At 51.4% G+C, this 129,223-nt stretch overlaps 12 protein-coding genes across 24 annotated transcripts; 6 read left to right on the top strand and 6 right to left on the bottom strand.

The window, feature by feature from the left end:
• Window positions 1–13,349: 13,349 nt before the first annotated feature.
• Window positions 13,350–22,573, top strand: PLTP (phospholipid transfer protein). Its single transcript, XM_036075409.2, has 16 exons — window positions 13,350–13,502; window positions 14,116–14,226; window positions 14,308–14,407; window positions 15,052–15,180; window positions 15,437–15,592; window positions 16,559–16,622; window positions 16,693–16,756; window positions 17,433–17,524; window positions 18,716–18,892; window positions 18,982–19,041; window positions 20,250–20,414; window positions 20,509–20,576; window positions 21,349–21,391; window positions 21,497–21,560; window positions 21,646–21,722; window positions 22,163–22,573. The coding sequence occupies exons 2-16, from the start codon at window positions 14,127–14,129 to the stop codon at window positions 22,292–22,294; spliced, it is 1,491 nt and encodes a 496-aa protein (XP_035931302.1). The 5' UTR covers window positions 13,350–13,502; window positions 14,116–14,126; the 3' UTR covers window positions 22,295–22,573.
• On the bottom strand, window positions 22,417–28,445 carry CTSA (cathepsin A). The gene is made up of 15 exons (XM_036075405.2): window positions 28,307–28,445; window positions 27,928–28,115; window positions 27,673–27,784; window positions 27,345–27,395; window positions 27,168–27,254; window positions 26,781–26,936; window positions 26,378–26,469; window positions 25,983–26,067; window positions 25,303–25,394; window positions 25,141–25,219; window positions 24,925–25,064; window positions 24,170–24,245; window positions 23,412–23,501; window positions 23,134–23,238; window positions 22,417–22,863 (listed from the first exon to the last, which is right to left on the bottom strand). Exons 1-15 carry the CDS (start codon window positions 28,358–28,360, stop codon window positions 22,780–22,782), a joined length of 1,491 nt encoding a protein of 496 aa, XP_035931298.1. The 5' UTR covers window positions 28,361–28,445; the 3' UTR covers window positions 22,417–22,779.
• A 282-nt stretch (window positions 28,446–28,727) lies between these two features.
• NEURL2 (neuralized E3 ubiquitin protein ligase 2) lies at window positions 28,728–30,475 on the top strand. The gene is made up of 2 exons (XM_036075411.2): window positions 28,728–29,471; window positions 30,233–30,475. Exons 1-2 carry the CDS (start codon window positions 28,730–28,732, stop codon window positions 30,346–30,348), a joined length of 858 nt encoding a protein of 285 aa, XP_035931304.1. The 5' UTR covers window positions 28,728–28,729; the 3' UTR covers window positions 30,349–30,475.
• Window positions 30,476–30,618: 143 nt separating this feature from the next.
• On the top strand, window positions 30,619–33,191 carry SPATA25 (spermatogenesis associated 25). The gene is made up of 2 exons (XM_036075412.2): window positions 30,619–31,686; window positions 32,068–33,191. The coding sequence occupies exons 1-2, from the start codon at window positions 31,566–31,568 to the stop codon at window positions 32,697–32,699; spliced, it is 753 nt and encodes a 250-aa protein (XP_035931305.1). The 5' UTR covers window positions 30,619–31,565; the 3' UTR covers window positions 32,700–33,191.
• A 143-nt stretch (window positions 33,192–33,334) lies between these two features.
• ZSWIM1 (zinc finger SWIM-type containing 1) lies at window positions 33,335–36,352 on the bottom strand. 3 transcript variants are annotated; one of them, XM_036075406.2, is made up of 2 exons: window positions 36,009–36,352; window positions 33,335–35,328 (listed from the first exon to the last, which is right to left on the bottom strand). In XM_036075406.2, exon 2 carries the CDS (start codon window positions 35,192–35,194, stop codon window positions 33,824–33,826), a length of 1,371 nt encoding a protein of 456 aa, XP_035931299.1. In that variant the 5' UTR covers window positions 35,195–35,328; window positions 36,009–36,352; the 3' UTR covers window positions 33,335–33,823. The 3 variants fall into 3 exon arrangements, with proteins under 3 accessions (XP_035931299.1, XP_035931301.1, XP_035931300.1); XM_036075408.2 differs by having other exon boundaries at window positions 36,074–36,352; XM_036075407.2 differs by having other exon boundaries at window positions 36,278–36,352.
• A 1,105-nt stretch (window positions 36,353–37,457) lies between these two features.
• On the bottom strand, window positions 37,458–47,856 carry ZSWIM3 (zinc finger SWIM-type containing 3). The gene is made up of 2 exons (XM_036075413.2): window positions 47,446–47,856; window positions 37,458–39,887 (listed from the first exon to the last, which is right to left on the bottom strand). The coding sequence occupies exons 1-2, from the start codon at window positions 47,598–47,600 to the stop codon at window positions 37,937–37,939; spliced, it is 2,106 nt and encodes a 701-aa protein (XP_035931306.1). The 5' UTR covers window positions 47,601–47,856; the 3' UTR covers window positions 37,458–37,936.
• Window positions 47,857–48,003: 147 nt separating this feature from the next.
• Window positions 48,004–59,950, top strand: ACOT8 (acyl-CoA thioesterase 8). Of its 2 annotated transcripts, XM_036075419.2 has the most exons (7): window positions 49,517–49,656; window positions 49,813–49,957; window positions 52,723–52,787; window positions 55,089–55,314; window positions 57,205–57,362; window positions 57,921–58,115; window positions 59,715–59,950. In XM_036075419.2, the coding sequence occupies exons 2-7, from the start codon at window positions 49,896–49,898 to the stop codon at window positions 59,831–59,833; spliced, it is 825 nt and encodes a 274-aa protein (XP_035931312.1). In that variant the 5' UTR covers window positions 49,517–49,656; window positions 49,813–49,895; the 3' UTR covers window positions 59,834–59,950. The 2 variants fall into 2 exon arrangements, with proteins under 2 accessions (XP_035931310.1, XP_035931312.1); XM_036075417.2 differs by lacking the exons at window positions 49,813–49,957; window positions 52,723–52,787 and adding an exon at window positions 48,004–48,224 and having other exon boundaries at window positions 49,520–49,656.
• Window positions 59,947–65,552, bottom strand: SNX21 (sorting nexin family member 21). Its single transcript, XM_036075414.2, has 4 exons — window positions 65,447–65,552; window positions 64,848–65,115; window positions 64,256–64,413; window positions 59,947–61,005 (listed from the first exon to the last, which is right to left on the bottom strand). The coding sequence occupies exons 2-4, from the start codon at window positions 65,107–65,109 to the stop codon at window positions 60,331–60,333; spliced, it is 1,095 nt and encodes a 364-aa protein (XP_035931307.1). The 5' UTR covers window positions 65,110–65,115; window positions 65,447–65,552; the 3' UTR covers window positions 59,947–60,330.
• A 4,155-nt stretch (window positions 65,553–69,707) lies between these two features.
• On the top strand, window positions 69,708–72,490 carry TNNC2 (troponin C2, fast skeletal type). Of its 2 annotated transcripts, none has more exons than XM_036103848.2 (6): window positions 69,708–69,853; window positions 71,317–71,368; window positions 71,509–71,652; window positions 71,744–71,858; window positions 72,020–72,156; window positions 72,305–72,490. In XM_036103848.2, exons 1-6 carry the CDS (start codon window positions 69,851–69,853, stop codon window positions 72,334–72,336), a joined length of 483 nt encoding a protein of 160 aa, XP_035959741.1. In that variant the 5' UTR covers window positions 69,708–69,850; the 3' UTR covers window positions 72,337–72,490. The 2 variants fall into 2 exon arrangements, with proteins under 2 accessions (XP_035959741.1, XP_077912000.1); XM_078055874.1 differs by lacking the exon at window positions 69,708–69,853 and adding an exon at window positions 70,207–70,336.
• A 4,841-nt stretch (window positions 72,491–77,331) lies between these two features.
• Window positions 77,332–81,322, bottom strand: UBE2C (ubiquitin conjugating enzyme E2 C). 3 transcript variants are annotated; one of them, XM_036103859.2, is made up of 6 exons: window positions 81,166–81,322; window positions 80,579–80,606; window positions 79,708–79,805; window positions 78,468–78,610; window positions 78,087–78,146; window positions 77,332–77,581 (listed from the first exon to the last, which is right to left on the bottom strand). In XM_036103859.2, the coding sequence occupies exons 1-6, from the start codon at window positions 81,264–81,266 to the stop codon at window positions 77,523–77,525; spliced, it is 489 nt and encodes a 162-aa protein (XP_035959752.1). In that variant the 5' UTR covers window positions 81,267–81,322; the 3' UTR covers window positions 77,332–77,522. The 3 variants fall into 3 exon arrangements, with proteins under 3 accessions (XP_035959752.1, XP_035959750.1, XP_035959751.1); XM_036103857.2 differs by lacking the exon at window positions 78,468–78,610 and adding an exon at window positions 78,263–78,467 and having other exon boundaries at window positions 79,719–79,805; window positions 81,166–81,320; XM_036103858.2 differs by lacking the exons at window positions 78,468–78,610; window positions 79,708–79,805 and adding an exon at window positions 78,263–78,467 and having other exon boundaries at window positions 81,166–81,320.
• Window positions 81,323–82,177: 855 nt separating this feature from the next.
• On the bottom strand, window positions 82,178–105,001 carry DNTTIP1 (deoxynucleotidyltransferase terminal interacting protein 1). The gene is made up of 13 exons (XM_036103851.2): window positions 104,822–105,001; window positions 104,173–104,243; window positions 103,415–103,511; window positions 99,028–99,126; window positions 92,481–92,549; window positions 92,184–92,240; window positions 91,870–91,928; window positions 90,715–90,760; window positions 88,601–88,659; window positions 88,439–88,499; window positions 84,202–84,273; window positions 82,642–82,697; window positions 82,178–82,531 (listed from the first exon to the last, which is right to left on the bottom strand). The coding sequence occupies exons 1-13, from the start codon at window positions 104,924–104,926 to the stop codon at window positions 82,393–82,395; spliced, it is 990 nt and encodes a 329-aa protein (XP_035959744.1). The 5' UTR covers window positions 104,927–105,001; the 3' UTR covers window positions 82,178–82,392.
• Window positions 105,002–105,006: 5 nt separating this feature from the next.
• WFDC3 (WAP four-disulfide core domain 3) lies at window positions 105,007–119,814 on the top strand. 7 transcript variants are annotated; one of them, XM_078057248.1, is made up of 7 exons: window positions 105,007–105,100; window positions 106,787–107,021; window positions 107,491–107,622; window positions 108,360–108,506; window positions 115,840–115,971; window positions 117,217–117,402; window positions 117,995–119,814. In XM_078057248.1, the coding sequence occupies exons 2-7, from the start codon at window positions 106,943–106,945 to the stop codon at window positions 118,009–118,011; spliced, it is 693 nt and encodes a 230-aa protein (XP_077913374.1). In that variant the 5' UTR covers window positions 105,007–105,100; window positions 106,787–106,942; the 3' UTR covers window positions 118,012–119,814. The 7 variants fall into 7 exon arrangements, with proteins under 7 accessions (XP_077913374.1, XP_077913373.1, XP_035959748.1 ...); XM_078057247.1 differs by having other exon boundaries at window positions 105,024–105,156; XM_036103855.2 differs by having other exon boundaries at window positions 105,040–105,167; window positions 108,360–108,437.
• The last annotated feature ends 9,409 nt before the right edge of the window (window positions 119,815–129,223 follow it).

Below are 129,223 nucleotides of genomic sequence, written 5' to 3'. Positions count from 1 at the left end.
AGTGTTCTTGAGTAGAAGAAACTCAAAACAGCCGTGGGAGACATAATGAAGGGCTTTGGCAAATTTAGGAAATTATTAACTAAACGCATCAGAGAGGCTCAACACTGACATACCTATGGCTACTAGTTGCGGTGCTAAGCCGCACTGAGAGCTCAGACCGGCCACCAAAGTTAGGCCAGCAGGAGATGCAGTTGCTAGGTACCCCACGCCCGGCTCCCTGCGGGATTCTTGGGTAGGGGCGGGCCGACTCGCTAGCTCCACCTCTCTCGGGCCGCCTTAGTAAACTGACCTCTCAACCGTAGTATTTTCAGAGGAATACGAGGTTGCCACCTGCTGTTGGCCTGGCGCTTCCCAAGCGGAGCCAGAGGCTGCAGGTACCCCAGCTGGGCAGCAGCCTCTGCCGTCCGCGGTGCCTGGCCAACGTGCAGCCAGGTGGGGTTGGAGTGTCCACAAAACCGGAGGCAATGGTATGAACTAGGGTATTCATCAGTCCGGCTAGGTTTAGAGCCCTGCTCCTCCATCCTAGATGTGTGGCCTTGAGGGAGTTGTTGGACCTCTTGAAGCTTTAGTTTCTTCTAATGAAAGATAAGTCCGCCTGCCTCATAAAGGTTTGGTGAGAATTAACTGGGATGATGCCTGTAAAGTACTCAGCACATGTGGTACCTGGCATTTAATAAACGTTAGCTCTTATCGCCTCACAGGGTTATGAGGATTGCTCCAAGTAGATTTGAGCCCTCCAAAAATAAACCTGCCCCATATAGGCACCATAGGTGAAGCCAATCCTGCCCTCACAGAGCATCCAGTTCGCTCGGGAAGCTTAATAGGAAATCAGATGCCTGGTCCCCACCTCAGACCTACATAGGGGACCACATGTTCTGCTCTCCCTGGGACAGTCTTGATTTACGGCTGCTGTCCTGGCATAATTATTAATACTGTCTTCTTTCTCAGAAGTGCCCTGGTTTGGACGATAAATTATACGGTCACTCTAGACTTACAGATTGCCCAGTTTTGCAAGCTCCACAGCTAGTTCTTATTAAAACTGGAGTGTAAAAACCATATAGTCATTGCTGTCTGTTCTTGCTTTTATGCTTTCAAAGTATCATTTCATTTGCTGCTCAGAGTCTCACATCCCAAATGCCTATTCCTATTTTACCATATAATCCTCTCCAAGAACTCTGAGAGTAGAAATGATTATCTCAAGTCTACCCATGGGCAAACCGAGGCTGCGGGGAAGGGTCAGGGGTCAAGTAATTGTACGAAGTAATATGAAGTATTAGAACTGGGGTCTTGAGGCCAGGGTTCCCAGCATCAAAACCCAAAGCCAATTCCATGAAACCACACTGCTTCCCTCTCTTGTGTAGACGGGAATCTGGACTTTAGGGAAGTGACTTGCCTGAACTCACACCGCGGTCCCGGACAGCTCCACTTCAGACTCACAGTGTCAAATGAACACTGCTCTTCGCCTTCATCTGCCTCCCCAGACTGGTTCCTTCCAATTCCCATCTCCCTTCGCCTTGCTTTCCACATACAGTCAAAACCAGCCTCTTCTTTCCATCCCCTTTCCTACTACCATAGAGCAAGACCCATTATTTTTGAAACCTTCTTGTTAAGAATAGCACACATACAGGGGCCCCTGGCTAGCTCAGTTGTTAAGTGTCTGCCTTAGGCTCAGGTCATGATCCCAGGGTCCTGGGATGGAGCCCCGCATCGGGCTCCCTGCTTGGTGGGAAGGCTGCTTCTCCCTCTCCCACTCCCCCTGTTTGTGTTCCCCCTCTTACTGTGTCTCTCTCTGCCAGATAAATAAAATCTTAAAAAGAAAAAAAAATAGCACACATACAGAAAAGTGCACAAAACGGAAATGTAAACCTTCATGATCTGTCACAGAGCGAATACCCAGGTAAACATCACTCAGGTCGAGGTATCATCAAGCACAGCGTAATCACCACTAATTTTGTGATAATCACTTCTTTGCTTGTATAGTTTTACCACCTAAGTGTGTATCCCTAAACACTATAGTTTCATTTTGCCTGTTCCTTGAACTGTATACAAATGGAATTATACAGTCCTATGTTGTGTTGGCCTTCTTTTGCTCCACATTGCACTTGCAAAACCCATTTATGTTGTTGCATGTAGCTAGAGTTCATTTTCATTGCTGTATTCTGTCTTCCAATGCATATTTATCTATTCACCTGTTGGGAGATATTTGAAGCCCCCCACCCCATACGTCCTTTCTGAATTATTATAGATAATAGTAATTAATAACAAAATAATTATATTTAAATAAATAATGAGTTAATCCATTGATTATGTAAATATTTGAATGAATGAATGAGTGAATAATAAGACCAGTCTCCAAACTGCTCTTCCTGTCCTCCAGCCTTGCTTCTCTCCTAGTCCATAATCTCCCCTGTAGTCACAGAGATCTCTTTAAATCTGGTCATATGGCAAATCTGATCAAGTCACCCTGGGCTTAAAACCCTTGACTATCTCCCCACTGACTGCAGGATGAAGTCCCAAACCCTTAACTTGGTTTACAAGGTCATAATTATAATGAGAGCTACCATGGCAGAGCATTTAGTATGGTTGTGCCGAGCACTTGATATACATTCATGTTGGGGCGCCTGGGTGGCTCAGTCGGTTAAGCGGCTGCCTTTGGCTCAGGTCCATGATCCCAGAGTTCTGGGATCGAGCCCCGCATTGGGGTCCTTGCTCAGCGGGCAGCCTGCTTCTCCCTCTGCCTCTGCCTGCCGCTCCCCCTGCTTGTGCTCTCTCTCTCACTATCTCTCTCTCTGTGTCAAATAAAAATAAATGAAATCTTAAAAAAAAAAAAAAGATATACATTCATGTTATTCATGATCCAGACCTTCAAACCACCTCTCCTTCATCAGACCGCAGCCATCTTGAACTACGGGTAATTTCTCCAGAGGTGCCAGGTTCTCTCTGACCTTGGGCCTTTGCATATGCTGTTTGCTCTCACTCTTCCTCCCCAGTTGGACTCATTCAGCCCTCAAGCCTTACTTGAAAATTTCATTTATTTTTTACTGGGGGGGGGGTTGAGGGGAGGGGCAGAAAGAGAAGGAGAGAGAATCTCAAGCAGACTCCCTGCTGAGCACAGAGCCCAATGTGAGGCTCGGTCTCACAACCCTGAGACCATGACCCGAGCCGAAACCAAGAGTCAGATGCTTAACCGACTGAGCCACCCCGGTGCCCTCTTCAAGTCTTACTTTAGATGTCACCTCCACCAGGCAGCCTTCCCAGAACTCACCTTCACCCAGGCTAGGGCAGGCCCCCTCTTCTGTATTCCTATAGCAGCCTGTGCTCAGTGGACTGCTCAAGGGCGGGGCTGGGGCTTGTTCACATCTGTAGCGCCCATACCCAGTGCTGTGCCTGGCCCTCTGTAAATATTTGTTGACCATGGACAGCCCACACTGGGTTGAAGCCTGGGTGACTTTTTCCAGGTATCCCTGTTTCTATTCCAGGCTCTGGTTTCTGTGGTGGGCACACCAAGGCAGCGCCCTTTGAGATGCCAAGAAAACCATGAGCTGCCTGCCGTGGCAGAGTCCCTGCCAGCAGCCTGGGGTCCTCTCTCCCAAGATAGGGATGAGCAGGTCAAGCAAAGATCCTGGGGCTTTCAAGCACTCCATCAACTTTTCTGAAGAAGCCTCATGAGTTGGAAGAGATGGTTGAGATAAGCAGGGCTCCTCCAGCTTTAGCCAATCCTGGTTGGGAGCCTGCTGGCTGAGCCTCTGAGGACCTCAGCCTCAACTCAGGACAAAGCCCAGTCTCCATATTAAAGCAGAAACATAAACATACAGGGGCACCTGGGTGGCTCAGTCGTTAAGCATCTGCCTTCGGCTCAGGTCATGATCCCAGGGTCCTGGGATCGATCCCCGCATCAGGTTCCCTGCTCGGCGGGAAGCCTGCGTCTCCCTCTCCCACTCCCCCTGCTTGTGTTCCTGCTCTTGCTATCTCTCTCTCTGTCAAATAAATAAATAAATAAAATCTAAAGAAAAAGAAACATAAACATACAGGCTCAGGCTGCCACATACCTTCACCCACTTGATCTTTGCCCTTACAGCAGGAAGCTGCTGAGAGGGAACCACACATCTCAACCCCTGAGGTCCTGGCAGTCAGGGAAGGGAGGCTCCAGCGTGATCCTGATCCAGGCTGCCCCCACCCAGGTCTGGCCAAAGCTGCCCACAGACTCTGTTCTGCAGTTTAAATAAGACTAAGGCAGTTTCTGAGGCCAGTGGGCCTGGCCCCAGGGAAGCTGCGGAAGAAAGTCTTCCACCCCAAACTGTGGCTTCCACTGGGAGTGGCTCTCTGACCATTTGGGGCCAGATGAGAGAAGCCATTTAGGCCAAGAATAGACGAGGGGAGTGGGGCGTTTCCTCTGGTCTTCCTGGTCCTGTAAGTGTCTGATGTGGTGTCATACTCCCCTCCATTTCTTCCTTGGGCTGGGCACGGTATGTGGTGGGGCCTGCCCCAGAACCTTGAGAACCAGAGAGAAATAAGACAGACTCTTTGTCCTCAGGCTGCTCACAGAGGAGGCAGACACATCAATAAACCCTTTGCTCCAGGGAGCTAAGGATTCTGCTGGGCTGACGGGGGGGTGGGGGGGACTGCAAAAGAGAAGGCTTCAGAAGAGATGGCAATGAGCTGACTCTTGCTGGAAGGGTAGGACTTTCCAGGTGGGCAAGGATACAGCCTGTGCCAAGGCCTGGAGGGGTGGAAAGGGGTGGCATGGTGGGGGAACTCATCAGGCAACAGGGAAGGTGCAGGTCGAGCCAGGGTCCTGGACCCCAAATTCAGTCCCTGTTCTGGGTGAGCACCCAGCATCTCCAGGTGGTGTCTGGGTCATCTCAGGATGGGTCAGGGGGCACCTTCACCCTCCCCACCCATTCCTTCTGATGCCCGTTCTTACTACTTTGGGCAGAGTGGCCACGAACCAGGATGTTTACACTCCTTTGAGCTGAGTCTGCAGAATGAAACCCCAGACTTCCCCAAAAAAGAAGCCAGGGTGACAGCTGGCAGCTTTGCGAATATCTGAGATCAGAGGGAACCTTGACCTAAAGAGGGGGAAGAGGGAGGACACCAACTGAGCCTGGGTCCCAGCTGAGGGGTTCCTAGGACACTCGGCTTCTAACCCAGAGATCTCACCCTGGCGGGAAAAACCTGGGGTATAATTTATATATGCCGCGAGATTCACCTCTTTCAAATGTACAATTCGATGACTTTGAGTAAATGTACACAGCTGTGCAGCCATCACAACTCAGTGTTAGAACACTTCCATCACCCCAGAAAAGAGTTCTTGTCGCTGTTTGCCGTCACCCCCTCTTCCCACGCCCCAGACCCAGGTCACCACGACTCTGTTTTCTATCTATAAAGAGTTGCCTTTTCTGGACCTTTCACATAAATGGAATCATACAGAATGCAGTCTTTGCCTCGGTCCCTTCACTTTGCATCATGTTTTTGAGATTCAGCCATGTCCCGGCACTGATCAGTAGTTCATTCTTTTCTCCTGTTGAATAATCCTCCACCGCACACATAGACCACGTTCTGTTTATCTGTTTACCAGCTGCTGGGCATTTGGATTGTTTCCACTTTTTGGCTGTTGGGAATGGTGTTGCCACGAACATCCGTGTGCAAGTGTTTGTGTGAACATTGGTTTTCCCAGTTGTGGCGTGGACACCCAGAAGTGGAATCACTGTGTATGTAGTAAGTGTGTGTTTAGCTTTATAAGAAACTGACAAAGCACTGCGCTCTGTTACATCCCCAGCAGCAGCCTGTGAAGGTTCTCATTTCTCCGCCTCCTTGCCAATGCTTGTAACTATCAGCCTTTTTCATTATATCCTGTTGAGGAACTTTTTAAAAAACACCCACTGATGCCTGGCCTTCAGCCCAAACCAATTAAATCAGAGTTTTGCGGGGTGCCTGACCGGCTCAGTCTATAGAATGTGTGACTCTGGATCTCAGGGTCATGACTTGAGCCCCACGTTGGGCATGGAGCCTACTTAAAAAAAAAAAAAAAATCAGAGGGGCACCTGGGTGGCTCAGTCAGTTAAGCGTCCGACTCTTTTTTTTTTTTTTTAAGATTTTATTTATTTATTTGATAGAGACACAGCGAGAGAGGGAACACAATCAGGGGGAGTGGGAGAGAGAGAAGCAGGCTTCCCGCCGAGCGGGGAGCCCGATGCGGGGCTCGATCCCAGGACCCCGGGACCATGACCTGAGCCGAAGGCAGACGCTTAACGACTGAGCCACCCAGGCGCCCCTCTTTTTTTTTTTTTTTAAAGATTTTATTTATTTATTTGACAGAGACAGAGATAGCGAGAGCAGGAACATAAGCAGCGGGAGTGGGAGAAGGAGAAGCAGGCTTCCCCTCGAGGAGGGAGCCTGATATGGGACTCAATCCCAGGACCCTGGGATCATGACCTGAGCCGAAGGCAGACGCCTAACGACTGAGCCACCCAGGCGCCCAAGCGTCCGACTCTTGATCTCAGCTCAGGTCTTGATCTCAGGGTCATGGGTTCAAGCCCCGTGTTGGGCAACACACTGGGTGTGGAGCCTACTTAAAAAAAAAAAAAAAAATCAGAGTCTCGGATTTGGGGCCATAGGTATTCAAATCATAACAAAACAAAGCAAAACCTTCCCTACTTTAAAAGCTACTAATGTCCAGGAGGGCTGAAAAACAGTGATCTAACTTTAGGCCTGAAGTTCTGGCCTATGGGGCACTGAGAGGGACCTCAGGCTGGCCAGCAGGCTCTCCCACACCAGGAAAACATAGGCGCTTGGGGGTGGGAGGCAAGGTGCCTCCCAAGAAGGCACATGAAGTCCCAGGGCAGCCCAGCTGGTTGGAAGGTGAGGTAAAAGGGCCTGGGAGTGGCTTGGGTTAGGGAGTCCTGATTTCTGCACAGCCAGCTGAGATCCTGAGGGAGCACCCCCCGTGACTTTAGGGATTGTTCAGGCCTCTGAAAAGATTAGCAAAATATGGCATTCCTGGCTGCAGACCAGCTCCAGATAACCCCAGAAAGATGTAGGGAGAGGGGTGGTGCCAGCAGGAAGCATAAGGAGCTTAGAGGCTCAAGGCGGGGGCGGGGGGGGGTGTTAGGCCGGCGCTGCTCAGTCCATGATAAAATCTCCTCCTTTTGAAGGGTCTGTAGATGGTAATAATGACCCACTCTCTATGTACTGGACCCTGTGCTGGGCCCTGCAGACACAGCCATGAGTATCAGGCTCCTGCCACCATGGGGTTTAGAGTCTGCTGGAAGAAACGGCCAAAAAAGAATGAAACAGAACAACAGGAGGTGATGGGGTCCTCCCAGGGCAGGTGACACTTGAGGAGACACTCAAGTGAATGAAGGAAGCTAACCACTCAAAGTCTGTCTGCAAAGGTGCATCCAGTGGAAGGAAGGGTCAATGGCAAGCTTGAGACGGAGTGAGCTGGTATCCAGGCAGTGTGGAAGATAGAGAGGAAGGTAGGCAGGAGCTAGGGGGCCCGGAGTCCTTCCGGGCTCGTGGCCAGAGTCCAGGTCTTATTTTGTGTGTGATGGGGAGTGAATGGGGTTTTGAATAGGGTAATAAAATACTACCATTTCTACTTTTTCAACATCCCTGTGGTTGGTGCAGGAAGGCTAGATCTTTAGCGGCAATAGTGATGCAGGCAGACGAGACTAGTTGTCCAGGCAAAATAAGAAAATGGCCCAGACTAGTGTTGGTGCAAATGGAGAGGTGTGCATAGAGCGGGGGGAGCACCTTTTGGAGTTCGGAACACCAGGATCTGCTGACATGAGCTTTCAGGAAGTAAGAGACTCAAAGGATTACTCCCCTGCTTCTGGGTGAGCTTGGAGCATCTGGGTGAACATGGGCCCGTGATCTGAGATGAGAAGCCTGGGAGAGCCCCAGAATTTGGTACCAGAGTGGGGACAGTGCTGAAATACGGCACTAGCTGGATGGCAACGGGGAGGGAGGCCGGAGGGCTGTGATGTCCTCATGACTCCCGGCTGTATGTATGTTGAGCTCTAGAGACTGTGGCAGCAGAGCATCTTGGGAAGAGTCAGGACGCTGGAATGTGTTGGCTGTTTCTTGCAACCTTTGCAAAGGCCTGCAAAGAGACAAGCATAGGCTGAAGATGGTGACCAGTCCTCATCATCAGAAGGAGAAGTCACTACTGCTTGCCGACCCCTCCCTTCAGTTACTTGGACATTTCTATTTCTGGCTTAAGAACTCCAAACATCTAGGCAGCACTGTTCAGATCTCCCACCCCTTCCTCAACGCAGTGGGTGGCTGGGAAGCCCATGCTGAGTGCTAATGAAAGAGGGACAGGAGGGTTAGAGAACCATTAAGAAAGAGGCCCCATGAGTCAGAGTCAGCTAGAGGCTGCAAGAGGCATGGAAGCTGGGAGGGAGGGTGAACATGAACAAGAGGAGAGAAGTCAGAGGATGAGTAAGCTGCTCGAGGCCAAGTTGCTGGAGAGGTACCAGGGACAGGGGTGCACAGGACCTGGGAGCCGGGGAGCAACACCCCATGAGAAACGTTGGAGTGCTTGACTTTGAAACCTGGACGATCCTTTGGGGACCAGGTGGCCGGCTCCATCCACAGAAAAAAGAACTGGTCTTCAAGGAGAAAATGGGAAAGAAAAGGAAAAACCAAAAGGCCAAGTGTCCAAGCTTTAGAAGCCACAGAAAGGCAGTCAGCAGCTCTGTCCTGGCTGAACTCAGAAAGCCCCAGTCCTGTGTTCCTCTTATCTCCATTTGGTAAATGTCTGGCCCCCACCACGCGCCGTCATTCTGCTTGTTTGGGGAGATGTAATCAGAGTCTCCTGGTCGAACATCTGCCCCCTACACATACCTCTTCCCTCATTCCAACCCCGCCCCCTGTCGCACATTCCCAGGCACACCCATAGACCAACACAGGCCTGTCCATACGCTGCAGGGAGAGGGAGGGGATTCACTTCCTGGGGGGTAGCTTGGATGCGCTTGGGGGGGCGGGGGCGGGGGCGGGAGAATGGTCAGGAGGGGAGATGGGCTGACGCAGCTTCTCCAAGCCATGCAAGGATCCAAAGAAAACACAGCTGGTGATGGGGGGGTGGGGGGAAGTCAGGCTACACATGTTGACATCTTGGGCAGAAATCCAACTTGGTGTCCTGTGGTGAGTGGAGCCGTGTTTACTTACTTGGACCAGTTACTTCCTGCCGCTGTACCTCAGTCTGCCAGTCTGCAAAACAGGGGCAATGACAGCTATCTCAAGGAATTGCTGTGAGGATTAAACGGGGTCATTTAAAAAGAGACGCAAGCGAGTGGAGTGGTTAAGAGCAAGGGCTCTGGAGCCAGGCTGACTTGAGCTAGTTCCTTAACCTCTCCGGGTCTCTATTTCCTCATCTGTAAAATGGGATGATGATACCTGTCTTACAGGACATTATGAGTTTTAAGTGAGTTAATATCTGGAAAGCACTTTTTGTATGTTAAACAACTAGTTAATACCAATGACCAGAGACATTTATTGAGCCCTTTAGTGTACCAAGTACTAGGTTCAGCACTTTATATACTTTTTTTTTAAGATTTTTTTTTTTTTTTAATTTGAGAGAGAGAGAGAGCAGAGCCAGGGAGGGGCAGAGGGACAAGCAAACCTCTCGGCCCAGTGGGGAGCCTGACGAGGGGCTTGATCCCAGGACCCTGAGATCATGACCTGAGCCGAAGTCAGATGCTTAACCGACTGAGCCACCCAGGTGCCCCATTTACTTTATTTTAAAAAGATTTATTTATTTATTTTACAGACAGAGTGAGTTGGGGGAGGGGCAGAGGGAGAAAGAGAGAATCCTTCCCACTGAGCGAGGAGCCAGATGTAGGGCTCGATCCCAAGACCCCGAGATCATGACCTGAGCTGAAATCAAGAGTCAGCCGCTTAACCGACTGAGCCACCCAGGTGCCCCAGCACTTTATATACTTTATTTAAAATCTCACCACCACCCGGACAGGTTATCAGGTACTAGATCATCCCCAACTTACAGATGTGGAAACTGAGGCTCTTAAAGAGACTTAATTTTTAATTTACTCTAGAACAGGGGTTTGCAAACTACAGCCCATGGGCCGAATCCAGCGAGGGGTCTGTTCATGTAAGTCTAGTTTATAGCTGCAATGGCAGAGTTTGAACAGCTGTGACAGAGACCACAGAGCCAGCAAAGCCTAAAATATGTACTATCTTATCTGACCTTTTACAGGAACAGCTTTCTGACCTCTGCTCTAGAAAATGACAGAAGCAGGATTTGAACCAGGTCTGTCTGATTCCAAAGCGCTTAATTAATGCTTTGCTCTCCTCGTGGTTTAACAATATCGCTGTGCTGGGTGCACAGTAGAGGCTAGAAAAGCATTTCTTTCCTGTCCCTTTGAGTGCTGGGAAGTCCCTCCTTCCCTCTTCAAAGACAGGAGTGAAAGTGGAAAGGGATTTGGGCCTTCTGATCTCTTCATCCCTCAAGTCAAGTGTTGAGGAATTGGGGAGGTTGCCAAAGACCTTCCTGGGCTGCCCATCTGCCAATATCACTGAAGTGTGCGCGTTGGGGGCACAAGCTTTGGGAGAAAGGGGAAACCCGTGTGATGGAGGGGGTCAGGCTGACAGGGCAAGTCCCTGGATTCAAAGCCAGTGAGTACATGTTGTCCCCCAGCCCAGGGCTGTGTTTAGAGTCAGTCGGGCTGAGACAAACGAGGCGCAGGAGTTGCTAAAGAATCCAGGGTGCATAGGTATCACCTGCCCCCCAAACACATCTGAGGGCTCCAAACCAGTTTAGTGACTCGGCAAATAGGCAGGACCTCCTCAGTGCAGGCACTGTTCTAGGTACTGGGAATAAGTGGGGAACCAGATCCCAGCTCTCACGGAGACAGACCATGTCTCCATTAACTAATAGTTTGGCAAACCAATATTAAATAGTCACAAGGTCTATAAAGCAAATAAACCAGGCTGATGGGATTGAGAGTAACTGCTAGGTAGGCAGGGAAGTCTTCTCTGAGGAAGTGCCATTGAAGCCGAGAGCAGCATGACGAGGAGCTAGCTGTGGGAAGATCAGGTGGAAAAGCATTCCAAGCCGAGGGAACAGCAAGGGCAAAAGCCAGTGTAGCCAGAGCAAAGGAAGGTGACAGAGGGTGGGTGACAAGACAGGGGTGCACGTGTCACGTGCCTGGAAGTCAGGGCACGGAGGCAGGAGTTTATTCTGAGTGTCATCGAAAGCCACTAGATGCTGGCAAAGGATGCTGATGACTGTAGCTGACGTTTTTTGAGCCCTTACTACGTGCCAGATGCTCATCAAGTCCTTTAAATGCATTAACGCTTTTAATCCTCACGAGCAATCCAGATGTGGAAACAGGCCCAGAGAGGTTAGACCACTGGCCCAAGATCACGTAGCTACATTTAAAGCTCACTGGGGCTGCTGTGGGGACAGTGACATGCAGGAGACAAGAATCTCCCACAGGAGATCCCAGTGATACAAAGACTGAGCTTGCATTTCAGTAAGAAAGTGAGAAGAGGGGGTGCCTGGGGGGCTCAGTCATTAAGCATCTGCCTTCTGCTCAGGTCATGATCCCAGGGTCCTGGGATCGAGCCCCGCATCAGGCTCCCTGCTCCACTCCCTCTCCCACTCCCCCTGCTTGTGTTCCCTCTCTCGCTGTCTCTCTCTCTCAGTCAAATAAATAAATAAAATATTAAAAAAAAAAAAAAAGAAAGAAAGTGAGAGGAGTGGCGCCTGGGGGGCTCAGTCGGTTAAGCATCTGCCTTCGGCTCAGGTCATGATCCCAGCGTCCTGGGATGGAGCCCCATGAGCCCCACATTGGGCTCCCTGCTCAGCTGGGAGCCTACTTCTCCCTCTCCCTCTGCCTGCCGCTCCCTCTGCTTGTGCTCTCTCTCTGTCAGATAAATAAATAAAATCTAAAAAAAAAAAAAAAAAAAAAAAAGGAAAGTGAGAAGAAAGAAAACTAACATCTGCCAGGTTTTCTGCTTGAGCCAGGCTCCAGGAAGAATGAAGGCTACTAGAGTTCAAAGCACGAAGGCACTTCCTCCTCTGGATATCCTTAGCTCTTTCTTCCTTCCTCTCCTACACCCTTTCTGTCTCATGTGCTTGTGGTGTGTGCCCCTAATCTTAATAGCCAGCATTTATTTGGCACTGATGGTATGCCAAGTACTGTGTTCAGCACATGCACTAGGCACTTTTAATTTATTCTTGCAACAACAACCTTATTGTTTCTGTTTTAGGAAGAGGAAACTAAGTAAGGGGTCCAAGAATTGGACAAATTCCTAGGATGTGAATCCTGGTCTGTCAGACTCAAGAATCTAAGCACTAATTACTGGGCTATAAACACCGTCTCCCACCCTTGCACAGTTCATGGGTTTTCCAGTCGTAGCTGCATGGTGGTCTTTCCCTCTGGTTTCCTGCTAGGGTGGGTCTATGTTAGTGCCATCCTCATAGGTTAAGAAGATTAAATAAGTTAGTCTAGATCTAGGATGACTAACCATCCTGGTTTGCCTGGGACAGAGGGGGTTCCCTGGAAGGAAGACGTTCAGTTTCAAAGCTAGGAAGGTCCTGGGCAAATCAGGACCTGTTGGTATTCCTACCCGAATGAGTGCTTGGTGCTACATACATGTTCAGTGGACACTCACCTTTATCGCTTTTCCTTTCCTCTTTCCTCCATCGGACAACAAAAAAGGTAGCAAGTACCTACTCTGTGCAAGTGCCAGGAGCGGGGAACACCCTGCAGGCAGTAGATGGAGATACTGTGCCGAGAACCTAGCTCCAAAGGTACACACACACACACACACAAAATCCACAGTCCCTGGGAAACACCCATCCTCCCTCTGGGGTGATTCCAGGAGCCTGTGCCCTGTCCACCCGGGCAGGCAGCACTTGCTTGGACCCCAGTGGGAGAAGTCTCTGGGCCTGTTATGTCCCTAGATAGTGACATAGAGACATTTGGGGGCGTTCCCCTGGTGAAGCCTGGCAAGGAGAAGTCTTGCTGATTGTGGGTGGAAAGGAAGGAAGATAATGTGTCTTGGGCATTGATTTTGCGGGTGGTCCCAAGTATCCCACACATTTCGCTGGATGAGGAAACTGAGGCGCGGTGCCCCAAGTGAAGTGACTTGCTCAGGGTCATAGAGGAAGACATGGGCATTTGGAATTTGAACCGAGGTCCCAGAGAAGCAAGGACTGTTGGGATTGGGCGGGCCAACTCCTGCACTTCCCTCCCTCCTTCCCGGCTTGGGTCCCCCACTTGTCTTGACAGCAGCCGGGCCTGTCACGGGGCTCCGTACAGCCCTCTCCACCCTCCCGGCTGCCAGCGTTCCGCCCCGTCCCCTCCCAACCCCCGAGGGAGGAGGGGAGAGCGGGAGCGAGGAGGGGGGGGTCGGAGAGGCCCGGCATTATAAAGGCGGCTGGACCAGCACAGCCCGCCAGACCCCGCCGTCCGGATCCCCTGCGCAGCCCGCCGCCCCACGTGACCGCACCGACCCCCAGCTCCGCCGCAGTGAGTTGGGGGGGCGTCCCCATCCACCCTCAGGCCCTCGCTGAGCCGCGTGGTCTACTGAACCCGGGGTGGGGAAGAGATCCCATTAAGGAGGGCGCTGATTTGGGGGGGGGGGATACCAGGCCGAATCCCGATGGCAGGGATTTAGGACCCGGCAGAGCCGGGAGACCCGGGAGCACGAGGTCGGGCCGGCAGCTCCCTGGGAGCGGGGCCTGGGAGACCGCAAGCCACCCCCCAGGAATGCGCGTGCAGCCGTTTCCATGGTAACAGGCAAGCCGCGCCCGCCCTCTGCTAAAGGAAAGGGGAGGTGGTGGGGGCGGGGGGCGTTGGTCCCCGAGGGGTCAAACTCTTCACGCGGCGGGTGCACGGGGGGACCGAGAATGTCCCCTCCCCTTCCCCCGTGCCCCAAATCCTCTGGGAGCTAGAGCGCGAGTCGCGTCGCCTCTCTGAGCCTCAGTTTCCGCATCTGCCAAATGGAGGCAATATAATTGCTTCCAAGTTCTCCGAAGAGCTCTTTCGAGGGTAACGATCCGGCCAGTCCCTCTTCTGGTTGGACAACCGGGGAGTGGGTTTTAGCGGCCCTGATTACTCCAGCGACCCCACCCCACCCCAGGCCCGCTCGCCATGGCCCTCTTTGGGGCCCTCCTCCTAGCGCTTCTGGCAGGCGCTCATGCGGAGCTCCCCGGCTGCAAGACCCGCGTCACCTCCCAGGCGCTGGAGCTGGGTAAGGCGCGGGGCCGGGTGAGGGCCGATGAGGGAGGGGTCGCTCCAGCTGCAGGACCTAAGGGTCTCGCTGCTACCTCAGTGAAGCAGGAGGGCTTGCGCTTTCTGGAACAAGAGCTGGAGACCATCACCATTCCGGACCTGCGGGGCCGGGAGGGCCACTTCTACTACAACATCTCGGAGTAAGTAGTGGATCCGGGGGGCTGGGTCTCGGGCTCCCGGGGCGGGGCCTAGGGCCGGGGAAACTGAGTAGGGGTAGGGGCGTGGCCACATCGAGGAGGCGGGACTCAAGAAACAGGATGGGGCGGAGAAGATAAAGGCCAAGCCAGCCAACATAGGCGGGACCAAGAACGGCAAGCAGAAGCCTTGGGGGCTAAGGCGTGGCCAAAGAGCACCGGAGACGGGGAGTCACGAAACTTGCCAATGGGTGAGAGTGGGGTCTAGCGGCCGGGGTGGAGCTAATGGGAGAGGTCCCGGAAACAGGAGACAAGAACCTTCCTTGGGACGATGGGGATAGGAGAAATGGGATCTGTAGCTCAGCTGATGGAGACAAAATCAAAGGATTCGGCTAAAAGACCAGGTCCAGGTCAAGCAACCACAGGGTGTGGGAGGGAAGGGAGTGCAAGCAGTAAGGCATTTAAAGAAGGGGTGAAGCTCATCTCTGAGCTGTCCAAGTCCAGGCTGGGCACTTGAGGGAAAGTGGAAGAATTCATTCCACCCAGCTCAGCTTCCCCAGGTCTGGACTGGAAGAGGAGGGAATGAGTTTCCTGTGGCTGGGTGGACTCCCTCTTCGTGGCCCTGAAGCTGACCCGGAGGCTTCCTGCAGGGTGAAGGTCACAGAGCTGCAGCTGACATCCTCTGAGCTCCATTTCCAGCCGGAGCAGGAGCTGGTGCTACAAATCAGCAACGCGTCCTTGGGGCTGCGCTTCCGGAGGCAGCTTCTCTACTGGTTCTTGTGAGGACCTGGCATCCTCGGGGGAGTGCAGGGTGGATCAGGAGGGCTGGGATGCCGTGGGGCTGTGGGCAGTCCTTTAGCCTTCCTGGGTCTCAGTTTCTTCGTCTGTACAGTAGGGACAAGCATACCCACTTCATAAGGGTTGATAGGGTTTGGTAGAAGTGAAGTCTTATTAAGAGGTATGACTTATGGGGTGGGTGGCAAAGACGTGGTCAAGCTCCAAGCTGGACATTGACTGCCCCCCACCCCCTCGCAGCTACGATGGGGGCTATATCAATGCCTCTGCTGAGGGCGTGTCCATCCGCACTGCTCTGCAGCTCTCCCGGGATGCCACTGGCCGTATCAAGGTGTCCAACGTCTCCTGCCAGGCCTCGGTCTCCAGAATGCACGCGGCCTTCGGGGGAACCTTCAAGTAAGCCCCCTTTGAGCCTCCCTGCCATTTGCCGGGTGCAATGCAAAGTGCACAGGCTTGGGAGCCGGGCCAACTGGGTCCAATGCTCAGCAACTCTCATTTCCCTGCTCTGTGACCTTGGGCAAGTCATTGAAGCTCTGTGCCTCAATTTCCTCCTTGGTAAGATGAGGATGATAATAGCAACTATTTTATAAGGTGTTGCAAAGACTATTTGTTAATATATGTAAAAATATTTAGAACAGTACCTGGCATATTAGTGGCTAGCTTCCTGGATAAGAGTAATTGTGAGGATCAGTATGCACAGCTGGGCATGAACTGAGTTCTCAATCATTGGTAGGTAGCTCTTACTACTACTAATAAAAACAATAGCATAATTTCAGGTTTTGGCCTGAGAAGGGGACTTTGTGATAGCTCTCAAAGAGAGTGGGAGAGAAAAGATGCTGGATTTATCATCTGGTGTTGGTATACGGTCAAGTTTTTATTTACTGAACAAATAGAGTATATGCCAGTCCCTGAGGATTCATAAAGGAACTCAGAGCCTCGTTGAAGGGACAAAACATTTGTCATCGGGGCTTTGAGAGAGGAACTGAGTACTCCAGGGGTTCAGAAGAGGGCAATCTGGGAAGGCTGCCTGGAAGGGGAAGCATCTGAGCCCATACAGAGGGAAATACAGGACAGGGACTCTGAGGGTGGAAGGGAGGGCATGAGTAAGCATCTGGAGGTGGGGATGCGTACAGCAGGTTTGAAGAACTGGGGGCAAATTCATTAGGCTGGTGGGGGGCAGAGGTTAGGAGAGGTCTTGAGAATCAGGCTAGCGAGGGGATTTGGAAAACCTCCATTAAAGGGCCGGTAATACAGGTCAAAGTTGAGCCACCTCCTCCCCGTCTCTCTGGCCAGTGATTTCTCCTGGATCTGGATTGGGGTAGGGCAGAGTCTGGGCTCACGTGGTCTCTCCCCTCCTTGCAGGAAGGTATATGAGTTCCTCTCCACATTCATCACCTCGGGGATGCGCTTCCTCCTCAACCAGCAGGTACAGCAGCAGTGTGTGTGGGGGGGTGCCCTCTCTTTGGAAGGCCCTGACTCTAGACCCCACCTCGCAGATCTGCCCCGTGCTTTACCACGCAGGGATGGTGCTCCTCAATTCCCTCCTGGACACAGTGCCTGGTGAGTTGGCGCTGGCTGGGAGGGGAGCTCCGGGCCATGCCTGGGACTGGAACGGGGCTGAGGAGGAGGCTGGGTATACCTCAGGGTGGGCCCCTACCATGCCCTGGCTTCAGATATGGCCTCTGCTACTGACTGGCCATGTGACCCTAGGTAAGTACTCCTCTCTGGGCCTTGGTATCTTCGCTTGGCTGGTGATGCCTCCTTGTAGGGGTTGTGAGGATTAACTCAGTGATCACTGTCAAGGTCCTCGATAGGGGCTTGCTGATCACTGGGACCCTGTTTGTATTCATCCTCTGCACTTCATAGGTGCTCAACTAACATGAATTTCCTTTTCCTAAACTGTGACCTCTGTCTGCTGGGGGGTAGATATCAGGCCCCACACACAGAGCATGGGGAGGGAGGGAGGGGCCAGGGAGAACAACGAGGGAAGGGACTCCCTTGGCATCTTGTTCAGTGATCTGAGGAAACCCTTGTATTGGCCGATGATGGTGGTGGTGGCAGTCGGCATTAATGCTGCTGAGCACTAAGTACTTCCCGCGTAAAACTAATTTGATCCCCACAACAACCCTATGAGGGAAGATTTATAATCACCGCTTTGTGGGTGAGAAACAGGCCCAGATGGGTGAGCACCTGGCCCAGCATCACACAGCTGGAGTGACCGAGCTCCTTCCCGCAGTTCGCAGCTCTGTGGATGAGCTGGTTGGCATCGACTACTCCCTCCTGAAGGATCCTGTAGCGTCCGACAGCAATCTGGACATGGTCTTCCGGGTGAGCTGCCTGGCTGGTGGGGCGTCTCTGACCTGACCAGACCTCCTCCTTGTCCTGTGTTGCTCGTTTTGTCCCCCAAAGGCACAGCTCCGATGAGGCCACTCCACTGCTGAGCGTGCCTGCCTGCAGAATTACGTTCAACTCCTGGGTCTGGCTTCTGAGCCTGGTTAACCTTGTCTGGCCCCACCTTTCTAACCTCACCCTGTTTCTCGGCACTCATTCTTTTTTTTTTTTTTTTTTTTAAGATTTTATTGATTTGCGAGAGAGAGAATGAGAGACAGAGAGCATGAGAGGGAGGAGGGTCAGAGGGAGAAGCAGACTCCCTGCCGAACAGGGAGCCCGATGCGGGACTCGATCCTGGGACTCCAGGATCATGACCTGAGCCGAAGGCAGTCGCTCAACCAACTGAGCCACCCAGGCACCCTCTCGGCACTCATTCTTGCCCAAATACGCCCTCGCTTCCTACCTCAGGGCCTTTGCTCACGCACTGCCCTTCCCCGTCTCCCCTGGAGCAGGTGGATGTACAGCTCTACACACGTACCCTGTGTCAGCGTAAACTGCAGCTTTTATCATTCCTGCTCTGTATCTTTCAAGGCCACCATGCCTCCTCCTCCCCAGCCCTTTCCTGGGCGTCCCTTCTCTGGTCTGATGGAAGTGCTCCCTTGCAGAACTCCAGCTGCCCTCCTTTGAATGCCTTTTTCTTTTTTTAATTAATTAATTAATTTTTAAAAAGATTTTATTTATTCGAGACACAGAGATAGAGAGAGAGCATGAGCGGGGGGGGGGGAGAGACAGAGGGAGAGGGAGAAGCAGGCTCCCTGCTGAGCCAGGAGCCCGACGTGGGGCTCGATCCCAGGACCCGGGAATTATGACCTGAGCCGAAGGCAGACGCTTAACCATCTGAGCCAGCCAGGCGCCCCTGAATGCCTTTTTAAGAGTTGTGCTAACGAGGACACCTGGCTGGGTGTCGGTGGAGCATGTGACTCTGAATCTTGGGGTCATGAGTTCAAGCCCCATGTTGGGTGGAGAGGTTACTTAAATAAATACAACTTAAAAGAAGAAGTTGTGCTAATGAGTCCCCCCCCAGATAGCAGCTGGGTCCGACCCCCACCATCCCTCATGGTGCCTGGCACTGGGCGTGGGAACATCTGGGTGCTGGGCCACAAGCTGACCCTGATCCCCCAACTGCAGGGGGCCTTCTTTCCCCTGGCTGAGGGGAACTGGAGCCTGCCCAACCGGGCAGTAGAGCCCCAACTGCAGGAGGAGGAGCGGATGGTGTACGTGGCCTTCTCGGAGTTCTTCTTTGACTCTGCCATGGAGAGCTACTTCCGGGCGGGGGCCCTGCAGCTGTCACTGGTGGGGGACAAGGTATGCCGGGGCCTGTCTGTGGGATGGGCAAGAGGGGCCCTGTCCGGAACTCCTGATGACCCTGCCTCATCCCCCCTTCCCCTCTCCAGGTGCCCCACGATCTGGACATGCTGCTGAGGGCCACCTACTTTGGGAGCATCGTCCTGCTGGTGAGTGTTGGCGGGAGGTAGGGATGTGGCCAGGGTGGGTGGCCCTACCGCCTGCACACCAGCGAGGGGACGCGTGAGGTGTGCAGGCAGAGGCCTCCGCGGCCACCATGGAGTAAACCTTAGAAGGCGTGACCTCCTGCCTGTGGCTAAGTCCTCTTGTTTGTCAAGGTCGATTCCAAGTCTGTGAAGGGCCCTTGCTACTCCTGCTCTTCTTCATGAAGCTAGGAGGACGGCAGGCTGAGAACCCAAGCTCTCTAAGTGTAGGGACTTTAACAATGACCGATGTATTCTTTTTTTTAAGTTAATTTTTTAAATAATCTCTACGCCCACCGTGGGGCTCGAACTCATGACCCTCAAGATTAAGAGTCACATGCTCTACCTACTGAGCCAGCCAGGCGACCCAGATGTATTCTTTTTGCTTATTATTTTCCCTTGTTTCATGGGGAGAGGGGTGAAAGGTCAAAATTAAAAAGTATCTCAGTAATCGTTAGAGAACTTGCCCTTAATCTCCGCTACACTATACAACCTGCCAGGGCTGTCGTGAGGATGAGAGCTGAGTCAATTCATGTAAAGAAATTAGAGCAGCCCCCGGCGCAGGTAAGTGCTCAGGAAACACTAGCTGCTGTCCCCACTGCTGTCATCCCCATCGTCACCATCAACCTGATGGCCAAGCGTTGGTGGGGGCATGGACTCTCTGGCCAAACTGCCCGGCTCTGAATCCCAGGTTCTGCACCTGGATGACCACAGAACCTCGGACAAGTTACTTAACTTCTCTGTGCCTCGGTTTCCCCATCTCAAAGATGAGTACGGTAATTCCTGCCTCACATGGTTATGATGAGGTTTAAATGAGCTAACACAGGCGAAGTATTGGTCAGCGCCTACAGGAGAAAGAGCACAGCAGTTCAGAGAAGGGCGATAGGGCAGAGGGTGGGGATATTTGATGCAAACACCGTCCCCGAGGAGTCTGGTTGGGGATGGATCCACCATCGAGAACTCAGGACAGCAGGAAAAGGAGACATTCCATCCCTTGTGTCAGCAAAGGCACAGAGGCTGGACACAGTTCTGAAGGGTCTGGGAAGCCACACCAGTCCTCGTATTTGTGTGTCTGGGCTCCCAGCAGGCAGAACCTGAGCCACCCCATCTCCCCTCCCGGGGCTCATCAGGGAACAGGTCTGGGACTTCCCCCGCCCTCCCTACTCTGTCCCCAGAGCCCAGCAGTGATCGACTCCCCGCTGAAGCTGGAGCTGCGCGTCCTGGCCCCACCTCGCTGCACCATCAAGCCCTCGGGTACCACGGTCTCTGTCACTGCCAGTGTCACCATCGCCCTGGTCCCGTCAGACCAGCCCGAGGTCCAGCTATCCAGCATGACCATGGTGCGGGCACCAGAGTGGGGGCTACGGAGGGTCAGGGACAGTGTGCTGTGGACTCTGTGGGTCAGTAACCCTGCCCCAACCCCCCTGCCTGCAGGACGCCCGTCTCAGCGCCAAGATGGCACTCCGGGGGAAGGCGCTGCGCACCCAGCTGGACCTGCGCCGGTAAGCAGCTGGCCAAGATCTCGGGCGAGCGCTTAACCTCGCTGAGCCTCCGTGCCTTCGGGATAATCGCACCTGCCCAACAACTGGGGAGCGAAATCCACTCAGACCTATAGCCACTGGGGGAGCTAGGAAAAAACAGCATCTACCACGCTAGCCACAGGTAGCTAGTGGCTCTTACGTGGCAAGGGCAAACATGCAACATTTTGTAAAAGTTCTACTGGACGGCACTGTCCCAGGGGTTAAATGAGATACTGCAGGGTCGTGGTTAAGAGCCTAGATTCTAGAGGCAGTTTCTGCCCGTTACCACCTGTGAGCCCGCAGGCAAATTACTTCCTCTCTCTAGGCTTCATCTGCCTCATCTAAAAAGTGCAAGTCAATTTCATAGTGCCTCCTTCTTAGGGTTGTCAGGAGGATGAAGTCAAGTTGGCATTTTAAAATATCTTAATATTTAACTTTTGTAACACGCTTAGTATCTGGGAGGGAGCGAGCTCTGTAAGGTTGCTTAAATAAACACAAACCATACGTGCAAAGCTACCAGCACGAGGCTGGTGTACAGGAAGTGGTCGACAAATTAAAAGTAGCAAACTTGGAGAAAAGGAACTGCAAGAGGGAGAAAGGACTCTCCCAGGGATGCACACCTGGCGAATGGCAGAACCCCCGGACAGGTGTGAAGGTGGGGGCATCTGCGGCTGAGACTCGGGGGCTTCTGGTGGCCCGAGGAGGGGGAGCGTCTGGGCCTCGTGCCCACTGGACACTTGTTTCTCTCCTGTAGGTTCCGAATCTACTCAAACCAGTCCGCCCTGGAGTCGCTGGCCGTGAGTTGGGGGGTGGCGGGGGTGCCGAGGCCGGGTCGGGGCCGGGCAGTGAAGGCCAGGCTGCTTCCTGCTGGCTGCCCTAATGTCCTGCCTCCTCCCTCCCAGCTGATCCCGCTGCAGGCCCCTCTGAAGACCATGCTGCAGATTGGGGTGATGCCCATGCTCAATGGTAGGGCTGGGGGTCGGGAGGCAGGAGAGGGAAAGGCGAGGGGAGCTGGGTGGACCCAAGCTGAGCCACCTGCTCCCACCCACAGAGCGGATGTGGCGGGGGGTGCAGATCCCACTGCCCGAGGGTATCAACTTTGTGCGCGAGGTGGTGACGAACCATGCGGTGAGTAGGGGGCGGTGATGGAGGAGGGCACAGCCTCCCCGCCTCTGCTTCATCACCGACCTAACTCTGCTACCCGACCCCAGCCCTTCCCTTATCGACGGCCCATCCCATTTTAATCTTCCATCATCAGAGTTCTCCAGCCCTCTGCACAGCTGGGCTGTCACCTTGTAAACCTCTTCCCAGATTCCACCCCCAATATCTACTCATCTTGAACGTCTGAGCTAAGAGGTCACCTCCTCTAGGAAGCCCTCCTTGACCTCCACAGACTGTGCTCCTGCAGCCTCTCTTTTACACCCTTCACAGGCAGCTAGAAGAACTTCTTTGCTGTTCCTCCTGTCCCACTAAATTGAGAACCCCTCGAGGCTAAAGACTTTGTCTCTATCTTGAAATTTTGGCCTGTGATGGAATAAACAGACTCCCCTCTCTGCCCCACTGCACAGGGCTTCCTCACCATTGGGGCCGACCTCCACTTTGCCAAAGGGCTGCGAGAGGTGATCGAGAAGAACCGGCCTGCCGACACCAGGGACCCCTGGGCATCCAGTGCCCCACCACCCTCCACGACAGCTGCCTGAGCCCTCAAGCCCACCCTGGCAGGGGCATTCAGGACTCTGACGCCTCTCGTCCCCTCCCCCAGCACCCCCCCCCAGCCTATAGTGTCCTGTCTAACCCCCCGGTGCCACAGAGAAGACAGGGCTTTAAGCTGTACCCAATTTAATTCCATAATCAGTCAATCCACCAATTACAGTCCGTCCACCCTCCCCATGGGCTGTCCTGAGCTCTGCTGTGTTCTAGTGCACGAAGGGAGGGGGCCAGGCCCCACCCCAGTCAGGAATAAAGTGCTAACTCCCCCAGGCTGTCTATGTGAGGCACTGGGGCCTGGTCTGGGAGGCACAGGGCTGTGGAGGCGGCAAGGGGGAAGCAGTTCTGGAGGCAGGGACCTGCCCCACAGGGGCATTCTGCATAAAGGAGGACCTCCCTTCTAGCAGGAAGAGCGGGAAAGAGGAGCTGGATCAGGCAGAAGGGGAGCTGTCTCCATCAGTAAGGGGACTGATCTCCATCAGTACGGCTGCTTATTCAGGAAGCGGGAGAACATGGTGAGGGCAGCCTGGGGCTTGTCGGTGGGGACCATGTGCCCAGCGCCCTAGGAGCAAAGCTCTGTGAGATCACCTTCTTGTGTAACCCCTGCCCGTGGGTGCGTCCTCCATCCTACTGGATCCCTCCAACCGGTGACCTTCCTCTTCTCCCAGCCCTGCCCCAAGCACTGCATTTTTCCCACACCTGCCAGAAAACTTGCTCTTACGGGGCCAGTTGGGATCCCGGTAACGCAGTGTAAAGGGAGCTGGAAGGAGGACAGGTGGGTCTTGCCCCATCCCCTCCAGCCAAGCCAGCCCTTGCCAGGCCCAAGCCCTACCTTGATGGTGAGAAAGGCGATGTGGGAGAACTCCTTCACGAAGCCAGCAATCTGCTCCCCACTGTCCCCGTAGTCCACTAACCAGGGCCGGCGCTGGACCTCCATCTGCCCCACCAGGAAAGACTTAGCAGCCTGCTGCCGCCCCATCATCTCTGCTCACGGCTGCCGGAAGACCTCAGGGGCCCGGAACTCCCCCAGGTTTGCCCTGTCTGCCCAGAGCCTAGCTGCCAGGCACAGCCGTCCCATCCCTCCCCAGAGCCAGGATCCTTGCGCCGTACCTTCTGGTTGAGGGAATCCACAAACCACTCATCCCCCATGAAATTGCAGGCCATATCCACATCTCCGTTGTAGAGCAGGATCCGGTATTTCTGGAGCAGGGCAGAGGAGGGAATGGGGGGGTCTGGAATGAGCCCAGGTCCCAGCCCTTCCTGGTTCAAGCCCTACCCCTGCAGGGAATTCAAGGGGCCCAGTGAAATAGTACAAAGCAGGAAACACTATTTTCTGAGTGTTTTCTACATGTCCAGTGCTCTACTAAATGCTTCACCTATGAAAGCAGATACTATTATTAACCCCATCTGACAGGCGGGGAAACAAGTCTCAAGATATGAGAAACCTGCCCAGGGTCACACAGCTAGTAAAGGAACTTGCACATAAGCGATCTGACCCTAGAGCTCATGCTCTAACCACTGTGTTGTACAGAATCTGGTCCTGACCGGCTGTCAGGGTCTCCTAGATGATCTTGCACAAGGCCCTCTCCCACCCCGGACCTCCATTTGCTTGTCTATAACACGTTCTCCTAGCTCTTCTCAACCTAAAGTCTCCTTGGCTGACGCAGACCCCCTAGGCTCCTACAAGAGAACAGCATGGGATGGGGACAAAGCCACGTTCAAATCGTGACCCTGCCAGTCACTGGGCTTCATTTCTTGGAGTTTCAGCTTCCTGTGTCCGGAGTGGCACTTAAAGGGGGCCCCGCCTTATCATGCTGCTCCAGGGCCCCAAGGCTGCTGGTGGGCCCAGCGGTGCTGCCCCCACTCACCTGCGCGGTGAGCAGCTTCAGGTACTGGGACTGCATGCTTTGGTAGAGACGGCGGTACTGTATGTTCACCAGGAAGCTGCGGGAGCACGTGGGCAGGCCCCGGGAAGACGAGGTAAACAGAGACAAAAAGTCACAGAGCAGACCTCCTCTCCTATCCCTTCCTAGCTCTAAGCTCCAGCCCAGGAGGCAGAGTTGGGATTCAGTCCCCCCCCTCACGTCACTTCTCTAGGACTTACTTGGATGAGGGGCTGGAATTCAGAGGTCCTCAACTCGCCCCCATTTAGAAACGTATATAGGAACGTTTAGTCCCTGGTCCACAGCCGGCATTTAGGGCAGAGGGGCCCACAGGTGTGAGAACCACAGCAGGGAACAACCGGAGGGCAGGGGCACTGACCAATGAGAGGACCTGAGTGGCCCCCGCGGTGCCAGGCGTCACCCTGTTACTCACACGGGTCATAGGAGATCCGTGCAACTGGGGCCTGCAGTGGAGTGGGGGTGGGGGAGAGGGTCTGGTATACTAAACACCAGGGACGCAAACCGCCATTTTACCAACCGATGCGGCCGTTTAAGAACGAATTGGCGAAACAGCAATCGATTGAATGGTCAAACATCCTGCACAACTCACCGTGGCACCCTGAGTGCCACCCCTGAGTGCCATCCCTGAGAGACCCTGGCCAAGGGATCCCTGGGAACCTGATACCCAGGAGCCCTGAGAGCCTGCCACCCCCAGGCCACAGGCGGCCCCAGAGCCTCACTTGCACATGTCCCAGCGGGGCAGCTGCTCGGGGATGTGGAGGGCCTTCCGCACGTAAGGGTTGTTGAGGTACGTGGAGGTGGCCGTGGTGTTGGTGCAGGGCGGGTCCATGCGCAACCTATCCCCGGAACGCAGCAGTGCCTGGGGGCACCGCCCGAAGGTCAGGGTCTTCGCCTCCCTGCCCCACCCCCACCAGAAGAAGCGGGCTCTTGCAGACCTGATGCCATATCCGCTTGAGCGGCAGGCGAGTGAAGATGTTGCCCAAGTCATGGAGCACGACAGTGTCCTTCTCGTACCTGCAGGTGAAGTGGGGGATAGGTGCCTCGGCCTCCAGGCGGGGCTGGGCCCAGGGCCCCCCAGGACACACCGCAGGGCCTACCTGAAATGGCCAGGCACACCCCCGGCACAGGGGGCGTAGAGGTTGTAAATGTTGAGGCCGGAGCTGCCCACAATGCGGGACACTTCCTGAAGCTGCAATGACACACCGAGCCACCCGTGTCACAGAACCCCGGCCTCCCCAGTGTCCCGCCAATGCGTCCCAAGACCGCTCTCCTACTTCACCTGTTGTCGTCACCCTTTCCCCCCACTTTATTTTACAGGTAGGGAAACTGAGGCTCAGTGGAAGGAATCTGCCAGCCCAGGGTCCAAACCCTGGTGCCACTACTTCCGAACACTGTGACTTCAGACGAGTGACTTTAACATTCTTGGCCTCAGTTTCCTCTTCTGGAAAATATGGACAATACGATCTCCCCTAAAGGAGACTCTTGAAGATTAAATAATCTGCGTTGACCTACGTCAGCCCGGTGCCTGGCACATAGTAGGTGCTCGATAAGTGAGAGATCCTTTCCCTCCCAGCAGTTACAGGATTTGCCCAGGAAGTCACAGGAAGTGGTGATAGGATCACATCCCTAGACGTGTCCCAGAAAACACCAAATTGCTGAAGGAGGCAGGACAGGAAAGCCATAGGGGACGGGGTCAGGGAGTGCCGAAGGAGGGGATGTGGTCCTGTTCTCGGGGCTGGGGGTGTCAGGGTGACAGAGGTTGGGGGCAGAACCTCACATTGGTCACGCATTCTGGGTCGGTGTTGTCGTAGAAATTACACTTGTTTTGAGAGCAGCAGTGAGTCTGGAGGGAAGACCAGAGCCTGTAGGAGATGCATGAAAGTGTTCAGGCCCCAGGCGGACCTCCCCCACTCTCCCTCCAACCTCCTACCACCACCTGCCTCCAGGGGATGAGGAAACGGATCACAGGGGATGGTATGTAGATTCCAAACCTAGCTGCTCTGGGGCCATCCTGCCAGCCCTCCTCAGTCTCTTCCAGCAACCTCAGCCCCCACCTCCTGCTCATAAACCAGGGTAGGGCCCCACGGGGTATCAATCATGTGCCTGGAAAGCAGACCTGAGATCTCATGACCTGCCCCACCCTGGAGACTGCCCAACTGCCCCCTCCCATACCTGTTCCCCAGAAGGCCGTGGTAGTAAGCAAAATAGACCAGGGAGTTGTCATTCTGCTCATAGGAGGAGAGTCCGTTGCCCACGGCCAGCCCCTGTGAAACACCCAGGGCATTCAGGTCATCTGGAGGCAGAGGAAGAGCCTCCCCTGACTACACCCAGACCTCCAGCAATCTGGAAGCTGAAATCCAAGGTGGTTTGTGGGGAGGCCACTCAAAGAACAAAGCTGGCTGGCTGACAGGTGAGCTTCCTGTCGTGGGAAGCACGAGAGCAGAGGCGGGCCAGGCAGCGGCAAGCACGTTACAAAGGAGACCAGGTTGGACGGGGAAGATGGCCTGTCTGACCTCGCTCACCGAAAGGCCACGACCATAAGCTGCCTCACTTCCCTCCTGCAGTGGCCCTGTACCTGAAGGTTCATGCTGGGGTCCTGCATGACCAACACCGCCAGGGTGGGGACATAGATGCCGGCATAGCTCTCTCCTGTCAGGAAAAGCTCATTGTCCTTGTACTCAGGGAAGAGGCGGAAGAAATCCTTCAGGGCCTCAAAATTGCTCTGGGCGACCTAGGGAAAGCAGGATGGAGGGAATCAAAAGGTTCTCCTATTTGAGCCGGAAAGAACCTCAGAGATAATGACACCCACCCACTCTGAGCAAGAGGAAGTGGCTTTGCCAAGACCACACACAGCATGTGACAGAGCCAAAAACAGGCTCCAAGGCCATGTTCTTCTCCCCCGGGGGCGTGCCACCCTTAGAGAACCAGGGAGGCTGGGGCACGGGGCGGGCACTGGACTCACCTCGGTGTCGTTGGTGGCATAAGTCTTGTCATCAGAGTAGGAGAAGCCCACTCCAGCTGGGGACTCAAGGTACAACACATTGGCAATCTACATGGCAGGAGGAAAGCAACTGAAGAAGGCTCCCCACTCCATCCAAGTGCCCAGACACCCCCACAGGACCCACAGCTCCAGCTATACCAGGTTCCAAGAATAGGGGTTGTACTCCAGGGTGGCACCATCTGGCTGCACCTGAGGAGAAGAGAGATGGCTAAGTGCCAAGGGCCAACTGGGTGGAAGGAAAAGGGCCACCGTGCTGGGCACTCCCCCTTCGGGCAAAACCCCTGAGAGGTACAGAGAGTCAAGCCAATGATACAGACTACGGAACCCAGGCTCAGGAAAAGGGCACACTTGGGAACACCTCCAAGTCCTGTTCTCCCTCCTCCCCAGCCTTTTCCTTTAGGGACGGTCCCCTTCCTCTCCCCTTCCTGGTTGGGGGTGAGGGGGGAGACAGTGGCTTCCCACTCACCAGGAAGGGGCCGTGCTCCGTGAGGAAGCCATCTAGGGAGCTGCAGCCGGGCCCTCCGTTGAGCCAAAGCACCAGAGGGCTGCTCTTGGGATCCTTCTGGGACTCCACAAACCTGGGAGGGGAGGCAGAGCAGGGTGGGTGCAGGCGGAGGGGCCCCTTCCAGCGCTCCCTGCTCCCAGGCTCCCCCGGGGGTCTTCAGACCCTCGCCCAGCTCGCGCGCAGTCCCCTCCCCGCCCCGGAGGGAGGGCCGCAGACCAGTAGTGGAGGTGCTTGGAGTCGGAGCCACGGAGGTAGCCGGAGTACTGGCGGAAAGCTGGCTGCTTGGCCAACCCGGGCAGGCACTGGATCTCATCCAGGTCCGGCGCTGCCTGGCCTGGGGGCGCCCAGGGCAGCAGCAGCAGCAGCAGCAGCAGCCAAGGCGGCGACAGCGCGGCCCCGACCATCTGCGGCAGCAAGCGGGGCAGCCTATTTCCGCGCTCCCTCGCTCCTCGGCGCTTCCGCGTGGCCGCCCCGCCGAGAAGCTGGCGGCGCGGCGGCCAGAGGAGTCCCCGGCCGGGCCCGAGCGCCCCCCACCCCCGCCCCACCGCCCCGCCCCGGGCTGCGGGTCCCCTCCAGCCTCCCCCGGCGCCCTCACCTCTGCTCCCCCGCGTCCTCGCTCTCCAGGAGGGGCCCGGCCGCGGGAGGTCATGTGGAGTCGGAGTCACGTGGGTGCCGGCGTCACGTGACCGCCCTCCTCCGGCGCCTCGCTGGTCACCCTGGACCCGTGGCTCGCAGGCGGCGGCCTGCGCGGGGTCAGAGTCCGCGGTCCTCCCAGGTCTTCTCGCGCGCGCCAGCCATCAGATGACCCAGACGTGGGCGGCCAGGATGCCCCGGCCTCCCGGGAGCCCGGGTCCAGCGGAATGGCTGAGCAAGCGGCGCTAGGACCCCAGGGCAGAGCCTCGAGGAAGGCAGTCGGGGGGATGGGAGGGTTACCTTACTTGGTGCCCCCGCGGTCACCCTCTGAGCACGCCTCCCAAAATAGCGCCCGGCGCCCGCTAGCCTGTCCCGTGGCCGGGAGATGGATGCCGTCTCCGACCGCGTGGACTTGGGTGCGGCCTGTAGATCCGCGCGCCCCGAGCCCCCTCCCACCCGCTTCCACCAGGTGCACGGTGCCAACATCCGCGTGGACCCCTCCGGGACGCGGGCCACACGCGTGGAGAGTTTCGCTCACGGCGTATGCTTCAGTCGCGAGCCGCTGGCCCCGGGCCAGGTATTCCTGGTCGAGATCGAGGAGAAAGAGCTGGGCTGGTGCGGGCACCTGCGCCTCGGCCTGACCGCGCTGGACCCCGCCACTCTGGCTGCCGTGCCCGAGTTTTCGCTGCCCGACCTGGTCAGCCTCGGCCACACCTGGGTCTTCGCCATCACGCGCCATCACAACCGCGTGCCCCGGGAGGACCGCCCGGAGGCAGAGGCATTGGCCCCCAGCCGCCCCCCAGCTCTCCTGGTGGAACCGTATCTGTGCATTGAGCAGTTTCGCATTCCCCGCGACCGCCTAGTGGGTCGCAGCCGGCCCGGGCTCTACAGCCACCTCTTGGATCAGCTGTATGAGCTGAACGTGCTGCCTCCGACCGCGCGCCGCAGCCGCCTGGGCGTTCTTTTCTGCCCGCGCCCGGACGGCACGGCCGACATGCACATCGTCATCAACGGCGAGGACATGGGCCCCAGCGCCCGGGGGCTGCCAGCAGCCCGGCCCCTCTACGCAGTGGTGGACGTGTTTGCCTCCACCAAGAGCGTGCGCCTGGTCCAGCTCGAGTATGGCTGTAGGTATCCCACCCCCTGAGCAGCGACCCCTCCTGGCCCAGTGCGGGGACAGGAACTTGCTAGGATTCCCAAACCAGCTAGCAAGGCTTTGGTCTGTCCAGCATTAGTTTAGAAGTTGGGGAATCTGACTTCAAATTCTGCCTCTGCTTGGGATCTTGGACAAGTCAGTCCCTGGCTCTGGGCCTCCGATTCGCCATCTCAGCTGTGATCCATTAGGTTGCTTTGCCAGTATCTTCTGTATTAACCTAGGGCAGGGATTCTAAACTGTTACACCCGGGCTGCTTTGAAAATTGTGTGCTCTTTTATCAGACAAATGCTCCTAGATTTGGGCATACCAGTTTAAAGGCATCATAGGCTTCAGATTGAGAGTGTCTTATTCGTGAGATCTGGTCCTTTATTGCCCCCTTAAACCCTTTATTTATACCTCTGATCATTTTATGAATTCAGTGAACTAGAACCCACTCTTGTGTCAGACCTGTGCTGGAGGATGGGCGTGCACAGGTGAATCAGGCAGTTGCCTGTACCCCGGCAGCTGCTAAGGGAGGGTTAAAATAGAAATAGGGCTGCTGCATTGTGGAGGTTTCGAAAGAGGTGCTTATGTCAACCACATGAACAGCCCTGTGACACAGGCTGGACCTGGAGAGCAGAAGGGACTTGCCCAAGTTAATGACAAAGGGAGAACCAGGACCTAGATCTTCTGGGTCTCAGCCTCAGAACCCCTCTCCAGTTCAGTTTGCCTTTGACAGCCTTCTCTCCACAGTGCCATCCCTGCAGACTCTGTGCCGCCTAGTCATCCAGAAGAGCGTGGTACACCGGTTGGCCATTGATGGGCTCCACCTGCCGAAAGGACTTAAGGATTTCTGCAAGTACGAGTAAAGGCCTGCAGCCGCCCTGAAACAGGGCCACGGGAGCGTGGCCTGGCCCTGGAGCTGTGGCTGGTCTGAAGCTGGCCATACTGCTGCCAGCCAGGCCTGGAAATAAACACAGCCGATGCTGACACCGATCATTGGAGGGTCTCCTTGCCCTGGAAGTCCGTGAGGGGCACTTCTTCTAGAATCGCTGTGGGTTAGCAGGTCAGAGCAAGACAGGGCATTCTATTTTTATTTATTTATTTTTAAGATTTTATTTATTTGAGAGACAGAGTGAGCGAAAGAGAGAGAGCACAGGAGCAGGGGCAGAAGGAGGGAGAAGCAGCCTCTCCTACAGAGCAGGGAGCCCGATGCGGGGCTTTATCCCAGGACCTGGGGATCATGACCTGAGCCAAAGGCACTTAACCGACTGAGCCACCCGGGTGCCCCTAGACAGAGCATTATGGACATCACCTAGACCATTGGTTCCTAGCCTGGCTACTCATTAGCATTATGTGGGATAAACTAAAGAGCTGATGCCCCAAACCCCATCTCCAGAGATTCCCATTCCATTTGTTGGAGGATTAGGCCTAGACGTTGTTCTTTTGTAGAAGCTCAGCCAGGATTGAGGAGGATTCCCCTAGAATAGAGATCTTGACTTTGGCATATATTATAACCACTTGAGGAACTTTGAAAAATACTGCTAACTGGGTCTGACCCAGGGATTCTGATTTAATTGGTCTGGGACGAGGCTGGGCATCAGGATTTCTAAGCGCTCCCCAGAGAATTTAATGTGCGTCCCAGCATGAGACCCAGTGCCCTGGACCAACGATTTCATTTTCCAGATGGGAAAACGAAGCCTAGAGGTGGCAATGTATTCCAAAGTCACACAGCAAAGGAATGAGTGCAGAGAACTCCTCTCATACTGCAGAGCACAAAGCACTCATCTCTTTATTTCTATCTCTGATCCTTTGCTTCCATTACAGATAATCTCATTTAATCCTCACAACTTCTGGTGAGGGAGTGGGTAGTCATTACTTCCACCTTACAGAGGGGAGTATCAAGGAACAAAATTGTCCAAGTGACTTGCCCAAGGTAGAGGTAAGAACCTAGAATGTCCAGTTCCTGGTCCAGCACTCTTTTAACCCCATGCCATTGTCATATACAGGTTCTAGAATGAACAGGTCAGTGCTGTGAGATGGGCTCCAGGTGTAAAGAGGAGGGACTATGAGGTGACATTCTAGAATGGTGGAAAGAGTAGGACAGGAGGCAGACGACTGTTCCCTCACAAATGGGGGCTTTGGGGCAGCCATGTCCTATTTCACGTCTCCACAAACTCATCAAGGTCTTCTGCCTTCCAGCCAAGGTGAGAGAGGGACTCCTGGAACTGGAGGGGGTACCATAACTTTCCCTGAGAACTTGTTTCCTGGCTCTGGGGAAGTGGAGGTTCTGCTGGACATTTTTGGGCTGGCCCTGGAGTCAATTCTCTGAAGAAAGCCATTCCAAAAGTCCTTGCCAGTAGCTACCTGCTAACTCACTCATTGATTCAACACTTCTCTAGTACTTACTCGGTGTTGGGGACTAGGGGTGTGCATACGAGTAAAACACCTAGTTCCCAACCACTAGACAGCCCTGTTGGGCTGGGCTTAATTGCTCCTTTTCCAGTGCTCTTGCTCCTATGCCCTGCCCCTCAGGGCCTCCTGAAAGACACCAAGAATAACATTCCATCTCATTCCTGTCTCTACAGGTGGGGCTGTTTCTCCAGGCTCATCCCTTGGCCTCTATAGTCCTATAGAGCCAGTGGTGGTGGCCTCTAGTGGACTAGGCCCACTGAGCCAGAAAGCTGAGCAGGTGGCCCCTGTTGCCCAGGCCTGGGGCCTGGCCCTGGCAGTGCCGGAAGCCAAGGGCTGCCCTGGGGGGACTAGCTGGGAGACACTGCAGCGGAAGGAGTATGGCCGATACAACCATAAATTCCCCCACGCAAGACAGCCGGAGAGTTTGGGCTGGGAGGATGGCTGCTCCAGAAGCAGAGCTCCCCACCTGGGTGGCCCCGGCACGCCCGGGCCCCTGCTGTTGTGTGGGCTGTCACCAGGGCTTCTACCGACGTCCTCTGAGGCAGGGGGGAAGGAGGCCGGCTCCCAGCCTGACATCTGCATCCTCACCCTGGCCATGATGATCGCTGGCATCCCCACTGTGCCTGTCCCAGGCCTGCGGGAAGAGGACCTGATCCGGGCGGCTCAAGCTTTCATGATGGCGCATCCGGAGCCAGAGGGGGCCATGGAGGGGGCGCGGTGGGAGCAGGCACGTGCCCACACAGCCTCTGGGCAAGCGCCCCTAATGAGATCCAGGAGAGGCCAGCCTCCTGGCTCCTGCTTGTAGCTGGATGAAATAGCACCAGACACATAGGGTGGCTTCTCTGTATGGTTTTTGGGCAGATAGAATTGGGAGTGCCTGTGACATGGATGGGGATAAGGGGGTTCTTTGAGCCACTCTGGTCAATACAAGTCTTTCATCAGGGCCTAGACCCCAGGAAGTTTCTCCAGACACCACTAAGTTAGGAGACGGTGTAATGAAAATTACCTGAGGTAGGGGCCCGGCTTGGAGCGGAGGCCTCTTTTGTATTGTTTTGGGATTCGATCAAGATGTCTGGTACAAAGTCCTAGGCAATGTGAATTTTTCCCCTTGCCTTACATTTCCCAGCCAGCTGAGGGCAAGTGATGAGACCAAGAACAAGGAAGGAAAATGAACAGTTATTTGAGCACCCACTGGTCACGGGCCCATTACATGCATCCTTTAATCTTAGCAATGCTGTGAGGATCTCCTTTTTTATAGATGAACACATTGAGCCTTTTGAGGGGTGACTTGCCTGATGTCCCAGAGCTAGTAAAAGCTACAGTCAGGCCTCAAAAATCAGGCAGAGAAAGAACTGGGATTTGCATGTAGTGTCAGATTCCAAAGTCTATTCTTTCCACGATATTTGCTCTGCTGCCTTCTAGAAGACAAGACAAGTGCTGGAATAGGCAACATTGACTTTAATGACCTTCAGGTGGGGGCCAGGGGACAAAGGCTGGGATCCACCTCCTCTCCTCTGTGGGTCAGGTGAGTCATCTAATGACTGGGGAAGCTGTTACCAAACCCCTGTCCTTGATCTCCACCCAGTCTTATCCTAGAGCAGGGCCACCTGTTTCTAAGGCCCTGGAGCTAAGAATGGTTTTTAAGCTTTTGAAGAGGCTGCCAAACAAAAGCAAACCAAGAACATACAACAGAGACTGTGGCCAGCAAAGTCTAAAATATTTACTGCCGAGCCCTTTACAGAAAAGGTTTGCTGACTCCTGTCTTAGGAACTAGACACATTTTAGGTAACAGGCTACGGTAGAATAGAAGGCCCTTGTCCTTTCCTGGAAGGCAGGCCCACGGAAGTGTAAAAGTGTGAGTGTGTGTTTGTGTAGGGGTGGATGTGAGTGTGTACACGTACATGCGCATCTCTGGGCACGGAGGGTTAATCAGAGTTGGACCTGCTCATAAGGGCCGATCCAGCTGTCGGCCAGCTCCCGCAGGGTGTTGTACCTCCGTTCGAACTCCTCCTGGCTGCAGTGCTGCAAAAGCTGACCCACCTCCTCGGTGAGGAGAGCCACAGCCAAGTGCTTATCCAGCGTCTCACTCCACTTGCTGCCCAGGATGTTGTCTAGACCGGCGGCACAGCCTGCCGTCCACCGGGCCGGCAGCATGTCGGGCTGGAGCACCTGGTGGCGGGCACTGAGCATGGCCAGGACGTGGCGGCAGGGCAGGCGGAAGGCCTGGTGAAAGTAGCAGCTGCAGCTGGTAGGGGGCTGGGGCTGCACCCGATGGGTGTCCTCCAGGATCTGGATGTTCACCTTCTCCGAGCCGGAGCCGATGAGGTGCACAGATTTCTGGACCACAGCGAGCTCACCCAGACAGAGCTGGGCGGCCGGCCCCGTGCAGATGGCATTGAGGGAGCGCTGGATGCGGGCTTCTACCAGCTGCTCCGCTTTGGGGCTTTCGGGGCTGACGTCTAAGGGGGTGCGACTGTTCTGGGGACTCAGGCCCAGGCTGAAGCTTGCCTCGTCTCCCGCGTTCTGCTGCATGTATCGGAGCAGAGAGGCCATGCCTTGTTCCACACATGGGGTGGTGCCGAAGAGCTGGCTGAGGACGCGGGTGGTGACCTCCAGGCCCTGGAAGTAGCGGCTGCTCTCAGCTCGGCTTCTCCAGCGGTGGGCCAGCCAGATGCGGTCATTGAGCAGCCAGTGTGAGTGGAGCTCGGGCAGCTGGGCCGGAGGGATGCAGCTGCTCAGGAGTGTATAGAGCTTCCTCAGGTTGCCAGCCGTGGCCGAGCACATTGTGCTCTGCAGCGAAGTGAGGAGCACCCTCTCCACAGGCTGTTCAAGGGACAGCTGATAGAACTTGCCCTGGAGGAACTTACAGATGTGAAAGGCTGAGAGCAGGACCTCGGCTGCGGGGAACTCCATCGCAAGGGTGGGCAGCGGGAGGAAGTGGGGATCCACCAGGATGGTACAGACTCTCTCCCATGCTGGGTTAAACTTCTTGAACACCTGGAACATCTGGGCCAGGCCCTCAGCATCCTCCTTGGCAGGAATGGCGAAGTACACTGCCCGGGCAAGATGACCCTCCAGCTGCACCCGAGGTCCATCTACCAGGAAGGTATATAGCACCTTGCCTACTGGGTTATAGGTCCGGTGGATAAATAAGATCTCAGGGAAATGGGCAAAGACACCTTGCATAAAGCAGCTTTGGTAGTTGACGGTATCTAACTGAGCAGTCTCGCTAACCTGATACAGCAGCATAGGTGGGTTTGGGTCCTCAATCAGGAGCTCATTCAGCATTGTCAGGGCCATGGGGGAGATGGGAGATGTCTAGATGCCAAGGTCAAAATACTTTCTCTGCCAGGAGACTCTCAGGATCTCAAGCTCCAACTAAGCTGAAGCTTGAGGCTGGAATGTAGTTCCCTGATCTTGTTCCAAAGATGGGCCTATGGAGAGGAATAGAATTTTAAGGAGACAGTAGGGGCTTGGCTCCTCGATTATTCATCCAGACAATATTGCTGACTATGTATCAGCACTGTTCCGGGGGAGATACATGATAAACATGTAAACAGATATAACAGGCAAACACCACAGAACTGGGTAACAGAGAGTAAGTTGGGGGAGGGAGAGAGATTTAGCTAAGGTGGCCAGGGAAGCTCCCTCTGGGTCGGGAGAGAGGATGACGTTGGAGCTGAGACCTAACTGATAAACTGGCCATGGAAAGATTCAGTTCCCAGAGATTTAACCGGGTGGGAAGGCTAGAGCTGCATATGGTCTCCCAGCCCCCACCTTAAATAGCATTTTAAATATTTGTCTAGCACTTTATATTTACAGATTACCACTTGGCATCCATTCTTCCATTTGGTCCGAGTATATATAAGAGAACTGTAATTGCCCCCCAAATTGTATGATTCTGGGCAAGTCAGCGACTCCCTCTGAGCCTCACGCCCTTGAACCACGCACAAGGGCTATCAAATGTGCATGGCTTCTCCTGCCTCTCCATAAATCCCTCTATTAACTGCAGTACTCTGGTTAAAAGTTTCCTCTATTTGGCCCCAAACCGGGTTACTGTTCCCATTTTACAGATGAGAAACTGAGGTTCAAAGGGGTTAAATGACTTGCCCACCATTACTCCGTAAGTGGCTGGAAGCTGAGTCTTTGGCTCGGGATCCTGACTGCTTTCCACAGTACCTGAGGTCCAAACACCAGAGAGGGGACGCAGCCTCTGACCTCTGACCTCTAACCCGGGTGGGAGGCTGTAGATGTCAGACGTTCCCATTCGGATTACGGCCGGAGCCAGAAGAGAAGTCAACCTCCCACCCCTTTGGGAGCTGTGTCATGGCTGACCGCGGTCGTCAATCGCCTCACACCTCCACCCCTTCAGAAATCACTCACCCACTGCCTCGCTCCGTCGCCATTTCTCCCTACTTGACCCTGCCTCTGACTCTGACTGACCTCTAGGCTCACCAACCGCGGGACCAGCTTCGTCGTGACTCGGGCCAATGGCCGGAAGAGTTCGCGTTCGGTTTTAGGGGCCTAGACCAATCGTAGCCCGGCGATTTGTGGGCGGGTGCTGTTCCTAGGGTTACGAGGGGCTCGGCTGGCGGTGACCAATGAAAGCCCGAGGACACTAGCATCCAGGCGAGCCTGAGCCCTGAGGCTGGAACTCCGAAGCCCCGCGCCTGGGGAGAAGGCTCTGGAAGGGCGTGTTACTGTGGAAACTCCTCAGAGGCCGAAAATGAAAAGGAAAATAAATGGCAGTGCTTTATGGATTTTTCTTTCTTTTCTGATCAAATTCCAAAGCCCCGGGTGGGTGTGGGGGGGGGTGGGGGTGGGTCGGGTAGGAAAGGATGCCTATGTGGTTGTACTGTGTCTTCCGCCTGATGCGGAAACTGAGGCCCAGGTCTCAGATTCTGACTTCTCCATCCGGGGTCAGGGGCCCAGCGCTTAGAGTTGAGGAAATCCAGATGATCTTGTGAGAGCTGAACCTTGTGTTGCCCAGCCCCAGCCCCTCCAGTGTTTTACATAAGAAAGAGATCCAGAATGGCGCTGTGACTTGAGGTCATGGCAGACTAGTGCAGGAGCCAAGACTGACTGCCACCTTTGACCTTGGTTCCCCTGAAGATGACATCTGGGAAAGCTGGGTAGCTCCCAGGTTTTAGGTGATTAAGATTACAAACTAGCAACAACAGAAGTCCATGCTGGGGCTTAGAACTGGAAGGAAAATGTTGTTTATATAAACCTAGAGGGTAAATTGGGATTAGAACAGGCCAACACTTATCTTTACAGATGAGAAGCCAGGGGTCAAAGAAATTAGAAACTTGCCCACAGTCCCCCCAGCAAATACAGGCAATGGAGTCTAGGGTTCAGGTTCCCCCCGCCCCACAGCTATTTGGCCTCCTCCTGTTAGAATTTTAGGCAGCCTGAAATCAGTGTTGAAGCCTTGGTTGGTAGGAAGAGGATGAAGTTGGTGGTGGACTGCTAAGTCTTTGAATTTAAGGCAGCAGGAGCTTAACTCACAACCCCCATTAGATTCCTTCCCTGTGCAAGCAGCACACAGTTCCCCTGCTTATTTATTAAAAACACACAACCTTTATTTACTATGAAAAAAAATAAGTACAAATAACAGAATCTTCGTAAAGAGCAGCAACAGCCAAGGTCACCCTCCGTCCCTTCCTCCCTGAAAACAGGTCCTTTTACCAGGTATATTTTGTCTCACCCTATCCTGGGGCAGGAGTTCATCTCTCTAATGGGAATAAGATCTGATCTCAGGAATCAGGGCAGAAAGAGGGGTGACCTTTCAGCATGGAGATAACTTTGGCCTTGACAATGAAGGAGGCTCCCAAGGAATGACAAAGGTAGGGCAGAAAAGGAGGTGGATTCAAAGGACCTGTCACCCAGTGGGGTTCCTCCTCCCCCCCGTTGTAACAATCTTCCTAGCCCTACCTAGGAAGACCCTGGTGAGAATGCGGGCCCCTAGCATGTCCCGCCCGCCTTGAGCTCTCAGACTTCCAAGGACAGGGGCCTGTGGTCCAATGTGCCAGTGCAAGTGCTTCAATCATGAATTGTGGCTCCGGTGGGAGGGAGTCCCTCCCCTTCCTCTGGCTTTCCCCAGAGGAAAGGGAGGCGGCCCACATCCTTGAAGTCCTCTGGCTGCTGACTGGGCTCAGGCGGCTGGCAGGGGTCTGCCCAGATGTCCACAATCTTGCGCAGGGTGGAACAGCGCTCCTCTAGCTCTGGCCCCTCGCTCTGCATGAGCAGGTTTGCTAGCTCCCTGCTTAGGTCCTGAATCATGTCACTCCGTCCTTGCCTCCCAGGCTGGCCTGTGTTTGGGACTATGACGGGGTCCCGGAGCTCCCCACTGGGCCCGAGGAGGTGCTGGTACCTCTTCTGCCACCGGCGGCACACCATGGCTTCTCCCACGGGCTTCTGGCTGGTGTGCAGCAGGGCCAAAATGTGCCGGCATGGCAGGTGGTACCACCGTTGAAAGGAACAGCTGCAGCTACAGCCATCTTTGCTCACCTGGTGAGAATCCTCCAGTAGCTGAATGTCCACTGAGGAGCCAGCCACGTCCACCAGGTGGGTGGAGTTCTGTGCCACCTCCCACTCGTTATGGCATAGCTTATAGGCCAGTTGGGAGCCACTGCTGTGCAAGGCGTCTAGCATGCCGCCCTGGGAGATGCCGCCCTGGGAGGGCCGCACCTGTGGCTGCTGCCGCAGCTGCCCCCGCTGCGGGCCTGGCTTGGTCTCTTCCACGGGGAGCCTGGTGAGGCTCCCCCCACAGACTCCAAACGCCTTCTTGGGCTTTGGTGGCATGCTGGCTGGCCGGGCTCTTTTTAACTTGGGAGGAGCTGTGGGCAAGTTCCTCAAGCCTTTGGTATTAAAGAAGTCTATATAATCCACAAAGCGGAGGATGCAGTCCAGCAGACACTGCTGTTCCCGGAAGAGGCTGGACACCTTGCTGGTGACCACGTCTAGGCTGTCCATGTACGTGTTACACGCGTGCAGGCCTTTCCTCACATGCATGTACCAGAGCAGTTCACAGGAGAACCAGTGGGCCTGCAGGAAGCCGAAGAGCTGCTCATCTAGTAAGGCTTGGGACATCTGACAGAGATTTTGCAGGCTGGCATCAGAAGTGACGAACACGGCCTCCCGGAGGGCTTCCTTCATGAGCCTTTTAAAGGATGGATTTGCTGAACTCCGATGCAACTTCTTCTCCAGGAGCCGGGTGGTGTGGTAGATGGAGAGGAGGATGCGCGCAGCAGGGAAGATCTCCTGCAGGATGGCTCGATGAGGGAAGGACGGGTCCACAAACACCACCTTGACCTTGGGCCAATCTGAGTTGAACTCCGTGAAGATACTCAGCATCTTGGCCACGGAGGTAGCTGTCTCAGCCTGAAGCACGGCAAAGTGTACCACGCGACCCTCTCGTTCCTTGTTCTCCACCAAGAAAGCATAAAGGATGTGGCCCTGGGCGTTCTCCACCCGGTGCAGCAAGAGATTCTCTGGGAAGCGGATGAACAGATCGCTCATCTTGCTGCTCTGGAAGCTGAGCCGGTCCAGGTCTTGGCTGTTGCCCACGCTGAGAGAGGCCATGGAACCCTCATCCACCTTAAGAAAGTTCTTCATCACTTTTGCTATCTTGGCCAGGTCAGAAGGAGTGATGCCCTCCTGCTCTGGCTTTGAGGGTGCTTGGACCTTATCTAAGCAAAATGATGGTTCAACGGGGCACTTCTCGGCCAGGTCAAGGTCTTTCTTGACCGCGGGCTGTGCGGGCTGGGATTTCTGCAGGCACACTGTCTTTTGAGATTTGCCAGCGGTGTCTCCTCTAGGACTTGCAGTTTTGGAGTCAACATGGATATGCTGGGTGTTGAGTTCACTGATAAACAGTCTATCCAGTTTCTCATTGTACCGCAGAAGCAAGTACGCTGGGCACATGTCCGCCTCTGAGGTTCTCTTCCTGTTTGACTGAGTCCGAATGCAGACAAATTTCACCTGCACATATCTAGGGAAGGTAGAGGTGACAGTGAGAAAGGTACTGCCCGCCCCTTTCTCTTATAAGACAAGACCCCGTAGGGATACAGTGGCTGATACGTGTCCCAGAGATCACGAGGCAGTGTAGGATGTAGGGAAGGAAGCCTGACATTCACGCTCCAATCCCAAAGTGTTCAGCTCTTTTGTCAAGACCCTGTCCAACTAACACTGCATTAATTTTCATCGTCCGCAGTTCTAAGCCCCGCTCCTTTCCCTTTCATTCACCCTCTGTGGCCCATCTGTAGCTCCCAGTGATTCAGTGTAAGGCAAGCCACGAGGGAAAACAGACAAGAGGCAGCAGCAGAGGGCCAGCTGGTTCCTCACTGTTTAAAGTGTCCCCTTTATTCCTGCCTTTTGGGAACTACTGCTTTTGCCTCCTCCTCCTCCAGACAGCAACGGTACAAGTGGCCCTCTCTCACAGGAAACATCTCTATTCATCTTTTATTTCAACAAAAATGTCCAAATCCGGGGCGCCTGGGTGGCTCAGTCGTTAAGCGTCTGCCTTCAGCTCAGGTCATGGTCTCAGGGTCCTGGGATCGAGCCCCACATCGGGCTCCCTGCTCAGCGGAAAGCCTGCTTCTCCCTCTCCCACTCCCCCTGCTTGTGTTCCCTCTCTCCCTGTGTCTCTCTCTGTCAAATAAATAAATAAAATCTTTAAAAAAAAAAAAAATGTCCAAATCCTAAGAGAGTCTGAGAACCCCTGGGTCAGATGATCTTCAGGTCCCTGTCAGCTTTGCCATTCTAGACTGAAAGTGATGATTCAAAGGAGAGGGGTAATTAAATTAAATATCTGCTCTTTTCCTATCCCCATTCAACCCATGCTTCGAGGCCAAATCAGGTCCCACCTTCTCCAGGAAGGCTTTGTGGATGTCTTCAACCCACAGCAACTGCTCCCTTCTCTGAACTCATAGCATTTATTTAACACAAAAGGCTTAAAAGCTTTTCTGGGTGGCAGTATACCTAGTGGTTAAACAGTGGAGATGCTGGAGGCGGACGGCCTGGATATGAATCAGGGCTCCACCACTCAGAAGCTCTTTGACCTTGGGCAAGTCACTCTACCCCTCTGTGTGCATTATTAAGACTGTTATGAGCATTAGGGGCGCCTGGCTGGCTCAGTTGGTAGAGCGTGCAACTCTTGATCTTGGTGTTGCAAGTTCAAGCCCCACGTTGGGTGTAGAGATTAGTTAAAAATAAAAAAAAAATTTAAAAGATTTTATTTATTCATTTGAAAGAGAGAGAGATCACAGAGGGAGAGGGAGAAGGAGAAGCAGACTCCCCCCTGAGCAGGGAGCCCGACATGGGACTCGATCCCAGGACCCGGAGATCATGACCTGAGCCAAAGGCAGACGCTCAACCAACTGAGCCACCCAGGTGCCCCAAAAAATAAAATCTTAAAGAAAAAAAAAAAAAGATGGTTATGGGGATTAAAGAAGCCTCAGACATAATATTTAGCCCAGAGCCTGGTTCAGCCTTTTATTTATGCTAAATAGAAGCCTGCTACTGTTACTTCAGCTCCTATGCCTTGTGACGTTCTCTCGTTCTCTCCGGTGTTTATAAAGTACTTTAACAATTGGATGGGGCTGTCATCAAGTGGCAAGACTGAGTTATTTCTCAGTGTATTCCAAGCATCTAACACAATGCTATTCTTTCAGCAGATGTTTATCAAAGATGTTCCAATGAATGACGCATAGACCATGGGTGGGACGGGTCACACCCCTGCCTCCTCAGGGAGTGTCCTAGCAATCAGGAGAGGGGGAAAAATCTCAGCCCCTGGCATGACGTGACACAGCCTGGGCACCTCACTAACCCTTTCCCAAACACTCTAATCTAGCTGGTCCTGTCTGCCCACCCTGTGGGGTAAGCTTAGAAAAACAGGCTAGGTCAGGCCTGCACTAACAGGGTGGAGTGGCCCAGGGCTGAAAATGCCTGCACCCACTGTGTGCACAGGGCTGGGGCGGCAACACCATCCCTAGCTCAGGGCCAGGAAGGGGCTGGCACAGCCCAGTAGTAGGCAAGGCCAGTCAGTGGTGACCGAGGTGTGGCCTCTGCCTATCTCATCAGCCTCCTTTCCCACCCCCTCACCATCTTATTTTTTGTGCCCTAGAAAGACAAACTGTCTACAACTTCCTGTATTCACTATGCTGTGTCTCACCTCTCTGCCTTTGCTCGTGTTTGTCTCTCTCTGGAATGCCCTTCCCACCTACCTTCATCTCAAAGCTTACTCCTCCTTCAGGACTACATGCAACCATCAACATCATTTTTAGGAAGCCTTCCCCAAGCCATAGATTGGGCCCTACCCTTTTGCCGGCTCAACATCTTAGCAGAGCCCTAGCTCATCACATTAGATTGACTTCACGTGCTCTTAGTGCATGTTTGTTAGGTTAGTCTAAAAAAAGAAGCGAATGCTAACCATAAAGGTCTTTCAAACCTTTCCTGGTGCCATTAATGACCGATTGTACCTCCGAGGGTGGAAACCTTGGCATTCTTTTTAATTCCTCCTTTTCCACATCTATACCCAATAGGTTACCCAATAGTTTACATTCTTTCCTACCACTACTACATGTATTAAGGTATTATATGCCAGGCTATATTAAGCCCCTAACACGCACCATTTTATATTAGGAAAGGGGTTCTATTATCCTCATTTTACAGATGGGGAAACAGGCTTAAAAATGTCCTTAAGGGTAAGAATCTGGGATTTGAACTAAGCCTGCTCGGCTACAGGCTGTGTAGTTAACCCTTATACTGCCTGTCTGCTTTCAAAATCTCTCTCCTTTCTTGGAATACTCATTCTTACCCTCAGCACATTAGTCAGGTTCAATAACTTCCTTAAAGATCTCTAAACACTGGGGCGCCTGGGTGGCTCAGTCGGTTGGGCGTCTGCCTTTGGCTCAGGTCATGATCCTGGAGTCCCAGGATTGAGCCCCACATCGGGCTCCCTGCTCAGTGGGGAGTCTGCTTCTCCCTCTGCCCCTCACCCTGCTTGTGCTCTCTCTCTCTCAAAAATAAATGAAATCTTAAAAAAAGAAAAAAGATCTCTAAACATAATGTCCTTGTTGGCATCATGCATTTCAAACATCATGGGTACTAGGTTGAAGCCTGTTTTTTCCCTGCTTTGTTTAATCTTTTTTATTGAGATATAACCTACATATAGTAAAGTATGCAAATCTTTTGTTAAGAACTTGAGTACTGCAGTTATTTTAATCTGTACTTAGTTGTCTCACGGCTTAATGCATCGACGCCCTGGAAGACAGGCACAAGGTTTCACACCTTTCTGAATCTCCCTTACTGCTTATATCTGAGACCGCTCAACCAGTATCTGGAGGAAGGGAGTCAGCCAGCCTTGCTTCCCATCCACTTTGTAGGTGTCTGTATTCCCTACTGGACAGTGCTGCCAGTGTGCCCCCAGTGCCCAGTCCCACAGCTAGCACACAGCAGGTGCTCAAACCATGCGGACCAAATGAATGTTAAATGATTGACTGCGGAGCACAGGAAGTTCTCCTTGTAGAACATGAGAAGTATACTAGGAAGACCACTGGGAGAGTTCCATGAGAACGCTTGGCTTCTGGTCCTAGCACTATTCCTTTTCCTAACTATGACTTCGAAAAGTCCTTCGTTTAATTTCAAACATTTACCAAGTCCTGTTATGTACTGAACACTCTACTAGTGGCTTACAGGGCTACACAGACTAATTAGATGTCTCCACTCACTAAGTCTATGTGAGCAGAGAGAGGCTCACACAGGCAGCCAGTGAAATACTGAGTGAATAGTTCAAGAGAGGTACAAGCGGGGCGCCTGGGTGGCTCAGTCATTAAGCGTCTGCCTTTGGCTCAGGTCATGATCCCGGGGTCCTGGGATCGAGCCCCGCATTGGGCTCCCTGCTCCGTGGGAAGCCTGCTTCTCCCTCCTCCACTCCCCCTGCTTGTGCTCCCTCTTTTGCTGTGTCTGTCAAATAAATAAATAAACAAAATCTTTAAAAAAAAGAAAAAAAGAGAGGTACAAGCAATATACTTAGAACTGAACAAGGAGTGATTCACTCTCTGGGGCCTGGCACAAATTAACTAAGGCTTCTGATTAATTTTACATAAGATTTGTGTCCTTGTGTGTAAATCACACCTTCAGCAATGAATAGGATTTTTATAGGTGGAGTAAAGTCATTTTAGACAATATAACTTAAATTAGGAACAAGACTTCCGAGTCAGAAGATCTGAGTTTAAGTTTTAGCTCTACCACGTATTAGCTGTGTGAACCTGGACAAGTCATTTCACTTCCTCTAAGTCTCCCAAATCCTTATCTGTAAATACAGGAATAACAAGAGTACTGGTCTATGAAAAGTCAGTACCTCATTCAAAACCAACCAGACCCACTAAAAGTGAATTCATTTAAAAAGTTGTGACTGGATCTGTAGGTTACTAACTCAACAGCCCTTAGCCCCTTCTTCCTTCCTAACAGAAAGCCAACTTAATTTGGGTTGCCATTCCTCCCCCACATAGCTAAGTACTTCAGAGCTAGTCTAAGCCAATTAAGGTAATCTCATTAGGAACGGGCATGGATACTGGCCCAATTCTGGAGAAAGAAACATGATAGGAAATCTGCAGGAAACCAAGGAAGACTGTTCCCTTTGGACATGACCCCTGCATTTGTGCCATGTGGGGAGCCTTCCTGCAGGCAAAGCTGAGGCCTGAGGATGGCAGAATGGAAAGAAACAAAAAGCCTGGGCCATGGAAACAGTCACCTTCAAATGTCCCCTCTGGGCTTCTAAGAAATAAGCCATTTTTGAATCAGAGTTTTCAGTTAATTGCAGCCAAAATATTATATTCAGGGGCTCCTGACTGGCTCAGTTGGAAGAGCATGCGACTCTTGATCTCAGGGTCATGCCGGCTGCTCCCCCTGCTTGTGCTGTCTCTGACAAATAAAATCTTTAAAAAAATATATTTAACAAAATGTAGGTTATAATGGCAGCATATACCAATTTTTTTTTTTTTAAGATTTTATTTATTTATTTGACAGAGAGAGACACAACGCGAGAGGGAACACAAGCAGGGGGAGTGGGAGAGGGAGAAGCAGGCTTCCCGCCGAGCAGGGAGCTTGATGCGGGGCTCGATCCCAGGACCCTGGGATCATGACCTGAGCCAAAGGCAGATGCTTAACAACTGAGTCACCCAGGCGCCCCAGCATATACCAATTCTTAAAATAATCAAAGCATGACTTATAGTGTCAACTGTTGGTTTTTTTTTTTTTCCTGGTGCATTTCCCCCAAACACTATGATGCTTTATTTACTGTCTCACTTTTACAATATGGAAAGGTCAGTTTTATGGAAACATTCCTGGGCTTTATCAGGTTCCCCAAGGGTCTAATTTAATTCTTTGCTATGCATATCCTTTGTCAAATTCCTATCACGTCATCAGCCTTGTTGATTTCCCTTCTTCCCTTGTTCATGGGTGTCGGGCTGACGTGATGGAAGGAATTCGCAATCATTACTTTCAGAGACTTCACTAAGTCCTACAACTCTTGGGAGATGTGTAATTTCAGTTTGCAATTAGTTTTCTTTCCATTATGTTATCCTGATGTTTACCACATCTGTTGATTAGCCAGAAGCTGAGTGCCAAAGATGCTAATGGGACTGGTAGGGATAAGCAGGAAATTATTTAGTAGTGACTAATTTTATTAGTGGCTGCTTTATTAGCAAGATTTTTGTATGACATCTGCTTTCCTACTGGGCCTTGTGACTATGGACACATGGAAAATGAAAACTCAGATAATAAGGGCCTAGTTCAAAGAGTGTGATAAGGATTAAATGAAACAATGCCTCTAAAGTTCTTAGTAGAGTGTCTGGAATGCGGTCCAAAAATATGTTCCGAAAAAGGTAGGTATTTAACTGAACAGCAATGGAAAGAGACAGGAGACTACTCCATGGACTATTCGAAGAATATCAATCCCCAAAAGACATACCAAAAAGAAAAACACAACAGCCATATATAAAAATGAGAGGGGAGGGGTGCCTGGGTGGCTCAGTTGGTTAAGCAACTGCCTTTGGCTCAGGTCATGATCCTGGAGTCCTGGGATCGAGTCCCGCATCGGGCTCCCTGCTCAGCGGGGAGTCTGCTTCTCCCTCTGACCCTCCCCCCTCTCATGCTTTATCTCATTCTCTCTCTCTCAAATAAATAAATAAAATCTTTAAAAAAAAAAAAAATCATAGACTCTTCCAGCGGAATGGGACTTTTGGTCACTTAGTGATTAATTCCCACAGCACATTTGCCTCTCAAAGTACTGAGTCCAAGTACCACTTTCTAACATGTACTAGTTAACAACTTCGGTGAGTACTTACAGAGCACCACGTTTCTGCTCCTACATGCATTTTGTTATTTACTCTTTTCCACATCCACCTCATTTTACAGAGGACAAAATGGCCATAGAAATTAAGTCTTGCCCAAACTCTAGGGTAAAGCCCATCTTTCTGACTCCTGAGCTCTCCCTTTTAACCACTGATGGGGTTCAGGGCAGACTGCCCCAGAATTTGCCACTTTGGCATGTGGATTATTTTGAGCTGAAAAATAATCAAGATCCAACAGACTCAAGAAGAGCTCTTCCCCTCTCCCTTAACCATCTAACGTAATTTAGACAGGGAGCCCGTAAAGTACTTTGAGTTGGCCCCCACAGAGTGTGTTCAAATTCGAACTGACTTGCAATTTTTAAAAAGTGGAGATACTGACCCAAAGCTGGGATTTCTGACTTCTGCCCCCAATTCTGGCAACACCGGCTCTTCATTTTCACCTGGTGGCCATTAGCTGGAGTTGATTAGATAGGGCCTGCTCTCCATTTCGCCCCAGTCACACCTCTGTGGTCCCTGCTACAAAGACCTGGTATCTGTTATTATTTCATCATTCCTTACTTTCTTACACTGGGCTGTTTCACCTGAGCCCTGAAGACAATGGAGTTGTCAACCCTTATCTTAGCCTCTCAGCCAGTTTTCTCAGCTGCCAAAAGGGAAAAATAGCATTTATCTATAATTCTCAATACAGCCTTGCGGGGTAAAGCATGCACACTACAGAGAAGGATGCCTGGGGCATGGGAAGTGTTTGAAAAAACGGCTGTTAATCTCAGAAGCTCAAGAACCGTGTACAAAATGAACGAATGAATGCACAAACTAACCAACAATTGAACGCGTTAACTGCTTTGTCAAGAGAACACTGACGAAGGAAATCATCGCGAAGGCGTTTTTACCTATTTGTGAAGACAGTAATTTGTATGAGGGATACTGAAGGTGCTCAAAGAATGGGGCAAACTGCAGTTATTCCGGGAATTCCGGGAAAGCTGTAATGGAGTGAATGAGTGAAGGGGAAGTGGGTGGTCAAAAAGCGATGCCTGTGAGGGTTTTGCTCTTTTCACCAGGGACAGGACAGGTGCTTAGAGCCTGTTGAATGCTCGAGACTAGGGCCCATCTGCACTCCCTCTCCCTCCTCCTCCAGGCCTCCCTCCAGGGGACAGACAGTCCGGCCTCCTCCCCACCCTCCTGCCCCGCCCTTACAGGATGTCCTCGCGGATGGAGGTGCCATGGTTGAGGTTGTGGAAGCGGACGGAGACGCAGTCCCTGAGAATGAAGGAGCACCTGTTCTCCTTTTTGTAGGCGCTGAAGCACTCCTTGAAATCCTCGTAGGTCTTGAAGCAGCTGCCCAGCTCCATGGCCGCCCCCTGAGCCCACACCAGGGGCTGGTCCCAAGATCAACACCAGGGTTCAGAGGTCATACTCTGAGGGTCTACAGGCTGGCGTGTGTCCAGTATGCCTTAAGGGTCGGCCCCAACTGAGTGGCCTTAGCTTAGGAGTACCCCTATGGCTGAGCGGGATATATGGGTCTGGGGGCGTCTTTACTCTCCGACAGAGGGGGAGAAAAAAAATTACACTCATTCTTTATTACTTAGTCCCAGGTTCCGCCCCCTCACAGTCACACCCAATCACACACGGGATTCTCAGACTGGCACTTATTTTCTCCAATCGCCAGAGAAAGATAGGCAGCCTCTCGCGAAGACTGACAGGAGAACCGGCCAATCATAACTTGGATCCCGCTTTCTCAGGGTTGGCAGGGGATTTCCGGTTACTGGAGCAAGCTGCCGGAAGACGCTCCGCGCTCAGTGCCGGTCTCCTCGTGTCGGTCCGGCGCAGTGTCGTGGCCGGCAGCAAGTGAACCGTATGTCGTCCCGGCGGGCTCCAGAGGACGAGCAGGGCGGCGGCGATCCCCCCGGGGACCTCCGCAGCGTCCTGGTTACCAGCGTGCTCAACCTTGAGCCGCTAGACGAGGATCTGTTCAGGTAGCCGGCCGCATCTGGCTCGCACCCAACCCCCCCCCCCCATTGGGACAGAGGCTTCTGATCTCGACTGCCGGCACCGCGTTGCCCCCTGCTGATAGCACCCTGGACGAGGATGGGCTCTGCGCGAGATGCAGGCTCTGCCGCGATTGGGAGAGAACTTGTCCCCGACAGACCTGCTCTCGCTGCCCTAGCTTCCTCCCTCTGTGCGCCAGGTCTGCTCAGCCCCGCCACTAGGAGGTCCTAGCAATCTGGGCAAATAAAGTGGTGGCCTGAGATAGCCTTCTCAGCAGCCTCCCTTGAGGAGTCCTGTCCTTGGGGGAGCCAGCCCAGAAAGGGTGGTGACTTGTCTAAGTGCACGCAGCTGATCAGGTTTAAAACTTATAAGCAGCTCCTTGCATATTCACTGTCTTTTTCCTCTTACAGACCTCCTTCCCTCCACCACTTGGATCTAGTAGCTCATTGCACTTTCTGAGGCCTGAGCCAGTTTCCTTCCAGATACCACTTAAATGCTCTCGGTAGCTAGGGATTTAATAGTTTTGTTCTTCATGGTTCCTACTGGCTTTTCAGAAGCAATCTTAGGTGTTAACTTCCCTTCCCCCTGCTTAATGAATTACAAATAACTTCCTGGAGGGCTACCTTGGAATGCATTATATTACAAAATGCTAACCTAGGGCTGGACTGGGCTGGGCTCAGTGGTAGGAAGCTGGAGTTTCACCTCTGGGGCCTTAGTTTCCTCATCTGTGCACTGAAGGGTTAGACTTGAAGCCTCAGGGCTCTTAAGAGTTCTAGATCTAGTTCTTGGAAGACCTGGACTGTCCCAAGTTGAGAGGTGTAAGTGGCAGGCCTTAATGCGGTCTGCCCCCAGCTCTTGGGGTTCATCTTGGTCCCCTAACGGCCTTGAGAGGCTTCTGCCTTATCCTGGAATACTGCAGTGGAAGAAACACTGGACTTGGGGGCAAAAGACGGAGATACTGCTCAGGATTGACAATATTTGAGTTGTGTCACCTTGCTCAAGTCACTTCCCCTCTCTGATTCCTGTTCTCTTTGTGTAAAATAAGGGGATTGGTTCCTTATCTTTAACTGAAGCCCACAGAAGGGTTGGGCAGTCTTGAAGGCCCTGAAGTCACCTGTATGCTGTATGCAGAGTAAAGGTATTTGCCTAGGAGAAGGGTCCATGGCTTTCACCAGATTTCACAAGGATCCTGTAGAGATCCTGCCCTGTAGGCTCAGTGATGGTTGCAGGATTTGGCCCTGTGTTCAGCCCGAGTATTTCCTGCTTTCCTGTTTCCCCACAGAGGAAGACATTACTGGGTACCTACAAGCCAGCGGCTGTTTGGGGGTCAGATTGTGGGCCAGGCCCTGGTGGCTGCAGCCAAGTCTGTGAGCGAAGACGTCCATGTGCACTCCCTGCACTGCTACTTTGTACGGGCAGGTAAACTACCCCCTCCTTATCCCCAGCCCAACCCTAATGACCCAGCAGCCACTTCTTCCTGCACCCCGGGGGCGGGGGGGGGGGGGGGGGGGAGGGGAGGGAGGAAGGACAGTGGGGGAGGGGGAGAGAGGGAGTCTATTAGTTGATTCCCTTCAGGGGAGCCTAGAGAAGAACAAGGCCTGGGGCCAGGAAGTGTTGGACCTCACACCTGAGATAACTGAGTGCTTGTTGATGTGAAAATGTTGGGGTTCGGAGCAAATGGTCCAGAAAGAATTCTTGAAGAAGCCTTCGATGCAAAAAGGTGGTTTTGTTTGTTTGTTTTTAAAGACTTATTTCTAGAAGAGGGGGTTGCCTGGGTGGCTCGGTTGGTTAAGTGGCTGCCTTCAGCTCAGGTCATGATCCCAGGATCCTGGGATCAAGCCCCAGGTTGGGCTCCCTGTTCAGTGGGGAGTCTGCTTCTCCCTCTCCCTCTGCCCCTCTCCCCCGCTCCTGCGCTCTCTCAAATGAAGAAATGAAATCTTAAAAAAAAAAAATAGAGTGTGGGGCGGGGGGGCGGGCAGAGGGAGAGGGAGAATCTCAAGCCGACTCCGGCTGAGCATCCCTGAGATCCTGATCTGAGCGGAAATCAAGAGTTGGATGCTTAACCAGCTGAGCCACCCAGGTGCCCCCAGAAAGGTGGTTTTACTAGAGCATGGGATAGGACCCATGGGCAGAAAGAGCTGCACTGGGGTTGTGACCGGTGACTGATTATATACTTTGAAGTTGGGAGGGGGTTAGGGACAGCACAAGCCTCCAAGGTATTTTGGAAACAAGGTTTCCAGGACCTTGAGGGGGTTAGCTATTATTAGGAAAAGATTATTTATTACTGTCTAATAAAACCTTAGTCATGAGACTCTTCAGATGTATATCAGGGGACCATATGCTTGGAGGATGATTGCCAACATGCATCTTGGGGGGTAGAGATAAAGGAAGTTTCCAGAGGAATTTCTGTAAGTTAAAAGAAGACTTACAGGATCCTGGGGGTGGGTGGGGTGGGTTCCGATAGCTAAGATTGCCCTTTGCCCTTAGCAAAGTATTAACACTGAGGCAGCTGAGTTGCTAGAGGAACATCACTGCCTGTTTCAAGGACTTGTCAGGGAGCAGTGAGTAGTAAGGACATTTAATTTTTTCTTTGGCCTTTGTTTCCCACATCACTTGTTATCTGGCGTGAAATGATGTAAGACTTTGTTGCTTAACTGCTCCTGCAGGTTTTTTGTTCATTCTTTACACACCTTCTGGTGCCAAGCACTGTGCTGGATCCGCAGAGGGGTGCTGTCACCTCTGCTAGGAGTTCAGCAGTAGGCAGCTTGGCTTGGAGAAGAGAGCACCAGCCTGCAAATCAAGAGACCGTGGGTCTGGTTTCAGCTTTACCACTAACTTGCCAAGGGATCTTGAGTGAGGTTAACACCGCCATCCCCCACCCCCTATCCCTCATCCCTCAGCCCTCATCCGCAGCCAGGCTTGGTTCATCCCACATGAAAAATGTAGAAGGGGAGGGTCCTGGACTGTTGCTGGTTTTCCATAGATGAGAACTATCATTCTTTTTAAATGAGGAATTTGTGGGAATAAACAAAATTTGCATGATACAGAGCATAGCTATGTACATTATCTTGTTTGGTCCTTATAAGTCAACCTGAGGGGTGGGCATTCCTGCCAGCATTCTACCTATGAGGAAATGGGGACCAGAAGAGGTTATGTAACCAGCTCCCGAAGTGCTCAGGGAGGCAGAGCTGGGATTTAAACCTGAGTGTGTGTGTCTCCAAGCTCCACACTCTGCCCTCCTCCTCTGCTTTTCTCTTTCATTCTTGGGAGGTAATTCCAAAGCATGGGAGAGCTACCAGGTTTTGGGGGAAGGATCCTTTTCCTTGGAAAGTCTCCATCCAGGGGCAGCGTGAAATGAGACACGCCCATGGTACTATTTCAAAATAATCATCAATCATTTGTGTCCCTACCTGCTTCTTAAAAGACTGGAGCTTTTCAATATATATTGAATAATTGGCAGCTATTACAGGCCTATTAAAATAGAAGTCAGGGGACAGGAGACTAGTAATAACAGGATTTGGGAGAAATGATTTTGTTAAAAAAAAACTAGGCTAAGGCCTATTGTTGCAGTTTTATAAAGTTCATTCTGAGCTTCCTGGCAGCAAGGCAAAAAGGGAAGCTCTCTTACAAGTGTGAGATGTGACCTCTGAGTGGGTCCAACGATGATATTTCAATATTTTTAAATAAAAGATGCTGGAATGGGGGGTGGTTGTCTTTGGCTATTTATCATATCAATTCTTTTTCTAAAAACCCAGGATAGAATGATAGTTTAATTTTTTGTGGTCTTTTCCCCCCCCCAGGTATTTCTCTAGAGATGTAGAAGAATGCAGTACAGGAGTCATCTGACTCGGGATAGGTTTAGAGCTTGGCAGATCAAGAGTAGAGTCATCAAACATTATTCTGTAAAGGGCCAGATAAAAAATATTTTATGTTTTGGAGAACCTGGCTGGCTCAGTTAGTGGAGCATGCGACTCTTGATCTCAGGGTCAGGAGTTAAAGCCCCACGTTGGGCCTGGAGCCTCCTTGGAAAAAAAAATTTTAGGTTTTGAGGGCAAAAGCAACAACAGAAAATATGTGAAAAAATGGTGGCAGTTAAAAAATGTTATTAATGGCATCAATTTCCTCATCTATTCAATGGGGGAAAAACCTTTGCATAGCTATGGTGAGACCCACTTGAGAAAACCTGCCTTAGTGTCTTTTTTTTTTTTTTTTTTTAAGATTTATTTTAGAGAGCTTGCTGGGTGGGGGGAGGGGCAGAGGGAGAGAATTCTCAAGCAGGCTCCCCACTGAGCACGGAGCCTGATTTTGGGGGGGGGGGGTGCTCAATCTCAGGACCCTGAGATCATGATCGGAGCAGAAACCCAGTCAGATGCTTAACCAGCTGAGCCACCCAGGTGCCCCCGTCTGCCTTAGTTTCTAAGGCCACCTGGCACCCAGCAGTAGGCACTCCACAACTGTTTACTCCGTTCCTTCAATATATTCCAGGGCCTACCTGCTCTGTTCCAATAAAAACATCCAAGAACAGGTCTGGAACTCATTCACACTGAAAGGTAAATCACTAGTAACTGGAAGTACTATGTTTTAGCTACAGCCTAAGGATTAGGTTAGAGCCTTTTTTCTTTTTCTTCTCTTTTTTTAAGATTTTATTTATTTATTTGAGAGAAAGTGAGCAGGAGCAGGGGGAGAAGCAGAGGGAGAGGGAGAAGCAGACTCTGCCTGCTGAGCAGCGAGCCCAACGTGGGGCTCTACCCCGGGACTCCAGGATCATGACCTGAGCCGAAGGCAGATGCTTAAGCAACTGAGCTACCCAGCCACCCCATTTTTTTTTTTTTTTTTTCCTTTTTTAAGTTTGTTGGGAGGGAAAGGAGGGTTCCTTTCCAGCCCCTGAAATCAGATTGCACATGTTAACTATTTCCAGGATCTGGACTCTTGGGAAGCCCTTGCTAAAGGCCTTCAACCTTGAGCTCCCATTCTGATAAAAATGCCCCTTGGGCAATGCTGGCCAGCAGATTGCTGAGCAAACCAGCCAGCTTTGGATGGTGATAGTTTTTGCTGTTGAATGAGCCTCCGGTGCCTGGTTGGCTCCCCATTTGGATGATGGTGGAGGAAGCAACACTTCTTGAGACCTGCTTCTTTGATCTGAATATTGAAAATCATCCCCAAGATGTCTCACTGCCAGGGTGTCAGAGTTCTCCAACGTCGGCCTGAATCAGAGAGACACTGAAGGACTTCAGGGACACCAAGGAGACTCTCTCCTCCTCAAAACCCTCCTGACTGATTTGTTGAGGGCTAGCTAATAGGTCTAAACACAGGCCTATTCCATCCTACCTTGGGGATGCAGACACCCAAAAGAGAAGGGCCAAGTGACCGTTGTTTGCATCTAGGATGAAGTGACTGACTGACAGCAGGCTTTTCCTGAGAGAATGAACAGTCAAACAGATAATGGCCAGACCACATATAAAAACAGAACTCTGGGCTGCCTGTGTGGCTCAGTCAGTTGTGTGTCTGAGTTGGTTTTGGCTCAGGTCATGATCTCATGGGTCGTGAGATCAAGCCCCGCGTCGGGCTCCGCACTCGGGGGAGTCTGCTTGAAGACCTCTCCCCTGCTTCCTCCCCAACAAAATAAATGTATCTTAAAAAAAAAAGAAGAAGAAGAAGAACTCTGATCCACAGTTGGCAGCAAGCAGCCTAGGAAGCCAACCTGCTGTCTACAGGTCAGACCTCTGGGAGGAAGTCAGGCCACCATCTCTAGCAACCAGTCCAGGAAGCCGAACCATAGCCCCTGTTAACAGTCAGCCCCAAACACGAGAGACTTGATTAATAGCTAATAGCTTCCCTAACTTTTGTCCCCACTTCCAACTTAGGACCAACCAGAGAAAGCCAAATATGCACACCTACCCATTACAGAGGCTGCCCTGCCTCTAGTTAGCTTCCCTGCTTCTCCCCATGGCAGCAGCTTCCTGTCGTGGCACATACTCGATCTTGTTTCACTGTAATGCTTTCTTGCTCCCCTGCCTGCCTTTGAGTTTCTGCCAAACGTAAGTGACGGTGACTGACTCCCTTGCTATACTAAACTGAATAAATAGCTTTTGCTTGTTCTAAAACAAAAAGGTGCAGGCCAGAGTTGTGGACCTCTGATATAGAAGATTAGTACTGGACTCATGACAAGATCCCAGTCACAGATGAAACCAGACAACAGCTGGGATTATTTTCTTTAACAAACACATGGGGCACTTACTGCATGATGGATGTTATTTTAAACACTTTATTTTTATTTTTATTTATTTATTTTTTTTAAAGATTTTATTTATTTATCTGAGAGAGAGAGAATGAGAGAGACAGCACATGAGAGGGGGGAGGGTCAGAGGGAGAAGCAGACTCCCTGCCGAGCAGGGAGCCCGATGTGGGACTCGATCCAGGGACTCCAGGATCATGACCTGAGCCGAAGGCAGTCGCTCAACCAACTGAGCCACCCAGGCGCCCATTATTTTAAACACTTTAAACTATGACTAATTGAATTCTCCTTAACATCCTGAGAGGTCTAAGCACTGATGATCCCTATTTTACAGATGGGTCAACTGCTCAGAGATTTTCCCAAGGCCACATAGCTAGTGAGAGGTGGCCAGGCCAGAATTTGAATGCAGGGAACGTCCCCCTGCTCTGTGCTGTGGCGAGAAAGGACAGGCTCTGGTATTCTCGCTGCATCCCTAGTCCCGGGGCCGTGGCAGGCCTCAGTCGGGCTACCGAGCAGAACAGAGAACGAGTAGCAGAGGTGCCTGTCCAGCCGTGGTGATGACGACTGCTCACACGGGGCTCACTTGGACTCACCGTGTCACTTGTGCCTGCCGCAGGGGACCTCAAGGTGCCGGTGCTGTACCAGGTGGAGCGGACGCGGACGGGGACGAGCTTCTCGGTGCGCTCCGTGAAGGCCGTGCAGCACGGCAAGCCCATCTTCATCTGCCAGGCCTCCTTCCAGAAGGCTCAGCCCAGCCCCATGCAGCACCAGTTCTCCATGCCCAGTGTGCCCCCACCCGAAGAGCTGCTGGACCACGAGGCCCTCATCGACCAGTATTTAAGGTGAGAGAGCTGGAGGCTCCAGGACACCTGCAGTTGTCACCTGGGAGTGGGTCACGGAATCCTTTAGTGGGTCTTGACTGGCATTTAAAAAAATACAGATATCGGGGCGTATTGTGTGTAGTAAGGGTAAGGCCCCTCTTGTGGATCCTGCGTGTCGATTGTTTGTGGTGTGTGTACCTGTGTGCACGGGCGAGCGTGTTCAGTCATGATGTAAATGCAGAGCTTCTGATTCAGCCGGTTCAGGTACTGTTACAGCTTTACTGACTGTTAAAACATGGAAACACTTCTGTGATCACTTGGTACATATCTCTCCGGTCCCTGAGTGATCCCTCTCCTCCTTTGGGATCACTCATGACCCAGCAGCCTAGGAGGTAATGCCTGGCAGGGGTGACGGTCCCTGTTGCCTTTGCCTTAGTGTGTGTTCAATATTTTGAGTATCACCTGGTGAAATGCATTTCTTGTGGATCACAGCTAATAAAGCTGGGAACATGCTGGGGCAGGGGAAAGAGCTCTGGGTCCCGACACAGGACAGAACAAGGCTTCTGGCCAGGTCTGTGCCTCTGTGAGTGTTCCCCTGCTGTGTGACTTTGCCCGACTCCCCAGCTTCTCAGAGTCCTGCCTCGTCTGAAAATTGGGAATGGTCATGTCTGTCCTGCCTCCTTCACAGCTGTATCCTAAGGAGAGCTCCCCTGTCCTGTGCTGCATGCGGGGGAGGCGGCAGAGTACTGAAGGGATGGATACGGGTTTGATCTTTCGGTAAAGGCCTGCGTTCAAATGTAGACTCTGTTTCTGCTAGCTGTGGGAGTTCGGGCAAGTTGCTTTCCCACTCAGCCTCTGCTCACAGTGGGGGCTAATCATAATTCCTACCTCATAAAGCCGTAGGAGGATTAAATGAGGTCAGAGATAATAAGTCACTTCGTGACAGCTCGTGAATTGTAGTTACACCACTACCGACAGAGAGGAGTAAGCACAGAGCCCGGTCTGTCAGAGCTCACAGATGTTCGCTGAAAGGAAAGGCGGACATAGGTCTTAAAGGTCCCTAAATAAGAGAGCTGTGCTGTCCACCTAGGAGGCCACTAGCCACATGTGGCTCTATTAAGATAACGGTAAATAGAACGAACAATTCTGTCGTCACACTAGCCACACTCCAAGCACTCAGTAGCCACACGTGGCTGGCGGCTAGCGGAATGGGCAGTGCAGGTCCAGAACCTTCCCACTGTCACGTAAGGTCTGGGGGACGGTGCCTTAGAGGGTGGGGCTGAAAATGGAAACCCTGGTGAAGAGCACTCGGGGTGGCTGTTACCAGGGTGGAGGGGCTTCCCTGGAGATGGGCTCCCCACTCTCCCCCGGGACACGGTCTTCCCAATTGCTTAGGGTTAGGTAGGTTGGTCCCAGTTGCGTAGCCTGCTTCCTGAAAGTTGAGAATAGCGAAGTTGATAAAAGCCTGAACCATGGAGCCAGACTGCCAGGGTCCACATCCTGCCTTCTCCACTTCCTGAGCAAGCTCCTTGAACTCCCGCTGCTTATTTCAGGTCAGTTATTAGAGGGGGGTGATGATAGCGTTACCTCACAGGGTTGTCGTGACAAGGTAGTGTATGTGAAATGCTTAGAAGGGACCCTCTGATAGGGTCCGCCTTGCTACTCCGAAGCGTTAGGAGGTAGGCTGCTGTCATTGTCTACATTTTGCAGATGGGAAGAGAGGCTCGGCGAGGTTACTAATGTGCACAAGGTCACAGGGCTCCTAAGTGGCAGAGAAAGCATTCAGACACTATGCTCTTCTGCCTGTCAGACGGGAGGGGAGCGGTGGGGAAAAGTCAGGAGTCCCCATGGAGGAATGAGGGGGTCACAGAGGCAGCTCAGAGAGGCTCTCCCTTTCCCCTTTATTTTCAGGAACCCCAACCTCCAAGAGAAGTACCGAGTGGGACTGAACCGAATTGCGGCCAAGGAGGTGCCCATTGAGATTAAGCCGGTTAAGCCACCTACCCTGAGCCAGCTGCAGAGCATGGACCCCAAACAGATGTTCTGGGTGCGAGCCCGGGGCCATATCGGTAAGAGGACCCCAAGGACTGGAAGAAAACACTCTTCCAGGGGCTAGGCCTGGACCTTACATGCCCTTTGTAGCACTGGGCGTGTTACTTCCCCTCTGGGCCTGCTGTTTCCTTGTCGGCATGATGGGGAAGTAGCTTCTCACCGGGACCCTGTCCACCGCCAGCATGGGGATAAGGGGGAGGTGACTACGATAATCCCAATGGAGGCCCTTTCTGGGGAAGGCAAGGCACCTTGCGGAGATTCTCCTCCAGGACCCCTGCTAACCACATGGCCTGTGTGCAAGCTGCACCCCTCAGAGGGCTCAGCGTGGGAGACTTAGGGAGTGAAGACTGGATTTCAGACCTCACTTAGCCCTGCCCTCTGCCCATCCCTGCCTCCTTTGTCACCTGTCACACACACACACGTGTCACACACACACACACACCTTGGGCCAGGTGCCCTTATGCAGTGAGCACTCTACACATCTGTGCACGGCAGCCCCTCTCTGCCTGCCTCCCTGCAGGTCCTGAGCTGTATAGCCCAGCAGCCCAGGGCTGACAGGGCCCCACGCGTTGCAGGGGAGGGCGACATGAAGATGCACTGCTGCGTGGCTGCCTACATCTCGGACTACGCCTTCCTGGGCACGGCAGTGCTGCCCCACCAGTCGCAGCACAAGGTGCACTTCATGGTCTCTCTGGACCACTCCATGTGGTTCCACACCCCTTTCCGAGCTGACCACTGGATGCTCTATGAGTGCGAGAGCCCCTGGGCTGGTGAGTACGGGGCCATGTGGGACAAGGGGGCTGGGGGGGCGTGGTGGGCAGGAAGCCTGCTTTCTTGGGTGATCCTGTGGGGCACTGCCTGTCACTTCCTCTCCTGCCCACCCCAGGCTCTGACATTTTTTTTTTTAAGATTTTTTTTATTATTTGAGGGAGAGAGAGTGAGTGAGAGCATGAGAGGGGGTAGGGTCAGAGGGAGAAGCAGACTCCCCACTGAGCAGGGAGCCTGACGCAGGACTCAATCCTGGGACGCCAGGATCATGACCTGAGCCGAAGGCAGTCGCTTAACCGACTGAGCCACCCAGGCGTCCCGGCTCTGGCATTTTTGTCTTCAAAATGACAGCGTGAGGCTCGAGAGGGGACACCTGCTCAGCTGAATTTCTGTAGCATGCAGGGAGTGTCAGAGATCAGTTCTAGGCCCGGAAGCACTTCAGATTCTCTCTGTGATCCTGGGCCAGTCTCAGCTCCTGAGCCTCAATTTCCCCATCTAAACAGGGTCGCATGAGAGCAGTGGTAGCTGAAAGTGGTGGCATGTCATACTGCCAGTTGGGGGAGTTTTTTCAAAATAGATACTCAGATTCCACCCCCAAAATTTTGACTCACAGGTCTTGGATGAAATCCAGGAAACTATTATTTTTAAGCAGCTCCCTGAGTGATGGGGCGGATTAACCAACTGGTTGGGGGTCAGGACCCTCCGTAGTCTCTAAGGGCTCCGCTGCTTGGACCCTTGTGGTGTGCAGGGAAGCCCAGACGTGTTCAGCACTGTCTAGTCTCAGAGCCATGGGCTCCTTTCTGGGGAAGCACACTTCAGATGAAGGCCTTGCTCTATCAAACAGGGACAAAACTTAAGGGATCCTCTCTTCAGGGAAGGGGGACTCTGCAGCACCAGAAGTGTCGCAACGCAGATCAGCGGCCTTGCAGTTAGGACACCTGGTTTGGCCAGCTCCTTATGGCTGAGTGCCTGAGGCTCCCTGGACTTCAGTGTCTTCATCTGGAAAATGGGCTGAGGCCTGCTTCACTTGGCTACTCTGAGAACTAAGTGAGCTCTACTCTGTGTAAGGGAGACCAGCAGCTCCCTCCAGAACCTTCCACTCAGGCCCAAGGCTAGCAAGGGAGTCTGCAGGCGGGGAGGGAGGGTGGCCAGATGTGATGGCCCCAGGTACCCCCCCACCCCATTTTTCCTGGTAGGGGTGAGGATGGGGGTTTTTTGGGTGTGAAATACCGCCCTGGAGGACCCGGTTTGATTTGTTAGAAAGGGAACTGCTGGGTTTCCTACCACAAGTGGCCAGAGTGGGGGTGGATCTGCTTAGCCAAGCTACTGACCTGAGACTGCCCTCAGAATTCTCCCCGCTGTGAGCTTTTTGAGGAAGCCAGTAGATATGTGAAAGTGCTTTTAAACTGTCAAGTGGGGTTCCCTCAGGAATTACCCCCAGGGACCATTCCTAATAGGCTCATCAAACGGCACTTAAGAGACTGGGAGAGGCCACAACACTCGATGTGCCCTTGTATGGGGCAGCCAGACCGGTTGCACCCTTTTCAAGAAGCACATTTGGTGAAGGGGAAGGCTGTTCTCACCCTTCCCCTCACCCACAGGTGGCTCCCGGGGACTGGTCCAAGGGCGACTATGGCGTCGGGACGGCGTCCTGGCTGTGTCCTGTGCCCAGGAGGGCGTGATCCGAGTGAAGCCCTGGGTCTCAGAGAGCAAGCTGTAGCCAGAAGGACCAGCTTGGCCTGGGGCTTCAAGGATCACCCTTCTCCCCACCAACTCCGTACAGTCGAGGGCTGGGCCTTCTGTCCCCAAACCCAATAAAGAGACTAATACCACTGGAGCTGCTGGCCTTTAATTCCCCTGGGCCAGACGGCAGCTGTACTCCAGGACTCCAGGGGAAGAGTCCCTGGCCATCCGGCCAAGGAAGAGGTAACGCTGACCTACACTGGGGCATGGTCCCCAGACACTCATGAGCTGGACAGGCTGCATCAGACTTGCTCCCTCCACCACCCCAGGGCAACCCCAGCCAAAGCTTGTCCTGAGCCCAGCTCGATAGAAGGAACATGGTTCCTTGGTGTGCTACAAATTCTTCGTAGGGCTTCTAGGGGTTCCCAGCACCCCCTACAGCTTCCCAACTGCTATTCATGTCCTCCTTACTCACCCCCACCCTCCATCCTGGGACGGTGCCTCTCCCCACAGTGGCCTGAAGTCTAGGCAAAGTCAGTCCAGTACCTCCTTGATGAGCAATTCTTTGAGACTGGGGGGTGGTGTGGGGGTCAGGCCTGCCTCCTGCAGGGCCTGGAGCCGGGCCTCTGATTGGCGTTTGTCCAGGCCCAGGCGCCAGGAGAGCCGGACGTGGGCCTCCAGAAAGGGTGCCAACAGAGGGTGGGGGTTCTTGTCCCCCAGCAGTCGCAAGGCCCTCTCACAGCACGCCCGGGCCTCCCCAGGATCCTCCAGCTCCTGGTGGCACACAGCCAGCCCAGCCAGGGTCAGCAGAGGGCGGTCTGGGCCCAAGGGGGTGCCTAGCTGGGCCTGCAGCTGCCAGGCGTTGGCCCAGAGCGCCAGAGCCTCATGATAGAGGCCGGTGCAGGTGAGGCTCTGGGCCCGCCGCAGCTCGGGCAGCACGAAGAAGTCCTGCAGGTCCGGGGCGAGGCGCAGCTCGGGCACTGCCTGCAGGTGGCTCAAAAACTGCTCGAAGGCCCGGCTGCGGCGGGCGATGGTCTCCGCTGTAAAATTCCGGCGCAGGCGCTTCCGGGGGAATGAGATGGCGGCCATGGGGCCCCGGAACTGTCGCTGCAGGTTTCGGTGCAGCCGCTCAAAGTCCGAGTAGCGGCGCGAGATCTGGGCTGGCTGGCGATCAGGTGGCCCTGGACCCATCACGGCGAGGGTGTAGAGCTGTAGGGAGGGTGGGGTCAGGGCAGGTGTGAGTTGTCCGTGCGCCCCTTCCCTCCCCACACCCACACCTCAAGCTGTGTTCCCCCACTTCTTCCCTTTGCCCCTGAGACTGGGCCCAGGAGGGTGGGAGCTGCTGGGGCGGCAGCCAGGGAGCCCAGTCCCATCTTACCTGAGGCTCGTCTGAAATGACCCAGGCCCAAGGCAGCACGGGGAGAGAAAGACAGAGATGAGCTTCAGTGCCTGGAGCTGCCACCCCTTTTGCCCCTTCCAGGGAGCACTCCCTTCCCATAGGGCAGTTACCTCTTCTGACAGCCCCTCTGGTAAACCAACTGGGAGCTGAAACCCAGGCCGATCTCTTGGGCCTCTGAACCAACCTTCGAGACCAGCTTGGACTTTGTTCCGCTCTGGACACAGAGCCCCCACATCCTTAGCCAGGTTATTCCAAAGCAGACCTGGAGGAGAGGTCTTCAGATAGACCCAAGTAGTGATCACTTTGAAGAGGGCATCGGGACACAGGTCCTAACCCCCCGGTCAGCTACTCCCTCGCGGCGTGTCGTCAGGTAAGGCAGTCCCCCCTTGGGTCTGCTTTCCTCGAAGTGGTAGCCTAGGTCAGTGTCCACTCACAGGTGGGATGCGTATAAGTAAATATTGGTCCTGAGATTCTAGGTGGTATGTGCTGGAGTAAATAACACTGAAGCAGACAGGAAGTGAAACACCCCCCCCCGAAACCAACCCCCCCCCCCCAGTTCTCTTTGAATCCTGACTACAGATGAAAAGCTCTCTCAGTTTGGTTTTTAAAACGCACTTCTCGGGCGCCTGGGTGGCTCAGTTGGTTAAGCGACTGCCTTTGGTTCAGGTCATGATCCTGGAGTCCCAGGATCGAGTCCCGCATCGGGCTCCCTGCTCAGCGGGGAGTCTGCTTCTCCCTCTGACCCTCCCCCCCTCTCATGTGCTCTCTCTCTCTCTCAAATAAATAAAATCTTTAAAAAAAATAAATAAATAAATAAATAAAACGCACTTCTCCCATGCTTCTCATCTCCACTTTCAGAAAAGACCTAGAAAGCAAATCTCAGGTCAGGGCCTTCAGGCAACAGCATTCATGCAGGGTTTTAATGACTGCTTTTATTGTATTAATTTTTACAGTATGGCAAGCAAGGCTTTTACAGTACTGCTTTGAAGTCTTTTGAACTTATTTACGGAAAAAAATAAGTTTACTTAAAGAAAAATGTTAAGGAATGGTACAAATAGCATTTAGCTAGGACGAGAATCATGAAGGTGGTACTGGAATGACTGATGTTTGAGAAACGCTGATCAAGATGACCATGAAGCTGCCCCTAGGTCTGAGCACCTGAATACAGATTAATCTGTAATAATGCTGACCCACCAGGTTTAAAAAGGGGGATTAGTTAAGCATGAGATGTTGAAGGCACACTAACACCAAGCCCAGACTTTTCTCTTGAATTTGTTCTGTGAAACTGCCAATATTCTAGCCACCTCTGGTCTATTCTATACTTCTCTCAAAGATTCAGTGTATGTTAACACTATTTAACCTTAAAGAAGTTTATTTTACTCCCGTTCAGTTCTGCACTCCCCAAACATACTGGCTGCAAAACCTTTTTTTTTTTTTTTTTTTAAAGGAACGGTTATCAGCATTCCAGGGAACCAGTTTCCTGCAAAATACACTTCAGGAAGCATTGTCTAAAATGACCCCTTATATTCATGTAGCTTTTACTTTTATTTTTAAATTTTTGGCAAAAAGGAAACATTTTATATCCATTATCTCATGGGTAATAATGACAGGAGCTCCATGAACTTAGCACCTACCCCTGCTACGACATGCTGTGCTGGGCACTTCACTATGGAGCACAGTGAGGAGGGAGTCCCTGACTCGGACAGACGAGGAAGCAGGCTCCACGGGAAGCAAAGGGCTCAAAGACTTCCCTGTAAATGGTCCAGCTGGGATTCAAACCCAGGCCCACCTAATTCCACAGCCTGGGCTTTCAACCCCAACGGGAAAAGTTAAATCAGGATTTAGGGTCCCCTTTGGACAGAGGAGGGGACCTGTCTCCCCAGACATGGGCCAGGGCATATCTGGCCATCCTGCTCTATCCTCTCATTCTCAGAATCATCCCAAATTTCCCTGCTGCCTGGCTGTTCCTTGGGGTCCCTTTGCCGGTGCGTGAGGCCTGGGACTTTTGCCCCTTAAGACTAGATCATCAGAGTCAATCCCTGCTCAAATTGGAGCAGTCACCCCATGGGCGTGGCCCTTGTTTACTAACAGCAGCAGAAAGGAATGGAGAGGCCCAGATGAGGGACAGGGCTCCAGGCCCCTTTCCTGCTGAGTCAGAAATGGAGGAGGGTGTTGAAGAGGAGGGAAGTCTGAGTCGGCCAGGACTGGCCAAGTCAGGCTGGGTTTCAGGACCTGGCAGACCTCATTCTCCCATGTCAGTTTCTCCTTCCCACAGGCAAGGAAAACCAGACTCCAAGGCCTTCCCCCACATTGCTCTTCATCCCAACCCCTACCCCCTAAATCTAACCCTCAGAACAAGATTATTGTGTACAGTGTCGGTGCCCGGGGACTGATTCACCTGGGCTGTAAGGAGGCCACAACAGGCCCTAGATGCCAGACATTTTCAAGCCAAAGTTAAGTCATAATAATAGACTTTTATCAAGCACTTCATAATGCCAGGCACAGTGCTGAGGGCTCCCTGTGCGCCGTCTCATTTCATTTCTGCAACAATCCTCTGCATTATTCCCACTGCTCGGATGAGGAAATAGGGTCATCAAGGTTCACAACTCACCCAAGGTGAAACAGCTGGTAATAAGTGGGGTCTGAATCAAGATCTGGATCCAAAACCCATTTTTTTTTAACCACTAATAAATGCAACTTGGGTCTCAGGTCTGACCCAGATATTATTCTTTCCAGTATATCTTATATTTTGCTACAGTTTGCAAGACCTGGGAGGTGGGGCCCACACATCAGTTCTCTTAGTCTCAAAACCAGGATGGGGGGCAGGTCCATAATCCCTCAGCAAGCTAAGTCACTTGCCTAAGGACCTGAACAAATTACATCCCCTTTCTGACCTCAGTTTCCCCATTCCTAAAATACACGGACGGTTTATAACTATACAGCTAGAACCACCGCCGCCCCCCGCCCCCCCCCCCCCAGCCCAAGGAAGTTGGGAATCTTCCCTTTCTCTTAGCCAGACTTCTAGACTCACAGCCCAGAGGTTCCTGGACCCTCACTCACCACGTACTTGGAGGGTGGGTCCTTGACCACGTTGGCGCTGGTCACCTCGAAGAGCAGCCGCTGGGGCACCAGAGTGTTCCGGGACTTCTTCCAGAAATCCTGCAACTGCCTTGCCAGGGGCTGACTGCCCCGCTGTCCATCAGGTGGGAGGCTCCGATCTGCATGGGGACACGACCAGTCACATCAATGGGCCTGGGGCTAAGGTGGACATAAACCATGTGTGGTGACCTCACTCATCCTCCCAACAGCTGAGACAGGCTTTATTTCCATTCGACATAAATGGAAACAGGGCCAGAGAGGGGCCAAGTGCCAAACACCGTGTCTGGCAGACAGTAGGCTCTAAATAAATATTCCTCCCCCCAAAACATCGCCAGCACATTATTACGATTTGTATCCCAGACCCTGTAAATTTAATGCCCCCAGCAACCCCGAGTTGGGAGTGATTTCCCCCATTTGACACGACGGAAAACTTGGCTCAGAGAGGTGTTGTGACTCTCTCAAGGTCACACAGCCAAGAGATGGCTGGGGAACAGGGCTGGGGTGGAGGCCTAATCGAGCCCCAGGATTCCCGCCTCTGTCTTCGGGAACTCGCCTGCATCTTCTCCCGACGCCCCGTCCCCAGAGGGCAGCGAGTCGGGGCCAACCTCCCCGTCGTCCTCCTCGTCGTCGTCCTCTTCGTCCTCGGCGCTGGTGAAGCTGAGGGTGCCGCTGAGGCGGGAGGACAGGCCCTCGGCGTCGTCGTCCTCCAGCTCCGAGCTCTCCGGGAACTGCTCGGCCTCCGGGCCGGTCGCCGCCTCCCCCGGGTTGTCGCCGGCCAGGGCGTGCCGCAGCCGGTGCAGGAGCCGCGAGGCCATGGCACCCTGGGGGGAGTGCGCGACGCTGGGTCCTGGGCGGGGGCGGGAGGGAGACCCGGGGCCCCGCGCGGGGAGGAGGGGCGGGGCCCAGGCGGCGGAGGGAGGGGCGCCGCGGAGGCCCCGCCCTAGCCCGTTGGGGGGCCCTGCGAGCCCGCGCGTCGCCTAGCGTCGCCCCCCCACCCCCTCCGCGCAACCTAGGGCCGCGCTCTTCCCGGGAGAGGCCAGGACCCTCCCCTCGCCTCTTTCGCCCGCTAGCGCGGCTCTCCCTCCCGCGCCCCGCGGTGCGCTCAGGGGCACGCGGTTCCCCAGCGTCCGGGGTGCAGCCCCGGCAGCTTACCGAGGCCGGCCGGGCTTCGCCGGGCCCAGGCCGCTCCCAGCGCCGCTCCGGCCGCTCCGGCCGCTTCCTGCCGCCGCCCCGCCCCCGGCCCCGCCCGCTCCCCGGAGCCTCCCGGGAATCCCGGGCCTTTCGCTCCGGGAGGGACTTGGGAATCCTGGGTAGGCCTGGGCGAACCCCAGCGTCCTGCGGGATTGTACCCAATCCCCAGGGGCTCTCTCCCCCCGTGAATCCTGCTAACCGTCCCGAAGACCCAGTCTGTCCCGGCTGCCCCCAATCTATCCCGCAATCTCCATCCAGCGCTCTAACTTTCCAAAGTCATGCCACAGTGGGAAGCCCATCTCGCCGGTGAAAAAATTGAGGCCAAGGGAAGACACGTTATCTGATTTGGAGTCTGACTTCGACCCTAGAGCCTAGGTTTTTTTCCTGTGTGAAACAGGAACAATTAAAACTAGTACTAATTTTGCAGTCCTTGTAAGGACCCTGATCCAGTGCCTGGCGCAGACCAGGGGCTGACAGACTGATCAGTTACATAGTGATTATTGTTTCTACGGTCTTCACACGTTCTTATCATCTCATTTGAACCTCACACATAGGAAGTAGCAAACGGGGAAGTGAGATCCAGAAAGGCAGAGTTATTTGCCCAGAGTCACACAGCTTGCCAGAGGTTTCTGAGTGTGGGGCCTTGTAGCCTACCTTTCCTGAGTTCCTCATTCTGTTCTTTCCCCACACAGAAGGCCTGGTAATCTCAGCAGCTTCTCTGAAGGGCTGGCTGTGTTTTATCTTTTACTGGGAGGGCAGCAGTGGGTCAGGAAAAATTTATTGTCACTTCCCGTCAAAAGGCCTTGCTATCAGTCCCTAGCAAGGCAGATATTGTTGGTTATACAATCGAACAAATGAAATCTCTCTGACAGTCCTTCCTACCCTTTTTGCACGGCACAGGAGAGAGAAGTGGGGGGGAAGTAGCTTTGAATGGGAAACACACTCCACTATGTGCAGAGGTTCCGCTGTGACCTACATCCTGTTCTAGGCATTTTACATGGGGTCACATCTCACACTCACATCTTGGGGGAGGGGCTGTTATTGGATAATAATGGTCCATTTTCAGGATGAAGAGGCAAATTGACTTTCTCAAAATCCAGAGCTAGGAAATAATGGGAGCTAGGATTTATGGCCAAGTCCATGTAATTTCAAGAATCTAGCTACTCTTCATTCAGCTTAGCAGTAGGGTGTGGGGGCAAAAAGAGACACACTTCATTCCTTAATTCATTCAACACTCACTCATTCACTGAACACCGAAGAATATCAACTTGTATTTTGGCATAGGTCTCACAAATCTGGGTAGGTGTTCAAAAACACAAAGCAGGTGTTCATAAAACCATGGGTTGTCAGAAATCTGGTCTGGTACTTCTGTTTTACAGATGGGAAGTCTGAAGCTCAGTGAGGGGAAGGGACCTACCTTGGGCCATACAAATAGGACCAGAACTAGACCTCCTGAAGTCTTGTATTCTCCACTATCCTATAATATCTCCCTACAGCCACCCTGAGAGATGGTCATTAAATTCCTGGTTGCATACGGTCAGTAACAGGGAGCTCATTATCTCCGGAGGCTTCCCATTCCCGTGATTTTTCAACCTTGATGGTTAGGAACTTCCTCCTCATAACCAGATGCCACTCCGTTCAGTTATTCCTATAAAGAACATGGTATTTATTGAGCACGTGCTAAGTGCTGGGTGCTGGGGAATGCAGTGAAGAACAGGTAACAGTCTTTGGTCCATGGAACTCAGAGCAGGTCATGTCATGTGGCATGCTTAGGGCTATGACTGAAGAAACTACTGAAAACTGCCTTGGACTCCCTTGGCCTGGGTAGGCGAGGAGGGATCCCGAAGGAAGTGATGTTATTTTTGATTTGTATTTTTTTTTTTTTCAAGTAATCTCTACACCCAATGTGGGGCTCAAACTTATGACCTGGAGATCAAGAATCACATGCTCCACTGACTGAGCCAGCCAGGTGGCCCTTTAAATATATATTTAAAATGAATATTTATATAAATATATAATATAAATACACACACACACACACTCATGATACCAAGATCAAGAGTTGCATGCTCTACCGTCTGAACCAGCCAGGCGCCAGAAGGAAGTGATATTGAAGCTGAGAAAGATTACAGCGAAGTAGGCAGGTGAAGAGAGAGAAGATGGAAGTTCCTGGCAGAAAAAAACAGCACGTGCAAAGACCTGGAGGCTACACAGGGTGTTGTTTGGAGCTGTATTTTAGTCTGACCAGAGCAGAGCAGCATGCAGGATGGGGAGGGAAGGGATGGAGGTCGGAGTGGTTAAAGGGAATAGATAAATTTGGACCTTATCTATTTTCCTGAATAAATGAAAGAACAAATTAATGAACAAATGATTGCTGGGAGTTCCAAGTTCTCTGCTTCAAAGGAATCATTGGTGGCTCCAGGGCTCACATCCAAATTGGACTCCCCTGGTGTTGCTGCCCCTTGGCCCTCTGCCTGGCCGGCGGAGGCCTTATGTAGCCTGGCCTAGCTCCACTGAGCTTTTCTTGGGAATGTCTATAAATAGAGAAAGATGGCAGCCCAGCTGCCACTGTCCGTCTACCTTCCTTGGAATCCAGCCTCCTTTCACTGGCCCCAGGCTCTGCGCTCAGTTGTCTTCATGCTCTTTCTGTTGACTTAGCCACTGTCCACAGCATTGCCTACCTCTCCAACACCCAGCCTGGACCCTGTGGATTTGCGGGATGGGTTCCCTTCGGACTGGACTTGCTCTGCCCATCCCTTCACTCTCCAGATGGCTAGCTGAGCTGCTCCGGACTTCTTCACCAAGCTCTAGGAAGGGGCCGGCTGCCCCTTTACTCACCTAGAGAACCTGCCCCTAATCCCCCTCTCCCTCAATAAAAAAAAAAAAAAAGAAAAAGAATCCCAAACACCCTTTTCCCGGAGAAGGTAAACTTGAGCGGAAGATCTGCTTTCAACTTTATTTCTCCTCCAACTGCATACCCATCTCCTGGACCCCTCCCTAGATTTCTTGTTTGGACAGGTCCCCTCAAGGGTTGTCCCAACTTCCCTTCAGGATTAATAAGAATCACTGACATGGCGGGGCGCCTGGGTGGCTCAGTCGTTAAGCGGCTGCCTTCGGCTCAGGTCATGATCCTGGGGTCCTGGGATCGAGCCCCGCATCGGGCTCCCTGCTCGGCAAGAAGCCTGCTTCTCCCTCTCCCACTCCCCCTGCTTGTGTTCCCTCTCTCACTGTGTCTCTCTCTGTCAAATAAATAAATAAAATATTAAAAAAAAAAAAAAAAAAGAATCACTGACATGGGGCGCCGGGGTGGCTCAGTCGTCAAGCGTCTGCCTTCGGCTCAGGTCATGATCCCAGGGTCCTGGGATTGAGCCCTGCATCGGGCTCCCTGCTCAGCGGGAAGCCTGCTTCTCCCTCCCACTCCTCCTGCTTGTGTTCCCTCTCTCGCTGTATCTCTCTCTGTCAAATAAATAAATAAAATCTTTAAAAAAAAAAAAAAAAGAATGACTGACATGACTAGAGGCCTTTATGATTTACAAAGCCCCCTAGTAAAAAGGGAATAATCCTAGCTTCTCCCTCATGGGATGGGGTGATCTAGGTGACATCACGTGGTTAAAATGCTTAACATAGAGTGTGGCTCGTCCTAAAGGTTCAATGACTGTGGCTGTCACTTTGCCCTCCTCCCCTCCCCTGCCCTCTACCACGGTTCAAAGACAGGACGTTCCACTTGCCAAGCACCAACCCTATGGAGTGGGCACAAGTTGGGTGACTTGTAGCTGGGCCCCCATTTCCCATGGTCTGTCTGTGAGGGAGGTCATGACTGTCCCCATCTCCACCTCTCAGAGAAGGAAACTGAAGCTCAGAGTGGCACGTCGCCTGCCTAAGAGTGCACTGCTTGCAGAGACAGGATCTGGATCTTGGGTTTCAGACTTCAAGGCTTGTGCTCTTCCCCGTCTGCCATGCTGCTTCACTTTTCTCGATTCCGATTGTCCTCACCCATCTTGGAGCCAGCGTGTTCCTTGAGCAGGGGCTCCCTAAGGCAGTGGAGCAGGGCGGGTTCTCCTCCTAAGAATCTAGGACATTAAGGCCTGCCACCTGCTCAGAGGCTTAAATTTCTCTGCAAGGGCCCTTGGCTAAATTAGGTAATGGGCTAGGACTCTGGGATGGGGGTGGGCGGGGGGGGGGGGGAGGAGGCACTCGCTGACCCCAGGATCTGATTGGCCAGGGCAACTAGTCCTGGGGAGCAGGGAGGTGGGAGGAGAGGGTGCCCCCTACAAATCCGAGGGGCTGGAGCAGGCCAGGGCATCTTTGGGTGGTGGAGAGCTGAGGAGGTGACCTGCAGCTGAGGAGGCCCTGGGACTAGCAACCATGGTAAGGACAAGAAGGGACTTCATCACTTTGCTTGCTGGAGCACTTCTGGACCTCTTCCAGGCCAGATCTGGGTGCTCTGTAGTTCAGTAATTGGACGTTTGAAGATGGAACATGAAGGCTCCTGGAGCCCAGATGTCTAGGAGGACGCCTGGGAAGAAGGCCTTGGACTTCTCTAGGAAGGGGAGGGGTTGGGGGGTTCCGGGGATTGCCGACTCCCTGCAGACCTGAGGCTTCGGCAGTGTTGGTTACGGAGCCGTGAGGGGAGGGGTTCCTAGCTTGTCTCCCTCATCGTAGAGGGGGGGACCCTGAGGGCCACAGTGAGTCACCTAGCAAGCCAGTGGCAGGGGTGGGCTAGAAGCCTTGCCAAACTCTCCTGAAGACTTGTCTGGGAGAAGGGGGGCCTGCACGGTCTCAAGCCAGCTAAGGTGCAGGATCCCAAGAGCTCCAAGGGTGAAGAGACGGGGCAGAAGATGACAGACCAAGGTTAGAGAGAACCCGGCCTCCCAGAGAGGGGTCCTAATCTGGGGCTGTCATTTCCCCTGAGGTCCCCTTCCCCACTTCACTTCAAGGGGTAACTAGACCCTGGAGGACAGCTGCTGTTGCCCATGCCAAGCTAAAAATAGCCTGTCCTCCTGCACGGGCAAGGAGGAGGGAGGAGGGGAGGGCAAGAAGGCGGGCGGCGGTCAGCCGGTCGAAGAACGCCTTGGCCACCTCAGCCCCTCCTCCCCACCAGCCTCAGTCCAAAGCCCCATAGCCAGATGGCTTGGCTTAGATGTGGCTGGATCCCCTCCCCCGAAATCTTATTTTCACCTCCACAAGGCCCCCCATCATATTCTGCCCAGCACGAGTAGTATTTACTCCAATGGCTGAATGATAAGAAGGAAGCTTAAAATCTCCACCTCCGCAAGTTCTTGGAGGGGAGGAATGATGTGTTTCAATCTTCTTGGTTTCAGTGCCCAGTCTCTGGCCTGATACCTAGCCGGTGCTCAATGACTTTGCCTTGCATTGTTATTTATTTGAGAACAAACATTTGTTGAGCACCTGTTACAGAGCCAGGCTCTGCTGGGAGCTAGGGAAAACTGGGAAATGACGCTGGAAGAGTGCTGGCACCGTACAAAACCCTTTCACATCCCTGATGTCATCTCATCCCTGAAAAGCTGCTGAGAAGAGATAGGGTAGAATTAGCGACTTGCCCGAGGTTAATGGTGGGGGGGGGGGGGAGGTTCCTGACTTGACATCTGATTAGCAAGTTTGAAGACCTTGGGCATAATCTGTGTTTCCTCCCTAGTTCTTCAAAGCTGGGGTCAGGTGCTGTAGGAGCATGCAGAAGGTGTTGCTGGTTTGGAATCGTTTTTCTGGAAGACCAAAGGGCACTGACAGAAGGGGGTTGAAGAGAATGGGGTTAAGACAAGAATGAGCTCTGGGGCCGCCCCTTCTGCTCTCTGATTCTGTGTCTTCTGCAGACGGACCAGCAGGCGGAGGCCCGGTCCTACCTCAGCGAGGAGATGATCGCTGGTGAGTGCAGGAGCGCGGGTGGGAGGGCTGGCTGCCGGGTGGACGTGTGCTGGGCAGTGTTCCGTGTCCGGGCAAGGTGGGAGAGAAGGTGTGAGGCTGACAGTCCGGCCAGGCCCACCTCAGTCCTCTGCCTCTTCCAGAGTTCAAGGCTGCCTTCGACATGTTTGACGCTGATGGTGGCGGGGACATTAGCGTCAAGGAGCTGGGCACGGTGATGAGGATGCTAGGCCAGACACCCACCAAAGAGGAGCTGGACGCCATCATCGAGGAGGTGGACGAGGACGGTGAGCAGGTGGTCCTCCGAGGCGGGGCTGCGATGGTGGGGAGAGGTGGGCACGCAGGGCTGAGGCTCACTCAACCCCCTGCTCCCCTCAGGGAGCGGCACCATCGACTTCGAGGAGTTCTTGGTCATGATGGTGCGCCAGATGAAAGAGGATGCGAAGGGGAAGAGCGAGGAGGAGCTGGCCGAGTGCTTCCGCATCTTTGACAGGTGCACTGGGGGCCTGGGAGCCGCGAAGGCGCTGAGCTGGGCGAGTCCCGCCGGCGGGGCGCTTCGGTTCTCCGCGCGCCGGTGCGGGAGGGGGCGTCGCCGTGGCCAGGGCGCCTCGCCCTTGCCCGCCCTGAGTCCTACCCTGTCGCTTCGCCCCGAAGGAACGCAGACGGCTACATCGATGCGGAAGAGCTGGCTGAGATTTTCAGGGCCTCTGGGGAGCACGTGACAGACGAGGAGCTCGAATCCCTAATGAAAGACGGTGACAAGAACAACGACGGCCGCATTGACTTCGACGGTGAGGCCCGCGGGAGCGCGGCGGGGGGCGGGGCCACGCGGGAACGCCCGGGGCGTGGCCCCCACGCGGCCGCCCGTGGCTTGGTGGGCAGGGCGGGGAGCTGTCGCCGGCGCCGGGCGATTTACGCTTCCCCTCCCCGTCCCCGCAGAGTTCCTGAAGATGATGGAAGGCGTGCAGTAAGAAGTCGCCCTCGCCTCCGCCCAGACCGCGCGTCCGTCGGGCGAGGGCGGTGCCACTCCCGTCCCCACCTGCCCCGTCCCCTTCTCCGCCCCGAGAGGGAGGCGCGGCCCCTGCTGGCTCTGTGTCCGGAGGGAATAAAAGCAGACACCGCAAAGCGCGTAGCCTGAGTGAGAGGAGGAGAGGGGGTGGGTGTGGGTGTTAGGGCCCTCCTGACTGGGTCGCCTTCCAGGGCGCCACCCGAGCGTCCTCGGGGCTCCGAGGAGGGGGGATCCGAGCTGCGGGACGCACCGAGCCGCAGGAGCCCTGGCCGCGCCGACAAGCTGGGCCGGTTCCCGGCAGCTGGAGCTGGGCGTGGACAGCTCGGCCGAAGGGGCTTCAGTGGCGCCTGGCGCTGGAGGAGGGAGGCCGGGGGTGGGGGGGTGGGGTGGGGGTGGTGCGGGCTTGGAGCTGTCGGGGTGAGGGTGCAGGGGATGGAGGGTAGGGTGAGGGCGCTGCAGGCGGCTGGAAACCCGGGGATGCCGAGGTGAGGCCCCTTTGCTTCCCCACCGTCCTTCCTTTCTGGAGCCTTTGGGTCTTTTTTTTTTTTTTTTTTAAAGATTTATTTATTTATTTGAGAGAGCGAGAGTGAGAGAGAGAGAGAGTACATGAGAGGGGGTAGGGTCAGAGGGAGAAGCAGGCTCCCCGCTGAGCAGGGAGCCCGATGCGGGACTCGATCCGGGACTCCAGGATCATGACCTGAGTTGAAGGCAGTCGCCTAACCAACTGAGCCACCCAGGCGCCCCTGGAGCCTTTGGGTCTTGGGTGCAGGCTACCGGGCTGGGGATGGGAAAGTGAGCATCGTTCGCATCCGTTCTGGGCAGCATTCATTCCTGCTTGGCTTTTTCTACTTCGTCTGTTCTGGGCGTTTCTAGGTGCTCCATACAGGAGGTGGGACAGGAGGGTGGGGGTACACAGCCAGGAAGGAAGTTCTGACCTCATCATCTCCACCCTGGATCCCTGCCTCCAGCTCCAGCCAATGCCCTCAGCACAGGGCCCATTAGCATGATCTAGCTAAAAGAAATCTGACCTGGCTACTCCCCTGTTGAAAGACCTTCAAGGCTCCCTTTGCTTCTAGAATCACGTCCAAATTCCTTTCCCCTCCTTCCCGTCTCGGGTTCCAGCCACACTGGGCAATTTGTCGCTCCTGCTCTGGACAGTGGGGGTGTGCTTTCAAGCCTTTGGGCTTTTGCTTATGCTGTTCTCCCTCCTTGGAATGCCCTTCCTCCTCTAATAAGCCGGCGAAATTCTCAACCCAGCTCAGACCCTCTTGTCCCTTGATCCCTGCTCCCACTGGCTTCCAGAGCTCTTTGCACACACCATCAGTTAGAGCAGGCATCAGGGCCAAGCTATCGCAGTGCAGTGGTGATTTCGCTTTTAGAGTTTGAATCCTCATTGCTGGTGACAAACCATTCTGTGCTTCGGTTTCCTATTCTGTAAAATGGGGATAATGACAGTACCTACCTTGCAGGGTTGTGAGGACAAGTTAGTGTGTGCAGTGCAGAGCGCTTAGAACAGAGTGTGGCACATGCACTTAATAAAGGCTATTATTAATATCACTACTATCACCTTGAAACATTGACCTGTACTGTTATTCTTTGCCACAGTCCTCCCTCTCCAAGTCCTTTGTGTTTTCGGCTCGCCTCGCTGAGCCATTCATGTTCCCCAGTTTTTATCTCCAGCCGGGATCAGTCCTCGTCACTAGGACTGCTTCCCGTGTGTTGGGCCCTGTGCCTTGCAGGCAGGGCTCATTCGTACACACAACCCTCGAGGCAGTCGGATAGTGTTCTCCCCATTTTACAGTGGAGGAAACCAAGGCAGAGTGAGGTGACGTAGCCAGGGACGCGGACATTTGGTGGAAACAAGAGCAAGGCTCTTAACCGTGGCCCCATGTACCTGTTGACTGTTCTACCTGTGTGCTGAGTACTTGAGACTGGTCTTGCCCTAAGCTGATAAATCCCCCTCACCTTCTTCTCCAGTGCTCCCTTATCTCAGAGATGGTACCCTGAGGGATGGGCCTAAGTTAGGGGTTCTGGAGCCCCCTTGCCGCTTGTAATTTACTCTGCCCTGCTACTTTCCTTCTATCCCCTTACCCTTATCCCTCCTCTCTGAGCCCACTCGGTGTTGTGGCTCAGGCCGCCCGCCATTGCTCACCACGTTGCTGAGAACAGTAGTTAACGTCCCTGCCATTTAACCCCCCCCCCCCCCCCCCCCCCCCCCCCCCCCCCCGGCAGCCAGAAGCAGCTTTCTGAAACCAAAGCTGATCACATCCCTGCCCTACTCCAGGCTGCATTAGCTGCCTCAAGGTAAAACCCTGCATTTTAAAGGCCTTTAATTGAAAGGCCTTACACGCCCTATGTGACCTGACTTCCAGGCTACTTTGCCAGTGTTCCATACTCCATCTCCTTCTCCAGAAAGTCCTCCTTGACCCTCTTGGTCTTCGTTAGGTACCCCACCTCTGAGCTCTTGTAACATGTGAGACTAGCAGCCAACATTTATTACCCGATACGCCAGGCACTATTCCAAGGCCCATCTAGCCTATGAAGTAGCTACTAATATTTCCATTTTACAGAGAGGTTAAGTCTAAGTGTAGGCAAGTAGCACGAGGGTGGTGTGGGGACTGCTGGGTTTGAGCTCTTCACCACCCCTCTGTATGGCACTTACTCTACCCCACTGACATGCTTGTCTGCCCCCTGAACTTCAGCCTCTGAGGACAGGACCGTGTTCTTTCCCCTGCTTGATCCCCAGCCCCAAGCATAGGGCTTTTACTTTGTAGGCACTCAGTAATTTTATGGGGTGAATGGGAACAATGATACCTTCTAAAACTTACTGAACTAGGCTTCTTTTTGTTGCAAGTACTGAAACCTAAAGCAAACAGACTTAAACTAAAAAGGGACTTACTGGCTCATGAAACTGGGATATTAAGGCGTCCCTGCTGGAGGCCAGAGTCTCAATGTCACCTCCATTTCCTAGCTACTCGTCTCTGCTTGACTTTCTTCCATCTGCAGCTGTCTGCACCGCTGCCCAGACTCCCTCCCCTTTTAGCAACCCTATTAGTAAAAGAATTCTACTTTCTGCCAGGAATTTAATTCCAAGGAACACTCTGCTTGGTTCTGAACTACAGTCAGTCCCTGGGTCTGACACAAGGCAGGCCATGTGGCCATCCTTGGGGGGGGGATGGGGTGGCAAACACTTTGATCAAAGACCACATGGAGAGGCATCTTTTTTTTTTTAAAGATTTTATTTATTTATTTGAGAGAGAGAATGAGATAGAGAGAGAGCATGAGAGGGGGGGAGGGTCAGAGGGAGAAGCAGACTCCCTGCTGAGCAGGGAGCCCGATGCGGGACTCGATCCTGGGACTCCAGGATCATGACCTGAGCCGAAGGCAGTAGCTTAACCAACTGAGCCACCCAGGCGCCCGGAGAGGCATCTTAAGGCAGGCAAAAAGGTCCGCCCACCTTGGCCAGCATCTAGTAAGAACCACTAGTGCCAGGTTCTGAGCTCCCTCTTCCTAGACATCCTCTAGCCAGGGGTTTTCAACATTGAGAGGGCATCAGAATCCTGGAGAGCTTGTTGGGACCAAGACTCTGCATTTCTACCAAGTTCCAGGTGAAAGGGCCACACCTTGAGAACACCGCTCTACACCTTTAATTTCTAGAGAGATGTAGGACCTCAGGCCCCACCCAGACTGACTGGATCCAAGTTTGCATTTGGGGTAGACCCCTGGCAGATTTATCTGCACCTTGGATTGGGCAGCACTGCTCCAAGCCCCCAGGGGAGAGCTAACAGCACCTCAGAAGGACTCGGGGAGGTCATCCAAATCCCATCCCAGACCCGCCGGGCCACTTCTTCCCTGCCTGCCACTGCCCCTGCTCAGTGGGGGCACAGGGCAGGAAAGGAGCCTGGGCTGGCAGGAGCAAAAGGAAGGCGAGAACCTTCCTGATGCCCTCCACTACTGTCTCCTCCCCCTCCCCCCAGGCCATGTTGGAGGGCACCTGGCTGTTGTGTCGGTCCACCCTGGAGATCTTGCGGGACTGGACCAGGGCCATCACCCTAGCCTGCTCTTCTTTTTTTTTTTTTTTTAAATTTATTTATCTGAGAGAGAGAGAGTGAGAGAGAACATGAGAGGAGAGAGGGTCAGAGGCAGAAGCAGACTCCCTGCTGAGCAGGGAGCCCGATGCGGGGCTTGATCCTGGGACTCCAGGATCATGACCCGAGGGCAGTTGCTTAACCAACTGAGCCACCCAGGTGCCCCCCTAGCCTGCTCTTCTCCCCTGCCTGCCCCTGCTGGTGCCTGTGGCAGGCCAATGTCAAGAGGGCCTCAGGGCTGGGGGCCTGGGTCAGTGCGTGCAGCGGCTGGAGGACTCACTGGTGGAGATGAGCAGGTGACTGTACTCCCTGGGAGTGTGGAGCCATTCACCGGGGGGCCTGGGGTAAGGGCTGAGGCGAGCTGTCCTGGGGTCTCTGGCAGGAAAGAGGTGTTCCCTGGCTGTGTCCCAGACCCTGGGCCTGCTGTAGGGTGACCTGAGCGCCTTCTTTCTCCGTCTCAGGACCAGAACACCCCCTCAGAGAGAGTAGGTGGCTGGTCCTCACCTCCCAAGCCCCTGCTGTGCGCCCAGGTGTGCATATATACTCTTCCTACAGCTACAGCTGTTTTGCTTCAAGGTCTGGTTCAGCCTCATCTGTATTCGGCTGGGAGAGCTCCAGTATCCACCACCATTCCTGGTACGTGTCACAACTCGACAGAAAAGCATTCTGTAACACCGTCTTATAGAAGACGAAACAGATGCAGTCATAAAATGACTAAGGTCACAAGGGAAGGAATCCTCATCACCCCCTTGCTCAGCCGCTCAGCCTGTCAGCTGCCTCCAGGCTTTGGGAAGAGGAGCAGGGCAGGAGCTGGGACCCTACTCCACCGACCCTGAGCCCTCCCAACCCTGGGGTAACGACAAGGCAACTTGTAAAAAAAAACCCCAATGTATTTATTTAATATATTCATCACAAGGGCTCAACCAGAGACTTAATTTAAAAAACAGAAACAAAACAAAAATGACACCACAGCTTAAGATACAGAGTCCTAGACAGAAATGAAGAGAAAGACTATCTAAGGAGAAAATAAAAAGACAACACAAAGAGAGAGGCTGGATGGTCAGGGATCTTGGCTGGAGACCTGCTTTGAGTAGGTTTCTTGCAGATACTTCTTAAAGGCTGGAAGAGAACAGGCAGGTGTCAGGGAGTGGTGGGGACAAGGTTACAAGGGACCCAGTAACATCAGGTTACAAGGGTTACAGTGGGCAAGGGGGCAGGCAAGGATACAAAGGTGGGAGAAGTCCGGGGAGCTGGGGAGGATTTCCTGACACAATAGATTCTCCTGCTGCGGCCTGCCTGGTCAGGTCTCCTGGATGGGTTCTGCTCCCAGGGATGCTGGGGAGGTGACTGAGGTTCTTAGTGAGCAAGTCATTTACACAAAGTTTGCTTTCTACTTAAAAAGTCCCTCAACCTACATTAATGTAGAAAGTTAGCTTTCTGATTTTACAGCAAACAGGCAAATCAGAAACACCGAGGCCGAGGGAGAACTGGGTTATCTGGGTTGACACCCACCCCAACCCAGTCCTCAGGACACAATCCCAAGTCACCAGGATCCTTCTGTTTGAGGGAGCCTTTGAATACTGGGGAGGGATCACCCGGTGCCCAAGAAGGATGAAGGACCCACCTGTGGGGTTTTTCCAGAGCTCGGCAGCGTGCGTGTTCAAAGGACTATCAATGTTTGGTTCTGTGGATGGAAAGAAAGAGAATGGTTAAGTAGGAGAAGAGGCTAGCTGGGGGTGCGGGGGGGGGTGTCCTGACAGGTTCCCAGTCTCAGGGGGAGGCGCTGGTCTCAGAAGTCACCTCCTAGCAGGCTCTGGATGGACAGCAGGATGGTCCTGACATCATACAGGGCAGACCACTTGTCCTTCAGGATGTCCAGGCAGATGTTCCCCTGGGTGTCCACGTTGGGGTGGTAGCAGGGTGTGAGGAACTTCACCGTGGGCGCGTTGTAAGGGTAGCCACTGGGGAACTCCAGGGAGAGCTTATACCTCAGGTCTTCATACACCTGGCATTGGAGAAACAGAGGGCGGGAGTGAGCCTCCCACCCTGAGCCTCATATCCCAACCCAAGCCCCGGTAAAGGGCTTGTAAGGACCTTTGAGTTTGCCTGGGACTTGACAAAAGACAAAGTGTTACACTGGCTCTGGTACTTTCTCTCCTATCTGGTAGGGACATCAGTGATCCTTCGGTGTAAACCGGCATCCTGAGGACTATCCTGAGGACTACCACAGCTGTGCTTTAGTCAGCCGCCACATTAGCTGCTGCCATGGAAAAATCAGGATATTTTAGACATACACCTGAATTTGTTTTTTTTTTTTTTTTTAAATAATATTCCCCTTTGTGTCCATGAATGGACACTTGAGGTGCTGCCACCTTTTTTTTTTTTTACCATTAAAGATTTTATTTATTTATTTATTTGACAGAGAGAGACACAGCGAGGGAGGGAACACAAGCAGGGGGAGTGGGAGAGGGAGAAGCAGGCTTCCCGCTGAGCAGGGAGCCCGATGCAGGGCTCAATCCCAGGACCCCGGGATCGCGACCTGAGCCAAAGGCAGCCGCTTAGCCCACTGAGCCACTTGGGCGCCACACTGAATTTGTTTTTTATTTTTTTATTTTTATTTTTAAAGATTTATTTATTTATTTATTTGAGAGAGAATGAGAGACAGAGAGCATGAGAGGGAGGAGGGTCAGAGGGAGAAGCAGACTCCCTGCTGAGCAGGGAGCCCGATGCGGGACTCGATCCCAGGACTCCAGGATCATGACCTGAGCCAAAGGCAGTCGCTTAACCAACTGAGCCACCCAGGCGCCCTGAATTTATTTTTTAAAAAAGGTTTTGTTTTTAAGTAATCTCTATACCCAACACGGGGCTTGAACGTTTAACCCTGAGTTCAAGAGTCGCGCGTTCACTGACTGCGCCAGCCAGGCGCCCCTGGATTTCTGACTCATCTTTAACCAGATCTGCAGCAATGGGAAGCTGCCATCTTGAGACTGGTGCCCTCCCACTGGCCAAAGTCCTCACGTACCCTCCATCCTTCTTTCTGTTCGGGCCCCTATAGGCATCTGAGATGGAGAGCCCTGCTTTCAACCAACGTCTTCCTGGACAGAGGGAGAGACAAGGGCCCCGGGCTCAGAGCACCAGAACAGGACAGGCACGTGTCGAACCAGGCTCGAAGCTCGCCGACCTGCACTTGGTTTTCACCCCAGCCCTGCCCCCAGACCCCGCAAAGTCACACTCACCTACCTCACCCTGCACTTACTGTGCCTGCTGCCCCATGGATGGTCCCCACCCATTTGAAAAGGTTGTCGGATTCAGGGAAGGCAGAGATGCCTTTGTCACCAGACATCTGGGGAAGAAACAACATCTGCTGGGCTGCACAGTACACTTTTGGGGGTCAGTGGGTGAAATCCCCTTAAGCTCATCAGATTTTGATCCAAAACTTGGATCAAACTGATGGGCTTTTTTGAGGAAGTGATTCAATTCTTGGGGCTGAACCTGCCCCTTTGGGGAGGAGCACTGGGCTGTGTTAAGGAGGGAAGGGTTATGCAGAGAAACAGAAAGCAGCTCTGTGCCCCCAATCTTGTTGGATGCTGGGAATTCAGTTCGGCATGCTGGTTAGTGCTGGTTACATACAAAGCCTCAAGACTATTCATTCACAGACTAGGGAGATAGGGAATATCGGCACTGACGGATTTGAGTTGGATAGTCAGGGTTAAAGTAGACAAGGTCATCTAGGAAAAATTACTTGAAAAGTATGACAGGCGTCTTCCCTAGGAATAGTAAGGGGAGAGTTGGGTGTGGTTAAATCTCAGGGCAGGGCGGCAGGGCCAGGCAGCAGAGAGAGAAGGCCTTGCATGGCTTCAGGGAACTGTATTTTAGAGGGAACTTCACGGTAGTGGTGGGGGTGGGGGGGAGGGATCTGGAGTAGACACCGCTGGAAAGAAAGGTGTAGGTGGGGTCTATTAGCTTCTTCCCAGAAGAGAGGAAAGCTGACTCATCTTTTTATCCCGTGCTGTGTCTAGCAAAGAGCCGGATGTAGGAAAGGAGGCTACCGATAAGTGAGTGGGGAGGTGGAGGGTGGATCAGTTGGCCTGGGGGTCTGGGCAGGTAGTCACTCACCATGAGGGTCATCAGCTCCTGCTGTAGCCTGCAACATAAGCGTTGGGAGTCACCCGGGAGTCTGGATGGGCCAGGGCTCCACACCGCGCTTCCGCCCTCACCCCAGAGTCCCTGGGGGAGCTGTCATGGAGGCTTCCCCTACCCTGAGGCCAGACTCAGCTGGGACACACTCACTCCCATTTCCACCGGAGAGTCCCAGTGAGTCCTCACCCTTCCTAATTCCAGGCTCCGGCAGGACGGTTCTGCCTTGTGCTTAAGGCCCTCGGCTTCTCAGACGTCTCTCTCCCTGGGCCGGCTCCCAGTTTCTCCCCGCTTCCGTCCCCACTCCCCCTCCCTATCTCGCCGAGCCACCGAGGGTCCCAGGCACACTTTCACCTTGGCTCACCCGCGGAGGATCATGGCGGCGTGCCTCCCCCTTCTGTCCTCCTTCGGGGGGGCCCTCTAAGGGCAGCCCGAGCTCCCGGCGTGCCCTCCTGCTCCCGCACATCTACCCACTCCAGGAGGAGGTGCGGGCCCGGAAGTCCGAGCTCTGGACCCCAAGGCCCAGGGCGTGCCGGGCCCGGCCAATGTTACTCCACACTCCTCACCTCTTGCCCACGGGGCCCCGGGCGGCGCCCCCGCTGGGCTCGGCTCCTTTGCGGGCGGCGGCGACGCTGGCGGCAGCTGGGTCGCGGTTCTGGGAGGCCATCCCGGGCGGCGCGGGGAGGGAGACAGGAACTCGGAGAGCACTGGGGCAACTGCAGGGCCGGCGGCCCGCCCGCCCGCGTTTGAATTGTAACCCTCCGGCGGCACCGGCCAATCAGCGGCTCGCTTGGGTTTGATCCAGCCAATGGGACGCGCCAGAGCGCTGTGTCACCGCGCAACTGCTAGACCCACCCCCCAGCGCACCAGTATTGGGCGGCGGAAACGTGCTTCTGAAGGGCGATTGGCAGAAGAGACTGTCATTAACTAACGAATCTGCAGCGGATTGGTGGCCTTTGGGAAACGCCGACCATTAAAGGGCCGAGAAAAAGTCCACGTGGGGTGAACCCTTTCGGGTCCCAGGCCTGGCTACCAGAGCGAGCAGCCGGGTTCCTACTCCCAGGGGAAGGGCACGTCTCCGGTCTGGCGACATCGGTACCCTTCCCTGAACCCGGAACCCCTGCTCCTCCACATATTTTAATGTCCCGGACACCTCTGCAGGGACATCATGGGAGGGGTATGATGGCCAGAGCAGGAGACTGTTGGAAACAAACAGGCTCCTACAGCTGCCTCTCCAGCGGTTTGCTGTGTGACCTCGGACACGGCATTTAGTATTTTCACCTGTAAGACGGGGGTAATAAAAGCCTCTCCGCACTTTTCTTCTGGTCTGTCCTCAACCCCCATGGTGCCAGCCAACACGTCCTGCCACTTCTGTACCTTAGGGGATGAAGACGTATCGCAGGGTACACGGTGTTCCCAGCTTTGTCTCATAAAGCAGATATGCACGGGGCAGTGGGACCTTACTGGGTCCGACCTGCGATGGGGGAGGGGTACCCGGTCCTTTTTTCCTACACCCACGTCTAGATCCTTTGGTATTTTGTCAGCCCCTACAACAGACCGCACAGCTAGCTCACTGTGTTTATTACAAACTGTTTAATTGCTTAACCCGATAACTTTACAAATATAGAACCACGTGCCAGTCTGGGGGTGCTCTGTAGTGAGTCACTACAGACTAGCCCAGGCACAGCTTAATGCCGCTGAGATCCATCCAGGAGCAGTCCCAGCAGTGGCCTCAGTGGGTGACAGGGCCTTGGAGGAGGGCTGCCAAGTGTAGCCAGGGGACTTGGCTTCGGTCAGGTCTGTGGAGGTGCTTCAACAGCACGATGCTCGTTCTCTGTCCGTAGTGTCTCCATGTACTTTCGCATCTTCTCGACCATCCAGGAGGGTAGCACAAAGGATTTCAGCTCCTCCAACTTCAGGTCCAGACATCCTCTGGAACAGACGTTGAGGAGGAGAGTTGAAGCAAGGAGGGTGCAGGCCCAGGTTCACCCCAAGGGGCCACTGTGTGTGTGGGGGGGCAGGGGACAGATGACTGGTTTTACCTGTAGTCATCACTGGCTGCGAGGTCCCGGATGTCCTCCTCGATGAGGAGGTAGGCCTGGGGCAGGAGCAAAGGAGAGTGGTCACTGTCTCTGATTCATTTCAACTCAACAATACTATTAAACATGTACTTAATGTAAGGGCTGGAAGGGAGAGGGGCATAATTTACAGTTTAGGAGAGCGAGTAGGGAGAGACTGGAAAGTAGCTCCATGAGACAACCTTTCACTCAAATAGAAACTTTATGGGTTAGGGAGTGGAGATGGGTGACTTACAGCCTCCTCCTCTTTTAAAAAAGGACTCTGGGTGCTTAAAATGAAATCGCAAGAGAGCTAGCAAAACACACATGGAAACAGGGAATCAGGAGGAGGAAGCTGTAATGTTAACTCTAGGAACTGAGATGATCTGGGTTTGAACTTCGTGGCAGAAGGGCAAACGTGAGAAGCTGCACTGCTGTCCCCTACCAGGGGCCTGCAGCTCGGCTGTGGCACAATGCCATGCTCTGCAGGGGGAGAGAGCCCTCTCGTGTGCTTACCACACAGGGGATGTCATTCATCACATGGGAAAGTCTTCTGGGGGAGACAGTTCTTTCTAGTCTTAGGGTCAGGAGTAATCTGTGTGTGTCCCCTGAGTAATCTGTCATCTTATGAGCACTGTGAACTCTGTAACCAATGAGATGTCCCTGAGAAGGGCCTAGCACTGAATTTGCAAAAACCCTTGGAAGTGTGCTAGTTTCCCAGGTCAGCTATTAAAAAAAACACTCCTTTCAAAGCTAGTCTTGTTCATGGCTTAATGTTAGATCCTGTCTTTCCTCTTCCCATCTATTTCTTATTTACATTATGTTGCATTTTATGTATGTGGTAAGTTCCCTCAAATCTTCTTAAACAGGGTGTAGGAATAAGTAGAGTAGTAAAATAGAAGATAGTTTCCTTGCCAGAAGAGAGATGGTATACTGGTTTGCAAGGCCACTGAATTCTCACAGGAGCAGTCCCCGCGGTGGGACTGAGTCCGCAGGTGATGGACAAAGCCCTGCTAGTTTCAGAACACATGCAACGATGGTTTTCCCAAGGTCGTTGCTTGATGAGCTAAGAACTCTTTAAGCAGAGGTGATTCCGGAAGGGGCTGCTAGGCGTGGCAAACAGGTTTCACTGCATGTGCTAACTCCTACTGACAGGAGGTGCTGCCTGGAGCACTGTGTTGGGGAGATCCTACAGCTGTGTCTGGTGGAAGAGGTGGTGATCCGTGAGAGCCATCTGTCAATGGGCACATGAGGCAAAAGCAGTGTTACGTGTGCCGTGCACCTGCCATTCTTATGCACAGCTAATATAATCTGAATAAGGATGGTGAAGGAGGGAGTGAGGGAGTGGTGTGTGGGAAGGGAATCCAGGGATTAAGTGTGGTCTTCAGTGGGAAGGAATGGGCCCCCTCTACCCTGGCAAGTCTCCCTTTCCACATTCATCAGGCTTTGAGAGTCTCAGACATGGAGGGAAGTGCCACCAATAGCCGGACCCTTGGCCCCTGGGCTGGGTGGGTCTCTGGCTGGGCATGTGTGAACAGTGCTTACCATCTTCCCCCCTGTTGCCCGCATGTGATGCTGCTCGGCCAGCCAGTGCTTGTCCTGGGGGTCGGCTGCATACTGGAAGGGATGAAGTCACAGACGTTAGCCTAGTGGGAGGAACTTTTCTCATTTGGTTTCAGAGCATCTCTCAGCCCCTGAGCATCCCTCACCAAGACCTCGTCCCAGCCTGGTGAATGCAGAGGGCTTGCCAACCTCTTCACAGCAAGCGGAGCTGAGCCCAGGAGGCCAGGGGATGGGACCCAAATCCCAGAGGTTTAGCACACTTCCTACCCCTTCCTTTCTCAAAGCACAGCACTCTGGCAACTGGTCAGACTGGTGACTATTATTCTAGAGCTCTACTCTTTTTCGAAAAATGACCTGAGGTAGTTTACCACACATACGAACTGTTATGGTGACCATATTTTCCGAAACAAAAATCAGAACAGGTCATGCTCTGGGGGGAGCAGAATAGCACCGTGGTTAAGAACTTGGTTTTGGGATTAGGTTTACATTCTGGTTCTGGGGCGCCTGGGTGGCTCAGTCGTTGAGCGTCTGCCTTCGGCTCAGGTCGTGATCCCAGTGTCCTGGGATCGAGCCCCGCATCAGGCTCCCTGCTCAGCGGGAAGCCTACTTCTCCCTCTCCCACACCCCTTGTGTTCCCTCTCTCGCTGTCTGTCAAATAAATAAATAAAATCTTAAAAAAAAAAAATTCTGGTTCCTGCCTCTTAGTAGATGGTGTCAACCTGGGCAGTAATAATCCTTGAGACTCAGTTTCTTCATCTCTGAAACAAACAGTATCAATACTTAGAAGCTTGTTAAGGATAAATGAGATAGTGCATAAAAAGTGGTAAAGACAGTATCTGACACAAAGTGCTCAATAAAGGTAGATTTTATAAAATAGGCAGGACAGTTGAAATAGAGACAAAGCTGAGAAATCTGTATGGTATACTACCCTTTGCGTGTAAATATTTCACTTCCCAAGTAATAGAAATATTAATAAAAAAATTTAATAAGAGTATGCATTTTCTAACCCAATTTTAATCCCACTTCCAGGGATGTATCCTGCAGAATCACCCACACATGTACACAAGGGATGTTTGGGCTAGCACTGTTTGTAATAGCAAAACTGTTGGAAAAACGTAAATATCCACTAATAGGGGGATAATGAAATAAATTATGGAATAGCCATTTTATGAATTCTACACAGCTGTTAGAAATAAAATGAGGGGGGTGCCTGAGTGGCTCAGTCATTAAGCGTCTGCCTTCGGCTCAGGTCATGATCCCAGGGTCCTGGGATCGAGCCCCGCATCGGGCTCCCTGCTCGGCGGGAAGCCTGCTTCTCCAAACTCTCCCACTCCCCCTGCTTGTATTCCCTCTCTCACTGTCTCTCTCTCTGTCAAATAAATAAATAAATAAATCTTAAAAAAAAAAAAAAAAAGAAATAAAATGAGGGAGACTTAATAACATGGACAAATCTTTAAGATATCATCCACAGATTTATAGTGGTCAGCTCACTTTTTCTGTAAAGGGCCAGCTAGTAAATATTTTAGGCTTTGCTGGCCACATACATCTTTGTCGCATATCCTTCATTTTTATTTTTTTAATTGTTTTTACAAATTTTATTTTTAAGTAACCTCTACACCCAACGTGGGCCTCGAACTTATAACCCCGAGATCAAGAGTCACACACTCCACTGATTGAGCCGGCCAGGCACCCCCATTTTTATTTTTTTAAATCACCCTTTAAAAATATAAAAAACTCGAGTCGGACAAAAACAGGCTCCTGGTTGGATTTGGCCCACAGGCCATACCTGGCCATGCATTAGAATTTTAGCTCTGTGAAGGCAAGGAGTTTTGTGTGTCCATTTTGTTCACTGCTGTATCTCTAGCACTTTGAGAATGCTTAGCACTCAACAAATATGTGTTCAATGAACGAATGAATTTTGGGGTGAAAAAAATAAAATCAGAGAACAATATGTAGTTATAGATGTATTATTGCTATTGACATGTATAGTCAATAACATAAAATATCACTGAAGGCCATACACACACCCACACCCATGTGTGTGCACAGGGAGGCCTGGAGAATGCTGCCATGCTGGCAGTGGTGGCCTCGAGGGGAGGAGACTCGGAGTCAAGGATGAAGGGAACTTTGTGTTTTGTTCCCTATTAGCTTCTGCATACTGAGTCTTTTTACAATAAGAATGGGTTTTATATATTATTTCTATAATAAAAAAAAAAGTTAAAAAGGAAAAGAAAAATTTGAATGCCTTTAGGAAGACAGAAAAATGGACAAAAGATACAAGAGGCAGTTTACAGAAGAAATACAAATGGATGCTAAATGAGTGAAAAGATGCCTATCGTCACGAACAGAGAATTAAAACAACAAAAATATTTTCCCTCCACTTCTTAGACTGGAAAGACTATAGTGCGAGATCGTTCCCACTGGTAATGAGTGTGGGTCGGCAGTTGATTGCAAACGGCAGATTGAAGAATTGGGAATATGTGCTGGTAATATCGAACATTCACGGAGCCCTTGCTATGTGCCAGGCAGTGCGCTGGGAGCTTTGCTGCACTCTCCCCTAATTCTACCAATCCTATAAGGTTGGACTGTATCATTCTCTTTTTGTAGAAAGCAAAACAGGCTCAGAAATGGGAAGGAAAAATAAAATAAGATAAAAACAGAGAAGAAGGCAAACCATAAGAGACTCTTAACTCTAGGAAACAAACTAAGGGCTGCTGGAGGGGAGGTGGGGGGGTAAGGTAACTGGATGATGGGGCATTAAGGAGGGCAGTTGATGGAATGAGCACTGGGTGTTATATGTAACTGATGAATCACTAAATCCTACCTCTGTAACTAATAATATACTATATGTTAACTAAACTGAATTAAGAAAGAAAAGAAAGAAAGAAAGAAAAGAAAAGAAAGAAAAGAAAGAAAAGGAAAGGAAAGAAAAGAGAAAGAAAAAAGAAAGAAAGAAAGAAAGAAAGAAAGAAAGAAAGAAAAAGAAAAATGTGAAGCCACTTGCCCAAGGTCACACGGTTACTAAGTAGCGGAACCAGGACTAAAACCATACTCTTAACCATTGTGCTACTGGAGTTCCAAGGAAGTTCCAGAGCACATACACTTGGGGGATGATGCATGAAGGGTTTTGGAAGAGGTGGATCTTACAGAAGTGTCAGGCAGAGATATAAGCCGGGGGGTAGGGGGAAGGTCATCAGAGGGAACAGCAGGAGTGAAGACACTGAAAGGAAAATGAAGTAGCAAGTAGGCCACACTGTCTAGGTGCTGAGGATCTCAGGATGTAAGACTTAAAAAGAAGAAGCAGGTCCACCCTTCAAAGAACCTGAACTTGCACAGAATGTAGTAGACAGAGCTGTAATTCTGGGACCCCAAGCCTTACGGATGGGTGCAATAACACGTCTTGAACACACATGCGCTATTTTCTAATATATTTGGATACTTTTGTGACTGAAGAAACACAAATTCATTTAAGAGGGTGACTGATATCATGCCCCCCCATTATTTTCTTAAATAGTAGAGACTTAAGTACCTCTCTTTGAAAAGCGATAGAACTGCTGCCTTGCTCCAACCTCTTTATTTTATAGACAATTGAATAAGGTAATGGGGAAGAGCTCAGGCTTTGCTGAAGACAGACCCAGACTGGAATCCTACTCATCACTTATTGGCTGAGTAACTTTGGGCAAGTCACTTAGCCTTTCTTTACCCCTGTTTTTGTTTTTTTTATGTTTTATTTTTTATTTTTTTAAATTTATTTGACAGAGAGAGACACAGCGAGAGAGGGAACACAGGCAGGGGGAGTGGGAGAGGGAGAAGCAGGCTTCCTGTTGAGCAGGGAGCCCAATGTGGGGCTCGATCCCAGGACCCTGGGATCATGACCTGAGCTGAAGGCAGACGTCTTAACGACTGAGCCACCCAGGCGCCCCTATGTTTTAATTTGTAAAACAATGAGAGCCATCTCTGTTTTAAAGGATAGCTCCCTGAGATAAAGTGCAGCACCTGAAACCCGGTTTGGTCCACAATAAGCACACAAGGAAAGCAGTTGTTATTGAGGGGCAGAATGTTCAGTAAATTACAAAAGGTAAAGGTTAAGGGCAGAGGGGTAACTAGAACACAGAAGTCCTGACTCCCAGATCAGTGTTTGTTCCAAGCTTCTCTGTGCCATCCAGAGCTCCCACCGCACACACTGCAACGGCCTGCCTGACTCGCAGCACTCACCTACCTTAAAGAGGTGCGGGTGCTTGATGTAGATTCTTCCTCTGGTGCCCCCCATTCCCAGGGCCCTGAAAAGGAACAGAGGGGTGGTAAGGAATCCAGCAGCTGCAGTCCTAGGGGTAGGTCCCCAAGTTGTCCCCTCCCTCAGTGCCAAAGCTCTGGAACTTACTTGTTGGCTCGAGATCCCAGCACAAACGTGGTAGATTCATTCAGCCGGGCTGGGTCCCACTATGCAAAAGAGAGAGAGGCTGGTGAGGGTGAGGTTTACCTGGTGGGCAGGATGGAAATACTCTTCTCCTGCCTTCTCCTACCACCATCCTTGTCCACTATTCCAAACAGCTGATTCAAGAAACCAAGTACTGACAATATGCTGGGCTAGATATTGGGGATAAAGAGATGAGTAAGATACAGTCTCTGCTTTCTGGGGGCCACAGAAATTATGTATAGATAATTATACCAGCATGAGACAGACAGGGATACAGATGCCAGGTGAGAGGGATGCCATGGGGGAGGGCAACAGGAAGGCTCCCTTGCAGAGGTAATTCTCAGGTTAATTCTGGAAGGGCAGCGGGGAGGAAGAAAGGGCAGTACAGTATAAATGAGAGGAAGTGAGAGCCGGCTTGGCAGGCTGGAGAGACCACGAGCGATTCCGTGTAGCTAAAAGGAGAGAGCACGGATTAGGGAGTGGCAACAGAGGAGGTTGGAGAGGCAGACAGGGGCTAGAGGCCTGGGCCTGCTTTTAGGGGTCTGCACTTTATTCTGTAGGTCATGCGGAGTCACTGAGGTCTCTAAATAGGGAGAGCCAGATTTGCTTTAAAGACAGCTTACTCGCCCACACATGGCTAATGGATTCGAAATGTCAAGACTATAGGCTGGGAGCAGTTTAGAGGTTGCTGTACTAAAGCATTTCTTTCTTTTTTTTTTTTTTTAAAGATTTTATTTATTTGACAGAGAGATACAGCGAGAGAAGGAACACAAGCAGGGGGAGTGGAGAGGGAGAAGCAGGCTTCCCACTGAGCAGAGAGCCCGATGCGGGGCTCGATCCCAGGACCCTGGGATCATGACCTGAGCCGAAGGCAGACGCTTAACGACTGAGCCACCCAGGCGCCCCTGTACTAAAGCATTTCTGAGAGAAGATGAGGCTCTGAGCTCAGACGGCAGTAAGGATGACAAGGAGGGAAGAGGAGCTGTGAGCAATGTGGGAGGCGGGATCAGCCAGGACTCGAGTGGATATAGACGGGAAGAGGGAAAGATGACTAAAGCAGAGAATGTCAAAGAAGGTCTACGAGGAAAGATTCTGACTGCAATTTTGGATAGGCTGAGTTTGAAATGCTACAGAAATTCCAGGCAGGGAGATCTAGCAGACGGTAGGAGACATAAATTCTACACCAGAAAAGAGACATGAGGGACAAAGGTATGGCGACTTCACCATACACTGGTCCCTGAAATCCTAAGAGTGAATGATTGAGAGCATTCACAGAAATTTTACAGGCAGGAGTGGGCCAGCGAGACAATTCTGAGGGACGCCCATGTATATGGGTCACTGCTGAGGAAGAGGAACTCATGAGAGAAAGGATGTCTGGAGAGTTACAGAAACATCAGGGAAATGCAGGATTATTGGCTCGAAGGGAGCAGAGTTTAAGATGAAAGGCATGGTCACCAGTGTGAGAGCCGAGATGGCCAGTACCACAGGCGGCGGAAGCTTTCTACTGGACAGAGCCTCCACCAGGCCAGTGGAGCCTTCACCTACTTTACTGGGCTTCCACTCGTGATTTTATTTGAAGAAAGGATTCTATTGCTAAAAGAGCTTCCAAACAACTGTTTTGGAGGCAACAGAGGCTAATGGTTAAGAGCATAGTGTCTGGTGGCAATGGACCTTGGCTTTGAGACTTGGCTTGACCATTTAGCAGCTATGTGACTCTGGGCAGGTCTCTGAGCCTTAATATAAGTTCAAGGTTATTAAGTGTATACGATAACTATAGTTAATATGCTACACCACAGAACAGTAACAGAATCTATCTCATAAGATTGTTATAAAGATCAAATGAGATAACATACAAAAGATTTCGGGCAGGACCTGTCCTATATTAAGCACCCCTAGTTCCAATCCCTGTTTAAGGTCCTTCTGGGAGGCCAGTGGGGGTGCTGGTGCAGGGTGGGGGTTGGAGAACAGGTGGGGGGTGGCTCTGGAATGGCGTGTGGCACATCCCTCAGCCTCTTCCCTCACGGTGGGTCTCCCGGAGATGGCGGTCGGCGGTCATTCCCATGCTCACATAATCATACCTTGGGGCCTTCTCGGCGAATTGGTTCACAGGATTTTGGTTTCCATCTGATTGGAAGGAAAGAAGAAAGGTGACTTCCCTGAGGTGAGGCCTAGGACTGGAACAAAGCCTGCTGTGGTGGTGGGAGTTCCTCACACACTCTCGCTTTGGCCCTGGCGGTCTTTCCTCCTGGTAAGCCACTGGAGGACATACAAAGGCAAACGCCATTCTAGGACTGACTCTGAGGTTACCTAGCCACATGGGCAGGTCCAGGAAGCTCTCTGAGATGTCGTTTCCTTCTCTGTGAAAAGGAGGGAACAACAGCAGCTGCCCCCCGTCCTGTGTTTGTGAGCCGCAGAGCTGCTTCGGGGGTGGGGGGGCAGGTACGGGGCGGGGGGGCAAGCCATGGTGTGACGACCTTACTGCTCCGTCTCCTAAGCCAGTGGTTTCAGACTGTCCCTGCGGCTCCCAACCAAACCGGTGTGGCTTTCTCGATTAGACTTCCACGTAGAGTTTTATTTGAAGAAAAGATTCTGTTGCTTCAAAAACCTTTGTAGTACAACTGTGCTCATTATTAGCTGGTTGACCTTGGACAAAAATTCTCTGAGCCTGTTTCCTTTTTTTTTTTTTTTTTTTTAAGAAATGTTTTATTTACTTGTCAGACAGAGAGAGAGAGAGAGTGCACAAGCAGGCAGAGGGAGAAGCAGGCTCCCCGCTGAGCGGAGAGCCCAACACGGGGCTCGATCCCAGGACCCTGGGATCATGACCTGAGCTGAAGGCAGATGCTTAACTGACTGAGCCACCCAGGCGCCCCTCTGAGTCTGTCTCCTGATTTACAAAATTAACTATACCTTCACTAGAGGGCGGCTGTAAGGATTAGAAGGTAAAGCATATAAGATATTTAGAGCAGTTACAGCACGTTATGAGCATTCAGAGTGTACTAACAATAAAAACAGCTCTGGTATTTAATGAAGCTGGGCTGAACAGTTCCAGGGCAAAAGCAGGATAAAATAGTGTCCTCCCTGCTGCCTTCTTTCCCCACCCCTCAAACTAGACTAACCCTCCTCCACGGTGACTTAAACAGCTGGATCTGATTTCGGCAGGTGAGGAGCTCTGGCCTCTTTCCCTCCAGGCCCACCCCCTCCCTGCTCTCCCTGCACTGCTGGCCCCTACTCACACCATGCCGGCGGCTGCCCGATCATTTGACAGCATGTGTCCAGGAGGCCGTCCCTTCCTCTGCCAGAAAGAACAGCTGTCAGAGGCCTGACCACGTGGGAAGCCCCACCCCATGCCACTGGCAGGTCCAGGGTCACTTGGTGGAGATGGTTTTCCAAAGAGACCAAATGAGGCTTGAGAGTGAACAGGGAGAGTTAACAATCTCCAGGGGGCCTGCCTCTCATGCTAGAAAGGCCCCACGGTGCATGGAGGAAGCCCTCTACCTTCTGGAATTACAGGGCCTTTTCCCAGCCAGAAAACAAGGAGATGAGTTACCTTTTTGGGAACGGGGCTTCCTCGATGGGCACATTCCTCTTCTGTCTGTCGGCCACGCTGGAGGAAAATGGAAGGGAGGGGTCAGTGGAGAGCCAGCGCCTGGGATCGGCAGGTCCCCAGGGGCTGCGGAAGACAGAGCCCTGGACTATACCATCCGGCCCCTCCCCGGGCCGGGCCTCATTTGCACCTGGTCCTACGAATGGGTAGCATGTGGAAGCTCCCCGGGCCCACAGAGTTCACCTGCCTCCCAGCCTCATCGGTCTCCCCTGGCAACACCCCAGACCCAGTGATTCTGACCTTTATCCCTGGAAGCTCATGGGTCAATCTGGGTATTACTTTTTCTCCATCTGAAAACAGTAGTTTAGCCTGAAGGGAAAAGATCAAGTGTTAACAGTCACAATTTTGGTGGGTAACTGCTGGGTTAAAACTCCAAACTGGGTTGAAATGTTTTCATGGCCAGTACAAAGGCACTCCGAGATATGCATATGCATAGATATCTATTTTTTTTTTCTTTAAACTTAAGTACAGTTGACCCTTGAACAACATGGGTTTGAATCGCACGGGCCCACTTAACACAGTTTTTTTTTTTTTTTTGATGAAAACAGTACAGTACTACAAATGTATTTTCTCTTCCTTATGATTTTCTTAGTAACATTTTCTTTTCTCTATTTTATTGTAAGAATACAATCTAAAAAACATATAACATACAAAATATGTGTTAATCAACTGTTGATGTTACTGGTAAGGTTTCTGGTCAACATAAGCTGTTAGTTTTTGGAGTCAAAGTATATATGGGGGTGCCTGGCTGGCTCAGCTGGTACAGCATGTGACTCTTGATCTTGGGGTCGTGAGTTCGAGCCCCATACTGGGTGCAGAGATTACTTAAAAAAAAAAAAAAGTTTATATGTGTATTTTCCACTGCAGGAAGTCGGCGCCCCTCACCCCTACCTTTTTCAAGGGTCAACTATAATTAATGATCATTGCTGAAAAATTAAAGATGAAACTGCAAAAAACCCCCACACCAAACCTGAAATCTCTGTATCCACAGACTACTGTTAATATTTCAATGCAAATTCTTCATTACTTTTTTCCATGTAAATATATACTATATATTATTTTTCCTAACTAAATGCATTAATATAATACATATTCCTCAAAAGCTGCTGCTTTTCATTTAATAAATACTGAGCCCCTAGTCCAGAAGTGGCTGGGGACACAGCAGTAAATGGCACATGCACAGTCCCTGCTCTCGTGGAGCTATACTCCACGGGCAACCTGGATAATAAGCAAATAAACAAACAAGGTAATTTCAGATCATGATAAATGGTGTGGAGGAAAAAAACCCCAGGCAGATGTGACAGAGAATTAGCAGAGGGGAGGGCTGCTTTAAGTAGGCGGTCAGGGGAGGCTGTGCTGAGAAGGCAGCCTTCTGGGCTGGGCTGGGCTGCGGAGAAGGAGCCAGCTATCAGAAGAGCTGAGGAGAAGCGTGTCAGCAGCAGGGAGTCCAAGAGCCCCAAAGTGGGAACAGACTTGGCTTGTTTGAAGAAGAAGATAGCCTGGCAAATAATGGGCAGAGGAGAGAGGCGTGAATGAGGAGTGTGGCAAGGTAGGCAGGGCCCTGTAGGTCATGTGAAGAGTTGTGTTCCCATGAGCAGCATTCGATGGGCCTGAGCACTCCCCTCTTCTGGAAACTCTCTCCTACTGGCCCCTATGGCCACACTTCCCTGGTTTTCCTCCTACTTGTCTGGCCACTCTCTCTTAGCCTTCTTTGCTGGCTCATCTTCCTCAGTGTGGTTCATTCTGTCTTCTTCCATTTGGTATTCTATCTGCTCTCATCATGCTCACAGCTTCAGTTAACATCTATAAACTGATGACACTGTAATTTTTAAGAATCTGAGTACAGCTGACACACAATGTTGACTCTATGATTTTTTCTCTTCAGCTGTGGCCTCTCCTTTGAGCTCCAGATTTATACAACAGTCTGCCTGGTGTCTATGTGTAGAGGTCCCAATTGCTAAGTCCAATATTAGACTCCTAAACCTCCTCCAAACATTGCAGTGAAGAGCGCACAAGTCTCTGCGTGGAATTATGCGCACGTTTTGTGGTACTGTAATTCATACCCGTCTGCCTAACCAGGCTGTAGGTTTTAGGAGAGCAGGAACCCTGTTTGTTCGTTTGCCATTTGTTCATTTCCTCCTTCATTCACGCCTGCAACATTCAGCACACACTCAGTGTCCACATATTAAGAGTCATATTCTAGGGCAGGGCATACTGCAGTGAACAACGTCAGGCCTCAACTCTTGTAAAGCTCAAGCTTTTAGCAGAGGTGGGGGTGGAAAGGGAGACAGAAAATAAAGTCATGAACTATTAATAATTTCAGATTGAAATAAGTGGTAGAAATCAACAAGTAAGGTGATGGAGATTAACTGGAGGTGGGGAAAGGAGTGAGATGGGGGCTACTTTATTTTTTTAAATTTTAATTTAATTTTATTTTTTAAAGATTTTATTTATTTATTTGACAGAGAAAGACACAGTGAGAGAGGCAACACAAGCAGGGAGAGTGGGAGAGGGAGAAGGAGGCTTCCCGCCGAGCAGGGAGTCGGATGCGGGGCTCGATCCCAGGACTCTGGGATCATGACCTGAGCCGAAGGCAGCCGCTTAACGACTGAGCCACCCAGGCGCCCCTGGGCTACTTTATTTTTAAAAAGATTTTATTTGTCAGACACAGAGAGAGAGGGAGCACACAAGCAGGGGGAGCAGCAGGCTCCGTGCCGAGCAGGGAGACTGATGTGGGGCTCAATCCCAGGACCCCGGGATCATGACCTGAGCTGAAATAAGCTGAAATAATCATGACCTGAGCAGACACTTAACCAACTGAGCCACCCAGGTGTCCCTACTTTATTTTTAAAAAGATTTTATTTATTTGAGAGAGAGAGCAAGAGAGAGCGAGAGAGAGCGAGAGAGAGCGAGAGCATGGAGGGGGGAGGGAAGGGGCAAAGGGAGAGGGAGAAGCAGACTCCCCGCTGAGCAGGCTCCATCTCAGGACTCTGAGATCATGACCTGAGCCAAAGGCAGATGCTTAACCGACGAGCCACCCAGGTTTCCCTAGGAGGACTACTTTAGATGGAGTGGCCAGGGAAGGCCTCTCTGATGAGGCAATATTTGAGCTCAATCTGAAGAAAAGGAGGCAGCTATATAAAGAGTTAAGGATAGAGCATGCTGGGCAGCGAGAACAGCAAGTGCAAAGACGCTGAGCTTGGTGTACTGGAGAAAGGATTCCAGTACAGCTAGAAGATAGCCAGTGAGGGGGTGGTGGGATGAGATGAAGTTAAAGGAACAGGCAGGAGCCAGTCCAGGTAGGGCTCTGTGGGTCACGTTAAGGCATCAGGGTTTTATTCTGCCTGCAGTGGGAAGTCCCTGGGTTTTAAAGAGGAGAGTGACACAATCTGGTTCATCTTTAAAAAGATGGGTCTGGCTGCTGTGAGAATGGATCGAAAGAAGGCAAGAGTGAAGCAGCTCAGGGCTGAGATACACATCTGGGAATCAACAGCAGTTAAGTTGTTTTCAAAGCCACAGGACTGGAGGAAATCAGCTAGAATGAGAGTGAACCACAGAAGAGAAGGCAAGCTGGTCCAGGAGGCTGAAGAGGAGTGGACGCAAAGTCAAAGCACTGGAACTGAGAAAGGAGTGTTCCAAGAAACATGAAATGACCCTGTGATAAATGCCACCAAGAAGCTGGGTAAACTGAGGACAGTTAGGGTCCACAGGATTTGATAACATGGGGGTACTGAGGACCCTGATATAAGAGAGGTTTCAGGGAAGTGGTGGGGACTGAATAAAGTGAGCAAAAGAATGAACAGGAGGTTACAAAGTGGAGCCAGCGACAGCCCCCTTTCCCAAAGTCGAGCTGTAAAAGGGAACAGAGAAATAGCGTGGCCGCCGAAGGGGACCATGGGTTCCAGGGTGGTCTGTTTTTTTTTTTTTTTTTAAAGATTTTTTATTTATTTGACAGAGAGAGACACAGCGAGAGAGGGAACACAAGCAGGGGGAGTGGGAGAGGGAGAAGCAGGCTTCCCGCTGAGCAGGGAGCCTGATGCGGGGCTCGATCCCAGGACCCTGGGATAATGACCTGAGCCGAAGGCAGACGCTTAACGACTGAGCCACCCAGGCGCCCCTGGGTGGTCTGTTTTTGCTCTTCATTGCATTCCCAGTGCCCCAGTGAATGAACGCACATGTGTAAAAACATACATAGGAAAATGAAGAAAATGCATCAAAATGTTAATAGAACTTATTGCTGGTAGTGAGACTATGAGAAATTTTAATTTTCTTCCTTATAATTTATAGTCTAATTTTAATACAAACCCACAGTAGGTAACATTTACTGAGTCCTTATTACTGATCTAAAAGCCTTAAGAGTATTAGCACATTTAATCCTCACAACAATCCTATGATGCAGCACCTCTACACCCATTTCGCAGATGAGAAAACTGAGATTTAGTAAGGTGAGGTAACTCGCCTCAAGTCACACAGCTAGTCAGTGGTAAAGCCAGGACTCATATCTGGACAGTGCAAATCAAGAGAAAGCCTGCATTCTTAACTACCATGCCAAATTTTTCTTAACGGATATGTATTACTCACATAAATAAAATGAACAAACAAAAACAACTGCCATGCAAACAAAATCAAGCAAACAAAAAATGCAAGGCAACGGGCTATAGATAAGGTCAGCCATTTCTCCCTAGGAAATCACCAGAAAGGGGTAGCTAAGGAGATTAGGAAGCACGACTGAGATGGTCAATGTGGTGTCAGAAGTGCAAACAAATCAAGTCTTAACCCAAACAAACTAAAAACCCTTCTCGAATTGTCTCACATCCAATGTGAAGAATCTTTTCACACAACAAGAAATTCTGTGTGCAGTTCAGACAAGGGGACCCCAAAGAACTTCAAGTATCCTGGGCTACCCGAAAGCCAGGCTCTGTTGTGAGGCAGTTGTGTACTATAATCATGAATAGAACTCCCATGTATTTGATATCTAGAATGTTCTGTGTTGTATGCACCCACGCGGTACTGGTAGTGTGCATAAATTTTCTCATTTAATCCTCATAGCAAACCACTGGTGGTAGATTCTTGCTCCCAATTTTAGGGATAAGGAAACTGAGGAACAGAAAGGTCCAAAGACTTGTTTGAAGTTTCTTGATTCATCTGGTTTCCAGCTGAACTTTGGGCTTTCTACCTTCCTGTGCTCAATTCCTGTGCTCTGATCATACACCATCTGTTCCATATTCCAGCTTCCCAGTCACACTGATACCGGCAAAGGGACTCCACGAGGTGGACGTTGGGGACTCAGGAGACTGGAAAGGTGTACCCATCCATGGAGTACAGATCATGCCCCGTTCACTTTCATCTCATCTTTCCCGGGGACTCCTGAAGAGTTTCATGCATTTCCCTTCCAATCTCCAGGGCAGATTCCCAAACCAATCTCCATATAGCAGCCAGAGTGATCTCTCAAAATGCAAATCTCAGTAGGCAACTCTTCTGCTTAAAACTCCACACCTGTAATTTGGCTTGATTTGGCCTCTGCTTACCTTTCCAACCTCACCAAGTATCATTCTCTCCACCCTCTGAAAACCAGCAACCCTGGCTTCTTTCTGTCCCTTGGATGTACTCCACTCCCTTTTGCCTCTGGGCTCTGTACCTTCTAGTGTACTCTCTTCATTGCCTCCTATGCTCATAGCACTTAGAACAGTTCGTAACTCCAGATCTATTGAATGATTACTGGAGTAATGTCAGGGATCTGGGGGTAAGGACTGTGTCCATTTTGCACAGTGCAGCTGGGGCCTGGCACAGAAATGGCGCACAATATATATTAGCTGGAGAGGTAAATAAACTCAAGGAAGCATTCTGGGATGCAACTGAGACTGAAGGTTTACCAATTTAATCTTGATTCAGTTCAAACTTGTAAGAACATTAGCAAACTGCCATGTTTTATTATCAGCAGATGTTACAACTGATTATAACATACTCCAGTTGCAGAGTGAAGTAATGAACTGGCCTCTTAGGAGTTTGGTTGGCTTAAATTAAGACCATGGGAAGCAGATCAGCTTTCAGTGCACTAATGGATGGAGTTCTGCCCTCTCCAAAGCTGAGGCTCAGGCCCTGGTCTTGCTCTTTTCTGAGGCTGTGCCTGAGCAGCTGGCCAGCCCACCTCCCAGAAGACATTACTCTCTCATCTCCTGAGAATCACCCTCCTAGGACTAAGTTCAAACCAGCCTCTGTGGCTCTGAGTATGAAGAAATTTCCATCTCTCACAGCTAGTGGTTTCACAGTTAAGCACAGAATCTGGGTGATGCTGACAATTCCTATTAATAAGAACAGCTGACACACACAAACAGGTTCACTTCTACTTTGGGAACACAGACATTTTTAGACTTGATGTCATTTCTGCTGAGCACACCCCTTGAGGCAGGAAGGCAGATAGGCCCCACAGTACCAAAAGGGGCTGTGACTTGAAGAGTGAAGTCACCAGTTGCAGAGGTGAGAGAGTCCTCAGCTGTTCTAATTCTTGCCTGTTCTGAGCCGCAGTTTCTTCATCTGGAAACTAGGGATTAGAATATGCCTTCTGGGGTGTCAATGAGCTAATGCATGTGAAAGCATCGATCCCAGTACAGGGTACAGAAAAGCCACTTCCCTTCTGTCAGCAACAGCTCCAGGCCCTCTCTGGAGGCTAGTGGCTTGTCAGGCATCCCCCCAAGGACCACGAATGAAGTGATCACACTTCTTAGTAAAGCCCTGAGGACTAAGCCTGGGCCTACGTCTGTGCGTCTCTTGTCTGCTTGGGTCTCACCTGCTCCAGGCAGCTCCGACAGGCCTCCTGGATCAGCTGCTCCGCGTCCACCTCTTCCCCGACATTGTCTCTGACATTCAGTGCTGCCTTCTGGAAGAACTAGGGAGAAGTAGAGCAGAGGACAAGGTCAGAAGACCTGCTAATTTGCAACAACTTGAAGGAAACTGAATATAAAAGAGAAGCTTTTATCTTCCTCTCATACAGAAGGGAAAAGTGATTATAAATGTGGCTTTCAGATCAGACAGATCTAGAGTCAGATCCCAGCTGTACTTCCCCACCCTATCCTGTCTTAAGGAGGATAACAATCATGGAGGTGCCCAGAGGATGGCCATTACAGCATTAAGGTGTAAATAGTACAGAATCAAAGAATAACCTAAATGTTAATTATAGCTTAAATAAATCATGGCATATCCATACCAGGAAATAATATGCAAATATTAAAAATTACAGTAAGGATGGTATAGGAGAGTATGTTTTTGACATGAAAAGGCATTTATGATATATTGCTAAGTGAAGGAAGCAAGGTATCAAACAGTTTGATACAGAATGAGCCTATTTATTATTTTTTTAGATTTTATTTATTTGAGAGAGAGCGAGAGAGACAGTGTGCGAGAGAAGGTGGGTCAGAGGGAGAAGCAGGGAGCCCGATGTGGGACTTAATCCTGGGACTCTGGGATCATGACCTGAGCCACAGGCAGACGCTTAACCGACTGAGCCACCCAGGTGCCCGAGCCTATTTATTTAAAACAGCAACAAGCAAACAGAGAAAGACAAAAGAACTACAGGGATATATATTAAATTAACAGTGGTGACACTATGGATGATTTCTTTCTTCTTTTGCTTATTTATAGTCTCTCAATTTTTATAATATACCTATATTACTTCCGTAGAAGGAAAAAAGAATGCCAGCGCCCTCAGTGAACAGCCCAGGGCAGACCAGAAAAGATCCTGAGAGTAGAAGGTCCTCACTGAATTCTGAACTTGCTCAATCCGAAAGAAACATGTGGGATGGGTGGCATGAGTCCTGGCCAGGGCCCCAGGACACCAGCAGTCCCAATCAGCTGGGGAAAGGGAAGGCAGAAGGTTCCTCCACGGCGGAAGAGGGACAGTTAGAGCCTGAAAACACTGAAGGACAGGTGATGGTCCCAAATGGAGGCACTGGGAACACATTCATAATAAGAGTCCAAGTTGTGTCTCCAGAAGACAGCGTCACACAGAAAAATTCTGGTACCTATACACTGTGGGAGACAACTATGGGGACGTACTTTGTTTCTTTTCTTTCTTCTTCTTCTTCTTTTTTTTTAAATTTTAAGTAGGCTCCACGTTCCCCAACCTGGGGCTTAAACTCATGACCCTGAGATTAAGAGTTGCATGCTTGGGGAACCTGGGTGGCTTAGCTGGTTGTGTCCAACACTTGATTTCAGCTCAGGTCATGATCTCAGGGTCGTGAGATGGAGTCCCACATCAGGCACCCCATTCAGTGGGGAGCCTGCTTCTCTCTCTCCCTCTGCCCCCACTTGCATTTTCTCTCTCTCTCAAATAGATAAATAAATCTAAAAAAAAAAAAAAGAATTGCATGCTGTACTGACTGAGCCAGCCAGGCACTCCCCAAGGGGATGTACTTTCATTTTATTTTATTTTATTTTATTTTATTTTTAAAGATTTTTTATTTATTTATCTGAGAGAGAGAATGGGAGACAAAGAGCATGAAAGGGGGAGGATCAGAGGGAGAAGCAGACTCCCCACTGAGCAGGGAGTCCGATGCGGGACTCGATCCCGGGACTCCAGGATCATGACCTGAGCTGAAGGCAGTCGCTTAACCAACTGAGCCACCCAGGCGCCCTGTACTTTCATTTTATATTTGCCAAGTCCAAATGCCTGATATTGTTAACGTTCAACCAAGGAGAAGAGCGAGAAGGTGTGGATTAGAAACCTCACGAGTTGAAGAGGAGAATTCTTCAGGCCAAATTAAATGAATAGTCAGATGAGTCACTTTAAAACAAAATCCCTGGGGTGCCTGAGTGGCTCAGTTGGTTAAGCATCTGCCTTCGGCTCAGGTCATGATCTCAGGTTCCTAGGATCGAGTGCTGCGTCAGGCTCCCTGCTCAGCGGGGAGTCTGCTTCTCCCTCTCCCTCTGCCCCTCCTCCCTCTCATGCTCTCTCTCTCTCTTTCTCTCTCTCAAATAAATCAATAAAATCTTAAAAAACAAAAACAAAAACCCTAAGAACTAGAGATTAATACTGGTGTTCAATGTTGATTACTGGCTAAGTGAAGGCTAGCTAAAACAATCTGGATTCTTTACAGCCAGCCTGTGAGGTAGGCAGTGTGATGAATATACAGGGGTGACTGTAAGTGGATTCTGGACCTAAGAATGAAATCTGGTCCTGCATAAGGCATTCGCAAATGCTGCTGGGATAAATACAAAATTGTATGAGCTTCTGGAGAGAAATTTTCTTGAGGAAAAAATGTTTGCCTTTCCATTTTTTTTTCTTTTTTTAAAAAGACTTCATTCACTTATTTGAGAGAGAGTGAGTGAGCACGCGTGCACGCACGAGCCGTGGGAAGGGGCAGAGGGAGAAGCAGACTCCCCCACTGAGCAGGGAGCCTGACACAGGGCTCAACCCCTGGACCCGGAGATCATGACCTGAGCTGAAGTCATACACCTAACTGACTGAGCCACCCAAGAGTTCACCGAGGGATTTTATTTTATTTTATTTTATTTTTTTAAGATTTTATTTATTTATTTGAGAGAGAGAGAGAGAGCACATGAGAGGGGGGAGGGTCAGAGGGAGAAGCAGATTCCCCGCTGAGCGGGGAACCCGATGCGGGACTCGATCCTGGGTCTCAAGGATCATGACCTGAGCCGAAGGCAGTTGCTTAACCAACTGAGCCACCCAGGCGCCCGCACTGAGGGATTTCAAATAGGGGATTGACACCCTTAGGTTTACACCTTAGAGGTCACTGGCATCTGCAGGGAGAGTGGGATGAAAGGGGAAGAAGAGCGGCAGTCGGGGATTACAGGAGGAGCCTGGGTAAGAGAAAATGAAGGCCTGAACCAAGGTGGAGGCGAGGAAGAAGGGCACGACAGATTGTGAAGTGGAATGTATAGGACTCTGACTGGATGGGGAAGATGAAAGAAAGGCAGAGTCCTTGGTTTCCGGTTTCTAAGTGAATGGTAGTCACATTCAAACTTCACATGTCCCAAACTGAGCTCCTGATTCCCCCTGCTCATTCCTGTCTTCCTCATAGCAAGTCGGTGGCTTGTTTTTATAGTTGCCCAGGGCAGATAACTGATGAGTTTACTTCTCTTGTTCTGTTACCCTGCACATCTGAATCATCAGCAAAGCTTGTTGTTACCTTTAAAATACACATGGAATCTCACTCCTGCCCAACACCTTTACTGCTAACACTCAAGCCACTATCATCTCAAGCCTCCTAACTAGTCCTCCTGCAGACGATTCTCTTCATATCAGTCAGAGCGACCCTTTAAAAATGTTCAGATTAAGTGCTCTGCTCAAAACTCTCCAAGAGCCTCTATTTTACTCAGTAAACCCCAACATCCTTAAAGGTTGGCCTCAAAGGTTCTGCATGAATTGGGCCCCTATTTCCTCTCTGATTACCTCTCCTATTACCCTCCTCCTCCTCAGTCTGCTCCATCCACACTGGAGACTTTGTTGCTTTGAATGTGCCAAGCACACTCCTGCCTCAGGGCGTTTGCCCTTGTTCCCTCTGCCTGGACTGCTTTCCCCTGATGTGTCCGCATAGCTTGTTTTTCCCTCCCTTTACTCAGGTCTCTGCTCACATGTGGCTTTCCCGGACACAATCTATGAAACACCACTACTGTTCCCCACTGGTCACTCTCTCCCCCTTCTCTCCGGCGTTCCCTAATGTAGTACGTATCTGTCTAAAGAGGGCAGGGACACTGTTCATTTCATTCGCTATTACATCCTCAGTGCCTTGAACAGTGCTATTATGGTGGGAGCTCAGTAAATACTTCTTGAATGAGTAAACACAAGAGGAAGAGGTTTAGGAAGAAAAAGTTCAGTTCTGAATATGCTGTTTGAAGCATCTATGGGACAATCAGGTAGAGTCATGTAGAAGTTTACTTAGAGGCCTAGAAAGGAATTTTTAATAATAATAATGTTGATACTGTTAAACAAGTAATAAAAACACTTATTTGAAACATGGTGCCGAGCACATTACGCTTAACTTATTTTGTCCTCATAACAGCTTGGCAGAAGAGGTATTTAAATTACCCCCAAAGAGAGCGGGTAAAAGTTCTCAGGAGTTCCTAATTGGAAGACTTTACACATCTGTGCGTACTAGAGAGAGCCAGGGGGATTGTTATGTAGGAAGGGCCCACCCATGGGTCTCTGTCGCTCTCACCTTCATGTACTTGTTGAAGACAGTCTGGATCTCCTCATTGATGCTAGGCTGCAGGACAGCTCGGAGGAGGTCCATGGAGATGGCGGGATCTGTGAAACTGCATTCAGGAGGGAGACACAGTCAGGGCCATGACCCAAACATATCTTTCCTAGTCTGCCCAGCCAATTATTGACACAGGCTCCTTTAATGACAGTATTAGACAGCTTCACCTGAAAACAAGCTACACGCCCAGGTTCTGTGCGAACTACACAGGTGTATGGCTTTATTCCATTTTCATAATAACCCTATGAAATGAGTACTACTTTTTAAAGTGTTTAATGAAATACAAAGTCTATACCCTTTAACAAATAGTTTTAGTGAACATCCACTTAATCACGACCCAGGTCAAGAAATATCAGCATCCTGTAGGTCCATCTTGTGCTCTCTCCCTTCACTGAGAAATACACTATTAGCCCCACTTTTTTCTGAACCTCCATGCTATTCTGCCTCTTTAGAGCCCTCAACCACAGAGCCCAGTGAACGTTAGGGATCTCAGGCACTGCTGAATCCATGATACCTCCTCATTTTGTACATGAGTCCAGAGGGGGCAATGATTCAACCCAAGGTCACACACAAAGTTACAGAAGCTGACTCTCCTCTTTCCTAGTCCAGTGTTCTTTCTAATGGCTGATGATCTCTTTTCAGCTCTGTGCAGTGGGGACCCCAAAGGTGCCATCCAAGCCAATGCCTGGGAGGCAAATACCCAGGACCAGCCTTACCTTGTTGTCATCTGTGAGCGGCGGCCCCTTCGCTGCACCTGCCGGTGCTTTATCATTATGTTCCAGGGGTTCTGTGGGGACCAACGGAACAGATGTCACTGAGGGCCCTGACACTGGGGTAGAGTGGAGGGTGAGTATGAAGTTAAACGTAGACACCCCTGTTTCTCGGGTACTTTTAGCACCTCTCCCACCCTGGGATAGGCGGGAGGGCGGCGGTTGCAAGGCCCTGCCGGGGTGGAGGAACTGAGGTAAAGTTTCCTGCCTCGAAAGTCCCAAGCCCCAGCTTTTCTGGGACGGCAGGAGGAAGGGAACCAGTGTTTACAGAGGGACTACTCTGGGGCAGGTGGTGTGCTGGGCGCTTTCTTCGCCTTTACACCCCATCCCCATAACAACTTTATGAGGCGGCACTCATCATCTCCATTTTACAGAAGAGGAAACTGGAGCTCAGGGGTTGACAGGACTGGCTCACGTCACCTAGCTAGGAGGGCGGCACCAGAATTTGAATCCAGGTCGTCGGACGCGAAAACGCCAACCCCCTGGGCAGCACCAGCCGCCGCGTTCTCTCGCCCGCGGGCCAGGGTCCCGGGAGCCCGAGGCCCAGCCGGCCCGAGCCGAGGCCCAGCCCCGGCCTCCCCGGGGGCGTCCTCACCGTGAGAACCAGCTGCCCCGCTGCGCCCGCGTCGCCCAGCTCGGGGCCGCCCCGCTCTGCCCCGCCGGGTCCCCGCGGCTGCTCGGCGTCGCCAGTGGCCCCCATGGCTCCCCCGGCCTCACAACTTCAGCCCGACTCTGCCACCGGCCGGAAAGTAGCCCCGTGACGTCATTGGAGCGCGCCGCGCGCCGACCCGGAAGCGCGCCGCGGCGAACCGCGGAGTTTCCATGGGAACCGCAAGGCCGCGTCTCGCTGGGGTCCCGGATGCCTGCCGGCGCTGTGAGCGCTGTGGCCGGGGCTTTGTCCGGGGCGGCGCCGCGCCTCGGGTGCAGACTGTAGGTGTTTGGTCCGTGAGCTCTCTCCGCTGGGCCGAGACCGGTGGAAAAGTGCGGGGCAGGAGGAGGGGAGCAGGCTCCCTGGGCTGGGGTTTGGGTGCGGAGGGGAGCACAGCGGCGCCTGCAGTTCAGTCTTTGAAAGCCGTAGAGTGGGCGTAATGCGGGGACCTGAAAACCCAACAAGAGGGGGGTCTGACCCATGCCGTCCCAAACACCCACCGGGTCCCTCCAGGCTTAGGCCTCAGGGGCTGCCTCTTGCATCTGAAGGCATCATAATGAAGTTTGGGTCTTGGCCCGTGGACTCCCCAAGCCCCAGGGAGCTGGGCTTCTCTCTTCAGACAGGTGATTCTGGGATGGGGAGGGGATGTAGGCGTTTAACAGCTGTGGAGTTCCCCAGAGCTCCACTTAGCTCTGGCTTAGAGATAAGATGTTACTTTTATCAGGTCACAATATGGGATAGTAAAAAGTACAAGTTTTTCATGTAGAAAGATCTGAGTTCAAATCCAGGATGATACGGTGATTAAGAACTTGACTATTGAATTGGGCTGCCTACCTTTGGTCTACCACCTCCTAACTGTGTGACCCGCGTTTCTTTCTGTGCCTCAGTTTCCCCATCTGTAGAGCGGGGATAATAGTACCTAATTCATAGGGTTGCAGTGAGGATTAAGTGAGTTAATTCATGTTAAGCACTTAGAACTGTGGAGCAAGTAAGCACTCAAGCAATGCTATCTGTCGTTACTATTATTAAATTTCAGTAACCACCACTTACTAGCTTTATGACTTTGGGCATTCTTTCTCAACCCCCCTGAACCAGTTTTATTACCTCTGCAAGATTATTGTGAGTTTTAAAATAAATAATACATATAAAGCACATGTTAAGTCGTCAACAAATGTTAATTACCTCCATGCTCCAATATCAGCCTTAAAATAATAAGGCAACTCTTTGGCACCAAACTCTTTGGCTCTATTAAGGAGATTTTTTACTTTACTCTTTAATCTTACTGGGCTAAGCAGTCTCAGTGGATACCATTAAATATCATGTCTGACCAAAGTCATAAGCAGAACAGATAAAAGTAAAACGAAATAGAGGAAGAGGAGATGAAGAAAGGGAGTATAGATGGTCTAGACTACTTGAGTCGTAGCCACTTCTTTTGGATTCTGTCAACTAGCCTTCACACAATCCAAAAATGGCCTGTATGAGCTAGACAGACCAAGATGTAGGTGCTTGGTGCATTTGTATTAGTTCTGAACAAACTCAAGTATGGTTTTATTGTAGTTTTTTGATGGTTTCTAAGTAGTCTGCTCCATTCTCTGTTTTCTAGGTTGCTAGCATGAACAGGAGCCACACTGCATTTTATTAGCTTTGGTTATTATTAAGTTGTGTCTCTGGTCCTTCCCTCTGTCACTTTGACTGCAGCTGTGTCCTTCCAAAGTCCTTTAGGGCTCCTTTTGATCCTGTGTCCAGTGGCCATCCCTCCATTTCCGCGGCTACCGACCAGGTTCCTCCTCATTGCCCAGGGGTGTTGTGTATATTGCATTACAGAGTCTGATGATCATCATCACGTGTGCTCTTTGGGAGTGCCAGGAATTTTCCCACACACCAGCAACCAGTCACTTTTCTTCTTGTCAGGAGAAGACATCCTTGGGGAATATTGCGAAAGGGAAGACTTTGGGGCTGGGTTTAGGCCAGTCTCCTAGTCCTGCCCTTCCCTTGGTTGATGCTCTGGGCAAGGTGTACACCTCCGGCCTGGACTGAGCGCTCATCTCAACTCTCGGCGCCATCGTCATGCTGAGCTGCCTCTTCCTCCTGAAGGCACTTCTTGCTCTTGGGTCCCTGACATCCTGGGTGGCTGCAGGAGAGCATGGTGAGCTATTATTTGGGATCCCAACAGAAAGTGACTAAGAAGTCATCCCCTACCTCTTCCTGGAGCGAGAGTCCTCATTTGTGGAGAATGGTCATCTCTGTAGGACAGGACTGGATGCGTAGATTCTCAGGCCAGCCGGGGTAGGTCTTCCTGGCTTTCTTTTCCCTCTCTGGACAAGGAGGTAGGACTTCCAGTCTGGCTTATTAGAGGTTCTAGCGTTTCCCTAGAGCTCCTTAAATGTTAACAGGATCACCCCAACCTTTCCCTCTCTTTATCCGCAAAGTGGCTGGACATCCGGTAGTGGTGGGCGAGTTTCAGGGGTTGTGTGGGGGGAGGGGACAGTGGTTGCAGAGCTATTTTGGATAGGAATGTTGGCAGAGGCTGAACATCCTTGAAGTGCGCTCAGCTTCCATTCCCCATTTCTTGAGGCTTAGCCAGTCACCCCAACCTCGTGGGATATCTTTTGCAGTGAAAGCAGGAGAATGCCCTCCTGATAAGAACCCGTGCAGAGAGCTGTGCCAGGGGGATGAGTCGTGTCCGGCCAGGCAGAAGTGCTGCAGCATGGGCTGCGGTCGGGTCTGCCGAGGAGACCTTCCAGAAGGTATGTTGGCTGGAGGGGCAAAATCCCAGGTGTGCTCTCTGACCTTGCCTCTGGGCTAGAAAGACCCAGAGAGCCTCCTCCCTCCTAGATGGGCTCTGGAAATCTAGCTTGCCCGCAGCACCTCTTCCCGCTTTGGGGGTTTCTTTAATCACTCAGTCCCCAGTGCTTTGTCTTCTATCAGGAAAGAACCCACAACTGATGATCTCTGCTTTTTATATGCACTCGGGGCTCATAGGCTGTATGGCTAAGTGAAGGCTGGAGGGCCAAGTTGTGAGGGGAAGCCTGTTAGAGGTAGTGATCAAAAGAGTAGACCCCGAGCCAAGCAGACTTTTCACGCTGCAAATAAGCCGTAAGCAGCTCTTTTTAAGGGTTAAGCTTTTAAGCCTCCATTTCCTCACCTGTTAAATGGAGATAATGGTTTGTACCTCTTGGGATTGTTGTGAGGATCAAATGAGAGGTTCCTGGCACAAGGTGAACTCAGTAAATGTGACAGTAAATGTGAGCTCTTATCATTGTTACTGTCTCTGCTTTAGCGCCAGGGTTGAGAGTCCTTTTTTTTTTTTCCTTTCAGGGTTGAGAGTCCTAAAGAAGCTCAGGGCTTCCTTCCTTTGATTTTCCCTTTTGCTACACCTGTGGGTGCCACCAGGTGGCACTACTATCTCTCTCTCTTTCTCTCTCTCTCTCTCTCTCTCTTTTTTCTTTTTTTTTTTTGTGGTTGTCTCCCTTTTTTGCTACAGGGAGGAAAGGAGATTGTCCCAGGGCTGTTCGGAAACAGTCCTGCTTCCAAAGGTGCATCACTGATGAGACTTGTCCAGGTACAAAGAAATGCTGCACGTTTGGCTGCAACAAGCACTGTGTGGTCCCAGTCTCTAAACCAAAGCTGGGTAAGAAACACTGCCCTTGGGGGGCCCATGGGCTCTTGGGCCTGCCTGCTTCTTTCTCAGATAAGCCTGCGCCATCCTATTGTTGGCTTTTCTTTCCTTTGAACAACAAAAATTAAGTGCCTGTCAAATTCTGAGAACTTTTCTAAAAAAAAAAGATAGAGAACGGGTACCCCAGCCAGAATGATCTGCGTGGCATGTGATCCAGGCAGGCAGAGGAGGCTGCCAGGAGGGAGATCGTGGCTTGCAGAATTTTCTGCTCTAGTGCTTGCCGCCTCCCCCGGTCCCTGAAAGGCCTTGCCAAAAAGTGTTAGAAATTGATGATGTATCTCCCGTGGCTCACTCCTTCTCATTTCTCTCTTGTTTCCAGATTTTTATGGTTAATTTTGCTTGTTTGTGCTTGCAAATATATTTTATTATCATATTGTTTCTCACGATCCCACTCCCTGAAAATATGGAGGCTGCTTTTATTGGAGAGATGTTAGATGTATACATTAATTTCAGGGGGGCACCTGGGTGGCTTAGTCGGTTAAGCGTCCGCCTTCAGCTCAGGTCATGATCCCAGGGTCCTGGGATCGAACCCTGTGTCATCAGGCTCCCTGCTCAGTGGGGAGTCTGCTTCTCCCTCTCCCTCTGCCCCTTCCCCCACTCTTGGTCTCTTTCTCTCTCAAATTAATAAATAAAATCTTGGGTGCCTGGGTGGCTCAGTCGTTAAGTGTCTGCCTTCGGCTCAGTTCATGATCCCGGGGTCCTAGGATCGAGGCCCGCATCGGGCTCCCTGCTTCGCGGGAAGCCTGCTTCTCCCTCTCCCACTCCCCCGGCTTGTGTTCCCTCTCTCACTATCTCTCTCTCTGTCAAATAAATAAATTAAAATAAATAAATAAATAAATAAATAAATAAATAAATAAAATCTTAAAAAAATTAAGTTAGGGACAACTGACATTTTTATGTTGAATCTTTATGTCTTCCCATTGTCCAAGTGCATTTGGTTTATTTCAGGGTGTTTTATAGTTTTAAAATACTTCTTTTTTTTTTTTTTAAGATTTTATTTATTTGACAGAGAGAGACACAGCGAGAGAAGGAACACAGGCAGGGGGAGTGGGAGAGGGAGAAGCAGGCTTCCCGCCAAGCAGGGAGCCCGACGCGGGGCTCGATCTCAGGACCCTGGGATCATGACCTGAGCTGAAGGCAGACGCTTAACGACTGAGCCACCCAGGCGCCCCTTTAAAATACTTCTTGATAAGTCAATGCCTAAGTTTTATTTTTTTCTTCACTGTGTTAAATGGGGTCTTACAGCACGCCTTCCATTATGTTTTCTAAAGAGACTGGGACCATCCTCTTGAGTGCACGTGGCAGCTATTCCAGCAGAAAAGCCTAGGTTTTGGTCATCAGAGAGCTGGGTTCAAGCCTGAGGCTCACCAGTTACTGGCCAGCAGGTCCCTGATCACGTGTCTTCTGCTTCCCTGAGCCACATTTCCCTCCTCTGTAAAATGGAAAGAATAAGCCTTGGAAGTTGTTGTAGAGAGTCAAAGTATGTGAAGCGTTTGGCCCTCAGTAGACATTAGCTGCCTTCCTGTTGCCTGCTAAGGTGGGCTTCATGAGGAGTGCGGTTGCTAACCAGCCCCTTTGGTCAAGAACCAGGATTGCTTTCTCCTCCCCGACCTCTTCCTCTCGGAGACCCTGGAACTCCACAGCGTGTGACCACCTCTTTCCTTCCGGCTGAACCTCCCCAGGTAGCGGGCCCCTCCCCTGAGCCCCGTGCGGCTGTCTGTGTCTGGTTTCAGCAGCTCTCTTGGGCGCCCTGCCCATAAGGGAGAATAGAAGGTTGTACTCCTTGCCAGGACTCCTGCGGCCCAGTTTTGGAACCAGAGCCTGGGAACCTGTGTCAGGCCGGTCACTCACCGCCAGCCTGGAGGGCCCAGCACAGTCTTCCAGTGTGTGAAGCTGATGGCCGAGTGACAGGGGCTGAGGGAGAGGCCGGCACGCAGGCCAGACCCTTGGTGAGTGACCCTGGGCCCTGGCCGGGCCAGATGGGGCTTCCTTGTCCCTTGGAGCCAGGCAGCCTGCCAGAGTGACCTCCCTGCAGATCTCCCGGAGTGTACTTACTGGCTGAGTGGGGGTCCTCGTCTGGCGGGAGGCAGTACTGGCTGTGGTGTTAGTAGTTAATGACTTTTCTGTGGCTCTGGTCCTGGGCTGGGCCGCTCAGTGAGACTGGTTGCTACCCTCGCTATCACAGGAAGCTGTGCGTCCTGGGCTCTGCACAGTCCCTGCTTTCCCTCAGTCCTGCCATTGCCAGAGGTTTACCAGAGCCAGTGCTGGTCTGTCTGGTAAGGTGGAGGGACAGTCAGGCCACCCGAGGGCTCAGGGCAGACATTGGGCCCTGCTCCCGTGAGACAGTTCTGGCTTCTCTGCTTGCTGCGTGGCCTCTCTGAACCTCACCTTTGTCTCTGTAAAGTGGAGATAAGCATATTTACCTCAAAGAGTGATAATGACCTTTGGGCTGTTAGAACAGGATACCGCAGACTGGCTGGCTTATAAATAACAGAAGTTTATTTCTTACAATTCTGGAGGCTGAGAAGTCCAAGATTAAGGTGCCAGCATCTTCAGTGTCTGGTGAGAGCCAGCTTCCTGGTTCATAGGCTACCACGTCTTCACCGGGACCTCATACGGTGGAAGGGGGCAATACGGGCATCGTCCCCTTCATGGGGGCACCCCTCTCATGACCTGATCACCTCCCGAAGCCCCCATCTCCTAAGTCCATCACACTGGGGGAACACAAACATTCAGTCTGTATCATATACTTTGGAAGAAATGTATTTAAAAATCCTATAGAGGGGAGCGGGGTTGGGGATGGGTTAGCCCGGTGATGGGTATTAAGGAGGGCACGCACTGCGTGGAGCACTGGGTGTTGTACGAAAACAATGAATCGTGGATCACTACATCAAAAACTAATGATGCACTGTATGGTGACTAACATAACATAATAAAAATAAATAAATAAATAAATAAAAATAAAAGGCCTATAGAAAACCTGCCAAGTAACGCTCAACAGCTCATGCTGTGATGCCCAGCACCTCTCTGTTCAGGTTCCCTCCCCGCCATCCCAAGTCTGACCTTTCTGTCCACTCCCTCACTTACCCACTCACTCACTCCGTATCGAGTGTCGGCCTGGCTGGCATCTGTACATCTCGTGGTGAGCGAGGCAGCCGTGCTTCTAACTACTGGGCACCGATGGTGATGAGGGCTGTGAAGGGGCATCAAAGCGAGCTATGGAGGAGGTGTCCTTTCAACCTGGAGGATGAGAGGGTGCTGGCCGTGGGGTGCCAGGAAGGGGGAACTGCACGGGCCAAGGCCGGGAGTAGGCACGAGCTTACTGTTTCAAGGAAGTGAAAGGAGGTCAGTGGGGTTGGAGAAAAGAGAAGGAGAAGGAAGATGGCTCCAGTTAGGGAGAGTCCAGATTTGGGGTGAGTCTCCAGGGCCTCTGTCTAAGGCTTTGTTCTAAGAGCACTGGGAAGCCTTTGCAGGGCTTATAAAAGCAGGGAGGAGAGGCCCAGTCTGGTTTCCATTTTACTTTATTATTTAAAAAAAATTTTTTTAAAGGTTTCTTTATTAGACTTTTTAAAGTAAAGATTTTATTTATTTATTTGAGAGAGTGAGTGAGAGAGAGAGAGAGAGAAGGAGCAGGGGGAGGGGCAAAGGGAGAGGGAGAAGCAGACTCCCTGCTGAGCAGGGAGCCACCCAGGCTCCCCGTGCATGCGTGAGTCCCAGCTCTTGTTCTTGGGTAATCCTGGAGGGAATCATAATGATACGGCTTAAAGGACCACATCATTGGTCCTAGTGTCAGAGCTGGGAATTTGGGACCCAATTCTGCCACTATTGATCTCAGGCCAATCCTGTCCCTTTGCTGGATGTCTGGCTGGCTGTTTGCAAAAGGAGCAGGTGTGATGGCTCAGAGGGCCCTTCTTGGCTTAAGAAGTTCTGAGATTTCACTTTTCTACCAGCACCACTGTCCTTCCCTCAGATATAGGGGAAGGTTAGAGCTGGGGTAACAGTAAAGCCCATGTCTGAGTATTTCCTGGGCTTCAGCTTTTTATTCCTTTTTTTTTTTTTTTTTGTGATAGCTTGGGTCTTGGGATGGGGCATTTTTGCAGGGTGGGGATGACCATTCCCATTCTGACTCTCATTCCTGTTTCTCATCCTGATTCCTGGTTAGATAACTGTGAGGTGCCTGGAAACCATGTGGTATGAGGAACTGAGCTTACCTAGTTTGGGAAAGCTGAGACAGTGGGAGGCAGAAGATCCTTGTCTAGGATGATGGCACTAGCCATGTTTTCACAAGGTCTCTGGGCATAGGACAAGGACCAATGGATAGAACTTTTTTTTTTTTAAGATTTTATTTATTTATTTCACAGAGAGAGACAGCGAGAGAGGGAACACAAGCAGGGGGAGCGGGAGAGGGAGAAGCAGGCATCCCGCCGAGCAGGGAGCCTGATGTGGGGCTCTATCCCAGGACCCTGGGATCATGACCTGAGCCGAAGGCAGACGCTCAACGACTGAGCCACCCAGGTGGCCCTGGATAGAACTTCTTGACAACCAGATTTCAGTTAAGTATAAAGTGTAAGGATGGGGGCACCTGGGTGGCGCAGTCGGTTAAGTGTCTGACTTTTTTTTTTTTTTTAATATTTTTATTTATTTATTTGACAGAGAGAGACACAGTGAAAGAGGGAACACAAGCAGGGGAGTGGGAGAGGGAGAAGCAGGCTTCCTGCCGAGCAGGGAGCCCGATGTGGGGCTCGATCCCAGGACCCTGGGATCATGACCTGAGCTGAAGGCAGACGCTTAACGACTGAGCCACCCCGGTGCCCCAAGTGTCTGACTTGATTTCGGCTCAGGTCGTGGTCTCAGGGTTGTGAGACCCTGCATCAGGCTCTGTGCTCAGCACGGAGTCCGCTTGAGATTCTCTCTCTCCCTCTGGCTTGTGCTCTCTCTCTCTCTAAAATAAATAAATAAATAAACAAATCTTAGAAAAAAGTGTAAGGATGTCATAGTCTGGCTTGGAGGTCATGAAGTCCAGCGTTCAAGTGGAGAGTAGGGAATTATTTGGCAGGGATTCAGGCATCACACATGGGGGATGCAGTGGGTGGCCATGGTGGGCACTGGTCAAAGGGCATGTGCTCTGACCCTCAGGGCTTCAGCCTGTTCCCCAAGAGTCCCTTCACTGCATCTACTATTTGACAAAACCCCAGGGACCTCAAGGAAGCCTGGCCTGGAAGAGAGTAGAGGTTTGGTCTCTATGCCTAGTCCTGGGGATGAGGGCAGAGAGTAGCAGAGTGCTCCTGGCATTGGTCACTTCAGGGCCAAGCTCAGCAAAATGGTGACATCTGGGAAGGGTGCTTCTCCCTATAATCCCATGAGAAGTTATATTGGTAGGTTTTTCCCACCAGAGAGATGTTTTTATGCCCAGCGTTCTCAACTGTGGGATGAAAGGCTTTGTTCTTTGTTAAATAGATTTTAGTGTTTGTCAAGCAGGTGGCGAGGTGTGGAAAGCTACATCTGGCAGTTAGCATGACCATATTTCCTGGATAAAAAATCAGATTTGATGTGATCTGACAATGGCAGAGAATCTTTGAAATAGGGGCTGTTCAGGAAAACCCTGTGATGCCAGGTGATTAGGCCCTGATTGTTCAGCTGCAGCCTCCTTGGAGGCCAATGCTTGCTTTTTTCCATCATGGCAGACTTCCCCGAGCCAGCCACAGGCAATTTTACTTCCGTGTCCCAACTCAGAGGCACTGGGCCAGTCCTGCTTCAGTTTTCTACAATGCTTTTAATAGCCTGTCACTTCTTCTCTCCACCTAAAGAACCTGAAATAAACACTGAGATGAATTAGTCATGGCGAGTCGGTTTGGTTTGGATGTGGCTTCTTGGGGTGTGCCTGCCCCCGAGGACCTGGCCCAGGGCCTGCGTGTTTTACGGATGGCGCAGTGGAAGGAGTGCTTCCAAACCAAGAGGCTGAGTTTTGTCCTGCTTTGCCGCTGACTCACTCTGTGGTTCTGGGCAAACCCCTTCTCTTCTCTGAGCGTTGTTATCTTCAGAGGGGTGGTGAAGGGCCACGTCGTGGATGTGCTTGGCTGTATGCAGCAGAAAATTAACCAAATACAAGTTTGTTTTTCTCACGTAACAAGAAGTCCTGAAGTAGGGACCAGGGCTGGGGTGGTGGCTCCACGATGCTAATAAGGATGAGGTTATTTTTTTTTTTTCCCTTCTCCTTCACATTCCTTGGCTTCGTCCTCATACTCGTTGCCTTGTGGTTGAAAGAAGACAGCTGTACCTCCCTGTGTTACGTCTGTCTTTGCACTGGAAGAAAGAGAAGCCAGGGGGCAGTCTGAAAGGTGCATTACCTGGATCAGGAATGCAAAAGTTTTCCCAGCTGATGTCTTAGCTTGTGGCCCACTCCGAGCTACAGGGTAATTTGGGGAAGCAAATCATTGTAGCTGGCTGGGCTCCCTGCCTCTCCTAACACACCTGTGGTTTTATTGGCAAGTGTTTCAGTTATCCATGGCTGCATTACAAATACTTCCCAAACTTAGTGGCTCAAAATAACAACAGTTGCCTCTTTCCCACAGCTGTTTGGGTTGGCCGGGCTCAGCTGGGCAGTTCTTAGGCCCACATATGCCGAAGCTAGGTCACTTACGCAGCTGCGTGCAGTTGGGAGCTCAGCGGGGAGCTCAGCGGTGGCTGGACCAGGCAGGATGCTTCTCTTCATCCAGCTTCTCTCTCTTTGGGGCACCTCATCATCCTGTAGTTGAGCCCAGGCTGCTTCTCGGCGTAGCGGCTGGTTTCCAAGGGGGGGGTGTTTTAAGAGGACCAGTCCCAATATGCAAGTGCTTACCAAGCCTCTGCTCACATCACACTTGCTGGTGTCCTGTTGGTCAAAGCAAGTCACACAGTCCAGCCCAGAGACAATATGGGAGGTGTGGTTCACGGGGGGCCACGACCATAGGTGTCTGCCACAGGAAGGAGGGAGGGAGAGTGAATATGGGGCTGGCAATAAGTCTGTTTGCCACAGTGGGTTAGACCTCAACAGTGTTTTCCAGACTACGAGTCTTGAGATCAGTTTAATAGTTGATGAGCAGCATTTAAAAAAAAAAAAAAAGAAAAGAAATAGAAAGACTGTAAAGTATATACATGTATGCACATAAATACCTACATTTTAAGCATGCGTATGGATTAACATACGCAATGAAAAATAAAATTTTGCACTCAAGAGTCACAGTGAAAGTAACTGGAAACACTGGGCCTGAACACCTCTGGGCCCCATGCTCTGATTCTATGACAGAGTCTGGTGGCGAATGTCCTGCCGACCCCCTTCCGTGCGAGGAGCTGTGTGACAGGGACGAGTCCTGTCCCCAGGGGCATAAATGCTGCAGCAGTGGCTGCGGCCACTCGTGCCGTGGAGACATCAAGGGAGGTATGTTGGCCCCTGGGGGAAGGAATCCTTGAGTTCCAGGGTCGGTTGGGGCGGGAGCCATCTGTGACCTCCTTGTCTTTCCCTTCCTGGGGGGAGTCAGAGTTCTCATCCCTCCTGTCTGCCTAGCCCCCAACCCAAAGCCACCCCTCCTCCTGGGGCCCGGGGGCCCGTGCTGGCGTCGAAAGAGCTAGGGGAAGGCAGTGTGGGTTAGTAGGAAAAGTCCCGAGTCTGGAAGACAGGTAGCTTGGCTTGCGGTCTTGGTTCTGCTGCTGACTGGCTCTGTGACCTCGGGGAAGCAGACTCGTCCTGAGCCAGTTTCTTCGTCTGTAAAGTGAGGGAATTGCCCAAGATCATGGTTTGCTGACCAGATTCTTAGCAACATATCCACAACAGATAAAAGCATTCCTGATTTGATTTCTTTAGTTTCAATATATATTTTTTAAACAAATCCCTATTTTTTTTTTTAATGGTATCTAGACCAAGGACTTTCTTTTTCTTTCTTTCTTTTTTTTTTTTTAAAGATTTTATTCATTTATTTGACAGAGAGAGACACAGCGAGAGAGGGAACACAAGCAGGGAGAGTGGGAGAGGGAGAAACAGGCCCCCCCGCGGAGCAGGGAGCCCGATGCGGGGCTGGATCCCAGGAGTCTGGGATCATGACCTGAGCCGAAGGCAGACGCTCAACGACTGAGCCACCCAGGCGCCCCTAAACAAATCCCTAGTTTTGAATGCTCCTTTTGTACCAGGCACTGTGGAACTCCACTTCAGAAGCACTGGCTCAGGTGTTGTTTTTAGACAGCATGTAGATTCCCAGGCAGTTCAAGGTTCTGAAGACAGATTCTTGTCCTTATTAGCTTCTCAGGGAAGGTAGACAGATCAGGAATTGTAATGAATTCTGATGAGAGGAGCACAAAGCAGGGTGCCGAACCTTGTCTGGGGTGGCAGAGGAGGCCTCCCTGAGGAAGGGACACTGGGAGGCCCAGCCTTGGGGGAGGCAGTGGGGGGCTCCTTGGCACTCCACCCAGGCCCACCGACAGAAGTATCAAACCAAGGGACCTCCAGGGAACTCTGTGGGATGCCATTTGAAAACTGTTGATCCCGATGCTCTCTTGGGGCCCCACCGATTCTCAGAGGCTCTAGCTCCCAGATTTCCCAGGCAGATCTTTGGTTAAGATCTAGTTACAGTCAGGGATGGATTCCTCTGGAGCCTCTGAGTCTCTTTACCTGTGCCTGTTTATCCTGCAGGGCGGGCTGGTGATTGTCCACACATTTTGGTGGGCCTGTGCATTGTCACCTGCATGATGGATGAGAACTGCCAGGCCGGGGAAAAGTGCTGCAAGTCAGGCTGTGGCCGCTTCTGTGTCCCGCCCGTTCAGCCACCAGAACTGGCCACAAACCCCAACTGGACCCTCCGCTCTGATTCTGCCTTAGGTGAGTCAGGTCCAGCATCACTGATAAGAGCGCACTTAGCTGCTGTGTGTAGACCACTGGCTTAGGTGCTGGGTAGGGGACTTCAGAGGGTCGAGACAAAGTTCTTGCCCTGGAGAGTCGAGTGGGAGAAAAAGATCCTATGCCCCAGATGAGAACCCTTTTTGTAGACCGCATGGGCTTTTAGGCTCTCAGAGTAGGCGTGGCTCCTTGGGAAGATCTTTCTGCCCAAAGTAGGATTAGATCTGGGCCCTGAAGGCTAGGCAGGATGTGACAAAGGGAGGAAAGCACGGAGAACATGCTGGACGGGGGTGGGGGTGGGGGTCTGGTGGTTAGTAAAGGCGCAAAGGGTGGAATGCCGGTGATGCATTTGGGGAGCCGGGTGGGGGTCAGGTGAGGGTGGGCTGTTTCGGTGCTCGGAGACAGAAGGTTGACAGCTGAGTGAGTAGGGTCTTCACTGCCAGTTTGGACTGGAGTGTCTGGGAAGCAGGGCGCCATCCAAGGCTTTGGGGAGCAGTGTATGCCGAGCTTCTCTAGGATGGAGGGGAGCTGGAGCCAGGAGGGCACAGCTGTGACCCGATGCTTCTTTTTGCAGAGACCCTGGTGCCTTAGCTGTCCTGATTTGTCCTGAGCTGCTTCGGTGACTACAGGGGGCTTGTCCTGGCTGCCAGGAGAGGGTGACGTCCTGGGGCTGTGACCCTCCCGGGGGCTCTCGTTGCCCTCTCTGCCCTGCTTCTGTTCCTGCTGCTGCCCTGAGCACTGGAAACAGTCGTGGGTTTGAGCAATGGTGTGTGGCGCTGCTTTTCCCCAGTAAAGACCGTGCTGACCTTCTTGTCTGTGCTGTTTGAGGGCCAGGATGAGAGAGCTAGGGGGTCTGAGCACGTCGGCAGGATTACGGGACTTAATGAGAACACTGAACGTGGGCGCTGCCCTGGTGGCGAGGGCGGAGGTGGGTGGGAGCTCAGCCTAGGCTGACTTGCCACAGATGTCTCTCTCAAGCCTCAGGGGTGGGACCCTCGGGCCTCTTCTTGGGCCGGCTGACTTTTCTTTTATCAGAGAATGTGAGTTGGGGATGGAACAGGGGTAGGCAACTAGTTCACTGTAGTCCCTTGGATGTTCCCACCTTGGACCTCCTTCTTGGGGGCTGGCCCTTGGCTCCAAGGCAGGCAGTTTGTCCCCTCCAGGTAGCTTTGCTGTAGGGAGGGGTTGTCTTTAGGTTCTCAGAATATAAAAAATTAAAAAAAAAAATTAAAAATGCATACAAAATGGATCACATGCTATATCCTGGAGAAATTTATGTCATCACATTATTCTTGTAATGGGACACCATGAAAATAGCTAATTTTAACTAGTCATCTCTTGGTGGACATTAATCCTTGTACATATAGATGTTGGCCCACTTTTGCAGGTAAATCTGGGGAAATTCTTTGTAGTAGAATTCTAGTTTCTCCAATAGAGCCTGACCCAAAAAAAGGCCCTCAATCAGTATTTGTTGAATGAATGAAAAAATGAATATAATTCGCAAGTCTGTCCATTAGGAATTTGTTGAGCTTCGTAGTAGTAGAAAACCCAACTAACAGTGGCTTAGCCAATAAAGACATTTAATTTTTTTCACATCAGAGTCTGGAGAGAGGCAGTGAGGCTGGTTCAGCAGCTCACCCACAGCACTAATGAACAGACTCATTTCCTTCCTTCCCCACAAACCTCAGCGTGCTGGCTTTTGTCCTCGTGACGCGCGCCTCACTGTGTGGGATGGTTGCTGCAGCTCTGGACGTCACAGCAGGAAGGTCTGTGGCGAGGGTAATGGTGAAAAGACCTTTACCTCAAATGGTGCTCTCCTTTTAATCTCAGAGACCATCTTCCCCGGAAGCTGACCCCTCCCCACATTTCCCTCATCCTCTCATTGGCTGGAAAAGCAAATGTCTGCAAATGGGAAAGGGAAAATGTGACAGTCTTAAACGTGCTTCATCCTTGAGGCTGAGGGAGGGGCCCACCTTGATTTAAAAATTGAGATTCTATTAGCAAGGAAGAAGGAGAGAATGATTATGGGGGAGGTAAGTAATGAACCATATGTGTCGTACTGGGTCAAAGGACATATGCATTCAAAATTTGGACAAATTGCTAAGTAGGCAGGGCTTTTATAACAAGAAAGACAATATTAGTATTCACCTTGAATATTGCAAAAATGTTTTTGTAATTCCGAACTCTAATGGAAAAAGGCAAGTTACAACTTAAAAACTTCCAGGGTGCCTGGTTGGCACAGTCAGTTAAGTATCCGACTCTTGATTTTGGCTCAGGTCGTGATCTAAGGGTCGTGAGATGGAGCCCTGTGTCGGGCTCTGAGTCTGCTCAAGATTCTCTCTCCCTCTGCCCCTCCCTCAATAAATAAATAAAAATCTTTAAAATTAAAAATAATTTCCGGGGCGCCTGGGTGGCTCAGTCGGTTAAGCGTCTGCCTTCAGCTCAGGTCATGATCCCAGGGTCCTGGGATCGAGCCCCACATCGGGCTCCCTGCTCAGCGGAGAGCCTGCTTCTCCCTCTCCCTCTGCCTGCCTCTCAGCCTACCTGTACTCTCTATCTCTCTGTCAAATAAATAAATAAAATATTAAAAAAAAAAAATTTCCATCACTGCTGTCTTTTTTGCCCCCTTTCCCTCTGTTTTCACACTGGCCTGTGAAATTCTGGTTTCTACTGGGTTCAGAACACTCATTTTTTTGAGTAGACATGTCTGTGTTTGATCTGAAGAAGAGTGGCTGGCATGAGCCTCGAAGTGGCCATCCTAGGGACACTCAGGGCTCCAGGCTCAGAGTGCAGGGAACGAGGAGGACCCCCCAGTGTCAGTGTAATAGGCTGCTGAACATTTTGGTAGGTTCCTCTTCCATTGTTTTACTTATTGTGTTATTGTTTATTTAAAAAATCAAGATAATATGTGGATGCCACCTAAAAAATCAATATGGAGAAGTCTTCAGTGAAAACAGCAGTCCTGGGATCTTAAAATACTGAAGGGTGATTTTCTGCTGGGGGTGGGGGTGAGACTGGAAAGGAAGGTGTGAGCCCCAGTGCAGCTCAGGCTGAGCATCAGGAGAGATGTCCCTTCCAGATCTTTCTTCCTCATCTGGGGCAGCCCACCCTGTCCACATGGGAGCAACAACATGGGGCGGGGGAGGGGAGAGAAAGAGAGAGAGAGAGAAAAAGCATGAACCAAAGGGCTGAATTTGACCTTGGGATTGTGTTGGAGTTGGAGGTCAAAGGTTGAGATGGGGCCAAATTCCATGTCCCCCTCCCCCACCCCTGGGGCCTTTCTAGGCCTCTTTTCCTATTGTTGTATCCTAAACCAAAGAAGCCATCAGAACCTTTCCTTCCTCACTTTAAGGCCATTTCAGCCTCAGGCCTGGGGGAGCAGGTCTCAGTGGACCCTGCTCCTATGGATGCCCTAACCTTACACCCTGAAATTAGCTCTGACCAGACTGAAAAACCACACACACGCCCCTCCCCATCAGCTTCCTGGTGGCTCGCTTGGGGGTGAAATCCGAAACCAGCTCCCCATACGCAGAGGGCATGCTGAGACAAGGAAAGAGGTCACTCCCGATCAGCAGGTGGCAGGTGTAATAAGCAAGGGAACTTACACACAACGCTTGTCTTGGGCTCTGGAAGCCAGCAGATCTCAGCACTTGACCACCAGAACCTTAACAGTTTACAGAGAGGCCTTTACGGGGCTCAGTCACACGCACCGGCCAGAGGGTCTCAACACCTCGCTCCCTCAAGGCTACATCCTTGAAAATGGCTCCCACTGTGGGAACGGTGGGAGGAGGTACATTCCACGGACAGGGCAGGGGGAGGAACGCCCGATCGCCCAGGGCCAGCTTGCATGTCAACTGGCAGTCATGTCCTCTCCATGACCTCCTCCAACACTTCCGCACAGTGGGCAGGAATTTCTGGGGCTCTGATACTTACTAGGCCTCAAGTGTGAGTCATCTCAGACCTGTTCTTTGACCAAAGTCAGTGGGTTCTGAGCTCCCTACTTCTCCATCCCTTTCCTTGACCATCAAGTGGCGGAGACCCCCTCAGTGACATCATGGGCTCTGCATCCTCTCCCTGCTGCTCTTCTGGATCTTACTCTCTGGGCGGCATAATGTCATTGGTAAGTGGGATATGTGGGGTGAGAGGGGCTAGAGGTGCAACCCGTGCCCCTGGCAAGGGGGTGCTCTTGAGGGCCACTTTCCTTTTCCTACCCAAGGTAAGTCCTCTTGTCAGGGGGGTTGGTGCCTAGAAGGCCAGCTTCCTATAGATTCACAAGCTCTGGAAAAGAATGAAGAAGCCCCCCAAAGAGTTAACAGCTAACACTCACTGAGCACTGACGATGTCCCAGGTGCTGGGCTAAGAACCTGACATGCACAGCGGCCCTGGGAAGTCCTGTGTCTTTCACATGAGGAAACAGAACGTTTAAATAACTCGCCCAGGGTCTCAGAGTGAGTTGCAGGGCTAGTTTGAACCTTGGTCTGTATGCTTCAACAATTTTGGTATTCTTCTTTCTCTCACTATAAAATGGAGGTAGGCAAGTGGTTTGGGATCAGTTGTGATATTTTTGGAAGTAAGGAAAAGGGACAGGCAAGGGAAACTCTGGATTCCAGTCCAGATTGGCTGCATGAGCTGGGGTGGGATGCTTCTCTCTCTGTAGGGAGAGAGAGGGAGAGAGGGGGAGAGAGGAGAGAGAGGGAGGGAGGGAGAGAGAGAAAGAGAGAGAGGGGGAGAGAGAGAGAGGGAGGGAGGGAGAGGGACAGGGAGGGAGGGAGAAAAAGAGAAAGAGAAGGGGACAGAGAGACAAACATCAGTTCCACAAGAGTTACAGTCCCTTCTAGCCCTGAGACTCTGTCTGGTAGAGCAGGTCCCAGGTGGGAGGATCTTGGCCCTGGATATCTGTGACCTATTCATACTCTCTCTTTCATGCTTTCTCATTCATATTCTGGTCACTCTGCCCTCCTGGTCTTACATACCGAACGTCAGATAGCAGCTCTTGAATTGCTTTCTTCCAGGAGTGACCTGGGTCCCAGCTCCAGCCTGAACCAGGAACCACCCCCCCCCCCCCCCCCCCCCCCGCCCCTTGCAACCGGGGCAGGGAAATGAAAGGCAGTTTGTGAGGGTGGGGGCAGAGCCCAGACCCTGAAGATGGGGTGCGGGTATTCAGCGAGGGCTCAAGGCCTATTTAGAGTGGCGGGGAGTTCAGATGCTCCTCTCCTCAGATCCTGGGCTGAGCTGCTTTGGGGACGCTAGTGGGAACAACAATGGGTGGGGAGTTTTGAGTGGAAAGAATTCTTGGCGGGGTGCCTTTATTCTCAGAGCCACCAGAGGGCAGCAGAGGTCTAAGTCATAGACCACTTCCAGGTAAGAGAAATGAACCGATCCATATTTTTGGAAGCCTAATTAAGGGAAAAGTTCAGTATTGTCTGAGTTCCTCCCAGCCTTTTCCAGGCACTCTGAGAAAAAGTTACATAGCCGGCTCTATACTCCAGATCCCTACTGAGTTGCACTTAATCTGTTCGTGATAACCCTCTCTATTATTCTCTTGGCTCTCTTTTACTCTTGGCATAATGATTTTCAGTTTCCTGTCATCTCCTTTATAGTATTATATTCCTCCAATCCTGCTTGGCAGATAGGGCGGTATACAGACATGAGAGGTTAGCATCTGTGGAATTCTTGGGCAGAAAGAAACATCTAGAGCAGCGCTCTCCAAGAGAAATATAAGGCAAGCCACCTATGTAATTGCAAGGTTTCTAGAGGCCAAATTAAAAAAGTAAAAAGTTTGGTGGCTCCTCAAAAAGTTAAACATGGAATTACCATATGACCCAGCAAGTCCGCTCTCAGGTATATAACTAAATGAATAGAAAACAGGTGTTCAAATCAAAACTTCTACGCGAATGTTCGTAGAACACCATTTGCAATACTCAGAAGGTGGAAGCAACGCAGATGCCCATCAAACGATAAATGATAAACAAAACAAAATGCAGCCTATCCCTCCAATGGGAATGAAGTATTGATTCTTGCTACAATACAACGAGCCTTGCAAACGTTGTGCTAAGTGAACGAAGGCAGACACAAAAGGCCACCTCCTGTGTGCTTCCATTCATAAGAAATATTTAGGATAGGCAGATCCATACAGACAGAAAGCATAGTAGAGGTTGCCAGCGGCTGGTTTTAGAACAGAATTACTTGAGAGGGTTTGTCAATGTGCAGACTCCCAAATTTCATCCCAGATTATTTTGATTCAGTAGGTCAAATGTGGGGCGGGCCAAAGAAACTGCTGGTTTGTCCACAATAGCTACATTTTGTTTTTTAAAGATTTTATTTATTTATCTGAGAGACAGAGAGCGAACGAGCACATGAGCAGGGAGAGGGGAAGAGGGAGAAGCAGACTCCCCACTGAGCAGGGAGCCCAATGCGGGGCTCCATCCCAGGACCCTGAGATCATGACCTGAGCTAAAGGCAGACGCTTAACAGACTGAGCCACCCAGGCACCCCTCCAGTTTCTTATTTTTTGAGAAAGGATGCGTAATCATTTTTGAGATATTTAAACAACACAGAAGAATCCAAAGAGAAGATCTCCTGCCCATAGATAACCATTGCTAATTGGAGAACATTGTTCTAGCTTGCCCTTAGGTATTCACACAAATGTTGATATGGTAGCAAGAGTGGGAAGGAAGTTCCTGCTGTTCTGTAATAGGCTTTTGTCACTCAGCAGTATGTCATAGATAGACATGATTTCTATTTTTTTAATTTTTATTCAAAAAATTTTAAAAAGATTTTATTTATTTATTTGAGAGAGAGAGTGCGTGCACGAATGGAGGGAGGGGCAGAGGCAGAGGGAGAAGCAGACTCCCCGCTGAGCCGGGAGCCAACACAGGGCTCGATCCCAGGACCCTGAGATCATGACCTGAGCCGAAGGCAGACGCTTAACTGACTGAGCCACCCAGGCGCCCTGATAGACATGAGTTTTAAAAAAGATTTATTTATTTATTGGTGAGAGAGCAGGGCAAGCGGCAGAGGGAGAGACTCCCCAAGCAGACTCCCCGCTGCGTGTGGAGAGCCGCTGCAGGGCTCCATCTCATGACCAATGGGATCATGACTTGAGCCGAAACTAAGAGTCGGATGCTTAATCGACTGAGCCACCAGGCGCTCTGATCCGCATAATTTTTAATTGTTGAAGTATTCGGTTTCTTTAAATACATATGAATTTTTTATATGTAACAAGACCCTGGAACTCTGTAGCTGCTGCTTGACCTGTTTCCCATGTTCTTTGCCAAACAGCTTCAAAGGCTTTTACCTTCTCTCTTACTGCAATTAAACCAGTAAGTGTATCTATGCGGCAAAGCCTCTATTTTTCGCAACACTTCTTGGGTTCGCGGATAGATTGTGAGGCGAACGTGATAACCACTACACTACGGAAACCCACGGGCTCGCGGATAGATTGTTATGGATTTTTTTTAATAAAGGTTTTAGTTATTTGACAGAGAGAGACACAGTGAGAGAGGGAACACAAGCAGGGGGGTGAGAGAGGGAGAAGCAGGCTTCCCGCTGAGCAGGGAGCCCGATGCGGGGCTCGATCCCAGGACCCTGGGACCATGACCTGAGCCGAAGGCAGACGCTTACTGACTGAGTCACCCAGGCACCCCGGTTCTACTATCATTTTAGACTAGATACTTCTTTTAATGATTATTATTATTTTTAAAGATTTTATTTATTTATTTGAGAGAGAGCAGGAGTGGGGAGGGTGTGCAGAGGGAGAGGGAGAATCTCAAGTAGTCTCTGCAGTGAGCATGGAGCCTGATTCGGGGCTCGATCCCAGCAGGACCTGAGTCGAAGACAAACGCTTAACTGACTGAGCCACCCAGGTGCTCCTAAACTGGATAATTCTTTGTCATGGTGGAGGGACTGTCCTGTGTATTATATGATGCTTAGCAGTATCCCTGGTTTCTTCCCACTGGTTGCCAGCAGACTTCACCCTCATTTGTGACAACCAGACTGTCTCCAGATATTGCCAAATGTCCTCTAGGGGAGAAATGACCCCAGGTTGAGAATTTTAATCTTAACTCATATGCTGCCCCTTCGCAGTGTTGTGTAGAGAAGTGGTCTGGTTCCCTGACTTCAGGTGCGGTTAGCAGGCTCCTGGAACTGATCACCACAAGACATCAAGAATTCCCTAAAAGGGAAATAAGCTGCTACTAGGAATGGGAAAGGGATGGATGGGAAAGGGATGGATGCACCTCACAGTAAATCCTCGGGGCTCTATAGACTCCTGTTAAGAGTTTTATATGTTAATTAATTGAATTTAAATTAAAAAATAAATTTAAAAAAAGTTTCACATTTTATTGGTGCAAGTCAGCTGGTGTAGGAGAAACCTTTGTTCTAAGAAGTTACTCAGGTAGATTGCCTTTCCTGATAGCTTCCTGATTTTTCATAGGCTCGTACTTATGAAATGAGCATACAGATCACCAAGGGGTCTTGTTAAAATGCAAATTCTAACAAATTGACAAATTGGCAATTCTCTGATGGGCCCAAGATTCTGCATGTCTAACAAGCTCCCAGATGGTGCTGTTGCTGCTGGTTTTTTTGTTTGTTCATTTTGATTTTTAGATTACTGTTTTTATGTTATTTCATTTAAAAAACAACAATTTTTTAAAAGGTCACAAAAATCTTACTTGCTTATTTAAAAAAAAAAAATCAAAGCTGGGACGCCTGGGTGGCACAGTTGGTTAAGCGTCTGCCTTCGGCTCAGGTCATGATCCAGAGGTCCTGGGATCGAGTCCCACATCGGGCTCCTTGCTTGCCGGGGAGCCTGCTTCTCCCTCTCCCTCTGCTGCTCCCGCTGCTTGTGCTCTCTCTCTCTCTGGCAAGTAAATAAATAAAATTAAAAAAAAAATCAAAGTTATGAAGCCTATCCAAAAATTTGGCACCTGTGTCATGGCTGAATCCTTGGAATATTACCTGCACATTACAGACTGATGAGACAAGCAGGGATTTGAGAGGAGGTTGTATAACAATGTTGGAGATTCCCCTTTGTGGTTGTCTCCTCTTTGGATTTCCTCTCTCGTTATAAAGCTGCTTTGGGAGTCTATCCTCAATACTGTCTTCTGGCTGCTCAGGACACAAGACCGTGGTTTTCTGCTTGAGCTTCATCTGCCATATGCAGGTTGGATTTGGCATCATCCTCAGCGAAAAGCCATGTGGATCCCTCCCACTGTGGTTCTTTTCTTTTGAATTAAATCCTATTCAGCTTCTGCTTAGTTTTGGTCACTCTCCAGTGCCTTAAAACAGTTGTTTTTTTACACTTTGTCAAGATATTATAACTGTTATCTGCAGAATAGTTTGATATAAGCTGTTCTGCCATTTTCAGAACCAGAATTCTCCAAATGGCCGCTTAGAAACACGACTCTCCTTTTTGAAACCCTCGATTTTTATCCAGCACTGCTGGAATAAATCTAAACTTCTTTTCCTGACATATAAAGTCATATGGGAGACCTGGGTCTGCTAACCTCTCTATCCTCACGGTGCCCCCAGCTCTATGGGGGCACAATTCAATTCTTGGACTATGTTATACTCTATCTTGCCTCAAGGTTTGCATATATCGTTCCCTCCGATGGGAGCACCTGTCTCCTTGTGCCTAATTATGCTTCAGATGTCAGCTCAAATATCACTTGCTCTGAAAAGTATTTGCTGAATCTATGGATAGACTAAGTTCCTCTCTTCCATCTGCTAATAACACCCTATGCCTTTCTTGTAGATCATGTATTACTGTTTAGCATCAGATACCTGTGTGGTTATTAGATAAATGTCTGTCTCCTCTTTAAAGATTTTATTTATTTATTTATTTGAGAGAGAGAGAGAGAGAGAGAGCACATGAGAGGGGGGAGGGTCAGAGGGAGAAGCAGACTCCCTGCTGAGCAGGGAGCCCGATGCGGGACTCGATCCTGGAACTCCATGATCATGACCTGAGCCAAAAGCAGTCGCCCAACCAACTGAGCCACCCAGGGGCCCTGTCTCCTCTTTAGATTGTCCATTCCATGAGGACAGGATATGGCCCTCTCTGCTCACTACTTTATCCTATGCCTTATATGGTATCTGGCTTACAGCAGGTGCTCAATGAATGTGCTGAATGAATGAAGAAGTAGGAGAGAGTGCATCACACATGGAAGAAAGTTCCCAACGGAGAGTTGAGGTATGCGACATAAATAAAACTATGAGATGCGATAGGGCATTTGTCAAGTCACATCACATTTCAGACCTTCAGTTCCAGTATGCACAACAGGTCAGAGTTGGATTAGAGGATCTTTTTGGTCACTTTCCTCTCCCAAAATCCATGCTACTCAAAAAAGACAAGTAAAGTTGATGGACGCCTGGGTGGCGTCAGTTAAGCATCTGCCTTCAGTTCAGGTCATGATCTCAGGATCCTGGGATGGAGTCCTGCATCAGGCTCCTTGCTCAGTGGGGAGTCTGCTTCTCCCTCTGCCTGCAGTTCTCCCTGCTTGTGCTCTCTCTCTCTGACAAATAAATAAATAAAATCTTAAAAAGGAAAAAAAAGACAAGTGAAGTTGAGACAAAAGCACCGTATAGAAGACAGTAATAATATGAAATAGACACGGAAGACCTGGTTATCAGGTTAAAATTTTAACCACAGACACTGCATGTCTTGGATCAAGGGCCTGAAAAACAGAAATGGCGCTTGAGGATAATTATTCTGGCAACAGCAGCTAGAACGAACGAGGTTTGGAAGTGGCTAGATCATGAATGGATCTGATGAAGAGAGACTGGCAGGATGGGACTGGTGTCAGGGTGCTGGATATGAAATTCCATGTGGAGAAAGTGATTTGCAGACCCAGTGAAGGCTAGACCAAGGAAGAGTTGGAGGTTTTCTCTTAATCTGTTTATTCCTTTATAAGAGACAGAAGGGGACGGTTAGATGGGGGAAGAGATCACAGTTTTCGTGATGATCATTTGTGATGATCTCCCTTTCTTTCCATCTTCTCCCAGGTCCTGCTCTACACCCATATGTGAGGGCTGAATGCACTGAGTATCTCTTTTTAAAAACTTTAAAAAAAAATTTAAATTCAATTTATTTAACATATAGTGTATTATTAGTTTCCGGGGTAGAATTTAGTGATTCTTCAGTTGCGTATAACAGCCAGTGCTCATTACATCAAATGCCCTCTTTAATGCCCATCACCTAGTTACCCCATCCCCCCACCCACCTTCCCTCCAGCAACCCCCAATTTGTTTCCTAGAGTTAAGAGTCTCTTATGGTTTGCTTCCCTCTCTGTTTTTATCTTATTTTATTTTTCCTTCCCTTCCCCTCTATTCATCTGTTTTGTTTCTTAAATTTCACATAGAAGTGAAATCATATGGTATTTGTCTTTCTCTGACTTATTTCACTTAACATAATACACTCTAGTTCCATTCACATCATTCCAAATGACAAGATTTCTTTTGATGGCTGAATAATATTCCATTGTGTATATATATATATATATATACCACATCTTCTTTATCTATTCATCTGGGCTCTTTCCATATTTTGGTTATTGTGGACATTGCTGCTATAAACATCAGGTACATGTGCCCCTTTGAATCACTATGTTTGTATCCTTTGGATAAATACCTACTAGTTCAATTGCTGGGTCCTAGGGTAGTTCTATTTTTAACTTTTTGAGGAACCTCCATACTGTTTTCCAGAGTGGCTGCACCAGTTTGCATTCCCACCAACAGTGTAAGAGGTTTCCCCTTTCTCCACATGCTTGCCAACATTTGTTATTTCCTGAGTTGTTCATTTTAGCCA

Source organism: Halichoerus grypus, chromosome 10 (assembly GCF_964656455.1).
Source record: "Halichoerus grypus chromosome 10, mHalGry1.hap1.1, whole genome shotgun sequence".
Taxonomy (NCBI): Eukaryota; Metazoa; Chordata; class Mammalia; order Carnivora; family Phocidae; genus Halichoerus; species Halichoerus grypus.
The sequence above is the reverse complement of the archived record's forward strand: the minus strand, read 5'-3'. Positions and strand labels throughout refer to the sequence as shown.

Bases quoted from the DNA above. Each gene is read 5' to 3' on its own strand.
- SPATA25 (XM_036075412.2), top strand. From the start codon at position 31,566: ATGGTGGAAAGAGTAGGACAGGAGGCAGACGACTGTTCCCTCACAAAT. The intron at 31,687-32,067 runs GTGAGAGAGGGA...CTGTCTCTACAG, and splicing joins TCTTCTGCCTTCCAGCCAAG to GTGGGGCTGTTTCTCCAGGC.
- ZSWIM3 (XM_036075413.2), bottom strand. From the start codon at position 47,600: ATGGAGCTGGGCAGCTGCTTCAAGACCTACGAGGATTTCAAGGAGTGC. The intron at 39,888-47,445 runs GTAAGGGCGGGG...TACCTTCCCTAG, and splicing joins TCCATCCGCGAGGACATCCT to ATATGTGCAGGTGAAATTTG.
- NEURL2 (XM_036075411.2), top strand. From the start codon at position 28,730: ATGGATGCCGTCTCCGACCGCGTGGACTTGGGTGCGGCCTGTAGATCC. The intron at 29,472-30,232 runs GTAGGTATCCCA...TTCTCTCCACAG, and splicing joins GGTCCAGCTCGAGTATGGCT to TGCCATCCCTGCAGACTCTG.
- TNNC2 (XM_036103848.2), top strand. The intron at 71,369-71,508 runs GTGAGTGCAGGA...TGCCTCTTCCAG, and splicing joins CAGCGAGGAGATGATCGCTG to AGTTCAAGGCTGCCTTCGAC. The intron at 71,653-71,743 runs GTGAGCAGGTGG...TGCTCCCCTCAG, and splicing joins CGAGGAGGTGGACGAGGACG to GGAGCGGCACCATCGACTTC.
- ZSWIM1 (XM_036075406.2), bottom strand. From the start codon at position 35,194: ATGGCCCTGACAATGCTGAATGAGCTCCTGATTGAGGACCCAAACCCA.
- UBE2C (XM_036103857.2), bottom strand. From the start codon at position 81,266: ATGGCCTCCCAGAACCGCGACCCAGCTGCCGCCAGCGTCGCCGCCGCC. The intron at 79,806-80,578 runs GTGAGTGACTAC...TTTCTTCCCCAG, and splicing joins AGGAGCTGATGACCCTCATG to ATGTCTGGTGACAAAGGCAT. The intron at 77,582-78,086 runs GTGGGTCCTTCA...GTTCTCTTCCAG, and splicing joins GCTCTGGAAAAACCCCACAG to CCTTTAAGAAGTATCTGCAA.
- SNX21 (XM_036075414.2), bottom strand. From the start codon at position 65,109: ATGGCCTCGCGGCTCCTGCACCGGCTGCGGCACGCCCTGGCCGGCGAC. The intron at 64,414-64,847 runs GCGAGTTCCCGA...GTCCCCATGCAG, and splicing joins GGCGTCGGGAGAAGATGCAG to ATCGGAGCCTCCCACCTGAT. The intron at 61,006-64,255 runs GTGAGTGAGGGT...CCCTCCCTACAG, and splicing joins ACCCACCCTCCAAGTACGTG to CTCTACACCCTCGCCGTGAT.
- CTSA (XM_036075405.2), bottom strand. From the start codon at position 28,360: ATGACCTCCCGCGGCCGGGCCCCTCCTGGAGAGCGAGGACGCGGGGGA. The intron at 28,116-28,306 runs GTGAGGGCGCCG...TTGCTGCCGCAG, and splicing joins GAGGACGCGGGGGAGCAGAG to ATGGTCGGGGCCGCGCTGTC. The intron at 25,065-25,140 runs GTCTGCAAGAGC...CGGTGCCCCCAG, and splicing joins TCAAGCGGATATGGCATCAG to GCACTGCTGCGTTCCGGGGA.
- PLTP (XM_036075409.2), top strand. From the start codon at position 14,127: ATGGCCCTCTTTGGGGCCCTCCTCCTAGCGCTTCTGGCAGGCGCTCAT. The intron at 14,227-14,307 runs GTAAGGCGCGGG...CTGCTACCTCAG, and splicing joins CTCCCAGGCGCTGGAGCTGG to TGAAGCAGGAGGGCTTGCGC. The intron at 16,623-16,692 runs GTACAGCAGCAG...CCCACCTCGCAG, and splicing joins GCTTCCTCCTCAACCAGCAG to ATCTGCCCCGTGCTTTACCA.
- WFDC3 (XM_078057248.1), top strand. From the start codon at position 106,943: ATGCTGAGCTGCCTCTTCCTCCTGAAGGCACTTCTTGCTCTTGGGTCC. The intron at 107,022-107,490 runs GTGAGCTATTAT...TATCTTTTGCAG, and splicing joins GGTGGCTGCAGGAGAGCATG to TGAAAGCAGGAGAATGCCCT. The intron at 115,972-117,216 runs GTATGTTGGCCC...TTTATCCTGCAG, and splicing joins CCGTGGAGACATCAAGGGAG to GGCGGGCTGGTGATTGTCCA.
- DNTTIP1 (XM_036103851.2), bottom strand. From the start codon at position 104,926: ATGGGGGCCACTGGCGACGCCGAGCAGCCGCGGGGACCCGGCGGGGCA. The intron at 103,512-104,172 runs GTAAGGCTGGTC...TCCTGAATGCAG, and splicing joins CGCTCACAGATGACAACAAG to TTTCACAGATCCCGCCATCT. The intron at 88,500-88,600 runs GTAAGTTCCAGA...GTTCCTTTTCAG, and splicing joins CTGGGATCTCGAGCCAACAA to GGCCCTGGGAATGGGGGGCA.
- ACOT8 (XM_036075417.2), top strand. From the start codon at position 48,106: ATGTCGTCCCGGCGGGCTCCAGAGGACGAGCAGGGCGGCGGCGATCCC. The intron at 55,315-57,204 runs GTGAGAGAGCTG...CTTTATTTTCAG, and splicing joins CTCATCGACCAGTATTTAAG to GAACCCCAACCTCCAAGAGA. The intron at 57,363-57,920 runs GTAAGAGGACCC...CACGCGTTGCAG, and splicing joins GCGAGCCCGGGGCCATATCG to GGGAGGGCGACATGAAGATG.